This window comes from Petaurus breviceps, unplaced genomic scaffold (genome assembly GCF_028583685.1).
Source record: "Petaurus breviceps papuanus isolate PSGF00001 unplaced genomic scaffold, PetGlider_PUasm1.0 220, whole genome shotgun sequence".
Taxonomy (NCBI): Eukaryota; Metazoa; Chordata; class Mammalia; order Diprotodontia; family Petauridae; genus Petaurus; species Petaurus breviceps.
Genome location: NW_027185876.1, coordinates 21,229,182 through 21,331,216, shown reverse-complemented (window position 1 = coordinate 21,331,216; position 102,035 = coordinate 21,229,182). Strand labels below are relative to the sequence as shown.

At 39.2% G+C, this 102,035-nt stretch overlaps 3 protein-coding genes across 4 annotated transcripts in view; all 3 read right to left on the bottom strand.

The window, feature by feature from the left end:
* The window catches only part of TBX19 (T-box transcription factor 19), a 38,153-nt gene extending 37,375 nt beyond the window's left edge, over positions 1-778 (bottom strand). The window contains exon 1 of the mRNA XM_069094727.1: positions 436-778. The gene's annotated coding sequence lies outside the window, so the exon portion shown is untranslated. The remainder of the gene's footprint in view (positions 1-435) is intronic.
* A 28,711-nt stretch (positions 779-29,489) lies between these two features.
* On the bottom strand, positions 29,490-55,078 carry SFT2D2 (SFT2 domain containing 2). Its single transcript, XM_069094726.1, has 8 exons — positions 54,820-55,078; positions 45,051-45,137; positions 44,754-44,839; positions 35,356-35,437; positions 33,578-33,613; positions 33,416-33,474; positions 31,475-31,504; positions 29,490-29,720 (listed from the first exon to the last, which is right to left on the bottom strand). Exons 1-8 carry the CDS (start codon positions 54,880-54,882, stop codon positions 29,681-29,683), a joined length of 483 nt encoding a protein of 160 aa, XP_068950827.1. The 5' UTR covers positions 54,883-55,078; the 3' UTR covers positions 29,490-29,680.
* A 16,510-nt stretch (positions 55,079-71,588) lies between these two features.
* Positions 71,589-96,468, bottom strand: TIPRL (TOR signaling pathway regulator). 2 transcript variants are annotated; one of them, XM_069094724.1, is made up of 7 exons: positions 96,266-96,468; positions 86,635-86,814; positions 85,897-85,996; positions 85,400-85,531; positions 77,157-77,252; positions 74,757-74,819; positions 71,589-71,755 (listed from the first exon to the last, which is right to left on the bottom strand). In XM_069094724.1, exons 1-7 carry the CDS (start codon positions 96,367-96,369, stop codon positions 71,606-71,608), a joined length of 825 nt encoding a protein of 274 aa, XP_068950825.1. In that variant the 5' UTR covers positions 96,370-96,468; the 3' UTR covers positions 71,589-71,605. The 2 variants fall into 2 exon arrangements, with proteins under 2 accessions (XP_068950825.1, XP_068950826.1); XM_069094725.1 differs by lacking the exon at positions 96,266-96,468 and adding an exon at positions 95,880-96,020.
* Positions 96,469-102,035: the final 5,567 nt, after the last annotated feature.

Genomic DNA, 102,035 nt, shown 5'->3' with positions numbered 1-102,035 from the left:
TCTCTCTCTCTCTGTCTCTCTCTCTCTCTGTCTCTCTCTCTGTCTCTCTCTCTGTCTCTCTCAAGTCCTGACCCCAAGAACTTCCAAAACTCCTGCAGATATGAATGCTTCCTAATGTCTGAGGCTCTTGACTCCCTAGGTACACCCATGGGTCATCAGCTAAAAAATGGATGCCAATTTTGCTATTTGAACAAGCTAGTTATTTGCCTTCATAATGCTCTCATCTCCATGGGGGGGGGGAATCTTCTTATTCTCACTTGAAATCCCCTGTGAGGACTAGTTTTGATAGAATCCAAGAATCAGTGGGTCTTCCTTGGACCACACCACAAAGATCATTTCTGATTTTGTTACCTGATACAATTTGACGTTTTAGAATTTGGTCAGATATTACAAGATTGCCTTTTGCCCTCCAAAGTAACTCCAATGAACACTTACCTCAAACACACAGGAGAAGAAGATAAAGGAATAATTCCTCTTATTCCTTGCTTTCCATTCTCAGGAAGTCAGAAAATTCTAAAAAGCTTGCCTTGCTCAGATGATAACATTTCAGATTCAAAACTAAGTTGACTTTCCACTTACCCCAAGTCAACACTCTCTCAACCAGAACATTACAAGTTGCTGAGAATGTATTGTAAATGAGTAGTTTTGTTTTGTTTTTTCCCTGAGATTCCCAGCAATGTGCCCAGAGCTGAGAACAATATTCTTTCTAATATAGACAGACTTGTCCAATTTCCCCATACCTACCCAACCCAGCTCAAACAGGTGACTAACTACTCATACAACTGTCTTCTCCCAGGCTTCTGCAATGCTGCCTGAGAAATTAATTATGTTAGCCTGGGGCTGGGGGGGGGGGAGTAAATGGTGAAGAGAGACACTTTGATATAGTTCTCATGACCGTGCTTAATCAGCTCACACGCTGCTTCTATCTGAAAGGCTGCAGGCACCCTGTTCAATATTCCAGGTATATCTTAATCCCCAGCCCAGCCAGGACAAGGCAGAAGATCCACTCACCTGCCATTCTTGGTCACGATCATTTCATTCGTGACTTCCTTGAATCTCTGCCAGAGGGCTGCGTCCTCCAGGATTATCTGAAGCTGCTTCTCCGTGGGGTCCCCTTTCTCTCTCCCTGCCTGGAGCTCACTCTCCACTACATTGAGCAGGCGGGAAACTGTGCAGTCACTGGCATTCTTACAACCCTGGTCACTCATGGTGGCTTTGCCCCTCACCACCTTCTCTGGGCAGCCTAACACGTCCACTCCTTCCTCACCTGCTGCTCCCAATCAAGGCCAAGCTGAAGCGGCTGGCTCCCTGGCCAGGTGGTGCCCCTTGTACTTGTCTTGATCTCCTTGTCGGATGCCCCTCAGAGTCCGCAGGATGCACCACTAGCATGTTCAGGGTTCAGGTTGGTTGGGTTTGTTTTTTTTAACTCTCTTAATTCCTCATTGGATCAGGTGGGAGAGAGCCTGACTTTCCCATTGGCTGCCACAGACAGAGTCGTCATTTAAGAGTACTCCATTCAAATTATCAGGCTTTTATCTTCTTGTACCTGAAGAGGGCTAATCGGCCTGTTTGAGGACCATGTTTCCATTAATGAAAATTGTTCCCAGCCCAGACTGAAACAATATAGGCAAATCATGCTTGTGTAAGCCTACTGGCATATGGTACCTATGTGTAATAAAGTTTAAAGAAGTCAGGCCTTGGAAGAATTGATGCCGAAATCATCTTCCTAAAGCATAGAACTGATTGTGTCACTCTCCTCCTTAAAAATCTTCCATGACTCCCTATTGCTCTTAAGATAAAATACCAACTTTTCAGCCTGGCATTTGTAGCAGCAACCATACTGGCATACCCAGGATGGCTGCTAGCCCAGGTTCTTAGAGCTGCTTTACTAGGAAAGATAACTGTTTAAGGGGTCAACAATCTTTTTTCTTTAATTACATTCACTGGTTCAGGGGAAAAGTCAGCACCCTGAACTTCAGAGAAAATATAAGCAGAGAAATAAAGACCAACAGACAGGACTCTGACTGCCTGAACCAACTGTGTACTTTACATACATACCCCAATTGAGAAAGCCTTTACATTTGAGCAGTCAGGGAGCTCTGAACATACAGTCACTCAGAATCTCAACCAGGGAATCACAAGATCCTTCTCATAAGCAGGCCCCTAAAGCAAAATACCAACTCAGAGTATATATACACTTCTCAGAGCCAGAAGGCATCACAACCCTCAAGACTCAGTGCCTAATTAGAAATTAGTAAAAGGCGTGAAAGCCTTCCTACAAGCAAGCCTCCCCTAAGCAAGCTTCCTTTAATGGGATCCACCCTATTAATGGGCAGGGAAGATCTTAAATCCCATTAACCTTACAGTATTTGAAACTCTTCACTGTCTGATACCTGCCTGAATTTCCAGATTTATTTACATTAGTCCTTTTCACGGACTTTATGTGCCAGCCAATCCCCCAAATTTCACATTCCATCTCCTACCTTCATGCCTCAGCACAGGCTTTCTATCATGTATGTATGCAGACCCTCCCACCCTCCTCATGATCATTTCTTAGCCTTCTTCCAGGATCAGTGCAGTTACCACCTCCTACTACAAGTTTTTCCTGATCTCTATAGTTATTACTGCTTTCTCCTTCCTAAAACTATCTTTTTATACTTATCTCCTTACATGTACTATTTCCCCCCAGTGGAATGTAAACTCTTCGAAGGTAAGGGCCACTTAAAATTTTTGTCTTTGCATCTCCAGCACCTAACATAATTCCTTGCACATGATGGGCCCTTAATAAATATTTCTTGAATTTAATTGAAATGAAAAGAATTTTCTCATGGAGATGTTGGGGAGTAAACTATTGATTATTATTGATAAGGAATTATTTAGCCTATTCCTGATATTTTACTAGTATCAATTATTAAATTATTAATATAAGAATTACTGATTTTTTTCCCTATCCCTTTCTCAATATTGGGGGAAGGGAAGGAATGAAAGGAAGACATCTAATAAATTAAATGATCACAGAATAATGTGAGCAGAATACCCATACCCTGACATGACAAATGCTATGTTTTCTAATTGACTGAAAGTGAGCTGGGAATGGATAAGCTGAATCCATAGGACCCTAGTGGTCAGGTCCCAAATTCAGCTTGGGATGACAAATAAGCAAAATGGCCATGGAGACAAAAGAAAGTGACCCAGTCAAGCTGTCATGCTGACCCAGTCAAGAAGAGACAGGCAAGAATTTCACTCTCCTTTGTTAAAAAAAAAAAAATCCTGATTTACGTAAGAGTTTCACATTGGGAAAGGAAAAAGAAAATGTCTTCCGTGGAGGACAAAATTCTGCAAGCACCCTGCCCTCAGAGAGCCCCAGTTTATGTATTCAGCACTGGGGCAGGATGATAGGAAAAAAGTTTCTTAGCTGTCTGACTCTGGTATTTCATTGACCTTACTCCTTGTTGATTGTCCTCAGCATTTGACTTAAGAGCAAATTTAACTCTTGTGTATGATGTCTTCTCAAAAGAAGGGACCAAAACTAAGGTTGCCACTGTGAGAAAAATGACTTTCTGTTAGACTTAAGATCGCCTTGTCTGAACTCTTGTGTAAGAGGACTCACAGCTTATGAATCCTGGCACAGTTCATAAGAACTGACTGATCTTCTAGGACCTTAGCAATTATCCAAATAATCCCTATTCAAGTTTCAATCAAACACAAGGTTTCCCATATCATTAGAGCCAAACCTAGGACATTCATGTACCATGACTTGCTCAGTCATTCTCTAGGCAATAGACATTTACTTAGTTGACAATTCTTTACTACTGTAAATATTTTGGTATATGTGAATCTTTCTTTTTTATCACTGACTTTCTTGGGGGTAAAAGACTAGCATTAGGAACTCAGGGTCAAAAGGTATAATAGACAACATTTACCAATTTGATTAATCATAACTGACTTTTTCCATCCTAATTCATTTTATTGGTACAAAATGAGACCTTCACAGGTCATTTAACAGTAAACAAAAGGAGACTTAGTTGGCCATAGCATAATGATATCCAACTAAGCCATAGACTAAGGGTATTCGAAGTTGATACAGCTAAGTCAAGGTTCCCTTGCCTGAGCTGCACATGATGGTCCACTAGCCAAGCATCAGAGTGGGCCTAGAGCTCTTTCTGGTTCTTTGTACTCATGCCACCAGCAAGTGATGTCAGCAACCTGAACCTTTAGTTCCTTGGGTCAATCAAGTCTCAAGGATGGCTTCAATACTTTTTAAGAAAAAAATAACCTAACTCACATGACAGTGGGAACTAAAATATTGTTCCCACCACACCCTCCCAGAGAACCATCTCTTATAACAAAATAAAAGGAAGAAAAAAAACCTGTTCAACAAAACTAACAAACACATCAACCAAGTTCCACATGGTATGTAACATACTATATCCATCCCTTCTATGAAGCTGTTTCCTAGTATCTATCTCTTTCCATCTCCTGCAACTGAATTTGTCTTTCAAAGTTAATTTGTAGTCATATTTTGTCTTGCTTATCCTGGTTGCATGTTTTTTTTAAGCTTATCTGGGGTATGAGAAAGGTTAGTTCCAACTCTGCTAAGTCCTGACCAAAACTCTGATACAATTCTTTTTTTTTCCCTTTAAATAGAATTTTATTTTTTTCCTCAATTACATATAAAGATAGTTTCCAACATCCATTTTTTCTTTTTTTTTGAGGGGGGGAGGCAATTGGGGTTAAGTGACTTCCCCAAGATCACACAGTTAGTTAAATGGCAAATGTCTGAGGCAGGGTTTGAACTCAGGTCCTTCTGATTTCAGGACAGGTGCTCTATTCACTGTGCCACCTAGCTGCCCCCCAACATGTATTTTTATAAGATTTTGAGTTCCAAATTTTTCTTCCTCTCTCCCCTGCCCAAGACAACAATCTGATATTTATATAATATAAAGATTATACATATGCAATCATGTTAAACATATTACCACATAAGTCATGTTATGAAAAAAGGAACAGAATAAAAGAGAAGTTTTAAAAAAGTGAAAATAGTATGCTTTGGTCTGCATTCAGACTCCATAGTTTTTTTCTCTGGATCTGGATATCATTTTTCATCCTGAGTTTTTTGAAATTATCTTGTATCACTGTAGTGCTGAAAAGAACTGTCTATCATAGTTGATCATCACATAATGTTACTGTTACTATGTACAATGTTCTCCTGGTTCTGCTCACTTCACTCAGCATCAGTTCATGTAAATCCTTCTAGGTTTTTCTGAAATCTTCCTGCTGATCATTTCTTATAACTCATTAGTATTCAATTACATTCATATATCAAAATCATATATCATCATATATCAAAACTTGTTCAGTCATTCCACAATTGATAGGCACCCCCTCCCTATCCATTTCTTTGCCACCATAAAAAGAGCTACTTAGAATATTTTTGTATATGTGGGTCCTTTTCCTTTTTTATGATCTCTTTGGGATTTGGATCTACTAGTGGTATTATTAGATCAAAGGGTATGGACAGTTTGATTGCCCTTTGGACACAGAACCAAATTGTTCTTCAGAATCATTGGATCAGTTCATAATTCTGTCAACAATTCATTAGTGTCCCAATTTTTCCACATTTTCTCCAACATTTATCATTTTCCTTTTTTGTCTTATTAGACCATCTGATAGGCGTGAGGAGACACCAACTCTCATCCAATTCTTATGAATTACATGATACCAGTTGGGTCTTTCCACACAATCAAAAGGGGAACATGCACCCAACATTTCTCCAGGCAGGTGGGTTTTGAAAATAATCACTTGGAATATAGTCAGCATGAGACTCATATGGCTCATCAAGATAGGCTAATTCCTACTGGCCTCCCTCTTGGACAACTTATTTATTCCAGGCTTTTCATTTCCCCTTGATTTACAGAGAGTTTGAGTGAGGGATCACTCACCCTTTAGACTCATAGGTATGGGTACATATCTTCGCTTTCTAATAATACATTGATTATACCCTTTTCTAAGTAACCTCACAGATGATTCTCCAGATTGGCACAAAAGATACATTCTGCTTATTGAATGTAACAATTTTTTTTTTTGTTTTATAAAAGGATTTATACTAGAACATCTTTAAATGGCAGAAACCGAGTCAACAGTCAATAAACATTTGTTGAGCGCCTACTATGTGCCAGTCACCATGGTAAGTGCTAGGGATAGAAAGAAAGTCATGACAGACTCTGCTCTCAAAGAGTTCAAAAATCCAATGAAGGAAGACAACACATAAAAAGAAGCTTGTGGGAAGAAGGAGGTTGGGCATGGGGGCCTGATTAAGTCCTATAGCCAGAGTGAGAAAATTATCCAAGGAGGTATGAGTTATAGAGTTGAATTCATCTTCCAGAATGATGAGTTTCTGGAGATCATGAAATCTAGGAGATTACCTGGATGGAAAAGCAATAGCACATTCCTGTAATATATTATAAGTAATACCATTTACCAGAATTCAATTAGTATGCAACTTTTCAGAATACACCCATGAAGTATTTGCATCCATATTCTTTTGTGATTGGGTGCTGGAAAAAGCTCAGTCCTCATTGGACCCTCTTTGAAAAGATTAGTCAAAAATACGTACCTCCTTTTATTGAGCTTTGCTTTATTGTACTTTGCAGATACTGTATTTTTTACAAATTGAAGGTTTGTGGCAACCTTAAATCAGATAAGTCTATTGATAACATTTTCCCAGCAGCAGGTGCTCACATAATGTCTCTATGTCCCATTTTGGCAATTTTCACAATATTTCAGACATTTTCATTATTATTGTTATGGTGATCTGTGACCTTGCCCATGCAAGATGGAGAACTTAATCAATAAACATGTGTCTTATGAATGCTCCATCTACATCAAGGCAGCACCCTCCATCAGCAAAAAGATCATGACTCTCTGAAGGCTCAGATGGTGATTAGCATTTTTTTTTAGCAATAAAGTATTTTAAAGTATGTGCATTCTTAAGACATAATACTGTCTCGTATTTAATAGACTGCAGTACGGTGTAAACACAACTTTTATATATACTGAGAAACCAAAAAATCTGGGTGACTCACTTTATTATGATACTTGCTTTATTGTGGAGGTCTAGAACCAAGGTATGCCTATAATTATTCTTGCTAAGAAGACCCTAAGTTCATTTGTTACTGCCCTGCAACAGAGTATAATAAAGGTTGACAACCTCCCTAAACTTCAGCACCCTGGAGAAAAGCCCCAATTATCCCATCCTAGTTTTAGTTCTGTTCCTAGCAACTTCTAATAGAGAGTAGCCTGCAGGTGGACCTTCAGGGTTTCATTTTATCAGTGTCACTTTGGAATATGAATTTGAATGTCCCTTGCTCTCTACTGCCACTTCCAGATCTACACTGTGCCATCATCACTCAACACCTCCTTCAAGGAGATACATGCCACCCAATGAGGTCACTCTTCCAATCCCTATCACTTAGCTCCAGGACATACTTCTACCTTCCTCAAAGACTTCAGTCTTCTTCTCTAGACCCTGTCACCATCCTTCTTGTTGCTATCGTTCAGTCATGTCCAACTCTTCATGACCCTATTTGGGGTTTTCTTAGAAAAGATACTAGAGTGGTTTGTCATTTACTTCTCCACCTCATTTTACCAATGACAAAACTGAGCAAACATGGTTGAGTGATTTGCCCAGGGTCACATAGCTAGTAAGTGTCTGAGGTCAGATTTGAAATCAGGAAGATGAGTCTTCCTGTTGCCAGACCCAGTGCTCTGTCGACTGTGCCACCTAGCTGCCCTGCCCCTCATGCTTACTGATTTTAATATTTACATCAATCATCCTTCTAACACCATGGCCTCTAACTTCTTCAGTCTTCCTGGAGCTGCTCTTCCAGTCACCCATGGGGCTGGTCACAATTTAGATCTCACTATCATCTGAAATGTCTCTACTGTCAAGATCCTAAACTCCAAAATTCCCCCTTCTGATAATCATCTCTCCTTCTACCTCTTTGATCCTCTCCTTCCTTTTCCTTCATGCTCACCATAATTTTTATTCCCTTGATCTCTCTCTATTCCTCTAGTCCAGAAGGAGAAGCAGAAGGAGAAGAGTCTCTGCCCTCGAGTTTACAGTCTAATAATCTAATAGAGAACTAAGTGGCACAGTAGATAAAGCACTAAACCTGGAGTCAGGAAGACCTAAATTCAAATCTGGACTCTGATACTTACTAGCTATGTGACCCTGGGCAAGTCCCTTGACCTCTGTCTGCTTCAGTTTCCTCAACTGTAAAATGAAGATAATAGTAACTCCTACCTCACAGGATTATTCTGAATATCAAATGAGACATATGTAAACACTTAGCATAGTATTTGGCACATAGGTGCTTTCTGAATGCTAGCTGTTATTAATAGGGAAAGGCAACACACAAAAGGAAGCTGAAAGAAATAGGGGTGTAGGAAAGGTTCTCAGCTAGAGTATATGATGGCAAAGTCTGGAGAAGTATTGTCAGGTGGGAAATGAAGAGATGGTTGACCTAGGCACCTTCCTCAAATGGATAAAACAAATGTAAAAGCCCAAGAGACAGAGTTTCTGGGTAATTAATAATCGATTAGCTAGCTGGCAATCAATAATTTGAAGGTCCGTGGTTTTTCTCAATAACCAAAAATGACCCATGGAGGGCCTGAAAGCTTTAAATAACCCTTGAAAGGAAATCCCCTTGACAATTGAAAACCAACCCTAATTCGTGGACATTTAATGAGTATATAGGCTAAAAGTCTTCAGCTCCTCCTGCTGAGAATGTGGTTTGATGAGACTTAGCCATATCCAGAAATCTGGACAAGGGAATCTACCTCCATCCAGACCACTCTGGTTGGTTTTTTCCTTCATGAGTTGGGTCACCCTAAACTCTAAGGGAGGGGATCCTTTTCCCAGGGTAAGAATTTGCCCAGACTGGATTATCTTTACACTCTAGACCCAAGTTAGGTCTCCTGGTTGAGTGGGGTCCCACCCAAGATTGAAGAGCATGTTCCTTGAGGACTAGGGGCTATCTCTTTAATCAGTCATGTCCTTCAGAGACTTATTTCAGAGTCTTGATGAGGAAATTAAGGAGAAAAGCCTGGATCCCATTTTAATTAATAGAATAGTAAAACAATACTTTCTCTTAAGAGGTTTTAGGAGGAACTCTCCACCTCTCCAAAAACAGGGAGGGGGCGATCCATGACAATGGGGTGCTGATATGGTATGGGTCCTAGGGTTGAAGTGATCTTGCAGGCTTCTTGGGGCATAATGGTAAAGTCTAGGTAGAAAATTAAGGCTGACCCGGACCCTTTTTTCACATGGTGGTTCTGGAAGGATATAAGAGATATCGTGAAGGTAAAAATAACAGATTGGATACATGCAATAAAGAAAGAGAGGCCCAGAAGGACAAAATGACTTGACTGCCATCATACATCTAAGAAATTTGGGGGCTAGAATTCAAACCCAGGTCTCTGAGGAACAGATCTAGCAGACCAGAGATGTCAAACATGCTTCAGCAAACTCCCAAGTGCAGCCCAAACAAGATTAAAATGCAGTTGGGAAAGATTTAGCAAAATAAATGAAAAGACAATAGAATACAGATAATGTTAACATGTGGTTTTCTAAGTCAACATGTGGCAGCAGGAATCCTTATGCAGAGTTTCCTGGCACCTTTTCTATCTACAACTATCACTGCAATTGTTGTCTCTCAATAATTCGAATGGTCTGCCTCTGATCACTAAATAAATAAATAAATAAATTTAGACTTGACAAAATGTCCAAACTCATTAAGAATTTTAAAATTTTAATTTAAAATAATGCCTATGTGACCAGGGGCAAAAATAAATGCTCTCAGGAGCTATGATTCCATCATTGAGGGTACCCTCTTACCCCACACCAATGCAGCTTTAAGTAAGTCCTTTGTGACTTGGAAAATGTCATGAGTTGCTATGGCTGAAAAAGTTCATTATCCACATAAGTCAGTAGAAGTAGCATTCTGCAAACTATTAACTCAATGGGCCATCCAGCTTCACATCATGAACTAGTCAATAGGTATTTTTCATCCAATTGTTGCTGGGTTTTAGGTTTGGTGTTTGTTTGTTTGTTTTTTCAGTATGCCTTGGTAATTTCTCTCTTCTGAATATATTTCCTTCCCACCCTCCCCTGCCACTCACAAGTAGACTCTGGCATATGGTTGAAGAAACAACACATACAACTGGCTCATTAGTACATATATCTTGGATTGATCATCCCTTTGGAAAATGAACTGGACCCAGAACTGAACAAGGAGGGAGTGGATAATGTTGCTTTTCAAAAATTACCACAACTCCAAATTGCTCCCTGAAACAAAGGCCTACATAATTTTGATGTTAATATTCTTCCAGTGATGCTGTAAAGAGCGTAAGTTGTGGGTTACCCAAAGGCCCAGAGAGTGATAAATGGCATACATGAAGTAGCAGCAACATATTATCAAAAGAATTGTACAGGAGGGGGAAGTGGGATGAAGGATATCATCAGAGATATGTGTGGGGGATTGGAGAGGAGAGACGGTCATGTGGAGTGAAAAGGATGACTGAGATACTCTCTAGAAGGCCAGTGAAAGACATACACATGGCCACAGAAGATAGCTATGTCCACATGGCTTATTAAAAGGCATAGATATGGCTCACATCTAGGAAGTGCCCAGTCATTAAATATCTGAAACAGGATTCAAACCCAGGTGTTCCTGACTTCATTTACCCTCTACTCTCTGATCCCTGCCACCTACCTTTCCACACTTCCATAATGAATGACCATGGCCCAAAAATCCATCACCTGGTGGCCAATCCCTAAACTTACCATGGGTGGTCCTTAGGGGGAAACTATGGGGGGACTCTGATACTTGACTCAAGACAGTAGCAACCCTCCCAATTTGTTAGAACTTGCCGGAAAGTGTGCTTTGTTGTCAAGGTTCTAGTGATCTTGGACAAGTCTTAATGTCTCTCAGCTTCATTTTCATCAATAAAATAGAGAAGATAATAATAACACCAACTTCACAGCTTTGTTGTAAGGATCAAATGAGACAATATTTGTGAAGTATTTTGCAAACATTAAAGTGTTATATAAAGTTTAGCTATCATCACCATTATTATTATAGTGTCACCATCAATCTTGGTAGATGGACTACTCATAATGTTGAAATTACAGACACTTTGAAGTATTACAGACATTCATAATGTGTAATAGAAATATAATGCATAATAGAAAAAATCACTGGAAACCACCTAAATACTCAATGATTTAGAATAGACTGTCATGTTGACAATAAATTGTCATCCATCAACTCAATGAAGTACCATATTGCCATAAAGGACAATAAATACAAAGACTAAACAGAAGTTTGGGGAAGGGGATCGATATGAGATAATGTAAAATTTAAGAAAGATCTAGGGATGATACATTTAGATATTGGCTACAATTATGTAAAAATTTGTCTGTGTCTTTGAACATATAATTTGCTATATGAGGACAGGAAGAAGTCATAGTATTAGGAAGAAACCAATTGCCTTATATGTTTATACACATAAATTTACTTCTTGTAAAGTTGATTAAAAAATAGATTTTTTTTTAAAGTAAAAGATGGCCTCCCTGACATCTGATAGTTGTGTTTTGTCCTCTGACATATAGTGGCCCACGCCTCAGAATTAAAGGGCAGAAATTGAAATGGGCTCAACCCGTCTCATCTGCCCTGAGCTGAGCCTGTATCGGCAGGAGCATTCAGCACAAACCCTGCTGTGCACAGCCAGTCCCTGCGGTTCTAGGAAATCCAACACCTTTCTCCTCCACCCCCAAACACCCCACCAGGTAATCAACCTGAGCCGAAGGACTTGTTCGTAATCAGACAGAACAAAAAGACAGCTGCTCCCACCCTCTTTCTTTTAATCACCAACATGCCGCCCTGGGAGATTATTGGATTTGGGGTGATTTAGGGGAGATTAATCTTTCATTACTGTCAGAGGTCAGTTCCAACATAATGTCATAAAAACCTTTTAAGGCTGCACCCCTCCCCATCTGCCTCCCCCATTTGTGACAGACTAGATTTTATGAAGCCAGTGGCTATGCACTGTGTGTTCCTGGTAACCAAATTCCGGGAACCCCTGAAATAAAAAAAACATTATTCTGGGTTACCCTGAATGCTAACTCAGCATAATAGTAACAGTAACAACAACAACAATAATAATGGCTAATAGCACTTTGAAGCTTGCAAACTACTTTCATAGCTCTCTTATTTGATCCTTACAACAATCCTTTTTCAGTTGGAGAAAATGAAGCAGAGGTTAAGCTACTTACCCAGAGATACACAACTATTTAAGTGCTTGAAGCCAGATTTGAACTAAAGTCTTCTTGACTCTAGGCAGCTGAGTGGTGAAGAGAATAAAGTGCCAGACCTGAAGTCAAAAAGAATCATCTTCTTGAGTTCAAATGTGACATCAGATACTTTTTTGTGTGTGACCCTGGGCAAGTCACTTAACCCTGTTTGCCTCAGTTTCCTCATCTGTAAAACGAACTGGAGAAAGAAATGGCAAATCACTCCAGTATCTTTGCTAAGAAAACCCCAATCAAAGTCATGAAGAGTTGGACAACTGAACAACAGTAACTTCCTGACTCCTGATCCGATGTTATAGCCACCATGACACCTAGTTGCATCGTCAAATTTATTTTAAACTCCCTTTTCTAACCTATTCGTGTTTTTGGCATATGCAACCAAGCTCCCAAAGTCTGCAGTCCTTTACATTGTAGTTTCCACGTTGTATGGCTGAATTTCATCTTTAAATTAACTCCTTTAAGGTTCAGAGAATAGCTCTAGTTCCAAGGTTTTTTGATTTAGTAAACAAATTCTGCATTAGCATTATTCATATGTTCACAATCTCCAAACATTCCTCTCAGTCAACACACAATTAAGAGTTTACCATGTAACTGGATTGTACTAAGCACTAAAAAGCCAAAGCAAGGCAAAAAGCATGGTGCCTGCCTTCAAGGAGCTCATAGTCAAGTGGGTGAGACAGTGTACAAAAAAATTATATACCCAACATAGATAAAGATAGTGTAAATGGAAAGTAATCTGAGAGGGCACTTAGCAATGGGAGAGAGGAAGGAAAACCAGGAAAGGCTCCTGCAGAATGTGGGCTTTGAGCTGAGCCTTGAAAAAAGCCAGGAAAACAAGGTGAGGAGGAAGAGCATTCCAGGCTTGGGAGACAGCTAGGAAAGGTACTGAGTGGTGACTGGGAACATTGTGCACAAGAAACAGCAAAGCCAGTGCTGCTGGATCTAAGTGCTTGGAGGGGAGTAAATAGTAAGAAAATTGGAAAGGTAGGAAATGCAGGAAGGGGTCAAGTCATGAAGGGTTTTAAAAGCCAAGCAGAAGATTTTATATTTGCTTCTAAAGGTAATAGGAAACTAAATGATGCAGTGGATAGAGTACCAGGCATGGAGTCAGGAAGATCCGAGTTCAAATCTGCCCTCAGACACTTACTATCTGAGTGTCCCTGGGCAAGTCACTTAACCTTGTTTACCTCAGTTTCCTTATCTATAAAGTGAACTGGAGAAGGAAATGGAAGTATCTTTGCCAAGAAAACCCCAGATAGAATCACAAAGAGTCTGATATGACTGAAAAATGACTAAACAATAGAACTTACTGAATGAGGAGTGAGGAAAGTGACATGGTCAGACATGAGCTTTAGGAAAATTACTAGCAATTAAGTGGAAGGAGAAATTAAAGGATCCTACTTCCTAACTTTAGCAGTTAACTTTAGCAGCTTTAATTCTGAAAGTGTATAAATATGCACTAGTTTGTAAATTATATCATCCTATTTACTAGCCATAAAATTTTTAATTAAAAAGAATTGCTATTGTGACTGTGATTGTGTGTGTGTGTGTGTGTGTGTGTGTTGAGGGTGTTCATTGGCCAAATTGTGCCTAGGAAATGAAAGGTGAGTTGTACCTCCAGTCAGGAAAGTCAGGAAGCTTCCTCAGGGAAGCAATAAACAAAAGTTAATTGTTTCTGATTTACATGAGAGTTTTCAGTACAAGTTAATTATAGTTCCCAGAATAAGTAATTATATCATCACTTCCCAATCAGTCAATAAACATTTATTAGCACCTATGTGCTATTTATTAGCATTAAGTACTAAGCACCATGCTAATCTTTGTTGTTATTCCCTCATTTCAGTCAAGTCCAACTCTTCCTGACCCCATTTAGAGTTTTCTTGGCAAAGATCCTGGAGTGGTTTGCCAGTTCCTTCTCCAACTCATTTTACACAAAAAAAAGCAAACAGGGTAAAGTGACTTGCTCAGGGTCACACAGCTAGTAAGTGTCCGAGGCTGGATTTGAACTCATGAAGCTAAGTCTTCCTGATTCTAGGCCAGGCACTCTATCCATTGCAGTGCCACTTAGTTTCATGGATTATACCTTAATAGCCTGTTCACGTTTATACATTTTACTTATATTTTTGTATTTGGGTGATGAACAGCAAGAAGATGGACATCACAGAATAAAGGAAGGAGATAATGTATAACAAGGCTAGAAAGATGTTATGACCCATTGTAAAGGGCTGTAAATGCCCAAGGGAGTATTTGACATTTGATCCTGGGGTAGTTAGTTTATTGAGTAAGGAGGTGACATGGTCATCCCTGTGCTTGAGGAAAATCATCTCAGCAGCTGTAGGGAAGATGGATTGGAGAGGGGAGAGACTTGAGACAAGGAGATCAAGTAGGAGACCACTCAAGTAATCTGGACCAGAATGAGGACGGTGGCCATCTGAGTGGAGGGAAGGAAATGGGCGCTAAAGATATTGTAGAGAGAAATGATAAAATCTGTCCCTGATTGGACACAGAGACCAAGTGGGAGGGACAAGAGGAGGATGACACCAAGGTTGTCAAACTGGGTGACAAAGTACTGGCAGTGCTCTTGATGGACAGACACAAGGGAAGTTCAGAAGAAAGGTATTAGGAGGAAAAGACACTCGAGTTCAGCAATGCACATGACAACTCTGGCATCTGCTCATGAATTCACCTCCCACGGTTCCATCCAAATGAAAATGAAAAAGCCTTTTATGAACCTACCAGAGTCTGGAGCATAAAGTCCACCCTCCATGAGGTTCCTTCCCCAGTCCCAAGATGATCAAGGAGACAGAGGGTGGGGAATTTCCCTGTCGTATTCGTGTAGCTACTGTACTGGAAGCTCAATTCATGGTGACTCCATCACTGCCTTGAGAGGCAGATGCACAGAGCAGAAAGGAGGTTGGGGGGGAAGGGTTCATAGCAAGCAAGAAGAGGCAGAAAGGAGCAGAATTTGACTATGAAGAGTCAAAGGAAGATGTGATTATGTTAGAAAATATCCCATGGGGGAAGGTGGAATATAACCTATCATTCCCGTTCTGATGGGGGATCACTTACCCCTTGGGGTCATGACTGTCACTTTGAAGACCACTGCCCTAGATGTCTTTAGAAACTCCATCCACATCCATTCATTCATTCAACATATGTTTACTGAGTATAGGGAAAACAGTAATCTTGGTTACTGCTGGAAAGTGAAACCAGCTCCAGATGTGGCCCTTTCCAGTCATGCCCCACTGTTGATCTGCATGGCAACCTGAGCATTGTCAAGGGGTTAAAAGGAAATTTCTCCACCCCTGCTCCTTTGCAGTTTTGCTCAACAGAATCCCCAAGGTCTGTTTTGAAGGGATGCCAAGCCCTGGCCTGAAATTAGAAAATTTGAATCTTGACAGCCACTTACAATCGGGGTGACCATAGGCGAGTTTGCTCACTCCTTTTTACACCTGAGTTTCCTCATCTGTAATATGGGGATGAAGCTGGATGTACTCCCCACCTCCCTAAATTGTCAAGGAGCTTAAGCAAGGTCATGTATATAATGCAGTTTATAAATCATGAGGCATCCAATGAATGGCCATTAGTACCATTTCTCCATATGTTACTTGAGGAGAGGGTGGTTTATTGCACACACCTTGCGCAAGTGACTTCAGGAAGCAGTTAAAAGAGGATCGGGGGTCCCTTCCCTTCCTTCACTTTTGGCTGGTGATTCAAACTCATTATCTTAGAAACAAGCCAAGGTTATTTTCTCTTAACCTTAAACTGAATCATTTGTGCCTTTGCAGCAATTCACACATCTGCAAAATTTGCTTACAGTTTATTTCCATCAGCTCAGCAATCAAATTTCCTGTGGCTCCCCCTTTGAAAAGAGAATAGGGACAGTGGATAGAGTGTTGGACTTGAGAGGCAGGAATACCTGAATCTTCATTTCTCACCTGGATGCACTACTCTAAGATTTCTGATTTCTCCATTATGCCCTGGAGGGTTCACTGTTGGGAAAACCTCATCAGCCTGCAAAATCCCATCTCCCATCTACCTTGGCGTTTCTGCTTCATCACTGCCCTCTGCCTTTCTGATTAGAGGATGGGGCTGTGAACTTCAAACCTCCATTAAGGAGAGAGCTCTACGCAGACATCGCCTCCCATCTCACCTAGCTCCAATACTCCACCATTTCCCCGGCTTCTCCATCATGCTTATTATTAGGAAAACTTCTCTCTTCTCCTATTGACTATCAGCATTTCCTGAGACAGTAAATTAACTGTATGATGCTGAGAACATTTAAATCCTCTGAGTCTCAGGTTCCTCATCTGTAAAACAGGAATAATAGTAATAACGTCAGAGGATTGTTATAGGAGTTAAATGAGATAATGCATGTAAAGCATTTTGTAAAACATAAAATGTTAATAAATATCTCATTATTTAAAATTTTATAGTCCTTGCCTTCAAGCCCTTTCAGGCTACTTGGGAAGAAACTACATGTACACTAATATAAAACAAGGTAGAATGTGGTTGGGCAACAGAGGGATCCAAAGTGTTCTGGGGAAATTTCGAGAAAGAGAACACTTTCAGTTAGGCAGTATAGGGAATCAAGGAAGGCTTCATAGAGGAGGTAACATCTTTTTTGCTGTTTATCCTTCATTCTTGAAGAGGACCATGACATCAGAAACATGATGTCATCACTTGCAAGTGAATTGGATTTAAGTGAGGCAGGGCTATGCAAAGACAGCAGTCTCACTTTCTCCTCCTGAGCCATCTGGGTCCAATGGCAAGATACAGATCAGGATGTATGGAGAAGGCCCTTGGGAGGTAGCATCTAGGGTAGGCTTTGTGGGAAGAGAAATATTTCAGCAGATGGGTAAAGAAAGGCTGCATCTCAAGCACAGGGAATGGCCCATGTGAATACACTGAATGAGAAATTGCAGGGTGAATTTGCTAACATTTTGTCCAGTTTAGCTGAAACATGAAGGGAAGTAGGGTCTTAAATGTCAAGTTAGAGTTAATCATGAAGACTCCTTCCTTTTTAACATAAAAGAATCTCACAAACACCCACCCACACAAATTTCAGCTAGCAAGGTGCTAACCTTGATGGGACCATCTCCAGTTGTCTTGACTTATGTCTTGCCACTAGACCCAGATGGCTCCAAGGAAGAAAGTGAGGCTGGTGACTTTGCACAGCCCTCCCTTACTTAAATCCAATTCACTTGCAAGTCATGGCATCACCTTCCTGCTGTCATGGTCCTCTTTGAGAATGAATAACAAACAACGACAACTAACCTTGATATCAGGAAAACTTGGGTTCAAATCCTGCCTTTGATACTTACCAGCTGTGTGACCCTGGGCAAGTTACATAATTTCTTGGGATGTGAGTTTTACTTATCTGTAGAATGAGAGTTGGACATGTTGGCCTCTGAAATCCTTCAGGTTCTAAATCTATGACCCTATGATGCTATGACCATGAGGACCTTAAACTCTCAAAGCTTGTATTTTTCTGTAAAATGAAGACGATATCCCTGTAAGAGCTCCCTTACAGAGACTGTTGGGAAGTCTAAATGAAACAATGTGATAAAACAATTTGCAAACTCTGAAATAAAGCAGAGAAGTCAGTTCACTAATTGCACTATTAGGATTATAATAATCTGATCAAGAGATAATAAGGATTTAAACTGAGGAGGTAGAGATGTTTGGGCAGTAGAGAGGACACATATTAGAAAGGTCACTGAAGCAAAATCAATAAAACTCAGCAATTGATTGGATGTAGATTAGAGAGAGGGAAAAGTCAAAGATGACAGCCAATATTTCACACCTGGCAGAACAGGGAAATTGAGCAGAGGAACAGGTTGAGGGTCAGATGAAAAAATCAATTTTGGGATATGTTGTTTGAATTTATTTTTATTTTTAATATATTTTTATTTACTTTATTAAATATTCCCCAACTACACATAAAAGCTTTTTAACTTTCATTTTTTAAAACTTTGATTTCCAAATTCTCTCCCTCCCACCCAACAGCCCTTGGGAAAGCAAGAAATATGATATCTATGATACAAATGAAATCATGCAAAATATATTTCCATATTAGCCATGTTGCCAAAAATGAATAAATAAGCAAGAAGCATAAAGTGAAAACATTTTGCTTCACTCTGCATTCAGACTCCTGATGGAATTCTCTCTCCGGAGGTGGTGTAATGCCAAGCAAAGGCAACTTCCCGAGGTTCAGAACACCAGCACAGGTGCTCTCGATTTTATTCAGTAACAAACCAAGAACAGAGAAGATCAAAATATAGCATCATTCAAAATAAAGCATTCACCAAGTAGAATTCAATAATCTACAAGTACTACTTCACCCCTGGACATTATAATTCATTTAGTCAATCCCAAAGCCCCTCTTCTCAAATGGAGATTAGTTTCCAATCTAAGTAAAGTACATTCATTTGTTCAACCATAGAACACAAAAAGGTCAAAAGTTCCCCAGCCCTGGATCCCAATTGAATTTACCCCAGAGTTACATCATGACAGAAAACAACTATAAATTGAGTAACACTTTTACAAGGATTTGACATGAGAGCATCTATAAATATCTGGAAAATAAAATCTACTTAGGATGTTTCTTGATTGAAGTCTAGAAAAGGAACTGCCCATTTATTATCCTTGAGTCATTGAATAGGATAATGGCTATATGCCCTCTGCAGGTAACAGGGACTGGAAATCTGAGGGACAAAAGGTGACAAAAGTTTCATTCACCCTTTGGTTTGCTTTCACATCTTGGTTTAGTATGTAGCAGCAAGTGCAGAAAAGCCACTTTTACAAACTTATGTTGTGGGAAAAGGTTTCAGGAATTTCACAGCTTTCTGATGCAATTCAGGGACTCTGCATAAACCTATAGCCAGAAGTCGGCTTGGTAGTCTTAATGTGAACATTGCTTCTAAAAAATTAGCAAATCATAAAAGCATTCACATAGTGTTTTAAGGGCAGTTAGGTGGTGCAGTGGGTAGAATGGGCCTGGAGTCAAGAAGACTCTTTTTTGTGAATTCAAAGCCAGGCTCAGACACTCCCTAGCTATGTGACTCTGGGCAAGTCATTTAACCCTGCTTGCCTCAATTTCCTCATCCATAAATGAGCTGAAGAAGGAAATGGCCAACCACTCTACTATCTTTGGCCAAGAAAACTCTAAATGGGGACACAAGAATGGGACATAACTGAAAAGACTGAACAAGAAGACAACTATTAAGGAGATATTGTGACAAGCCAGGAGGGGAAGGAGTACTTAAAGTAGGTAGAAATGTGAGGGGATTGAGGGGACAAAAGTGAGAAATGTCACCTACCATAAAAAAAAAAAACCCTTGTAACAAATACACATAGCAACAACAAATTCCCATACTGGTCATGTCCAAAAGAAAATAAACGTCTCCATTTGTACTCTGAATCCATCACCTGTCAGGAGGAAGTCTGCTTCATCATGGGTCCTCTGGAATGGTGGTCTGCCATTCCACTGATCAGAGTTAAGCCTAAACTGTTCTCCCAGTTCTGCTCATTTCATTTTGAAGTTCATATAAGTCTTCCAGGATTTCTTAAAAACAATCTTCTGTCTCTTAGAGCACAAAAGTATTCCATCACATCTATATAGGACAGCTTCTTCAGCCATTCCCCAACTGATGAGCACCCCTTCAGTTTCCAATTTTTTGCCATCACAAAGAGCTATTATCAATTTTTTTAACACATAGGTCCTTTTCTTCTTTCTTTGATCTCTTTGAGGTACGGGCCTAGTAGAGGTATAGTTGGGTCAAAGGGTATGCCCAGTTTAACAGCCTTTGGAGCAAAGCTTCAAATTCCTTTACAGAACGACTGGACCAGTTCACAGCTCCACTCACAGTTCTCCCACAGCTATAGGGCCTACTTTTTCAAGCTCTCTATGTCAACACCCAATTAATCTTTCTAAAGAGTTGTTGACACACCTCAACCTGCCCTTGAATAGCTTTTTTTAGGGCAAGTCTGAGTAGCCTTACTGACTAAACTCCTGGTAGCAATCAAGCTGGAGGAAGAAGGTTGAATGTATTCATTCCCCCACTGGCCAATGTAAATAATTAAATGTTACAAACTCTTAAGCTACAGAACGTATGTAATGAGTGTGGAGTGTATGTATGTGTGTGTGTGATGGAGAATACATATGTGTGTGTATGTGTGTGTGTATGTGTGTGTGTGTGTGTGTGTGTGTGTGTGTGTGTAAACAGACCCAGTTAATTGACCTTTCATTCATTCATCTACTCAAAGGCCATTCTAACTCATGGAGCTTATACATTCTAGTAAAGACACAACCAAAGGAAACCCTAACAGTAAGTGTTGTGTGAAGTGTTATGAGATAATTATTGTCAGGGAGGGGTGTGCAGCTGGAAATGAATTTCAGAAGGCTTCCCAGAGAAATGGGTATTTGAATTGAGGCTTTAAAGAATGAGTAGAAATCCATCAGATGAAGAGAAAGACACAACAAAGACAGAAAAGGAGAAACTACGTTCAGGAAGTTATCAAGGAGTCCAGTTTAGCTGCAGTAATTAAGAGTGCAGAGAAGAGATTAATATAAGGGAAATAGTCTGATACAGTAGAATGACAACAGCTTGTGGAGGGTTTTGAATGCCAAGTAAAGGAGACTTGATGGTCAATAGAGGGGGTCCCTAGAGATGTCTGCTTAAAGGAGCGACACTGACCAGACTGTGCTAACTACTTACCTTCATTCATAGCATCAACTGAAAAAAAGAGACCCTACTGAAGAAAACCTAGTTTATGAGAATCTGGCTAAGCACCCTGGCAGTATACCCTTGAAGTTTTCTGGAAATTCGAGCTATTATTGTTCCTTCAAAAATATAAGGTAAGGGGATTAATTTGATTTCACAAAGGAATACCATACAGTTCCTGCTCATTCACTCGATAATTGAGCAAGGGCCTACAAGCAAAGGCAGAGAGCTAGGTATCCACAGAATGTCCTAAAATAGAATGTTCCCCTAAGGTTACCTGAGATGCTACAATTAGCAAAAGCTACAAATATTTCATTTGTATATAACTTTCTAGAGTAACTTTTGTTTAAGGCCAGGTACACCTGGATTAACTTTTTATTGTTGTTGTTTGTTTTTTGGAGGGCAATTGGGTTTAAGGGACTTGCCCAAGGTCACATAGCTAGTTTTTGTGTTGTGTCTGAGGTCAGATTTGAACTCAGGTCCCCCTGACTCCAGGGCTGGTGCTCTATTCACTGCGCCCCTAGCCGCTCCCTGGATTAACTTTTTAAAGGACTAGGTTAAGAAGGGTGGTTATGCTATTATAGGATCATTGAAAAGATCAGAAGCCAACCAATTTTATTGATTTTATTATCAGAAACCAGTCTAATCCATTTTACAGATGAGAAAACTGAGATGAGGGAGGTTCTGGGACTTGGCATTAGAGGTGGTCACCTTCAGAGTCAAAGCTATTAAAAATCAGTCTGTTTAGTACTCATCTTGTAAGGTCATCTTAGAATAATGGGATTCCAAGATTTGCAAAAGTAGAAATAAAAATAGAGGCACCACCAGATTGTATATAGAATATAATGCTAACCTTTATTGAAAAAACAAACAAAAATGTAGAAATGAACACATATCTTGGGAGGGAACAGCTCAGTGACACCAAAAGTTCTTTTGACAATAAGTTAGAAAAGAGAAGCAAGAATCATTTTTCCAAACAGATTATCAAGGTAGGATAAGCAGTCCACAAAAAAATATATTTTTGGTTATAAAAAGTTCCATTGAGCAATGAGCAGCATAAAACCTTGCTACTGAGTTTCTACAGTAGACAATTAGAAAAGGCCTTTAAAAAATATATATATTGTTCACAAAGCCAATCACATTCTAACAGAGCCAAAGTCCTAAAGGCAGGTAAACACCAAATCAGCCACATCCTACCCTGTGGTTACAACTTGACAATCAGAAGTCACAAAGACCAGAACATTATGGCCAAAAGGCAGGGAGAAAGCAGGCAGGGCTCAGCTCAGATTTTTGGCTCAGGGTTGCTGAGAAAATTCATCACTTTCAAGAAAGACAATAGAAAACATAAGACCAGGCAATCCGAACAAAAAAGCCATAAAGTCCAGAGCAAACTTAGTTTTATTAAAGAAATTAGGCAGATACAAGGTCCATTTGTATCTAGAACAAATTATATTAAGTTTCCTTTGCCAGGAGAAGTAAGCCAGCAAACAGTAGCCTTGCTTTGGACTTTATATACAATTTGTGTAGAAACTAAAGTCCACACCTCAACATCCTATTCATTGAAGGACATTTTTTCCAAGATTTGTTTTTTGCTTTGAAATTAAAAATTCCAGTTTGCAAATTTAATTTTTAAAAAATCTCTCTTCTCCCCCACTTTAAAATCACTCGGTTTCAAATCTAGCTCATTTCCAGAAACCAGCATGTTTCAGGCCTCTAAGTCTCTTAAGAGATGTCCCCCGCATCTCCATTTATAAAAGAAATCTCCTTCCAACAACTTTTAATGATTTAAATTAAGAGATAAATATGCCAGCCCCTTCAACTTTTTTTTCCCCCTGACCAATGGTCAGACACAAGATGATTCTGCTGACTTGGAGAGCCCCCATCAAAAAAAAAAAAGTGTGTTTTGATTGTGTCCCTGAAATGCAGCATGATAGTCTTAGTTTCAATTTTTTTAAAGGTGTTTTTAAATGAGGTTTTGCAAAAGGATTATCAGCTGTAAGATCATATGTCCTGGTTTCCAGTTTGGAAGACACATGAGCATACGGCCATGTGATAACCAGATGGTGGGAGCTGTCTTTGCATGAAGACAGCTAGACGCAACTAAATGTCTTATTAGAAATGGTTGTTTGTGAGGTTGGGGGTTGGGGGGTTAGTGGGGAAAGGAAAGGTGAGGGAGCAAGGACCTGGGATTTCATCACCCACTATAAACTTTTCCTCCATCAAAGCAAATCGGAAGCTGCTCCAAATTTACAATCTCAGTTTCCTGGGGCAATGAGGAAGGTTAAGTGATTTTTGCCCACAGTGGTAGTCACTATCTGGGAGGTAAGACTCCTATACCAGCTCTCTATCCACTAAGTACCACCATAGGCCTAAGCATCACAACTGTATCACTCTCAGAACAAATACACAAAATTGGAATCAGCAATTTTTATTTTATTCAACTACAAAAGTACTCTTTAGGGCCATGATATTTCATTGAAACAGAGTTTAAGGAGACCCCAAGGGTCACCTATTCCAGACTTCTGCCCCATGCAAAAATTCCTTCCTTAACATCCCTGTCAGAAGGCAACCTAGCCTATAGTTCTTAAACACTCCCAGTGACAGGGAGCTCACCCTTTTTTGAGGCTCTCTATTGTATTTTTGGACAGCAGTGGCAGTAAATGAAAAACTGCAATAGTCCAGAAGGAATTTATGAAACTGCCATACATTTTCAACCCTTCTTCCCCCTTTAAAGTATATGATTCCTTCATGAACAGGTTCTTTCAGGTTGAAAGGAAGAAATTAAAGTCCCATCATATTTGCCATTTTCTCTTAAGTTCTTTAGGAATTAAAAAAAACATGATTATGAAAGATTTTTGTAAATGTTTAATCCTTGCAATCCACTAGGAGCTGCAGAAACAGAAGCCTACGTTCAATTTTATTTGGACTTTTGAACAATCACTTATTTTTAAAAGGCTGTGGGAAAACTACTGCACGTTTTTGAAATGTGCAAAAACCTCGAATTATAAAACCAAGCACTACAAACAAAAGTCAGTCAACAAATCTCCTATGCCTAAAACACTGGGTTTTATTTGTTTGTTTGTTTGTTTGTTTTCAAAATAAGAAAGTGAGGTTAAATTAAAAAATCATATACCCTAAGGAACACCATTCTAACCTGGAAATTAGCCCATTAAAAGACAACCAGGGCCTTATGTGCATTCACCTACAAAACATCAGATTTCATAGGTGGAGGGTTGCTAGTAGTTTTCATTTATGCTGTTAAGTCACACTGTATATTTCAACACCAACACATTTCCTTCACATATTCATTCACACCAACATATTTCCTTCAATTCACTTTGACAAAATTAGTTATGTGTCTACCCTATACAAGGGAGAATTCAAAGATGAAAAAACAATAGTTTCTGCCCTTCAACAAGCTTGCTTTCCATTGGAGGAGAATCACAGGGGCGTAAGGGAAATAGGAGACATTTGGATAAATTAAATACAAGTGGAGAATTTGATGAGGGTAAAGGAAAGACTCAGACTAGGTTTTCTAGGTAAATCTGAAGACATTCAGCTGGGGGGGGGGAAGGGACTCAGGAAGGCTTTGGAAGGCAGTACAATTCAGGCAAAAAGCTGAGAAGTGGGAGACAATAATATGAAGGATAGGGCACTGGACTTGCAGCCAAGGAGAACTGTGTTCAAGTTTTCTTTAAACACCTACTAGCCATCTGGCCCTGGGCAAGCAACTTAATCTCTCGAGACCTCTGTTTCCTCATCTGTAAAATAAGGAGGTTGTACTCAATGGCCTCTGTGTCAAGTATAGAATCAGACTGCAGGCCAGGTTGGCTGGAACACAAGAGAAAACAGGGAGGGGAATAAGGCTGGAAATGTAGGCTGAAGCCAGACTGGGATGAGCCTTCCAGACAAGAAAAGTCTGCATTGTTAGTGGTCCCTGATTGCCTGTAGGAAGGCTGTTTCTTTTTTTTTTTTTATTCACAGTGATACCATCAACAAGGGACAGAAGAACAGGTTTTTCTTGAAGTATGGTCTATTTTCAGTGACCCCACCGCTTAGCAGTGACTGATATGTAGTTTTTACTGTAGACAGGACAGTGATTTGGATAGTCCGTGTATGTGTGTGTGTGTGTGTGTGTGTGTCTTTGTAATATATTAGATGACTCTCTGCAACAGCAGATTCCCTTTCTTAAGTCTCTTCGAGTTGGGTCAAACAGTAAAATGAGTTTGTTCATTCCATGCGTCCAAACCAACTGATAACAGAAGGGAAGTAACTCCCAGACATTGCTGAGTAGCAGGAAGGTGCTGGCTAGTGATTAAAAACCTGCTGTAAATACTCTACAAAGTTTAGTCTCTATATGGATACCTAGCCTTTGATTCATCATAGCTCAGACCAACACCCTTTGCAAGGCCTAAGGTCTAACAAAGAAGCAGATGGAGGCAAGGCAATGTTTGCCAAATTCATATTCCACCCACCCCATCCCACAGTGATCAGGGAAATGGGGGAAAGGGATGTTACCAAATCAGAATCCAGTCAGTTTGCATTGGCAGGTCTAAGTCCAAGAATGCTTTAGGAGGGCCACCACTGGGTCAAGGAGAACTGCAATGAACAGGTACCAGAGAATCCAACAACTACATGTGTTTATCCTATAATAGGTAATTGTCAGGTGCTGCATCTGGACTCGGAAAAAATCAGCATCACAAACATGTGATGAAGAATGACAGGGCTGGATAGCAATTCAAGAGAAAAAGGACCTATATTTACGGAAGCATAAACTCCAAGCTCACAATGTCATCATAGAAGCTAAAAAAGTCAGTGAGATCTTAGCCTGTGTTCACAGATGCCATTTCCACAGCAAGAGAGATGATAGTTTTGCCTTATTCTGCCTCGATCAGATTACACCTGGGGAGTATTGTGTTTGGGTCTGGATGTGACGTTTTTAAAAGGCTATTGTCAAGACAGAACACAGTGGGCTGAATGGATGGTGAAGAAACAAAAACTAGTCACTATGAGGATCGATTAGAAGAGCTGGGGATGTTTAGCCTCGAAAAGAAAATGCTTCTTTGTTGGCAGGGAAGGATGAGGTGAGAAGCCTGACTCCAGCCTTCAAATACCTGAACAGTTATCATGAGAAAGAATCACTAGAACTGTTTGTAACTTCCTCCAAACCACAGAACCAGAGAATGGGATTTATAGGGAGGTAGATTCCAACTCAACAGAAGTTTTAATACATACAGTGCTTCTGAAGTAGTGAGTTCTCTACTCATTAGTTGATATAAGAAATAAAAACCTCCTAACCATTAGAGCTGTCCAAAAGCAGAATGAGTTGCCTCAGAAATTAGCAAGTTCCCGTAAACTAAAAGTCTTCAAATAAATGCTGGGAACAGCCATTTGTCAGCTGTGTTGCAGAAGGTTTTTTGCTGCATTGTGTGTTGGACAAAATTGTTTCTGAGGACCCTTGCAGCTCTAAGATTCTGTGATCCTGGGAATGATGCTGCCTTTTACCCTCTCCCTTCCCCCAATCAATGTAATCAAATCAGCAAAGCTTTGTGAAGAGAACCTGACAGAGGCAGAAGAGCAGAAATGGATTTGGGATATAAATATAAAAAACATGCTCCAAGGATTGCTAAGGCCCCCTCCGATTCCAAAGTTCTATGGTCCCAAACAAATTTGATATTGATGCATCAGCTCTGCAAACTGGAAATCACAGATTAAGCCTCAGGGTTAAAAAAATACATAAATCTAGGGTTTTAGGTGGATTATAGATTAAAAAAAATAGCTAACCCATACTAACCAGTCTGCCCTCCATTTAGCTGAAAGGGAGAAAAAAAATGAATCAATATACGTATTTCATTATGCTGAGACCACTGACCTGAGGGGACTAGAGATGGCCAATTGAAAAGACAGGTAAGATGCTGGGATCTCTAGGGGCATAGATTAGATATGAAAGGGAGGAAACTCCAAGACAAGATGGTGGTTTAACTGAACAAGTTCAATGACAAATACCAAATTCTGCAAGTGACCAGAAGAACAACATTCAAAGACAAAGGAAAGAAATGAAGTGGAACTTAAGAGATCATCTGATCTATCATTTTACAGAAAAGGAAACTGAGGCCAGAGAGGCTAAAAGACCTGCCCAAGACCCCACAGCTAGGATGTCTGAGGCAGGATTTGAAACCAAGTCATCCTGACCCCCAGTCCAATATTCTGTCCACTATATTACACTCCTTTAAGTACAGAAGTGAACAGAAGCACAGGTGGTAAGGTCCAAAGGGTGGCTAAGCAAAGGCCCATTTGGTCACAGAGAAGATGCCCTATATTTTTTGCAGCAGAATCAACCCTGTTGAGTTTTTTTACTAAATTCTCGGGGGATATGGCAGTGGGATTTCTATAAACAAAGCATGTGACCTTTCTTTTCTTTTAAATCCTGTGGTGACTTTAGATCCAAATGGACCACTTGGGAATTTTAATCTCTTCTAATCACTTAAGAATCTACATGAGTTTTTTCTCCCTGGCTGAAGGAAACCTGTATAGTTCACAGAATATCAGAGTTGCAAGGGGGCCTCAGAGTATGAGTAAGTTTAGAGCTGGAAGGAACCTGTTAGGACAGCTCTTAAACAACCTCCTTATTTTACAGATGGGGAAACTGAGGGCCAAGAAAGGCCAAGTGACTGTGGCTACACAGCTAATAAATGAAGGAGCAAAGTTAGATTTTGAACCCAAGTTGTCTGATTCTAAGTTCCATTGTACCATGGTGCCTTTACATTATTGAAAGGTAAGCCCAACACCCTCACCTTATGGATGAGTGAGCTGAGACCCAGAAAGTTTGAAATGACTAATGCCCAAAGTCCCATCAGAACCTGGAGTCTAAGACAGGTCCCTGGGACTCCACATCTAGTCTTCTTCCCTCTCCTTGCCCCTAACCAAGAGATGAGAAAAGGCAAATCAAATCAGGGCTCTGATGCAGCTCAAACATTTCCCACAGGTCAGAGGCAGCTTTAAGCAGGACTTAGTGACTATAGAGAGTGAGCCTTAAAAAGAGGATTAAACTGAATGAGGGATACCAAGAGACACATCCAGGTATCACAGCCAGAAAACCCCTATTAGATACATGGCTCTTCAGCGTTGGTTTTGACCATCCTGGTCCCTGGTCCATATAGGATGCCTGCCCCACTCCACCCCACCCATTCCCACCTCCAGCTGTTTTCAGTCAAAAGTCAGAGAGCTAACTATTTAAAGGTCATCTGGTAGAAGTTCCCAGTCCTGCTAGAACAGCAGCTGTAAGCAATATTCTTATATTCTTTCTTCCTTGGCTCCTCTTCTAGGGAAAAAAGGAAACTATTTCACTCCAGAAGACTTCGGTCATAAAGAAGGTTCAGGAATGGATCTATGGTTATATGGGGATAGGAAGTTTCCAGGGAGTGACTTCTATCAGCCCTGCAGGTTGGCACCTTGGCTGTAACTTAGGGAGTTTGCTGAAATGATGAGAGATTTAATTACTTGCCTGGGGTCAGAGGGAGCCAGAATGTGTCCGAAGAAGGCCCAGAACCCAAGCTTTCTAGGCTTTAAGGACACTAACCCACTCTCCCAATTATGAATAATGGAGTAGGGGCAGAAAGAAATAAGGAAGGCAGATCATAGCAAAGCTGCCTGCTCTGGTTCATGGAGAAAACTGGTCATTTCTTTCTTCTTCCATCTAGCCCTGGGCTAAATTATACAGGAAACCAAAGGGGAAGGGGAAAGAGGAGAGGGGGAGATACTATGTCAGGCACTGGAAAGTGTGCTCTGAGGAGGCATTTAGAATGGTAAAAGCACAGACACACTGAATACTGACCTAGAGTTTGGGGAGGGGTTTCAATAACTAGAAGCTCATTTCCCACTTCATTCATCTGCCAGGCTCCTGTAATGGCTCTGTGCATTCCTTCAGAATGACCTTCTATGTAGGCCCATGCTATCTTCTAAGCAGTAGTGATGTTCTCCACTGCCCAGAGGAATTGGGGTTGGACTGTGCTCAATGACCTAAATCTGGGTAGTGCCAAAGTCCCAGGTACATACCATACCTAGAGAAAAAAATGTTACCTTTCAGGAATGAGGCTACTTGTCAGCCATTTGAGAAATTATGGGCCCCCAAGCCTCAACCATGGCTGGGTAAGTCTGTTTTTGTTTTTTTAATCATAAACAACAATGTAGTAAAATTTCAAAACAGAAATAGGGGAAAGGGTAGAGGAAGAAGGAAAGGGAGAGGAGAGAGAGGGAGAAGACTAGAGAGAGAAGGAGAGGAAGAGGGAAAAGGGATGGGAATGGGGAGGTGGATCGAACAATGACATAAATCAGTGACATTCTGCTCTTTAAAATCCAGGCACACAAAAACTGACACAGCACAACGGACATTTTGGTTTGAAAACATATCATTGCTTACAAAAACAACCATCAACATTTTAAATGCAACCGACACCCTGCTGCAAGCCAAAAAAAAAAGGGCACAAGTCTATAAGAAAGAATTAGGAAAATATTTACAAAACCAAGTCAGAAATGGGTCTTTTGTACTTGCCGAGGTTTTTCAAAAGTGCCTTTTTGCCTATTAGGCCAGGCACGCATTAAAACACTTCTTCACAGCATCCCTGCAAAGAAAGCACAAATAGAAATCTAAGTATTCTGACACAGAAATGAATCTTCAATTTCCCATATTCAGGAGAGCCCCTTTACTACCTTTCAATGGAGGGCAACGTAAAAAATAATTCTTAAAAAAAACACAAACTGAGGGAAACCAAGAAGGTGGTTAAGATGTGGCTTGTACTTTAAAAGAGTAAGTACTAACCCTACTACAAGCCCTAAGGAAAAGAATCCTCATGGCTTTTCTTTACTTCATGCTACTGAGAGAGCATTCTCAGGGGACAGACAGCAGGTCCCTCTTCAGACTCATTTTAGTCATTAGCTCAAAGAGTCTTTCTCAAGACACTAAACACGGCTTCACGCTTTACAAAGCGATCATAATCCCTCTACTCGATGCAGCACAAAGACTCCTAATTCCCTGATCTCCTTCCTTCTATGTGGCCCCAGTCCTTACTTCTATTAAAAAATGCTGGTAGCAGGAGGAGAGATAAGGGGTGACATTTGTGGCTGAATAGGCTTTAGCTTCAATTGCATATGGCTTAGAGTTGGAAGAGGGCTCAGAGTTTATTTAGTCCAATCTCTTCATTTGAAAGCCCTCCATTAATATAGGCTAATATTAAGGAATATGGTGGGTCATAGATAATTCATGAATCTAGAGATTTCTTTTTATTTTGACATCTTCCAGTTCCATTCCCACCACTGACAACTATATTTCATCTAGAAGATACATAGATATGGGGAGATGGGCAGAAAATGAATATACCTAACTCTTGGGCAGCAGATCAGTAAATGTTAATCCAGAGTAAATTCAAATTCCCTGAGAATTATGCAAAGAGAAAGAATTTGGCCAGGCTGATGACCATCTAATAGAAAAAGTGGGCCTGGTGGGCATCTGCCTATTATTAAATACAGAAGCTGATCTCTTGTAGTAAATAAAATTTTTCCTTTTATGTAATTTCCTGACTTTTCTAAGCTCCCAACACAAGTTTTAACTTAGCCACACTCCACAGGGAATGAAGAGTGACTGCCCTGTGTCAAAGACTATCACTGTTGTCCTCAATGGTTAGGGTTTGTTTCAGACTCATGGTCCCATGTAGAACTGCCCAGTCCTCTTAATGTTTATAACATAGACTTATAACTTGCTTACTCTGTGGCTGGCTACAGGGCCTGAAAGCAGTGCGGGCGGTGAGGGGGTGGGGGGGGGGGGGTCACATAAGACAGACTGACAAAAATTTTTTTCCAACACATGCAGATTCTCTCATTTCATCACTATATCTAGGAACGGTACTTATTTGGACAACAGTGATTTTGGAGAAGGTTTGATGATTATAGGTTTGAGTTTTAAAAGAGAGAATAAGGAACAAAGATCACAGGTGCCAAAACTTGAGATGTCTAATGATATAAATGCCTATTTATATTGTTTTAGTACAAAACTTTAGAGATGGAAGGCAACTGGGCCTAGAGAGGTAAAATAATTGGTCCAACATGACACAACTATTTAATGTAAGGCAAGAAGACAAATCTCCCAATGCTCAGTCCAGTGCTGTTTCCAGTTAAAAGAAATTTTAAGAAATGGTTTTCCATTATTGGTATAATAAAGAAAGGAGGGGAAAAAAATCTATTGAGATTCTTCCATCAAATTCTCAATAATACTAATGATCCATCTGCTTAAAAATATTCACCCAAGTATGGTATTTTTAGAAGGATAAAAAAGCATTAATATTAAATGTACTGATATAAAAGTGTATTGAACCTTGCTTACCTTGCAAATGGTATGTAAGAAAGACTGTACCTAGAAAGAAAGAAAATATTAAAATCAAAACAAAAGAACTGATCTCTTCACTGAGAATACTGATGCACCCACATTCCCTTACATCATTGCCCTTGCACCCAAAGGCACATAAACACTTGCAAATCACTGGCCAGGGTTAGGAGGTTCATCTGTAACCACAGAACAGAACAAAGGGGAGGCCACATGGAGATCAAATCCTATGATTTTAACTTCATCGGCACAGTATTCTATGTAAGTGAGCTAACCTACAAAGCAACAAATTTCTAATCGATGAAAAATTTTAGGTGAAAAAGAAACATAAGACTCAAAATATTCCAAGTTTTAAAATCTTCTCCACTTCATTCATATGTGTACATGTATATATACACAAACTTTATTTTGTCCTTTTGTATAGATTCAATTTTATTTTTATTTATTTATTTTATTATATTATTATTTATTGCTATATTATTATGTATTTTATATTGGTGTTCATTGTATCTGGAGATTTCTAAACAACTTACAAGCCTTTGGTTTCTTCCATTTCTTAATTCTGAATGCACACACCTTCTCATTCTCTCTGTCTCTCCATATGTGAAATAGATATATAGATATAAATGTATATGTATCGTGCACACACATGTCACACCACACATACATATAACATGTTAAGTTTATTGATATAGCATATAATATTTGATGTGTATAATATAGATGAATTGTGTCCATAAATGTATCTATTTTATATATGTATCTTGTGTATAATATGTGGTGTGTGTACTATAGATGAAGCGTGTGCATGTATATATGTGCATGTATATACCACCCCTATTATCCATGCATTTTATACACATGTATGATATGTGATATGTGCAACATAGGCACAGTGTGCATACCTACATATATGTGCATGCATGTAATACCCATTTCCAATTCACACCTATATTATATATGCATCTTATACATTACATACATATATTATGTTATATAAAATATATATACATATATCATACATATGGAAAGTCAGAGAGAACGCATTCAGAATTAAGAAAATGGAAAAGTTCAACAGCATATATAGATTATTTAAGAGTCTCCAGATATGGTGATCACCAATGATCATAAAATAAAATTAACTCTATACGAATAGACAAAATACAGTTTATTCTCAACATGGGAATCATTTCAGAATCAGTAGCCTATACAAAAGACAGAACATTGGCTGGTGAGAATGATGGCCAAAATAATGCCAAATTAGAAGAAAAGGTAAGGATTTAATGGAATGTGAACAGTCACAAACCAACCTATGAAAATAAAAACTTACTTTGAACATAGGGCAAAAAAAAGTTAACATAAGGACAATGCCTCCAAATACTACCATCTTTTTGAGAAGCCTGATGTTTAAAAAAAAAAAAAAGCCCCACAATAAGGAAATCAAAAAAGGCTGGAAACTTTCTGAGCAGGCAAACATTCAATCTTATTACTAAGTAGAGAAACACTGATTTATAGTACAAGTTCATCTGCAAAACACTGCAGAGAACAATAACAGAATGTAACAGGCCATATGGTCTCACAAAATAATAAAAAGCCACTAAGGGGTTAATAGCTGTCCAAAAGACAGCAATTCCAAATGGAAGTGATAAAAGATACTCTTGCTGTACCAAATCAGTTTGACACAGTGAAAGCAGAGGTTCATTGCTTTTCATATTCCACTCTCTTCATGTACCTTCTTAATACTCCTACTTGACAGGTATTGACTTTTATTTCCTCAAGCTACATTAACCCAGAAATGCCAAAGCTTGGGTGGAGATAAGACAGAAGTGTTGTTTTAAAATGACTGTCTTCATCTCTCCCCTAACACCTACCCCAGGGCTCTGCACAGAGTAGGCACCTGATACATGATTATCCTTTAAAAGAATGAATAATGTTACTTACCACGTCAAGGCCAAAGATTGCAAAATGCAGAAAATGAGAGCAAGTCCCTTGTTGTGCCACTGAAAAGGAAGAAAGTAATCATGTTTTGGGTTTTGTTTTTTTTTTTGACAAATCGACAGCTAGCATAAGCCAGAGACTAGAAGGAAAGAAAACCATACTTACCCAGAAGGCAGCACACAGAGTGAGGGCAAGACACAACTAAAAGGGAAAGGGGGAGATATTCATTAAAATCATTAAGAAACAAAAAAAGCAAAACTTAAGTTTTATATAGCAGGGTCTTTAGCAAAACAAATACCTCTCGTACCAAAAAGGAGTAGACAATTAGAAATTTGTCTTACTCTGAGTGATCTTTTATTCTAACCATAAAGGCTTCCCTTCCCCATTTTAAAACTATATCCATCATTCCTCACAAACATACAAGAGTACAATTCAGGCTTCATAACCTTATCACCACTATATCCAAAAGTAGCTTTCATTTCCAACAATTGCACACACACACACACACACACACACACACACACACACACACACACACACATGACAGAAGAGTTAGAGTCAGACTGGCTAGCCAAAAGCTGTATTAGTTAGAAAGAAAGGTGTCTCTGACCATCAAAGCCCCACCTGTAATCTGCTGCTCTGGCAAAGCACTAAGATTAACATTGTCCCACAAACAAATAGAGCCCTCTTCCCAAAAACACATTTGCATGCAAAATCCCTCTAGCTTAAAAAAAAAAAGTCTCCTAAGTAATCAAGTCTTGAGAGAATAGATGTCAACATCAGACTCATCACACCTTAAAAAGGTAGAGGGATCTCAGTTTGCCACGAGATGGTTTCCTTAGGCCTCTGAAAGGCATCTTCAAAGGAGATTTGTCTGGGTCAGACAAAGAATGACCAGGAAGACCTGATACTTATGCACTCAGTCACCCATGTCCCTTCCCTCCTGGGATCTTAAGCAAATGACATGTGTGTTCCACAACACATGCCTTATAACATGCTAAGTGATACAGCAAATATAGATGTGGACATGTCCTTCATTATAGATAACACGAGAATAAGAAAGTTCAATAAAAGCCAAGCTCTTAGTATCATAGATTTAAATCTGTGAAGGACTTCAGAGGCCATCTAGCCCAACCCCTTTATATTACAGATGAGGAAACTGAGGCCAGGAGTTACATGGTACTGACAAGAAGTATAACAGGAGTTCAAAAGAGGGCACAATGTAAGGTGGTTGGGCTAGATCTTTTAGATTTAGGTCTCTTCCCTGTATAAATCCTTGGATTCTAGGTAGGTTAGAATAGTCAGGGGAGGCTTCAGAGTAGAAGCGGTACTTGCGCTGAGCCTGGAATGAAGGAATAGCCAGAGAGATGAGAAGAAGGCACCCAAAGTAGAAGAAACAGCATCTGCAAAGGTGCAGAGAGTATGGAATGAACAGAGGAGTAGGGAAAGAAGGTGGGAAGATGAGGAGAAGGCCAAAAGATACATTTTAATCACGAATGAAGAAAAGGAATGCTAATCTTGGGAAATTAGGGGACATCCACAGAATGAATTTTGTAGTTCTACAATAAAATACATTGGCATCTGGATTACATACATTTCCTTCTTCACCAGAAGGCTGATTCTGCTCTTTTAATTAACCTGTCAGTTAAGAAACTACAATCTTGACAGGCATTGCCCTCTGGAGGAGCTTGACAGAAATGGCATTTCTAAATCACCAATGAACTATTTCCTAAGGTAGTTTGGTGTTTTGGGTTTTTTCTTTTTTAAACAAGATGAAAAGAAATGATGGCCCTTTACTTTAACACCAACTGTAAGATGAGAGCTAGTTCAAAGCAAAGAGAAAGAAAAAAGTACACAAATTGCCATGAAAAGAAAAAAAATCAGACTTTGCAAAAGAATTAAAAACTCCCCCTTTGGAATCCCTGTCAAAATTCAATCCTTACCAACATCACAATGGTTGCAATTAGTCGTGTAGGCTCAAACATGCGCTTCAATTGCTTCATTGGTCCCATGAGAAAGATAGTACTGCAGTAAGAAAAACACAACCTGTCTGAGACCAGGACAGCTAAAGGAACACAATGAACACTGTATTACTCTTTTCCCCAACCCCTCATGACAGATGTCTTTGAGGAACATCTAATAAAGATATATCCTCCGCAATCACAAGTCAATTTGCACATTAAACCATCCATCCACAAAAAGGGTCAGATTTTAATAAGCTTGATTATACTTTTAAGACAAAACCCTCTTCCTCTCCCCCTCTTTTTTTCAAAAAATATTTGAGGTTTGAAAGAGGACAGAGAGAGAGAATAGACTGGCAACTAAGGTTAAAACAAGCAATGAGGTAAAGTATGAGGAGCTTCTGATAACTCAGTCCTCCCTGAAATCTGGTGAAAACAGCAACCCCATGGTTTTACTACCATGATAGGCAGAAGTGGATAATGTCCAACATCAGCCAACATCATGGCACCCAAAACATTAGCCAGAAGCCCTGCCTATTCTTCTAAGTAGACTTTTCTACTGGTCAATTTCATGACTTCCTTTGTTGAGTTGATAAACTAAATCTGCAATCTTTCCTCAAGAAGGCACTTAATTTATGTCTATTACTAAACATTAGCCAGTACATTAAACTATCACTAAAAAACAGAACTACATATGTATATCTAGATATAGATGTACACACATATACATATATGGATGTGTGTATATACATATACACATATATATGTGTATATACACACGTGTGTGTGTGTAAAAAATACAGAGATTTAAAGTTGGAGGTCATCTAGTCCAAACATCTCATTTTACAGATATGTGAAGCCCAGAGAATTTCAGTGACTGGCCCAAGATCACATAGGTGGCAATCAGCTGAGCCATACTACAAGTAAATACACAAACACTAGCTGTGTGACCCAGGATCACTTAACCCTGTTTGCCTCAGTTTCCTCATCCATAAAAACAAACTGGAGGAGGAAATGGAAAACCACTCCAGTATCTTTGCCAAGAAAATCCCAAATGGGGTCACAAAGAGTCAGACATGACTGAAAAGACTGAACAACACCACCACCACAAACATTACAGATGATTTATTTTATTTTTTTTTCCTAGGCAACAATGAGAGAACAGTCAGCTTGGGATTTGACCAGTCTTCTGGAATATGGATCAAACACACACATTTATGTATGGTCTACACTACAACTTCAATAAGAAATGCAAAGAAACTAAAAAATAAGGCAGTATCCTTTTTTGGGAACCTTGCAATGCACAGTCACCTAAAAAAAAGGGCTAGTATACTGCATCACCTGAAATTTAATGATGAGAGAAGGCCACAATATGAGTCATTGGGGACCAGTACACCATATTAAGAATTTCCTTTTAAACCCTTGCCTGGATGATGATGATGATAAGAATAAATAACAATAAAGTTATCCCTTCCACATTACAGAAGTTAGGGGTGCAGTGCCCCCCCAAATCTAGAAAATCTGCATGAAATGTTTTGGCCCTCCCTTCATACCAAAGAAGTCTGAATTATTATGGTATTAAAATAAAAATATATTGATATTAAACAATACTAATATATATGTGTATATATCTTGCATTTCTGAGTTTCGAGACTTTATCTGCAAGTTCTACTGGCCTTTGCGTGTCATCTGAGGCTTCTGCAAAACTCCCAAAGAATTCCCATTTAGTTTCTTAGATCAACCCACAATATATCGAAACTGTGACGGGGAAAGTCACAATGTTAAAAAGATAACTGTAATATGAGTTTATTACACACATATTTATATTATATATATACATCATATACATATTTGCTTCTTCTATAAATAGCTGTTGTTTATTCTAGAAACATTTATCACCATCTTCCCCTTGGGTGACTATGTTGTTTTAGTTGTCTTGTATTTCTTATCTAATTTGTAGTATAAGCCATACACAAACTGGTGAGTGTGTGTGACCAACAGAGAATACCATCAGTAAACAATAAGGCGACTTTTTACAATGAAGGAAAAAAATAAATCAACATCTGCAAAGAACTGTAAGAAGAAGAAGAATATTTATATAGCATTTACTACATGCCAGGCACTGTGCTAAGTACTTTACAATTATCTCATTTGATGCTCACAACAACCCTGAGAAGTAGTTACTATTGTTTTCCCCATTTTACAGATGAGAAAATGAGATGAACAGATCTTAAGTGACTTGCCTAGGATCACACAGCTAGTAAGTGTCTGGGGCTGGATTTGAACTCAGGTCTTCTTGAATCCACGCCCAACACACAGTATCACCTCGCTGCCCATATTTATATGTCCCTATATAGCTGTTGGATGTACCTATAATTTAGATGATATGTGTTTATATATATGATGCTCTCCTACTATTACTAACACCTTTCATTTACATAGTCTTTTAAGGTTTGCAGAATTCTTCATATAAATTATCTTGATTTGATCTTCACAAAAATCCCTTGAGGTAAGTACTTCATGTACATTTTTTAAAATTTCCTTAAATGTACCCTTTCAATGAATGACAATCTACCTTTTCTCTTTCCTACTCCTCCCCCCACCATCAAAAAAGAAAGAAAAACAAAATCCCTGTTACAAATATGCATAGTCAAGCAAAACAAATTCCCACATTGGTCATATCCAAAAACTACGTGTCTCGGTTTGTACCCTGAGTCTCTACGTCAGGAAGTGAGTAACATGTTTCATCATAGGTCCTCTAGAATTGTATTTGGTAACTGCACTGATCAGCATTAAGTCCAAATTGTTCTCCTGGTTCTGCTCACTTCACTCTATATCAGTACATACAAGTCTCCCCAGATGTCTCTGAAACTGCCCCCCCCATTCATCATTTCTCATAGCATGATAGTATTCCATCACATTCATATGCCAAAATTTGTTCCACCATTTCCCAACTGATGGACAATCCCTTGGTTTCCAGTTCTTTACCAACACAAAAAGAGCTGCTATAAATATTTTTGTCAATATGGGTCCTTTTCCTCTTTTCTTGATCTCTTTGGGGTAAAGTCCTAGAAGTGATATCACTGGAAGCACAATTTAGTATCTTTCGGGGAATAATTCCAAATTGCTTTCCAGAATGGATGGACAAGTTCATAGCTCTACCAAGAATACATTAATGTACCTGTTTTGTCACAGTGCTCCCCATCCCCCAGCATTTGGCATTTTTCTCTTTTTGTCAACTCAACCAAGTTATGAGTATGAGGTAGAAACTCAAAGCTTCTTTAATTTGCATTTCTATAATTATTAGTGATTTGGACCTATGGTTGTCGCTAGCTTGGGTTCCTTCATGCACAATTATTCTCATTTTACAAAGGAGGAAACTAAGGCTCAAAAAAGTTAAATAATTTGTCCATGGTCATGCAAATACTAAGTTTAGAACCAGACATGACAGTACTGCCAGAGCCAGCAAAGTATTTTTAAATAATCTAGTCACTCTTTAGGCACAGTAAGAAAGAGAAAAGCTAGGAATCTTCCCGTGTAACTATGATATTTCAGTTCAACACCACTCAAGTGTTTTTAAAGTAACTAACATGTACAAGACACTACGCTCTGTATCAGAGAAACAAAGGGAAAAAAGTTACTTTTCTATTTAAGAAGCAAGATACTTGTATTCTACTGGAAAAATTCAATGGACTCACAGAAAAGTAAATATAAGTAATTTGGGGAGTGAGAAAACACTGCTAATAGCCACAACTCAAATTTATATACCATGTTGGGGTTCCTCAGAAAACGCACTGAAATAGGTAATACAAGTGTTATTCCCATTTTACAAATGGAGAAATAGGCAGAGGGATGTTAAGTTGCCATAGACAAATCATCTGCCTTAATAATAAATTCATTCTTTTTTTTCTCTATAGATAGGCATCCATGTAGATATAGATGCAAATATAGATATATCTAGACATAGCTATAAATGTAGATATAGATGCAAATATAGATATATCTAGACATAGCTATAAATGTAGATACAGATATAGACATAGATATAGGTGTAGATGTAGAAATAAATATAGACATGGATAGAGATATAATGGAAGGTAACAGAGGATGAATACAAATGATAGGGAAATAGTCCTATAAGAAAACTGTTAGAAATGCTAAAGCTCAGAATGAACAAGACATAATAAATTCTGAGGATAACAAAAAAGGGTTTTGTTTGTACAAAACTGGACTGTTTACTTGCATCAATGGGATAAATATAAAATGACAGAGAGAAGATGAGAATTTTTATTTTGTTTCTATTATTTTCCTGGCAAAAAAAAAATGCTGGTGTTTGGTCTAAGAAAGGAAGCTCCAAACTGGTCAACAGGACATTTAAACCCAGAGAAATAAAGAGAGAAGAGCACCTAGTGACTTTCACTGACCTGTATACTATGGTGTTGAAAAGAATTGAAAAAGGGAAATATTGAAACTATTTTCAGTGACCTCTGAAAGGAAAACAGTAGTGATTACTAAGAAGAAATATGGCTTCATTAAGACCAGACTAACCTCATCTCCTTTAATGACGGAGTGAATTCCATTTAGGCGAATGCCAAAGACATAATATAGCCAGATTACAGCAAGGTATCTAAAACCATCTCATGCTGTTCTCATGGCAAGATGGACAGGTCTGGACTAGATAACAGCTTAATTAAATGGATTCAAAACTAGTTGGATGATTAAAACCAAAGAGTATAAGTTAATAGCTCAATGTCAGTTTGTAAGGTCCCTAATAGACTACCCCAATAATAGGATCATAGATTTAGAGTTAGACGTGACCTTATAGGCCATCAAGACCACCCCCAAACTTAGAAACTAAGCCACACAGTGATTAAGTGACTTATGCAAGGTCACATGGTTAGAAAGCATCTTATCCAGGATTTGAACCCAAGTGTTCCTCATGCCTATGCCAGAGCCCTATTTAGTATGCCATGCTTCCTTGGCCTCTTGCTTTTTAATACTTTTTCAACAACTTGGATAAAAGTGTAAAAGGCATTTTATCTAATAAGCAGACGGTATAAGCCTGAGATGAACAGGTGATGCATGGTAGATGAGAGAATCAGAATGCAAAAAAGGCCTCAATAGGCAAGAATATTAGGCTGAATGTATTTAAATTTAATTTAATAGGGAGAAATGTAAGGTCTATATGCCGGTACAAGTAATCACATGTATTAGTACAAGATGGAGAAGAAAATGGGGCATGTGAAATAAACTTGGAGTGAGTGGGCTGCAGCTCAATGTGAAATAAGGGGGACTGGCAACCAAAACACACCAACTGGAGAGTCCCATTGTATTCTGCCCTGATCAGACTACATCCAGAACACTGTGTTCCATTTTAGGCTTTACATCTTAAGAACGACAAGAGCCTGCTGGCACATGTCCAAAGAACAGTAACCAGAATGGTAAGGAGGAAAGAAACATGTCATTGAAAGAATAACTGAAGCAACTGGAGATAATCAGCCCGGAGAAGAAAGGCCTTTGATGGAAGCAATTGTCTTCAAGTATCTAAAGAGCTATCACACAGAAGAGAGATTAGACTTGTGTTTCTTGGCTTCAGGAAGCAGAACTAGAATTGATTGGAGTTTATCTTAACATAAGGAAATAACTGGAACTCCTAGGAATGAATAAAACTTTGTGGGATGAAACCCATGATTGGAGTATGGCTCTGGAGGGGTAGATCTTCAAAAGACACAAGACAAGTAAAAAGTGGTTGGGGATAGGGATAGGTACATTCATGTAAGGAAATACAGGAATCAAAAAGGGAAAGCATGTTGGGGAGGATCTGGGTAACAATCAATGAAGGGAGAAAAAAAGTGATTTTGCCATTCAAATATGCTAGAAACCTAGACAGAAAGAAGAAATAGATATGTTCAGAAAACATTTCATAAGCCCAATATGTGATGTAGTAATAATGGGGAACTTCAATTATGTAGCCATTTGTTGGAATTCTCTATCAAAAGCAGAAGGGAAAACAACTTCTTCTGTCTTGATGATCATTTCATCTTTCAAAATGTGAAGGGATCAGCCAAAGATAATTATTTCCTGTATTTGTGTCTCACTAACAGGGAAGAGTTGGTTGCTGGGGTAGAACTGATGACAGCCCTTGTGGAAGTGTTTCTTCCTAGTTTGCAAGAGAGAATGAGAGCCAGGCAAAGTCTGACTTGTACCCTGGATTCAAAGCAGATTTCAAAGGGATTAGAAGGGTAAGGAGGATCCCATGGACTACAGTGGATCCCATTTCTACAGTGGAAGTTAGTACATGCAGAATGGTAGACTCAGGAACAAAAATCTGAAGATACATTGAGAAACAATTCTGACAAGCAAAAAGGGAAATCTGTAGGAAGAGAACGAGGTGGGTACAGAGTTAACTTATCAATCAACTTAAATTTTTTTAAAAGGCATACATAGAAGACAGAAGCAAGTCCAAATAGTTGATAAAGAATACAACGTTGTGGCACAGACCAATAAAAATAGTGTCATGATTACTAAAGTTCAGGCTGAGTTGAGAGGCTGGTGACTAAAGCTAAGGACCACACAAAAAAGGGGGTAAGGAGTTTAAACTATGTAAAAAAAAAAAGAGAATTAAAAAAAGGTTATGACCACTGCTTGGGATGGACAGAATAATGCCAATAGCAAAAGAAAGAAAGCAAGGGTGCTCAATTATTAGTCAGTTTCTGAAACAGAACAAAAATAACTAAAAGAGAGTTTATAGCCAAGATAAGTTAAAAAAAATAGAGCATTATCAGCCCTTGATGAATTTAAGTCACCTAGCCCAAATGCACCACATCGTTGGGAAAAGAAATGGGATTGCTGAGCCAATGGCCATACTGAATCAAAGCTCATGGAGGTGAAGAGACATTAGAAGACACCCAAAACTCACCTCTTTTGTGGAGGTGAGAGATTCATGAGTATTGCAAGTTTTATGTGTTTTTAGACTTTTTCAATCTATTGATCAGTTGTGCTGATTTCCTTCTCTCCTTTTTCTTTTTTTTTTTCTTTAAAAAATAGTATTTGTTATATGGAATGGCTCTCTGGCAGGGGGAGGGGGAGAGATACTGGGGAAAATTATTATGATGTAAATAACAAATGAAATCAATAAAAATTTATTTTAAAACATTTTAACTTAAAAATTATTTTTTTAAAGATCATGGAGAACAGAAAAGGTACTACAGGGCTGGATAAGAACAAATATTGTCTTGATTTTCATAAAAAAGGCCAGTGACCTTGACTTTTATTCCTTGGTAAATTGTAGAAAGGATCAGACACAGTTAATAAATACCAAAAAGATAAAGTGGTGATTATAAAGAGTTAGCAACACTTCATCAAGAATGGGTTGTGGTAAACTAACACTGCTTCCTCTTTTGACACGTTTACTCAACCTGTTAGATCAGGGGAACGCTACATAGTTCACCTAGATTTTTGCTGAACTTTTGTAACTGAAATAGTGTAGCTGGTCATTAATGGCTTTGATGTCCACCTAACAGAAGATATCCAGTGGAATGTACCAGAGATCTGTACTTAACCCACACGGTGTTAGTGTTTCATCAATGACTTGGATAAAAGCAATGGGGCATATTTATCAAGTTGTCAGATGAAATGATGAGAAGAAACAAGTGTATAGCAAGAAGATCTATTTTCAAGCATCTAAAAGAGTGTAGTTGGTCACTAATGGCTTGATGTCAGCTTGACAGAAGGTATCCAGTTATGCCCTAACTGGCAATATTCAAGCAGAGATTAGATGACCAGGCCTACTGTAGGAAGGTATAGGTTGGTCTGGATGGACCATGAGGTCCTTTCCTATTCAAACTTTGTGAAGCCACAGTCAGATCTATACTCATTGTAAGAAAAATTAAACAATTAGACCTATCTAAAATTGGAACAGGCTTCCTGAAGAGCAGGTGGGTTCCCTGTTACTGAAGGTATTCAAGTGGAGGTTGAATGAATGGCCACTTGTGGGGACGTTATTATGAAGGTTCATGTTCTTGTACAACTTGGTCTAAATGACCTTCAAGGTCCCTTCCAATTCTGGATACTACAAATCTATGACTTAACTTCTTGATGCCTCAGTTTCCTCATCTGCAAAACAGATATGAAGGAAAAAACAAAGTACACTAGAAAGAGAGCACAGGACTAGACATCAGAAAATCAGGGTTCTTAGTCCTTGCTCTACTACAATTTGCCAAAGAACCTTAGGACAAGGCCTTTCAATTCTCTGGGCCTGCTTCCTCGGCTCTGTTGATTAAAGGAGCTCCAAAGTATCTTCTTGTTCTTTTTTTGATAATCTGAGTCTGATTCTATCCACCTCAAAGGGGAGACAGAAAACTCCACAATAGGACAATCTGTATGCCCTCCTTTAGCAGTAGCCTAGTATAGTGGATAGTAAAATGGATGTGCAGTCAAGAAAACCTAAGCCTGAAACATCCCTCAAACACTTACTAGCTGTATGACTTAGCAAATCACTTGGCCTTTCTCAGCCTGCTTCCTCACCTGTCAAATGGAGCTAATGATAGTACACACTGGACAGGGTTGCTGCAAAGATTAAATGATATGCAAAGTACTTGGCAAACCTTAAAACACTATATCAAAGCAGGAGAAGGGCACAAGCATTTGCTAAACACCTACTATGTGTGAGACACTGTGCTAAGCACCCTACAAATATCCATGGCAGCTGCTATTACTCTTTTAAGTGTGAAAAGCACCATACACAAATAAAGGTTCATTCGAAGGCCAAGATAAAATGCCAAGCCTGGAGAAGATTCATCTTCCTGAGTTCAAATCTGGCCTCACAGACTGCCTAGCTGTGTGACCCTGGGCAAGTAGAATTTAAGCTCTGAAGGGTCATATCAAGTTGGAAAGGCTTTGAATATGGTCCCAGTGAGAGACAGTGTATCTGTCACTGACAACTAGACCAATTAAGTGTGAAGAAGTACACTGCCAGACAGCTGAGTAGCAGGTTCCGCATTTCTCTGGACACAGGAATGAAGAAATTATCTTTAAGGCACATCCATACCAATAAAATCTTTTTTTTTTTAAAGCAATCGGGGTTAAGTAACTTGCTCAAGGTTACATGGCCAGTTATTTCTGGGTGTGGTGCTAAGTATCTGAGCCCAGATTCAATCCTCAGGTGATCCCAACACTGGGGCTGGTGCTCTTACTCACTGAGTCACCTGGCCGCCCATACCAATAAAATCCTAACTCCTTAACATATTACCCTATAATTCCCCAGATCCTTAAAAATGCAAAATCCCTGGTTGAAAACCCTCTTCTCCCCTACTTCTAGCACAACCTAGCCTCGGTTTCTTATTCAAGGACTAGCCAGGTTAGATCAAAAAGTCTGTTACCTCCCAAGTGATGCAATGTTGCCCAAGGTATAAAATGCCGCAAAAAGCACCAGTCCTCTCCGAGGTACCCACAGCAGCAAAGTCCCCTACAACAAGAGAAAAGGGAAGTGATGAATATTCTTAAGGGAACAAAGTAACCAATGACCTTCATGAAGGAAAATATTCTGTATATATTTCAGTGAAAAATCAGGACTATTAAGTCACCACCATCCAAAGCAACCATTAGTAAAGCTTTCTCGCTCTTTTTTTTTTTCCAATCTATATTAGCAGAATTTGAGTAGGGGAGGGCAATCTTACCATCACTGAGAAGATAATTCCTATGGCAAAACAAGCAGCAAAGCCTTTGATTCTTGTGCCCCAGCTTAATGATGGTGTTTCGATAACCTGAAATTTTAAAATATGTCAGTTGTACAAAGGGTATATTTATATATAATGAAGTTCCCAAGTAAGGGGGGTGGGGAGCAGCAAAGAAATAATGTGAGATAAGGCTATATTTGAGCAAAACTAATTCAATTCAAATATTTACTAATTACTTATGTCCAAGGCAATGAGGTGCTTGTACTCAGGTCCCAGCCCTAAGACAGTTCTAGAGACATGGTCTTGGGGCTGGGACCTGAGCAGAAGCACCCCAACCCCAAGGCACTCTAGGAGGCTCAGGGAACACCAAGAATTTAACATAATTTCTACCCTAAAAGTACTTGCAGTCCGATAGAAAGGATACAACATATACACAAATAACTATATTACATAGTGAGATGGGACAGGAGAGATCTAGACAAAAGACTCCAGAAAAATCTGTTTTCTTTCAAATGGAGGAAGTCGGGGAAATCAAAGACAACTTCATGGAGAAGGTGGGGAGTTGTTGAAGTAAGGCTTAAGAGGAAGAGAAGGTGTTTGATTCCCTGTATAGGAAGTTCCCTCCACTCCTGCCTACTATGAGTAGGAAACAGGTCAATAGGGAAAGGGACTAAGAAAGTGAGAAGCAAAGTCTCTTTACCAAGTTCCTTTCTCCTTTCCCCCAGGTCCCTAGACAGGAAAAATTCAGAAGAAAGAAAATAAGCTAAACAGATATCCTAGTGGCCATTTTTTTTCATCACAGAGCAAAAGTTGCCTGTAGAACAGTTAGAAACATTTGCTCTTTTAGAGAAGTTGCTGGGGTGTAAAAAATGGCTTTCTAATAATAACTCATTCTAACCTGAGGTATTCAGTATTGGAGTCACCAAAGAAATGACTTCAGTAGTAAAATGTGGGCCTGAAGCTTCATGCCTGCAAAATCAACCGCACCGTGGGATTCCCTCTTTTTAGAGGCAGCCAACAGAGCACCGAAAGTAACAGAGGCAGCCAAGACTACAAGGGATCCTGGTCAGTTAATTTACATACTTGTTTCTCCTACCAACTTTTCTGTTCCCTATGGTAAAAAGACAAAGGGCAGGGGCTAGGGAAAAAAGGAACAACTTATGGGATGGCACCCCACAAGAAGTTGGTAGCATCCATAGTCTCAGAAGAAATCTCAGGCAAAGCATAGAATAGTGTTACCAAACCATTTCCAGACCTTCCTGACCAAACAGAAACTGGCCGCCTTCATTCTGAGCTAGATACGAACTTTGGCTAAGAGGAATCTTAAGCCACTGGCACACTATCAACCTCATGAGTACATGTTCCAGAGTCTCCATTCATGAAGGTGGTATCTCCTGGAGCGCGGGCACTTGTCTTTTGCCTCTTTTGTATCCCCAGTGCTTAGCACCGTAGCTGGCACCTAGTAGGTGCTTAATAAATGTTTATTGATTATTGAAGGCAGCAAAAATCCCTTCTGGTAGCTGAGTCCAGCCCTTATCTCCAGTCTTCTTATTGAATGAGAACCTAGAAGGAGGGATGCCCAGGCACCCCCAGATGTGGAAAACAATGTTACAGGGCTTAATCTTCACATGGGAGGTAGGTGTCTAGATCAGGTGTTCTTAAAAGGCAGCATCCTGCCTATCCCCTCTCCTCTGCACACCATCTCACACCCACACTCACACATAACCCAGAAGAGGGCTCGTTACATTGCAACATAACACACACTAAAACTCCATGCAAACAGACAGCAAACGACATAAAAGGCCACGGCAAATAAGACATTTGTGGGTAGCAACATCGGTTGAGCAGGAAGATATGGGAGATGAGTTTGCCTTTACGAGGCTGATAAAAACCATCTCTGCATTCAGGAGTTTCCTTGGCAAGGCTGAGTCAGACTTTAGCAGGCTCTTCAACCTGAATGATGACACCGATCATTAATGTGATTTAATAGTGTCTTTAGACCATCGGGTTAGGCCACTTCTGACTAAGCCTCTTCCCCACCCTCCCTGGAGAAGAATGACTTGAGAAGCTAGTCATTCAGATGAATGTACTCATACAAGTACATTCAGTACTCATACAAGAACTACACAGCTGAACTTACCTTATCATTGTGGAAAGAAATACTGGACTGCGTGTTGGAATAAAATGACAAGAACATTTGATTTGGAACCTACAGATCTGTGTTCAAGTTCTGACTATTGTTGGGCCTTGGCAAAGACATGCCCCACCCACCCACCCACTCCAGGGCTACCTCATCTGTAAATTGGAAGTAGGCTAAATGCTCTCTATGAATACTTTCAACTCAAGATTCCTATGGATGTTTATTAGTGGGGTCAGGGGTAGTTTTTGCAGGACAAATCATTAAATTATAACTGATCAAAATTTAAGGAGGTTCTGGTACTAAGACTATAAAACCAAAAAAAAACAAACACAGAAGTCACAGTTTAGACGTGGTCTGGCTCATTATCCCAAGTACTCTGTTACTGAAAGGGCCTTTGTCTTTTAAATTAACCCTGTTGTAAGGGTTTGTCACCTACAAAAAGGAAAATGGTACTTTGGGTTCTTTTCAGAGCCTTTTTTAAAAAAAATATTTATTTATTTTTAGTTTTCAACATTCTTTTTTTAAGATTTTGAGCTCTAAATTTTCCCCCTCCCTCAAAAAGTCTCATTTTTAAAATTACCATTATTCCCTTTCACATCCCACCCCACTCCTTCAAAAAAGACAGGGGCACTGTACGCAAGCCCTGTGATATGTACATTTCACACACAGGTCTAAGTGGCATGTGGGCACAAGTTATCGTCTGTTTCTATATAAACTCACTGAAAAGACCTTTTTTTGAGGACGCTGGATCTCCCTATCTCACCCATCCTGGAAACGCAGCTCCCAGAGACTGATTCCGCTTCTGATGGCCAGGGAAGCTTTCACCTGCTCCTTTTCCAACCTGAGCCCTATTTGACCTGCTTTAGGAAGCCGGGTACTGCTGCCACTCTTCCCTGGGGTGGGGGTAGGGAGCTCACAGCATCAGTACTGAACTTAGTATGGACACTCAAGCAGCTTTAGCCCTACTGCTGCTCAGAAGTTCCAAGCTCAGCCTTCCACTAGCCTCAGTCATCAGTGCCCAGCAGCAGAGATTACAAGCTCAAACTTGCACTCAGTTCCACTTAGCTAGGTGGTGAAGTGCATAAAATGCTGGGCCTGGAGGAAGGCAGACTCACCTTCAAATTTGACCTCAACACTTACTTGCTGTGTGGCCCTGGGCAAGTCATTTTCCTCACCTGTAAAATGAGCTGGAGAAGGAAATGGCAAACCACTCCAATATCTTTGCCAAGAAAAGTTCAAATGGGGCCATGAAGATCTGGACATGACTAAACAACAACAATGATCTCCACTCGAGGCTGCAAACATCTTTTTTTGCAAAACTTCAAAAACTTGCTAGAGACTGAATTTATGTCAAGTGCCTGGTCTCCCAGGTAAGGCTAGATAGAGCATATCTGCTAATACACCTTCTTGAAAACTGGAACTGCTGAAACTCAGTTAAGCACTTTTTAACATGCAATCTGATCACAACTTTTCGACTGGTATTTGTTTACAAGAGATCCCTTCAGACTCTGGGACAGAGGGAGGGAATGATGAGTTTCTGCTCAAAGGAAAGGAAAGGAAAGCTAAGAATTGTTGAAGCAAAAAAAAAATACTGGCAACTAGGAAGCAAGGGAGAAATACTAAACTTTCTTTGTTTTAAAAGAGAGACTTTCCTTGTTTCTGGAACCTTTTAGAGGAAATGCAAGAACATTTTTTGAAAGAAACTCCTTGGAACTGAAAGTCTGACATTTATTTGTAAACCTCGAAGTCTGTATTTTGGATTATACTTAATGCATTTTTAAAAAATTTAATTGCTAATTCACAATTGCAGGTGACCCAAAGGGCAATGAAGAGACACATGGTGGATATAAATAGGCTGTGGGTATATTGGCTATGGTGACATTTTAAAGAATATGTATAAATGGAAAAGGAAGTAAGGGTTGGTCAATGATGGATAAAAAATAACAACATTTGGACATCCCCCATGTTGCACAGGTATCAAAGGACTATTAAAAAAACAAGAGTTGGGGAGGCTAGGTGGTCAATGAATAAAGCACCGGCCCTAGAGTCAGGAGGACCTGAGTTCAAATCCGACCTCAGACACTTGACACTTACTAGCCATGTGACCTTGGGCAAGTCAACCCCAACTGCCCTGTCCTCTCCCCTCCAAAAAAAAAAAAAAAAAAAAAAGAAAGAAAAAAAAGAAAAGCCAAGAGTACCTCCAGAAGTGGGCAGGTAGGTGGCACAGTGAATAGAGTGCCAGCCCTGGAATCAGGAGGACTTATCTTCCCATGCTCAAATCTGGCCTCAGAAATTTACAAGCTATAGGACTGTGGGTAAGTCACTTCACCCTGTTTTACTCAGTTTCCTCATCTGTAAAATGAACTAGAGAAGGAAATGGAAAACCACCCCAGTATCTTTGCCAAGAAAATCCCAAAGGGCTCATGAAAAGTTGGACATGACTGAAATGACAACAACCAAAACTTCCAGAACACTGGGTGAATGTTAGGGCAATGGGCCTAAAACTTCTGAGTCTCAAGACCCCTTTACACTCTTAAAAATTATTGTGGACCCCAAAGAGCTTTTGTTTATGTGGGTGATATCAATATTTACCATACTAAAAATCAAAACTGACAAAATTTTAAATACAATTGGGTTCTCTTACCTCCTTCTGCATTCAATCTGTGGCAATATAAAGAAACTTTATACATTATCTCATAATGAATGGAGTAATGAACTTGAGATTAGGAAGACCCTAGTTGTTTTGGTTGAACTTTATGAAGAAAATCCAGTCCCATACAGATATGTAGTCAGAAAAAGAAAGAGTATAATAGGCAAATAAGATCTTAGAATTATTATTAAAAGTTCTGACCTCCTGGACCCCAGGAAAGAGTCTCAGGAACCCCCCCAGGAGTCTTCCAACCATACTTTGAGAACCAATGGCATAAAAATAATAACTAAATTATAAATAATAAAAACATGTATATAACACTTTAGGTTTATAAATAACTTTACACATTATCTCATTGTGGATAGAGCAATGAACTTTGAAATTAGGAAGATCCTATTTCAAATCTCACCTCAGAACCATACTGTATGACCTTAGGCAAGTCACTTAACCTGAACCTCATTCTCCTCATCTGGAAAATGGTAATACCGTATTACCTACCTCCTAGAATTGTTGTGAGGATCAAATAAGATAATGTTCATAAAGTACTCTGAAAACCTGAACATACTTCCTGAAGGTCAGAAATTCTCCTTACCCCCTATAGATGGTTTATGGAAAGACAAGAAGAATCATCCAAAATGAATGGCACCTGTAATATGCGGGGTGGCACAAAATCAGAGGATTGAATTAATCTGCAGTAATTTACCCATCAAGTGGCTGCCTACTCTCAGATACAATGGGTAAAATGTTGGGCTTGGAGTCAAGAAGACTTGAGTCTGAGTCCTATTTCAGACACTTACCAGCTCTGTGACTGGACAGGTGACAACCTCTCATTGCCTCATTTTTTCATCTGTAAAATGGGGATAATAATAACACTACCTTTTGGAGTTGTTGTAAGGATCAAATGAAATAACATTTTCTAGAAGCACTTTGCAACCTTAAAGTGCTATATAATGCTAGTAGTTATAAATATTATTTCAAAGACAATTTTTAAAAGAGAATTGTAAATCCATATTCATTAGGATTAAAAATAAATACTGAAATATTCATCAGAAGTTTACCTGGGATTTTTCATTTCAAAGAAAATTTTGCAGCTACCTAACATCTAATTTAGAAAAACTCAGACTAGAAAGTTATATTTTTACCATTAAAAAAAATTAAAGTCAGAACAGGAAACAAGGAGGGGGGTGGGGTAAGAATCACATTTCCCGTTATTCTGCTTACGGAGTGAAAAAATATATGCATTGACATTTTACAGAATCATAATTTAGAGTAGTTAGACATACTTTTCAAGGAGAAAACTGGAAGGAACTTCAAAGAGCATTTAGACCCACTACCCATTACACAGGTGAAGAAACGAAAACCTAGAGATGTCAACTTTCTCAACCAAGACTACAGAGCAGATCACTAACTATATATCATTCCAGAACTCAAATCTCCAGATTCTTGGTTCATGGCTTTCTCACTATGACATGAGGTCATCTGGTTCAACCTCCCATCAATACCAACCTCCTTTCCTTTTATCATTTGTAATATCTGAATTTCAAAAAATCTGATAAACCACAAAAAATAGGACCAACATTTTTAAAGGTCATGATCTAACAAGCTCCAAAACAAAAACAAAACAAAGCCCTTCCTAAAATGAAAATAGCCAATTGTGAAATACCTTCCACAAACAGATGCTTTGAGGTCAGTATTGATACAAAGACACCTCTTCCAAAAAAGGCATGTCACATTCTGGAAAGGGAAAGTGGTAACAACGTGTCAGCACAAAAAAAAAAACAACAAAGTTTCAAAAATTGGCTTATTATTCACTTTCTTCTAATTGACCCTGCCACACACAGGATTACCTTGTACATTGCTATGCACAGCTTGTGAAACTATCTACTCCATAAATGCATGTTGACTGTGTGGTATTGTGGAAAGAGAAATGAACTTGGGAGTCAAAAGTCCTGTGTTCAAGTTACAGCTCTGTGATGCTGGGCAAGCTACAATCTACATGTCCCTCAGTTTCCTAATCTGCAAAATGGAGATAATACTTTCACAACTCATAGAGTCATGAAAAGCAAACAGGATAAAGTAGGTAAAGTGTTTTACAGACCTCCAAGTACCACATAAATGTCAGCTCTTCCTATTAATAATAATAATATTATGCGACTACCTCTGGCACCGAATATAAGTGACTTCCTCTGCACCACTGTAAATTTGGATGTGAGACCTCAAAATCAGAAGAGTTAAGCTGAATATAAGAATCTGCTACAAAGAGAATATAGGTGGATAACATCACAGATAAAGGATTGTGGGATCTGACTAGAACTGGAAGGGAAATCTCAGAGGTCGGAGAATCCAACTCCTTCATCTTATAGATAAGGAAACTGAGACTCGGGGAAGTTGAAGGACTTGTCTAAGGTCACAGAGGTAGTCAGTATCAGAAGCAGGATCTAAACCTCTTTCCTCATCTCTTTTCATCATACAATATTGTCTCCATGATCTTGGATAATTAATATAACAATGTTGAGTGAAATATTATTACCGTACAATTGGAAATGATGAGATGAAGAGTTTCAGAGAAAACCTGAAAGACCTTATGAAATGATGCACAGAGAGAATTAGGACAATTTATAATATGTCAGCAATATTATAAAGCTAAACAACTTGGAAAGACTTTAGAACTTTCATCAATGCACTGATAAACCATGAATCCAGAGGATTAAAGATGAAACATGCCGTCTACCTCCTGCCAGAGTGGTGATGGACTTAAAATGCAGAATGAAGCCAGTATTTTTTGGATGTGGCCAAGGTAGAAATTTGTTTTGAGGGACTATGCATATTTATGACAAGGGTTTCCTTTTTCTTTTCCTTTTTTTTTTTTAACTATTCAGATGGGGAGCAGTGGGAAAGATATAATAAATGTTTGAAAAAAATATTAATTTTTTTAAAGGCAGGTTGGCCCTAATTTTATGGAAAAAAAAGGAAAAAGGAAGGTCCCACAAAAATAATAAAAATCATTTTTAAAAAAACTGATATTTGAATCAAATTTTACATCCATTATCTCATTTGAGATTTATAATAGTCCAGAAATCAAGAGTTACTGATATTATTGTCTGCAATTTACAGATGAGGAACCTAAAAGAAATGATTTGCCCATGGTCATACAACCATAAGGGTCAAAATTAGAATTCAAACCCAGATCTTTCCTGACTGCAAGTTCTGGGTTTTTTCTACTATAATATGCTGCTGTAATATACAGTGAAAACTGTCAGGTCTTTTGGAGAGGGGAGTGAAGGGGTAGCCAGAGTCCCCTTTGTGAGAAGAAAAAAAGTTATGTTACTTCCTAACTACACTGTTTTCCCCATTCACCATAGTAAATATTCAAAGCAGAAAGTTATGAATTTTAAAGTATCTTGAGACTATGCATGGACAAAGTAAAACTACAGGTCTGGCAACCACAGATCCAGATCTAACCAAGCATCCTGATAGGAAGAAAAGCTATGACAATGATTACACATGACTATTCTCAAATATTTAAAGGGCAGTCATCAGCAGGAGAGAACAGATGTGTTCTACATTACTCTAGAAAACAGACCTGATGGATCTAAGTTACAAGGAGGCCAATTTTGGCTCAACATAAAAACCTGTGTAATAAACACTAAAGAGGGTAATAAGCTCTGATTGGAGTTACTCAAGCAAAATAAAGATGAATTTTTGTCAGGAATATTATAAAACAGGAGAGGCATCAGAGGAAGGACTGAAGGGCCTCAGGGCCATGACTTTCTGGGTTCTGCTTTCAATTCATATTCATGGAAATGAGAAGACAGATGCTGGGCAAGTCATTTAACAGACAGCTGTTGATCCAAAGGGATAGAGGGTTTTCCTTGCCTGGAGTGCCTTACCCAGATGAAATCATGGGAGTGGAGGGAAAGTAGGGAGAATGAATTCCACAGAAGAGATTCCAGAAATGGGTGGGAAGTTACACTAGTTGATCTCCAAAATCCCTTCCAACTTTGAATCTATGATTCTAAGAGTAAAGCATATGTAATAATGGAAAGAATAATCATATAGACCCCTTTTACCGCTAAGACTTCTCCCCATGCTTTCCAAGCCCATATTCTATAAAACAACTAGAAGCATCTACTGTCATTAAGGTTAAGAATGGGATACTTAGAGTGGACTGGGCATTCCTAACCCCTCAAATGCTGGTTAGATTGGAGTGAAACATACCAGAAAACTAAATTTACCAGGGTTTGGGACACTGCACCCAACAATACAGACACACCGGGGAGACAGCTATGGTCATGTTATTATTCTGGACACAAACAGCCAAACTGATGAATAGTTTGGTGGGGTGGGCCCCCCGGGATCAGACTCTTCCCCAAGTCCCAGGAACTACAGACCTCCTAAGGCGGCTCATACCGGACGTCAGGCTTCTGCTGCCTGATTGGCACAAAGTTCAATACAGACCTCTTACAGCCTGGAAAGGATGTGGAAGTAAACTAACTTGGATTCAGGGATTATCCCGACCCCGACTGGAAGCAGACCTTTGTTTTTTAAAGGTTTCTCTCTCTCCTTTGCTCTGTGTGTGTGTGTGTGTTTATTTTTTTTCTGGTGGTCCCCAAATATTTCTGCTTATGGAAAGCTACTCGGTGAGACCCCGAACCCTCACTAAACCTTTCAGGGGCCTTGGGAAGGAGGTAGGTGATGCCCACCTCCTGCTTTGTCTGTCTCCCTTCCTTCCTCACTTGCCACCTACAAGGGTCAGAAGCAAGTCGCTCTGATACCTCCTAGAAACCTGAGATAACCACGGCTCCTCAGCTTGGCACAGGAGAAGGAAGGGTGTGAGAGAGGCATAAGAAAGGGGAAAGGGGAGTGAGCGGAGGGGGTGGGGGAGGAGGATCGGGAGGGTCGGAAGGAAAAACACGCCCCTATCCCAGGAACCTTCCAGCCTCCCAGTCCAGCCCAGCCCTAGCCTCGTGCCTACTCACTTCGGTCAGTCCTCCCCGATCGTCCGTGTCCTGGCCGCTCAACACCTTCTTCAGCTTGTCCATTCCGGGCCTCCACAAGACTCAAAACTCGGTCCAAAGCAAACTCCGGTACCCCTCCCTCGCTTCCTGTTATTACTGCAACAATGTTATTTCTCTTCCGAGGTGTAGGGCTCTCGAGACACAGCTAGACAGCCGGGTCCACCCAGCCGAACACCGTCCGGCCCAGCGTCGTCCGGCTCCGCCCCCCCTCCACCCCCACGCTGTTTAACACCCACCTGTGGCGTGATTCCTGGAAACTACAGAACCCGGCATGCACTGCTCCGGCTCCTACACTCCGACCGCCCGTGGAGCTCGGTCACCCCATCCTCTGCCAAAGCTTGGAGCCTTTGTTCTGGCCAGGGGTCTCAGATTCCTCTACTCAAGTTCCCGCTTTCATAGGCTTTGTTTGGTTGATTGCGGGATGCGGGCTGAAGAAGGATTTGACGTTCTTTTGTTTTGCAAAAATGACGCAAATCATCAAATGCTACTCACCCGGTTTGCTCACTGGGTTTACCCCGTTTGAAACTCCCTGGGAGGTCCACGAAATTGAGGTGGTCTCGCTAGATGGTTTTTTGAGAATTTCACAGAAAACAGACTTCAAAGCTCCATTCTTTCCCGTTCTGAACCCATCTAAATGGACATAATGATTGCCTTCGGATGATAAAGAGGAAACAGCCTTGCATTTGTTAGGAGTCAAAGTACCCAAGTTCATAAGTCAACTCTACCACCTATCTACCTGTGACGGTGGACGCGTCGCCTCTTTGGGCGGCCTCGGTCTCTTCATCTGTAAAAACAAAGGGTTGGATTAGATGCCCTCCAAGGGTCCTTCCAGCACTAAATCCGGAGAATTGGACTGGGGTCCCACTTCTGCCAACAGCTGATTGTGTAATAGGGGTAAATTACTTATCCTTCCTGAACCACCATCTTCTCCTTCTGCCACACCACAGTTTTTTGTGAGGAAAGCACCATGAAAAATGTGGGTTATTTTATGATGATAATGTGAAGACAGCCAAAACCCAGATCATATACTTGAAATAAATCCATGATTCTTGTCAAGTATGTAGCATTCAGTCCACTAATCTTTCTAAACCGCTTGTTGGTTAGTGTTAAGAACTGCTATAGTCAAATTTCTGGTAATAAACTTGAACTAATGAATAAAAAGTATTAAGGATTTACTATGTACCAGGCATTGGCATGCAGTCTGCTAGCTGCCCTCCCAATTTTGTGTCAACTCTATAATGATAAATTTCCACTTTTGCCTTCATCTAATGCATTGGTGTAAATGGTAAATAGAACAGATGCATGAATGTCTGTAGGCAAAATAGATCAGTGATGAAGACTGAACTTGAAAGAAGTTATATTAGCTTCAAATATAAACAATGAAGGAAGAAGGAAGCCAAGGAAACAAATCAGCCTTTATTGGAGAAGGCCACTCCATAAATCCTTTCATTTTCACTCCCAAAGCTCTCTTCCTTCCATAAAAGCTCTGATGGCCTTAGGAAAACTTGTAGTCTCAGCCTTATACCCTTAAATTTAGAATTCTAGGGCAGGTAGCTCACTAGTTATTAGGGTCACACTTATAGCCAATTTCTATATTATAACTTCAGTCCACAAGCTGTTGTGTTGATCAATTCAATTCAAAAGCATTGCTCTGAGTCTATACAGAATTGTTTTAAGTGGAGTGAGAGATACAAGATGTATGTGCTGAAATCCCTGTCTTAAAACAACACACATTCTTGTAGGGATCTATCTATCTATCTATCTATCTATCTATCTATCTATATATATATATACATATATATATATATTTAATGATTATAGAACAATACAGGGCAATCAATATTCAGTAGGTACATGGAAAACAATCGTCAAAATATCCTAACAGGTAGAATGGGGAGAAGTTGATGATGAAGGCTCCTAATGGAGACATTAATTAGAGGAATCTTGAATGAATTAATATGGGTAGGATCTGGATTGCAAGAAAGGAGGAAAGATATTTAAAACCAGGAAAGCAGAACAATCATGGACACAGAGGAGAGAGTAATTGCGATGAGTTTTGTTTTTGTTTTTTTTCAGATGACAACTAAGAGTTGTTCAGTTGAGTCAGACTCTTTGTGACCTTATTTGGATTTTTCTTGGCAAATATACTGGAATGGTTTGTCATTTCCTTCTCTAGCATATTTTACAGATTAGGAAACTCAGGCAAACAGGGATAAGTGACTTGCCCAGGGTCACACATCTAGTAAGTATGTGAAGCTAGATTTGAACTCAGGGCTCCCTGAATCCAGGCCTGGTTCTCTATCTGTTGTGCCAACTAGCTTACTAGAGTAAAAGATGATACATTGTTAGTAGTAGGTTATAATCTTGAAAAGGGTCCCAGGAATGTCCAAAAGACTTCATACTTCTGAGACGTTAGTGCTCAGAAAAGGCTTAGCAAGGTGGGAAGCATATCCCAAAATTCTGGAGAAGGGTCCTCCAGGCCACTGTCACACAGAGAACTTCTGAAGATCAGTGGGACATAAGGTCCAAGGCTGGATCCTTCAAAGCATTCTTTGACCTTCTATTAGTGTTGCAGACCACATAGGGACCTTGCCTTTGATACCTCAAGATTAGATGATTCCCAGTGTAAGGTATGATTGAATTTTGTTTCCACAGAAATCATAATTCATACCGATGGCCAATGTTGGAGACAAAACTGCTTGTAGAGGTCAGGGGTGGGTATTGGCCACCTAAAAATCAGCAAATCTACTACTTTTCTTGGTTCTGAAAAGGCCCCTTCTTGTATATCAAAAAAAAAAAAAACTGCCAGGCCAGGTGTGGTTCACAAAGGATAAGGATGAGGTCCATAAATCCAGACCTGGTCTTCAATAACGGGACTTTTATCACTGATATCCTGGGTTTGAATCTTCCAACTCATAGCTTTTGTCAATTCTCTTAGCAAATGAGGAAAATCCTTTCTCCTACTATCTGATACAGACAAAAGGGGAGGAGACTAGAAGCATTTTTGGCCTTTCCTTTAAGTATAAGGAAAAATGAAAATGAGAAGGGAGGGGGGAATTGAAACGTGTAAATGAGAAGATCAAGGGGGTGGGGTTTAGTGAACCCTGGAATGCTGACCAATGTGAGTCAAGGTGGGAAATTCAAATCTGGATGAATTATAAAATGGCTTTTGTAACTACTTTAATGTGTGCTTATGCCTGGCCTTTTTGACAAGGCCAGGTCACCCATCTGAAATGACATGAAATAAAATTTTTTTTTCTAAATTCACTCATGACTGGGTGAAATTCTTGGTAAGATGATTATTTCTAACAGCAACGCCCTTTGTAACTATTGTCCTTTGGACTATTAATCATCCAGGTAATATAGTCTTCCTGTGTTTAGTATGTCCAAAGCTTTAAATGCTGTCTCTTCCCAATTATCCAACACACTGAATTCATCTTTCTTATTGTTATTTTGGTAGCTTCAGCTCCCTAAGTCCCAGCTGGCACAGTGGTCAAGGGCAAAGCTGGCTTTGTGATTGAGGGGGTTCAAAAATGAAGTTTCCTGTCTATATCTGGAGGGCCATGATGAAATTGTCAAGACAGTCTACATGCCAATTTTAATTTGTGCCCTGTGCAGCTTTCATTTATGACTTTCTTGAAATATAGCTCTGAAAAAACAGGTTTTTTAAAAAACACTTTTTTTAAGGAGTTATCTGGACCACTCCATTGTGTTTCAAATGAAGCTAGCCTTCGACTAGACTTTAAACTCAAATCACGCTGGTCTTCATTGAATAGCTAATATTTATAGCCAATAACTAAAGACCCCATCCCAAGCCTCTGTGGCTAAATGTTTAGGTTTTGATGACTTTAGACTGTGTAAATAGCAATTGTTTTCTGCTCTGGCCAGAAACTTTGAGGGTCTTCCCCTCCTGAATTGATATTTTTGTGAAGGAAAATTAGGCCATCTTTTGTCTCAATTCTTACCTAGCTCTTAGTCATTAAATGAGTGTTGCCCCAGACAAACTGAGACCAGGGAAAGACCTTAATTTAGACAAGCCAAAGTCACCCACTACAAGCTAGGCCATGCCAGTCATCTTGACTTTTTTCCTGCCACTGGATTTCAATGACTGTGGAGGACACAGTGAAGCTTACCACTGTGCAGCTTTACCTCTCTTAAATCCAATTCAGACACAAGTCTAGAAAGAAATCACTCTCAGGAATGGAGGATGAATAACAACAGAAGCTCAGAACTGAAAGAAATCTCAAAGGCCATCTAGTCCAAATGCCTCCTCAACAAAAATCGTCCCTACAACTAAAGCAAGCATTGATCCAAACTTTGCCTGAAGACTTACTGAGTCAGTCTGGATTTTTTTTTTGTCTTTTTGTTTTTAACAATAAGAACTGTTTCACCCAGGGGGGTAAAGATGTTCCTCTCACTCTTCACTATGGGGCCCTTGTCAACTCTGGACCCATACAGTTGACTTGGTTCTAAGACAGAGAGGGCAAACTTGACTTATGATGAGAGGAGATGGTCTCCTTTTCTCACTCTTTACCTTTCTATACCCATCTCCCTAACCCTTTTTAGGAATTACTTAATATTCAGGTTTGGTTCCCATCTAGGGGCTCCCCCAAAGGGGAAACAGAAAAGGTACTGGTACAATAAAGACCAGGTCTAAGAGAGCTATTTATTTCTTCTCTATAAAAGAAATGCTTGAGGCGGCCAGGTAGCACAGCAAGTAAGAGCACCGGCTCCAGTGTTGAGAAGACCTGGAGATCAAATCCCAGGCTCAGACACTTAGCACCCACCCAGAAACACCTGGCCGTGTAACCTTGAGCAAGTTACTTAACCCCAATTGCTTAGGGGTGGCCAGGTGGCTCAGCGAATAAGAGCATCCTCTCTGTGACTCCTTTGTCCTGTCTTCCTCAAATTCGAGACCCAGTATCTCCCAATTTCTCAAACATACAACACTCCAAGGCCAAACACATCTGTCTCAAGATGGGCAGTGGAAAAGGCAGATGGGGACCCCACACTCAGCTGAGTCCCTTCTTTAGCTGGGCTCAGCTTGGGAAGGGAGAAACCTATAAGAGTGACTCATAATTCATTTAAAACCAAAACCTGACAGAAAATGATATGCTGCCACAGTAGGGAGAATATAAATTATGTCTACATCATTCCCTTGATCTACCGTTCAGGTATGTCTGACACAAGTTGAGGATCAACGATTTTGTTAGTGACTAACTTAGATTACAACCTGTCCATTACTTACTAAGTAAGTCTTAGAGAATTGTTTTGAGTCATCTCAGTCATTTATGACTTTCTGGGGTTTCTTGGCAAAGATATTAATTTGCCATTTCCTTCTCCAGTATATTTTACAGATGAGGAACTGAGGCACACAGGGTCACACAATTAGTAAGTGGTGTGAGGCTAGATTTGAACTCAGGTCTAGGCTCTATCCACTGTGCCACCTAGCAGACCTCATCATGACTTGACCATTATTACACAGCAGATCTTCAGCTCACATGTTTTGTGTTCCATCTCCAAAAACCTATCCACTATACTGTGTTGCCAGTCAAGTAACCTTGTCAATGAAGAAGTAAGGCTAATTTGACATTTGTTTTATATAAAGTTGTGATGGTCCTTAGTGACCACTAAGTGTTTTTTTATAGCAGTTTTCATAAGGGTATACACACAGAGAATTTAAGATAAAAATTTGTTGACAACTCAATCATAAAGACTAGTTTTCTTTCATCAAATTAAGAAACTAAAACTTGACTGAATTTAATTTTTAATAACAAATGAATCTTACTTTTGAACAAACTTTTAAAATAACACAAAACATAATTTTTTTCATGCAGTGTGATTGGACACACCCATATATTGTGTGTGCATACCATGATCTACATTACCCACTTTAGATGTTCAAAAATCATTCCTTAAACATGTTCTAAAATTTTTCAAGGACTCTAAGTCAACTGACCATAGTTTGCAAAATCCACTCTCTTCCTTTTTTGAAAAATTAGAACATTTGACCTTTACCACTCTGGTGGCACCAATTCTCCAGGATCTTTCACAAGTCACTGACAGTGGTTTAGTAGACACTTCTGCCATTTCCTCTAGTACTCTAAAATATAATTCATCTGAAACTTGTGATTTGAGTTCATCGTAGATGGGTAAGCACCATTCTCTTATTCTCTTGCGTTTCAACTCCCTAGTAAACATTTCTTCTTGTGCCCCATTTCAGTCCAAAGGTCATTGTTCTTGGCAGAGAAATCAGAAGCGAGTAGATAGAACAGTTCTGGCTTCTCACCAGTGTTCATTATCATTGTCCTAGTCACCAAGCACAGCAGTCCTATCCCTTCTTTGATCTTCTTTTTCTGACTTTAAACATGCACACACACATTTTTGTTGCCTTCATTGTGGCAATTTTTGTTTTCTTACATCATTCTATGATCAATTATCATAGAATTTAGAGATTGATGGGTCCTTAGAAATCATCTCTTCTAACAACTTCATTTTAGCAATTAGGAAACGGATCAGACCAAACTAAACACCAGAGAGTTTAAGTGTTTTATTCAAAGTTACCCAGGTAGGACCTAGAAGAATTTGGATTCAAATGTAGGTACTCTGATTCCAAATCCAATATTCTAACTACTATATCACATGTCCTCTGGTAGGGTAGGACCAGGCTGTGGACACCAATGAATTCTAAGAATTCAGGCTTGGTTTGATAAGCCAATTGAGTGACCACTGTAAGGTTTTTCCTAAGGCACAGGACCAATCATGTCATTTATCAAACTTCTCCAGAACTGTTAGTGGTTCCCAATTGCCTCTAAGATAAAATACAAAGTACTCCTACTTACCATTCCAGATTTATTTTATATGATTCCTTTTCAAGGCTTAGCTTGTCCCCATCGGTTCCATGTCATGCTGGAGCTGCAGGTTTTTCTTCCTTCTCTAAACTCTTACAATACACCTGAGAATTCTTGCACCTATGGCAATGTCTACTGAGAACTGGGGAAGATCCAACCTCAGAAGTAATTGCGTAGTGGGAAGGGGTGACTCATCCCCAAGAAGAGTCAAACCCAGGCTTTCAGGGCAGGGTGAGTTCCTTCTATCCCCCTACTGCACTGTGCTGGAGAGGTACCACAGCAATGGGTCCTTGGGGGGTTAGTGTCTCAGGACAGCCCCAAAGCTATGCAGCTGGGAAACTCAGAGAGGAAGTCATTAAAGAGGAAGCACACTCCTCTAGGGCCACCCTGAGATAAAGTCCCACTCACTCTACATGAGTTATAGCTTTGGTACCCATTGTCCGAACCACTCATTTGGAACTTACATACTGCCTCATATAAATATATGTATGTATTTTGGAGGCAATTGGGGTTAAGCGATTTGCCCAGGGTCACACTTGTGTCTCAGGTCAGATCTGAACCCAGGTCCTCCTGACTCTGGAGCCAGTGTTCTATCCACTGCACCACCTAGCTGTCTCTGACTCATATTTTTAGTTATCTTTTTCTGCATATGTCCGTGCGCATGTATAAATATATAATTTCCTGTATGTGTTTATATAAACATACATATATGTGCACATACATACACACATATGCATGTGTTTATATGTACACACATATTCTGTTAGGTTATAAACTCCTAAAGGGTAGAATTAATTATGTGTATGTGTGTGATACATAGATACACACACATACATGTGTGTGTATGTATCCTCTCCTCAGGTCCTTAATGGTAGAATTAATGATGCGTGTGTGTGTGTGTGTGTGTGTTATATTTGTATCTCCACAATGCCTAGTATATAGTAGGGTACTTAAAACATTTACTTAAAACCTCACTAATTATAATCAATATATTTTATTATTCCTGATATTTAATAGTTTCTAAATTGCGGGGATGTACGTGATTTGGCACTCTCATATAATTTGAGAAATTTTCATTTCTTTTAACTTACCTTGGAGATAAGTCATTATACCACAGAACATTCAAATCAGTCTGTATTATTCTTATACGATTATTATTCCAATACAACAGATATGTATATGTGCATATATATATATATAATCTGTTATAATATTTATTTATTTATTCATTTATTTTATATCATGCTTAGTTTGTGAAAGGCATCGTGCTGGGCACTAGGGATACAAAGAGAAAAATGACCAACTCTATTCTCATAAAGCTTATATTCTACTGAGATCTAGACAAAGTGCTCTAGGAAAATTAAGGCTACTTTCAGCTGAGAGCTTTAGGGAAGACTCTATAGGCAGCAGCATTTAAGCTGAGTCTTAAAGGAAGATAATTCTTTTATAGTAAAAAAAAAAAAAAGGCCAATTAGTGATTTCTGCACATGTTGCTTGAAAATCCCCCAAACAACCAAGAGGTCAATCCATGATTTATATACATAATTGTGTTGTTGTTCAGTCATGTCCCACTCTGTGACCCTATTTGGAGTTTTCTTGGCAAAGATACTGGAATGGTTTGCCTTTCCTCCTCCAGCTAATTTTACAGATGAGGAACTGAGGCAAACAGGGTTAAGTGACTTGCCCAGGGTCATACCATTAGGAACTGTCTTGAGGCTAGATTTGAACTCATGAAGAGGAGCCTTTCTGACTTCAGGCCTAGTGTTTCATGTATGATGGCACCATCTAGCTGCCCTGATACATGTAGACTATCCTTTAACTTATTGATGTAGCAAATTTTGTTGAAACTTCTTCTGGGCTGTGCCCATTCACCATCGATTTCCCCAGTGCTTACTCCTGGTTGCTTTTCTCTTCTCCCTCTATACCACTTCACTTGGTGATCTCATCAGCTCCCGTGGATCATCTCTGTGTTGAAGACTCTCAGATCTATAAAGTCCTAACCTCTCTCTTACCCTCCAGTCTTCCATCTCCAGTTGCTTCCTGGGCATCTTAAACTGAGTGTCTCATGGATATCTTAAACTCATTATGTCCAAAATGGAATTATCTTACACACACACACACACACACACACACACACACACACACACACACACATACACCTCTTCTTATTATACACTATTAAAAGTTTTGATTATAACAAAGCCAATGCAACCAAGATTAGCAGGGAAACAGAAAACTGGGAAAGAATTTTTACAACCAGTGTCTCTGATAAAGGTCTCATTTCTAAAATATGTAGATAACTGAGTCAAATTTATAAGAATACAAGTCATTACCCAACTGATAAATAGTCAAGGATATGAACAGGCAGTTTTCAGAAGAAGAAATTAAAGATATCTATAGTCATATGAAAAAATGCTCTAAATCACTATTGATTAGAGAAATGCAAATGAAAACAACTTTTGGTACCACATCACATCCGTCAGACTGGCTAACATGACAAAACAGGAAAATTGTAAATGATGGAGAAGATGTGGGAAAATTGGGACATTAATGCATTATTGGTGTTGTGAACTGATCCAACCATTTTGGAGAGCAATATGGAACTGTGCTTAAAGGGCTATAAAAATGTACATACACTTCGGCCCAGAAATACCACTTCTAGGGTCGTATCCCAAAGAGATCATACAAATGGGAAAAGGACCCACACATACAAAAATATTTACAGCATTACTCTTTTTGTGGTGGCAAAGAATTGGAAATTGAGCAGATGCCCATCAATTGGGGAATGGCTGAACAAGTTGTGGTAAACAAATGAATAATGGAATACTGTTGTGCTATAAGAAATGATGAGCAGGCAGACTGAAGAAAAACCTGGAAAAACTTATATGAACTGATGCTGAGTGAGTGGAACAGAACCAGAACATTGTTCACAGTTACAGCCACCTTGTACAATGACTAACTTTGACAGACTTGCTCTTCTCAGCCATGCAACACTCCAAAAGGCTCATGATGGAAAATGCTATCCATACAGAGAATTACTGAATCTGAATGCAGACCGAAGCATACTATTTGCTCTCTCTTTTTTGTTTTGTTTTGTTTCTTCTTCCCATGGTTCATTCCATTGGTTATAATTCTTCTTTACAATATGACTAAAGTGAAAATATGAATGTATGTATAAAGCCTATATCAGATTGCATGCTATCTTGGGGGGCAGGGAGGGATGGAGAGAAAATTTTAAACTCAAAAGCTTGTGGAAATGAATGTTATAAACTATTAAATATTTAAAAAGTTTTGATCATGCAAAATATGGTCACTGGTTCCAGACTAGCCCAATGCTAAATATGCAGTATGAGAAAAATATTCTTATGTTAATAACAAATTATTGAATTAGACCAAGGTTTTTTCCCCTTTTCTACTTCCTCCTTAAGAAATCAGCCCCTGTAGGTTATTCAGGCAGTCTGTGAAATTCAGGGCTGATACCAAGAGAGAAAACTCAGACCTATTCAAAAGATAAAAGAATTTTAGTTTAGGCGAACTGTTGGAGTCTGGTCCATTGTGTTTCAGGTGTGGGAGAATGTGGCATTTGTCAGATGAGTGAGATCTCTTTGACCAAGCCTGAATGATCAGTCATGTACCCCAGTCATAAGAATAGGTCCACCTCTCATTATAATATTCGTGCTCTCATTGTTAACCAATCAGAATTTATTTCCACCCTCAGAAACACCCACTCTTCCAATGATATATAATTGTTGAGTAGGTTCCTAGAGGTCTTTGGCATTCAAGTGTCATTTATCAGATTATATGCTAGCATGATTAATAAAATGATTAATTTCCCAGAAATCATGTCTCGTGAATTTTTTATGAATCACAGTGTAAATCTGAATAATCATTCAAGGGATTTCATTATTCTCACTTATCCAAACCTAGCTTTATTGTTAAGGGCATCACCATACTCCTAGTCACCCAGACTCACTACCTAGATACCATCCTCAACTCATTTTCTCTCACCCCTCCTCATATAATAATAGCAACAATATAATCATAGCCAATGTTTACATAGCACCTTAAGGTTTGAAAAGCACTTAAGAAATATTATCTAATATTATTTCATAACCACCCCAGGAAGTAGATGCTATTATTATCCCCATTTTACAGATGAGAAAACTAAGACAGTCTTATCCAGGATCACATAGCTTAGTGTCTGAAGCCAGATTTGAACTTGTCTTTCTGACTCCAGTTCCATATAAATCAATTGCCAAGTCCTATTGATTTTGTCTTCATGTCCCATATAATACATCCCCTTTTCTCCTTTGACACTGTTACTCCCCTGGTTCTGGTCCTCATTACCTCACAAACCCCAAGATGGTTCAGAGTCCAAAGCACAGAGTACAATAAGGCCAGCATGAGAATTACCATTATAGCCATGATATATAGGGAAGGAATCCCTTTGTCCATACCCAAGGGTCATAGCAGCACAAGAGGGGCTCAGGGTTATTTAGTCCAAATTTGTTTACCCAGAGATAACAATTTTATAGCGCTAATTCTCATTCCTAGGCATTATTTCCAGGAGATTGGATTGGACTACGTTTAAAAGGAGGTTCTTACTTAGCTACTCTGGTCAAAATGATGATCCACAATTCCACAGAATTCATGATGAAAAATGTTAACCATCTCCAGAAAGAAACTGATGAATCCTGAGAGCAGATTGAGGCATATTTTTTCACCTTTTTTTTTTATAAACATAGCTTATATGGAAATGTTTTGCATGACTTCACATGTACCATAGGTATATTGTTTGCCCTTTCAATAGGGTGGGGAGGGGTTTCAGGAGGGACAGAATTTAGAACTCAATATTTTTAAAAAGAGGCTTTTAAAATGAATTTATTTCTTGCTATAATATAACCTGTGCATTTACATATAGCCATATTAATAACTGTGTCCTTCAACCCTTGAATTGAAAGGGTTGAGTTTTTTTAAGAGAATTTTTTTTTCTCCCTTGTTTCCCATCCCTTTGGGGGAAGAGAAAGGAAAACAAATATCTTGTAACATATATGCTTGTCAAGCACTGCCAATTCCCTCATTAGGCATGTTCAAAAAACGTCTTATTAGGGGATGGATAATATGCTTCATCATCAATCCTCTAGAACATATTTTGAAAGTTTATTTTCCTCCACCATTCCTCCTCACCCCCTCCGCTCCCCCAAGAAATTCGAGTCAGCATTCAGATATAGAATCCCAAAAGGAATAGTTTTATGTACCTCTACTGGAGGCTTTTGATTACTTGAAAGAACCCACAGCCACCCTCCTGGCACTGGTCAGGCAAAGACTTATGACCATACTGGCTACCATCCTATTACAGCTCTGTCATTTTAATTGCTTCTTGCCTTTTCACTTTCACTCCTAAAACCAGTCAAGGTTTCCTCAGTTCCCCAATTTTAATTTCATTAAGTTGTCAACCCATATCCAAACAACCCATAGCACCTGATGATTATACATGAGATCCTCCATATCCCTTTCAAAAGCTAACTTTGAATAAACTGGAACATTTGAATCCCATATTCTTAACCTTTCAACTAATTACTGTGCTCGAAGATCCCATGACATGGATTTGGAAGTAGAGGTAATGTTTTATTCCCTACCAACCACCAACCTGAAATCACTGAAAAGGGGGTAGGACCCCTAAAAAGTAAGAAATGGTGATTTTCTTGCACAAAAAGGGAAAGCTGCTAAGTCATTTGCAGTTGTCAATACCACCACTCCAATCTGAATATAAAGGACCATAGCATCCAAGCACCACCTCCAGCAAATGATAATGAATATCCTTTTATATATATTATTCACAGCCATCAGTTACATCAAGAGGCTATAATTCAATTCGTGATATTTAGTGACCCCCATTGGTGATTCTCAATTGATATTTAATGGTAGTAACTGTAGGTGAGATTAATGAAATTTCTTTAACTCCTGCCCCCAACATATACACAGCATGTGTTAAATCATTCAATAAACTTATATCTAGATTGCTTTGTTGTGGACAATTTTTGTTACAAGTATATTGAAAATCCAGGAACTAGATATGAAATAGCTGTTGGTTATATCACACCAACCCTACACACAGGAGGAACTTTTTTTGATGTACCACTGGCAAAAATTCCAATTGTTAACTAATGGACCTAAAGACAAGATTATATTCTAGCCCATCATAAGAAATCCTAACACGTAGCCAGTACTCTCCCCCCACAATAGTATTTTCCAAAGGTATAACCATGTTGTCCAAAAATTAAGAGGCTTTTGCAAAAAATACAGATACAAGGCATATCCTCTTACAGTTAGTAGATATATATCCATATGGAATGATAATTTGTAAAAGTTTTTGGTTTTGTACAACAAAGAAAATTGTGGTTCACATTCCTCATCCCCACCCTGTCATACTGATCTCCTAGTTCCTGGCTAAGACAACCCATCTCTTGTCCTTTGCACATTTACCCCACCCCCTCAGGCTTGGAGTTTTCTTCTCTCTGACTCCATCTCTTGTAACCCTGTTTTCCTTTAAAGCTAAGAGCAAATTGCTGTTTCTAACTAAAGGACTTTCTTGTTTAATTTTTGTTTTGCATCTATTTTTGTATTCTCTTACACACACATATAGTATAGTGGACACAGCACAATGCTTGCAATCAGTCTCATCTTCCTGAGTTAAAATCCAGCCTCAGACACTTCCTAGCTGGGTGACCCTGGGCAAGTCACTTAACCCTATTTGCCCCAGTTCTTCATCTGTCAAAAGAGCTGAAGGAAATGACAAACCTTTCCTGTATCTTTGCCAAGAAAACCCCAAAAATGGGGTCATAAGGTAGGACGTTACCAATACAATTTTAACAGCAACATGTTTTTCCTTATTGAATGTAACCTCTTTGAAACAAGTACTGTCCTATTCTTTTCTTCATGTCATCAGTGCCTAAGACAGTGATTGTCACATAGAAAGCACTTAATAAATCCTTACTGAAATGAATCAGACTTTAACAGGCAACCAAGAAGCTAGATTTGTGTAACCCCTGGGAAATAGTGTTTAGATAGACATGACATCCTACCTAAAGGTTACTATAATGAATGACTAATAAACTATTATGTAAATGCATTTTAGATGGAAATCACCATAGAAATAATTATGCAACAATGCCAGAAATAGTTCTTGACATTTACAATGAAAAGAAAGCATTAACCCAGGAAGCCAGAAGCATTGGCTACTTGAAACATCTGAAAAAAGGCTAAATTCGTTATGAATTGCATTTAAGTATCCATTACTCCTTAAAAAGAAAGGACTGTTTAGCATACTTTCATTTTTAGATAGTTGCGATGATTTACATGTAACCAGTGAATCTGTATTTACATCACAAAGTATGAAAGGAAAACCCCACAACCCAGAGATTCTAGTACCACTGGAAGCATTAAACACACACACACACACACACACACACACACACACACACACACACACATACACACATACACCACACATACAAGAAACCAGCCCCAGCATAGGCCAGTAATTCCTTGTTTATTTTTCACTTACAAAAAAATGAGGACATTTTGAACAAATGATACAAAACGATGTGTCAACACAATGGACAAGTTGTCTCATGTATTTTTATATAGTAATATCGTAGTGAATTGGTCATGAAGTATTCAGAAACATACTTACCCTTCCAACTGGAGCCCTCCCCCAAAATGTAGTCCATTATTTTTATTCCCTACAATATCAGACACTCAAAGTAAGAAATTAGGGACTAGACACCAATACAGGGGGAGATGGTACAGGTTAGACATCCCAACTGATATACAGTCCTTTTCAGTTGTGATAGTCTAATATTTTGCAATCTGTTTGGATAAGGAGTCTTTTCCATTCAAAATAATATGGCAAACAAAATCGTTTTAATCAGGTAGTCACATACAGTATACACACTTTTCTTGCCTAAAGAGAAAGCATATGCCTTCATACAAGAATAGATGGATATCCAGTAAACATGCGTTGCATTTTCTCAAAGCAGATTAAATTGTTTTCATATATCTGCCTTGAGGTGATACAGTAAAAGCTGAAGGATTTCCATAACAGTTTATGATTAAACTTGTCTAATAAGGTTCACTTTCTGGATGGATCACAACAGCACCATTCTTTGAAACAACAGGTAAGCTGAGGAGGAGACTTAAGGGGTCCAGGTCCTTCTGGTTTAACTACAATTTCTTAGGTAGGACTGGGGCCCTTTGGCAGATCCTTTCAGTCAGTATCTTCACAGATAAACTTAATACCTTATCACCTCTAAAACCTCCCCAAAGAGTGAAGGCAGAAGAGTTGCATATTATATTTTAAGATGTTAATAAGACCATTTATAGTGATCTGTCTTTCACAGGAAGGTAAGGATAAAACAACTCCTCCTAACTAGAACAAAAAGTTGTTACTTCCTTTTTAAAAATGGCAACAAAAAACCCACTTGCTTCAATAAATCTCTTACCCAATGCTACAGAAATTATTTTCTGCTTTATATGCACTATATAGACAGGCAAAAAAAATCCTACAAGATGTTTAAAAGACTTATGTTTACTTATTTTTGGACTTCACTGTAAAGCTATCCAGTCTTTTTTCCATGGGTCCTAAGTTTATCCCTTTTTGAGTCTCCTCTCCTATCATATTAGAAACCTGAAAATTTAAATATAAAAACTAGGTTTTATTTTAAAAATATTTTCTCCTCATTTTCTTACCGTTTCCCATGCCGACCCCCAATATTTTGTGAAAAAAAATCTAGATTCAGGATTTAATATATAGTATATTTCTCCTTAATAACAGATCCAATGCAGGGCCATCTCCAGTCATCCTGATCTGTATCTGGTCACTGGATCCAGATGGCTCCAGAGGAGAAAGTGAGGCTGGTGACTTTTGTACAGCCCTCCCTCAATTAAATCCAATTCACTTGGAAATCATGGAATCACCTTCCAGATTTCATGGTCCTCTTCAAGAACGAATGACAAACAGCAACAGCAACCAGATCTAATTGATAGATATATACCTACAACTTCTCAGTACTGATACCAACTTCAGCATATTTATTCACATTAAGGTGTCATGTAAGGCAGAAGTACAAAAACATCAGTACAACAGAACCAAAAATAAGGCACCTGCCTTTACAAGATGTTGGCCAAAAACTAGTTGTGATACCAGCACACCTGTCAGTGAGGGGCCACAGCTAAGGATATGGGCTTTTAATCACTGGTTTAATGGATGACTTAGCATGAAATTCTGGAAATAAATGTTCTGGTTCTAATTATGAACATTTTGCCTTAAAATCCCATTTAACACAATGTTTTTCAAGGCAAAATATAAACTTACTCTATGAATATGACATGTGAGATTAACCTTTGAACTCAAGTCACTTCTTTCCAGCAGTACCTTTTATCAGCATTTTCCTGCAAAACTAAAATTGAAAAGCTATCAAAATGCACAATCTTTCATTTTCAAGGAATCCTATGAAAGTTATAAAAGAACTACTAGATTTGGTTTAATTAATCTCTTCATGCAAAACCATATTCGTGGTAATTACATGCCCAGTGCCTCCCACTGCTCTTTAGAAGATATCAGTATCTACTGCTGAGGTCCCATTCTGTAACAACTGAAAACTTAGTTCAATTTAGTCTCCCGTTAATTTTAGATATGGATACATATGGACAGTGGCACAAACAGCAGTCTGTACAGAGTCTACCTACATCAAGCTTTCACTTTGTTTCCTTTAAGGCTACAGAAAATCTGGACACAAGGCAGCTCATTATCTCTTAGACAGCCCTACCCTGACCCCCCAAAAAGCAGTCATCTCCAGTGAGGGTTCCACAGAGAGCTCATATTGTATGACATTTTATTTAGATTCCATGCATGTATTTTCTTGTGTTGCCCCAAGGTTGAGATCCATTCTTTCTGGAAACTCCAGCTTCTCACAGACTGCCTCCTTTACAGGTAGGTATTGTGATATTTCATTAGGCTCTGTAAAGAGGGCTGGTGGAACATGCTAGGACACAAATAAACTGTATTAGTTTTTTTGCATATCAATTTTATACTACACTCATAAATATATTTACTTCAAGGAGTTTGTTAAAGCATTTGTAATCCTAAATATACATACCAGACTCCAGAAAATGAGACGAACTTATTTTACAACACTATTAGAGATGCTCGGATACTCCAAGCTTTGCTATTAAACATTTTCCTCAAATGGTATCACTACATTGCATTAAACTACATTTAACAAATTTACTAATATGCACTTGGGATATACAAGGTGCTGTGCTTAATTTGTACCATCCCACACATTTAATTAGCTAATCATGTGACTTCTGGGTCTTAACTTCCCATTTTCTGTCTGATCTCAACTAATGATGTTTAATATAAAACAAAATCCAAATGCTTTTTATAAACTTCTATAGTGCTATAGAATACAAATTTGGATTTTAATACAGTCAAATTTAAAAGACTCCTGTTTCAAGTCATTTGTGTGGGTTATCCTCCTTTAATAACTCAAAGTAATAAGTCTAAGGACATTGTTATCAGGTCACAGTGGAATAGTTATTAAAAGATATCAGCGTAATATGCTGAAACAATTAGATAATGTCAATAGGATAGTATTTGAGACATGGAATTAACCACTATTATTAAGTGTAATCATGTTGTTTAAAGTTCAGTGGAAAGAGAATATAGTACACAGCTTGCTGGGGCAGTAAAAGCACCCTCTAAAAGTTAGAAAACCTGAGTTATTGATAAGTAATTTCCCAAATCTGTGACACAAGAAAAGGGACTTTATCTCTGGGTATCACTATCCTCAACTGTAAAAAAAAAAAACAACACGGGAGTTAGACCAAATGATATGTGGTCCCTTCCAACTCCCAAATCTATGCATTGTGTTCTATTTTCTATCTGTCCCTTAAGAAAGTGTGTGTGTGTGTGTGTGTGTGTGTGTGTGTGTGTGTATAACAGTGTGTTGGTGGTCATATCTTTTACCATTTTAATACTGTCCATGGGATTTTCTTGGCAAAGATACTGGAGTAATCTGACATTTCCTTCTCCAGTGGATCACCTTTGTCAAAACTCTCTACTACGACCTGTCTGTCTTGGGTAACCTTGCACAGCATAGCTCATAGTTTCACTGAGCTACACAAACTCCTCCACCATGATAAGGCAGTGATCAAGGAGGGGGGAAATGATCCCACAAGATGAGCCCCTCGGAAGGGGCTGATGACCCCATAAGATGAGCACCAGGTCAAAAGGTGTCTAACACGCTACTGAGGAAGAGCAGAGGACAGCTACACATAGCTCTAGTACTAATGAAGCAGCTGAGCCAAATCCAAAAGGAAGCTCAGCTGCAGATGTGTCTGGTGAGGAATGTTGTAAAGATCAATGCTGCAAAGGAACCTGGAATCTAAGATCTATGAGCCAAGGTAGGCTGGATGTGGTCAAACAGGAGATAGAAAAATTAAACATCAGCATCTTGGGTGTCAATGAACTTAAACTAGATGGGAACAGGTGAATTTAATTCAGGTCGTCACTACATATACTACTGCATGCAAGAATCCTTTAGAAGAAATGGAGCAGCCCTCATAGTCAATAAAAGGGTGAGCAAAGCAGTGCTAGGGTATAATCTCCAAAATAACAGAATGACATGTCTGAATACAAGGCACACCATTCACCATCATAATAATACAAGTATGCTCCAACCACTGATGCTGAAGATGCTGAAGTTGATCAGTTCTATGAAGACTTACAACATCTTCTAAAAATAACACCAAATAAAGATGTCATATTCATACTAATATGACTAAAGTAGGAATACTAAAGAATATTAAGTAGAATATAAATAATAAATAATATAACGTAGAATACTAAAGTAGAGAATCAAAAGATAATTGGAATAACAGCATTAGAAATGAAGCAGGGCAGAAACTAACAGAATTTTTGATGATAAAAATATAATAAAAGCTGGCTTAAAGCTTAACAACAAAAAATCTAACATCTTGGCAACTGGTCCCATCACTTCTTGGCAAAGAGAGGGAGAAGAAATGGAAGCAATGTCAGATTTTATATCCTTGGATTCAAAGATCACTGCAGACAGTGGCTACAGCTATGAAATGAAAAGATGCTTGTTCCTTGGAAGGAAAGCTACAGTAAATCTGTACAGCATATTAAAAAACAAAGACATCACTTTGACAACAAAGGTCCATATACTCAAAACTAGGTTTTTCCAGTAACAACGCATGGTTGTGAGAGTTGGACAGAAAATTGAGCACCACAGAATAGATGCTTTTGAATTATGGAGCTTGGAAAGACTTTTGAGAGTCCCTTGGACAGCAAGGAGATCAAAAGAGTCAATACTTAAAGGAATTAATTCAGATCATTCACTGGGAAGGTCAAATAACAAAGCTTAAATTTAAATACTTTCGGCACATAATGAGAAGACAGGACTCATTGGAAAGTACTCTGATGTCAGGAAAGATTGAAGGGAAAAGGGGATGGCAGAGGATGAGTTATAGTTGTCATGGGCAATGGAGTATAAAAATCCATCTTGTCCTACAAGAAAGTAAGGGAGAAGAGGGGAAGGGGAAGGATGGGGAGGATAGAAGAGAGGACACACTGGGGGAAGGGGTAATCAGTATGCTTGCCATCTTGGGGTAGGGATAGAGGAGAGATGGGAAGAACACCTGGAACTCAAAATCTGGTGGAAATGAGTGTTGAAAACTAAAAATAAATAAATTCTGGGGAAAAAAAGAGTTGTCATGGAAGCAACAAACAAGCTTGGACAGACTCTGGGAGATAGTGGAGGACACAAAAGCTTGGGGTCACAAAGAGTCAGACAAGACTGAACAACTGAACAACAATAAAAATAAGGTCAGGGGCATGGATGAAATAAAGGATGAGGAAATCAATATTCCGATTTCAAAGATAACATGTTATGGTAGTTTATAGTACTTAACATGAAACATTAAAATTAGATTTCTAAAAATGAAGTTTAGATACGATACCATTAAATTTGCTATTTTGCTCTCTCTTGAAGTGTATTCTCTTAACATATAATTCTTGTCAGCCTATTAAAAATAAAAAGATAATATTTGATTGTACTGATTTGTAAAAGTCTGCTTTTTTGTGACATACATATACATTAATTTTTTAACAAGTTATGAAAGAAACATAGCCTGATAATGGCAACTTGCTTTGTAAATAGATCATGATTCCCATTTATCTTCTTTATCCCAAAAGTATAAGTTATCAATTCTAGTCCAGTAATTGACATGACAGAAGAACCATATGCATTAATGTAAGCAAATATGTAGGGGCAAACCAGTGAATCATCAAAACTATTGTAATAAAGAAATAATATCAACTTAATATATGCAAATCACAAATTCAAAGGACATTATTCTACCAGTTAGGAGCTGGTAGTACACTTTCTTCAATCTTTTACTAAATAAGAAACCAAATATTACTCCTAAATATTAAAATTGTGAGAGATCCTCTCATCATCTACACAAACCAATTATCTCTGATCCAAAGAACTTCATATTTTTCCTTTCCCCCCCTTTCTAATATAGCCTTATTGTGTGATATATCACAAGATGCTTCTAGACCTCACTTTTCCCTTAACAGTTAAGACTTTCTTAACAAAGGCTTTAAAGTGTTTACTTAAACTATTTCACTTAAACTTTTGTTTCTAAATGAAACTCTTTACAAGAAGAGGAAAAATGTTTCTTTTTGAAGCAGAAAAATATACCAAATATAGACCAATATCTTTCGGAAAGCTGTTTTGTGTCTCTGTTGGTGTGCACAATACATGCTTTTGAGTGTTTTTTGGGGGGGGTGGGGTAAGAGAGAGGGACCAAACTGTTTTGGGTTTTTTTTTAACTGATGAATACATGTCTTTGTTCTAAGAAGAAAGAACTCTCGGGGAAGCTAGGTGACACAGTGAATAGAGCACCAGCCCTGGAGTCAGGAGGACCTGAGTTCAAATCCGGCCTCAAGCTAAAAACTAACAACAACAACAAAAAAAAAAAACTAGCTGTGTGACCTTGGGCAAGTCACTTAACCCCAATTGCCCTCCCCCAAAAAAAGGCAAAAAAAGGAAGAAAGAACTCTTACCTAATCAACCCAAGTTTTTAGGAAAGGGGAATTCCAATTGACAGAAATTTTTTTTCTCTAAATTAGTGTATAACAAGACTGCAAATCTGAAGTTCAAATCCCATTAAGAAAATTTAAGACTGCTATGGAGTAACTGATTCAGGAACTAAAGATAAATGCAATTAATAAAGACTTAAATAACTTAAGATGAACACTATCAATATCTTCTTAGAAAACATTTTTAAATATTTAACTTCTGCCTTGATCACTCAGTTTTTTAAAAGTGCTTAACTTAAAAAGTTATTCTGCAGAGTTTACTTTTCTAGAGCACAGCTAAGAATTTTAGAATCGTGAAATTTTTGTGGAAGATGTTTCTTAATATTATGATAGCTTTTGTTTCTACATTAAATTCATTCCCAAAACAGCCCTGCCTCCTTCCCTACCAAATGAGCCATCTCTTGTCAAAGAGATTTAAAATAGAAGGGGGAAAAAAAACAAATCCAAGCAAACTATCAACTGTATTTGACAATATATTCATATTTTACAATCATAGCCCTCTACCTCTGCAAAAAGGGGAAAAAACTGTTTTTTCTCATCTCTTCTCTGAGACCACGCTTGGTCATTATCATTATACAGTTGAACCATTAACCATAATACTTATAAAACAAATTACAAAATGGCATGCAGTCCGTAACTCCAAAATCAGGACAAATTTGTATTTATTTTACAGATGGATAAAATGACTTCACTGACTTGCACCTTAACTGCTCTAGGGGGCTGGGTGGGAATTAATCTTGTGATTTCATTGGCCTAGGGAATTCCTAGTGAGGAAATTCTCTCCCCTAGTGAGGAAATTCCCTCTCCTAATGCAGATTTGCCATTTATGATCTTAGTTTCCTAATGCACTCACTAAGTGACTGATTTGGGATCACAGAGCCATTATCTTTCAAAGGACAGCAGGTCTTCCTGACTGACACCAGCTCTTTCTCCACTATTCCAAGCTGCCTCTCTTCCTAAGCACAGAATAAGCAATATAAGATCCCAAAGTTTTGAATCCCATCTAACTTTGCCATCATATACAACCTCATGCTGGGAGAAAGTTATAACTATTGGATTTTTAAACTAAATTAATGACAAGAAGATTCAATGCTTCAAGAAACAGTAAATACAACAGAAAATTTCACAAAACATACCTTGGCAATTAAGATTAGCAGAGTACTTGAAACAATTAACTTTAAACTACTCAAATTTTCATTCTAATAGTACAAAAGAGTCCACATAAATCTGTACATGGAATAAGAAACAGATACCTCATGATAAAGCCTTGTGTCATTCATCCTGATGAGCACACCATCAATTCTTAAAAAAAATCTCAATAGCAGGAAAAAGCTGGAAGGCATCACTCTCTGAAAAAGAAAATAAAATACACTACTGTATATTTTAGTAAAAAACTTTTTTATGAGCCTTCTCAAGTTATGGCACACTTTGCCAAAGATAATCATAAGTGAATTTTAAAAGAGCTCACATTAACACATGCTAATTTACAGTATAAAAACTATGTTTTTCTTACAATTCTCTGAAATATACATTACAGGTATTATTACCCTAAAATTATAGATGAAGGTGGTAAGGCTTTAAGGAAAATAATGTTGAATAGAGTTGCAAGATCCTAACCCTAACGCCAACCATTTAACTTTGTTCAAATTACAACCCCTCTGTGCCTCAGCTTCCCGATCTGTAAAATTTTATGTCACAAAGATATTAAAAATAAGATGAAAATCAAAAGATGCTTAAAGAGCTTGGGAAAAGCAGTGATACAAGGACCCACAAAATCTTAACATGGGTTTAATTTTTAATAGTTCAAAACTCCATTAAGACTTTTGGGGTTCCCTGTATAATTTTTTTAAAAAAGACCTAAGGATATTTTTATTCTAATTTTATTTTCAAAATCCTTGTGACACAAGAGCATTTACGCATGAAAGCTCTTTGGATCACCATGTATTAATATAAAGAAAATGCTTACAACTTGGTTTTCAACCTACATTACCTAACCTTTCTTCCCTGTAGAAGGAATGTCTGTATGTCTTCCCCATCTTCTACAAAATAGCTTTTTTTTTAAAAATAATTTTTCAAAATTATTTTAAACATTTTATTTTGAAATTTTGAGTAGTTTCAAATTCTCTACCTTCCTCCCACACCTCTCTCAGCAACTGAGAAAGCAAAAAAAAATTCTATCAATTATACATATGGAATCATACAAAACATATTTCCATATTAGTCACACTGCCAAAAAAGCAAGAAAATTATACTTCAATTTGTACTCAATTCATCAGTTCTCTCTCTGGAGGTGAGTCATCATGAGTTACATGGTACTGTCTCAGATCACTATAGTGATCAGAGTAGACAAATCTCTTACAGTTGATTATCATTACAACATTGCTGTCACTGTGCACAATGATCTTCCAGCACTTCACTTTGCTTCAGTTCATATGGTCTTGCCATATATTTTTTTTCTGAAGCTACCCTCATCATTTCTTATAGCATAGTAGTATTCCATCACAATCATACAACACAACTTGTTCAGCCATTCCCCAATTGATTTCCAATTCTTTGCCTCCACAAAAAGCTGCTATAAATGTTTTGTGTATACAGAGGGGCTTTTCCTTTTTCTTTGATCTCCTTGGGGTATAGAACTAGTATTCCTGGGTCAAAGAGAATACAGAGTTTCATAGTTCTTTGGGCATAGATCCAAATTGTTCTTCAGAAAGATTGAACCAATTCACAAGCTCACTAACAGTAAATGAATTTATTTTTCCTCATCCCCTCCAACATTTGTCATTTTAATTGGCAGAAGGGTGTACCAAAGAGTTGTTCTAACTTCTATTTCTTTAATTAATAGTGATTTAGAGAATTTTCTTCATATAATAAGGTAGTTTTTATTTCTTCTAAAAACTGCTTGTTTATTATAACCTTTGACCATTTCTCATATGGGGAATAGTTCTTATTTTTATAAATATGACTCAGTTCCCTAAATATTTGAGTAATAAAGCATTTACCAAATAAACTTGCTGGAATTTTTTTTTAATCACTTCATTGTCTATGAGCAAAATACAGTTTTCCTGTTTATCTCCGTTAATTAGGTCTATTTTTACTTTTGCTGAAATTGTTACCCCTGCCTTTTTTCACTTCAGTGGAAACATAATAGATTCTGCTCCAGCCCCCTAACTTTGTGTGTCTTCTATTTCAAATGTGTTTCTTGTATCTGATCTTGGTTGCTAATCCATTATGCTATCTGCTTTTGTTTTATGGGTGAGCTCATCCCATTCACACTCACAATTATGATTATTAATTGTATATTGTTTCTTGATGTCTCTAGAGTCTTTAAAACTTCCACTTGCCAAATTCTAATTTTTAAGCAATAATTTTCTTCAGTGAGCTTTCGTATCTCTTTTTCCACCTGGGTATTTCTTTTTAAGGAGTTCTTTTCTTCAGTGAATTTTTATGCCTATTTTACCACTAGGCCAACTCTGTTTTTTAAGGAGCTATTTTCTTCAACATTTTTGGGCTTCTCTTACCAAGCTGTGAATTTTCTTTTTGTAATTTTCTTGCATCACTCTCATTTCTTTTCCCAAATTTTCCTCTACCATTCTTATCTCTTTCTTTAACCTGTCCAAGAATTCTTGTTGGGTTTTGTGTCCAATTAGCATTTTTCTTTAAGGCTTTAGTTATAGGGATTTTCACACTGTTACCTTCTTCAGAGTTTTTATCTTGGTCTTCCTTGCCACTGTGGTAGCTTTTAATTGTCAAGTTCTTTTTACATTGTTTGATCATTTTTTCCAGTCTTTTTCTTGACTGTGAACTTTTATGTTAAAGTTGGGCTCTGCTCGCTTGGAGTTGGGAAGACACTGTCCCAAGCTTCAAGCTTTTTTGGGCTGCTCTTTTCTGAGCTAGTTCTGAGTTAGTTCTGAGTATCTGCAAGTTTTTTTGTTTCCAAAGTAGTAAGAGCCATTAAGAGGTGTGGTTACTGCTCTCCTGGTCTACACTATGGTCTTTACCAGGAAGTACCTTTGTTTCCCTGAAGCCACAAGCAGTGGCATTTCTCTTAGCCTTAGAATTGTGATCAGGACCTCTATTCTCCTGCAGCCACAAACGGCACTTTTCTCCATCTTAGAATGTGACCAGGGCCCTCGATTCCTTGTGACCAACCACAAGCACTCTTCTCTATCCTGAAACTGTGACCCAGAATTGCTTATGGGCAATAAAGTTGCCAAACAGCACCAGCTGCACAGGGTCCCCTGAGTCTCTTCTTAGACCAGTCGTCAATGCCCTGACCATCTCTGGGCTCAGAACTTCTGAAGATGTTGCTGCTGCCACTATCATAACTTTCTCCAAGGTCCTCAGCTGGTGTTCCTGCTACATTCCAAGGCTGACTATAATCTTGATGTCATAGATCTCTCCTACTGACCTAAGCTGTCTTAGGTTGAACAAATGTCTCACTGACCTTTACTTCGCTCTGCCACTCCAAAATTTGATTTGAGGAATTATTTTAAATTTGTTTAGAGGGTAATGTTGGCAGAACTCAGCTGGGTTGCTGCTTATACTCTGCAACTGTGGCTCCACCTCTGTTTGTATGTGCCTATTTACAATCTAAGTCAGTTGGTGAGTTCTTTCATCATCAGAATAATTTGTCATTAAACTTCAATCTCAAGAGCTCCTCACCTGATTTCCCCTATAGACTCTTCCCACACACCTCTACAGTTTTATATTGCTTCTGCATTGGGTACCAAAAGAGATTTAAACATGTGTACACACATGCATTAGTGCATGCACACACGTACAATCAATCATAGGTACAAACTAAAACAAAGTAATTTCAAGAGGGAGAGAACACTTAAAAAGTGGGAGGACAAGGAAAAATCTTAGGAAAGACAGAGTCCTTGAGAGGTGCCATGAAAAAAGCCAGAAGTTCTCTCCTCTGTATTCCCAACTGCTTTAACCTTAATTAACAGGTCATCGCTAGCAGCTTCCTGTAAGCTCTCCTGCATTCCCTTGTCAGAAGACATATTCCTTCCACACAGAACCATTCATCTGATTTCTCTGCTCAAAACAATACCTTGACTCCCTTTTGAATACCAAATAAAGTTCACACTGCTCATTACTTTAGTTTAGGGAATGTCTAAACGAATCCTAAAAGTTCATTTAAAACTTTTTTGTTGTTTTTATTATTAGATTTTAGAATGTCAATATAGGTATATGCAAAGTAATTTCACGAGGGAACTAACATTAATGGAAGTACTGCAGGATCAGGAAAAGCCATATGTACAAGGTGGCACCTGAGCTATGCTTTGAAGGAAGCTTAAGGTTTGACAAAATGATGGTAAGCAAAAAATACATTCCAGACAAGGGACCAAGATTACAAAGGTTTGGCAGCAGGAATAGAATGTTGTTTATAGGGAAGAGCTGGCAGGACTGTTTGATTGGAACAGAATATGTAAGGGGAAGTGATATGAAATAAGACTGAGGTCAGTGGGAGCCAGACATCATAAGGCTTTCAGGCTGGAGATTTTGTATAATTTATCTTAGAAATAGTAAGTAGCCACTGAAGATTCTGAACAGTGGAATGACATGACTAGAGCTGTGTTTTAGGAATATCAATTTGTCAGCTCTGTAGTAGATGGACTGGGAAGGGGAAACATTAGAAACAGGGCTCCACTTGGTTCAAATTTCACTTTTTATACTTTGCTAGCTGTGAGACCACAGGCAAGTCCCTTAGCATCTTTGTACTTTAGTTTCCTCATCTGTAAATATAGTGCCTATAGTGTCTACTTTTCAGGCTGATTTAGGAGTCCATAAAATACCTTGTAAGTTTTAAAGCACCCATGGAAATATTTGTGATTATTCTCTAGCATTGGGAAATAGAACATGTATAGAAATAAGATTGTGCAAGGGAGTACTGATAGTTATTGTCTTATGAGTAATACAGACAAGTCTATGAAAGATGTCTTCTAGCTAGAGTCATCAGGAAGGTCTTACGGTTAAAAACATGTTTAAAGTGGTCCTTATAACCCAGACCATATTTCCACCCTTGATTGGGGTGGGGGGGATGGGGAAGGTACAGTAGGAGGGCAGAGTCCAGATTTTGCCCTTCGGTCTCATGGCTCAGTCCCTCAGAGGTAGCAGGGCCAACCTGATCTCTAAAATCCCATCGTACAAGAAAAGACTCAGCACTCCTAAAGAAGTTTACCCTTTTTCTGCAGCTTATGTGGAAAGGCCTATAAAACTTAATACTCTATATATAATACTTGAGAACACCCAAGGAGCAGTACATCAAAAATGAGTACAACGTTAGGCTTTAAGCTTAGAACAGTTCCAAAGGAGCTAACTTTTACATGTAACTCAAGTTCACAAATATTTATTATTCATCATGTGTAAAGCACTGTGCTAGATGCTGGGATGAGAGATGAAGTAGGATACATTTAGAAAGCTAACAATCAGGGCAGAGTCAAGATGGCAGAGTGAAAACAGGACTTCCGTGGGGCTCCAGCTCTCACCTCCTCCAATTCATGTAAAAGGTGACTCTGAACAAACTTTGGAGCTACAGAACCCACAAAATGACACAGAGAAGCTAACATCCCACTGAGGACAGCCTAGCAGGCTGGCAGGGAGCAGCCAGCCCAGTATTCTGGAAGCTGACCCCAACCCCAAGGGAGCCGGATGTTTTAGCCCCAGGGCAGGCCTGACCAGCCACTGGTAGCTAAGAAAACCCCAGCGTTTGGAACAAAGCTCCCCAGTCTGGTGGCAGAGTCCTTCTGTGGCAAAAAGCCCCGGGGCCAAGTGACTGAGGGGCAACATGATCAGGCAAAGGAAACAAAGCAGACAGAAGATTCCAACATTAGACTCCTATTTTGGGGACAAAAAGGATCAAAGGATGGCACAAGAGGAAGACAGTGAAGTCAGAACTCCTGCACCAAAAGCTTCCAAGAAAAATATGAGCTGGTTACAGGCCACAGAGAACCTTAAGAAGGATTTTGAAAAGCAAATAAGAGAAGTGGAGGAAAAATTGGGAAGAGAAATGAGAATGAAGAAAGAAAATTACGAAATGAGTCAACAACCTGACTGAAGAAAATAACACTTTAAAAAATAGAGACTAACTCAAATGGAAAAAGAGGCTCAAAAAGGCAATGTGGAGAAGAATGCCTTAAAAAGCCAAATTTGCCAGATGGAAGAAGAATCTCAAAAGCTCACTGAAGAGAATCATTCCTTCAGAATCAGACTGGAGCAAATGGAAGCTAGTGACTTTATGAGAAATCAAGATACTATTAAACAGATCCAAACAAATGAAAGAATAGAAGGCAATGTGAAATATCTCATTGGGAAAACTACTGACCTGGAAAATAGATCCAGGAGAGACAATTTAAAAATTATTGGACTACCTGAAAGCCATGATCAAAAAAAGAACCTAGAAATCATCCTTCAAGAAATTGTCAAGGAAAATTGCCCTGATGTTTTAGAACCAGAGAGCAAAATAGAGGTTGAAAGAATCCACTAATCACCTCTTGAAAAAGATCCCAAAAAGAAAATTCCAAGGAATATTATAGCCAGGTTCCAGAATTCCCAGATCAAGGAGAAAATATTACAAGCAGCCAGGAAGAAACAATTTGAATATTGTGGAAACACAATCAGGATAACACAGTATCTGGCAGCTTCTACACTGAGGGATCGAAGGGCTTGGAATATAATATTCCAGAGGGCAAAGGAGCTGGGATTAAAACCAAGAATCATCTACCTAGCAAAACCGAATATCGTGTTTCAGGGGAAAATATGGTCATTCAGTGGAATAGAGGACTTTCAAGCATTCTTGATGGAAAAACCAGAGTTGAATAGAAAATATGACATTCAGATACAAGAAGCATGAGAAGGTAAACAGGGAAAAGAAATCATAAGGAACTTATCAAAGTTGAACTATTTACATCCCTACATGGAAAAATGATAATTGTAACTTATGAAACTTTTCTCAGTATGAGAATAGTTGAAGGGAATATAAACCTATATATTTATGTATACATATATATATGTCTATATATGTGGGTATATTAGTGTATGAATACATATGTGAATGTGTATATATATGTGTACAGGTATACATAGATAGAGAGCACAGGACCAATTTAATAGAAAGGGATGATACTTAAAAGGTGAAATTAAGAGGTGAGAGAGGAATATAATGAGAGGAGATGGGGAGAGACAGAATGGGGTAAACTATCTCATATAGAAGAGGCAAGGGAAAATGGTTACGATGGAGTGGAAGAACAGGAAGACAAAAGCGATAGGTCAACCTTATTCTCACTGAATTTGGCTTCGGGAGGGAATGACATACACACTAAATAGGGTATCTCACCCTACAGGAGATTAGGGGGGAAGGGAATGAGAGGGGGGGGATGATGGAAGGGAAGGCAAGTTAGAGGGGAGGGAAGTTGGAAGCACCCACTTTTGAAAAGGGACAGAATCAAAGTGGAGAACAGAACAAGTGGGAAGTGGGATAGGAGGGAGGGAAATATAGTCAGTCTTTCACAATATATCCACTATGGAAATGTTTTGCATAGCTACACATGTAGAACCTATACTGAATTGCTTATCTTCCCAGTAAGGGTGGTGACAAGGTAGAAAGGGAATGAATCTGGAATTCAAAGTTTTCAAATCAAATGTTTAAAATATATATACATATATATATACACGCTATTATTAATATTATTTTACATATAACTGGGAAATAAGACAAAAAGGCACTGGGGCATAGAGATCCACCATGCCCTACTGGAAAGTCGGAGGGGGTATAGGAGAAGATATGGGAGAGAGCAGATTGGAGGAGGGGATATTTTGGGGTGGTGGGTAGGGGGAAAACGGGGAGAAAATCTGTAACACAAAATCTTGCAGAAATGAATGATGTAAACTAGAAGTTAATAAAGCATTTCACTTTTTAAAAAAGAAAGCTAACAATCTAAGAGAAGATAAAATAGATTTATAAACATATGGCAAAAATTAGAAAGTTCAATTCAAAGAAGTTCAACTAAAATGCTGTAAGAAATCATTTGTAATTCCACTTACCAACCACTAGTTGTTACCAGAAAGAAGGGAGAAAGTCTGAGTCCCTCCCACTTTACTGCTCATTTCTAATCTGCAGACAGAATGTGGAAGGATAACGGGTGCCTTTGTACAAAAGTGCACTGCCATCATTGTCTTATAGACATAAGACCCTACATTCAGTAACAGATATATCCAGATATAGAAATGTATTGAAGAGTGTAAGCTAGCTGAGATTTTCCCCAAGTTCAATAACGCACAGACTATAAAAACACACGGATAATCAAAATCATTAATATCTCATAAAAATTTCCCAAATGTACATTTTTTATATTGCTATTCAAATGATACATAATCCAAAAACACAAAATGTCACATTTAATGTGTAGTAACTTAGTAGATATATTTTATATTCTGTCAACTTAACAAAGACGTTTTTCCATACTTAAGCAAAAGTAACTACTATACTCACAATTTTCACACTTAAGCTTGAAACTCCATGATCATGAAGTTCATCTTCAAACAACAGAACTTCCTCAAAAAATTTAATCTGTTCCCTGGCTTTCAATTTCTCCGTATCTATATGATCTGTTGTAGGCACAACCTGGAAAGAAAATTTTTTAAAGTTAAGAGAGCTATCAGTTATGACGCTGCCAGCCTTCCTTATCTCCCTCCTGACTCCAAATCAGTCAAAAACGATTATACAGCACTCTATTTGGCTGTTATGCATGGACAGTAAAGATTAGATATGTTCTTTGCCACTGATTAGCCAACTCCGAAAATCACATTAACTTTCTAGTGTCCTACCACAGTGTAGAGTAATTATCAGTGGAGAAGCAGAATGAATAAACTATTACCAAAAAAGACTTAAAGGTGAAAGGATAAGCTACATTTTAGTATGGTAAGTGACTCTAAGTATAAAGAAACAAGATAAATCAGTCCAACACAAAAGCCAAGAGTTAAATTTACCTTTAACTTAAGTGCTTCACCAAGCAATGTTCCTTTGTAATCTGTCGTATAGGTCCAATCATATGGTTTAATAATCTCTTTGGAGTGTTCACCCTCCGTCCTCAATGACCAAAAAGAGAAGGATTGCATTCAGTGACACAGAAGGAAACTTGATAAAGTATGTAAATATCCCTCCAAAGTATATTCTACAAATGGTTCTAAACAGCTCACTCACCTACAAACTGTAACAATTCTAAACAATTCAAACTGTTATTGAAATCATATGTAGTTATTTAACTTTTCACATGGTTCCTTCTTATCTGTCCATTTAGACTATAAACTGCATGAAGATTGGGCCCATACTTTATACTTATTTTCAACTTCCAAAGAGTTTTTCAGGTAATAAATAAATACTGGTTTAAAAAAAAAGGGGGGGGCCTTTTTTTTTTAATCTCTATAATGCTCACTTACATTCCCAAAGAAAATCAAAAGAAGCAAGTACCAAAGTATGTTGTTCAAAAAATAGTTACTGAGGTCAAAAGAGAAGCAGTTATCTAGATATAATAATTCATTTAAAGACTCTAATCCCAAAGTAAATACAGCTAAAGTGGCGTCTATTTTGATTTTGAAAGTTGCCTCTTTTTATAGTTGAGTCAAATGAAGTCTGAAAAGCTAATAAGAAAATTCACTGTCTATTCTAATGAAACATACCCCAGTCCCGTTACTGTACAGTTTATCCACTTTTACTCAGTTTCTCACCTGCTCTCTTGCCATTCTTCAGCACATGCTACCTTAAGAACTCCCTGGTAGTTGTTTACACATTTTAAAGCATCAGTTGCATTGAACTCAATTCCAAAGCCAGAAACATGTTGGATTCTTAAAACGTTGTCTCCAAACATCATTTCAGGAAGAGATGGCATGTGTAGCTCATCTGCTAATCTGCATTTGGCCAAAAATCAAATATTGTTTTGTTACTTTTAACCCTCCACTTTTTTTTTGCTTGAATGATAATCTGTATAGGAGAAGGAAAAGTCTGTGTATGACATTTTAAAAGTACATATTTGAAGGCTACTATCAGTCCAGGACATGCTTTTAAAGGAAGGACTAAAGATCACAAAGTCAGAAAACATAATTGGGCTAGACCAAAGAAACAGAGAGGAAGTCTGTCAGTCAAACATTTATTAAGTGACTACCATGCACCATGTACTGTGCTAAGTGCTGGGGAATACAAAGAATGGTCAAAGACCGTCTTTGCTCTCAAGAAGCTCACAGTCTAACAGGGAAAAAAACATGCAAAAAATGATGCACAAACAAGACATATATAGGATAAACAGGGAATGATCAATAGAGGAAAGACCCTAGAATTAAGAGAGACCAGGAAAGACTTCTTACAAAAGGTAGGATTTTGGTTGGGTTAAAAGGAAGTCAAGGAAGCCAGGAGGTAGAGATGAGGATGGAAAACATTCCAGTCTGAAGGCTGACACCATTGTAAGGCCACTGAAAGATCACAGGATCACAAATTTAGAGCTTGAAGGAACCTCAGAGGTCATCCTGTGCAACCACCTCGATTGAGATAACTGAAGTCCAGGGAAGTAAAGTTACTTGTCCAAGGTCACCCAGATATTAAATCTAAGAGAAAGGATTTGAACCCAACTCCTTTGCCTCCAGAGCCTGTGGTCTTTTTACTGTATTAAAATGCCTCCCTAGATCAATTTTCATGATATCTGAAAGGAAGGCTGAGTAGCCTTCCTTTCTCAAACTCCTTGGAGAAAAAAGGCAGAAACACTATTATCATAAAAAACAAACCCAATTCCTATGTCTAGCTCCCTATTTCTATAAAATGTTTATAACAATCTATATACATAACAGGGCAAAGGGATCAGAAAGGCCTCCACAAACTATATTCTTTAGGAGACCACATCTTTGTAGTTACACAACTGACTAAAAGATGCAAAGAATAAACGACCCCACTGTTTGTTGATTATAAAAAAGCATTTGATTTAGCAGAGTAAAATAACACCCTATGGGAGCTCCTTCCAACAAGCTACCTCCTTTATATGTTAAAAATCATACAAGATCTAGTGAAAGACATCACGAGACAACTTTGTTCAAGGACTCTGTGATTAAAATCGTTAAGAGGATGAGAAAAAGGAGACATAACTGCCAGAAGTGTGTCACTCTAAAGGTGAATGTCCAGGAGAGGGGCCCCCTAATTCCTTAAATATCAGTCTCAGAGTGGCCATCAAGAGCCATTTGTAAAGAGCTTAGCACAGTGCCTGGCACATAGCAAACACTTAAATCCTATCTTCCTCATTTCGTTCTTTCTGTCCATCCATCTAATTCGACCCATAGTGAAAGAATCCCTGTATCTACAACATGTCCAACAGGGGACCACTCGGACTTTGCTTGAGAACTTCAAGAGAGGTGAAATCCATTATACCTGAAGAGGAAGGCAATTCCACTTTGGTATAGTTTAAATTCTTAGGAAATTTTTCCTTAAAGAGAACAGCAGGTACTGTATTTGGGAAAATATGCAGGACTTTTAGTGACTTCAAATTCCTCCATAAAACAAAGGCCCAAATTTTCAACATTATTATTTTTCTGGTGATAATATATAGCAATGAAGCATATGTTTACCCAAAGGGTAACAGAGAGATGCATAATGGGTCTAAATAGGATGAAATGTATGACCTAAGAGCTGTATCCCAAAAACAAGTATAAAAGATGAATTTTAAAAGCGTTTGTGTGCAAAGCATTGTACTAAGTACAGTAGAAGGAAGGTAAGAGAGAACATTGCATCAGAAACTAAAATATTCTATACAAATAGAAAATGAGTCCTTCCTCTCAAAGAGTTCACATTCCAATGGGGAAGACCACAAATAGGGTCAGTTTCAGCTGCAAATCAAATGGAAACGTTCCATGGTCCTTAGGGCACACAAATAAGATGGTACTGACTCTTTAATGTCTTTTCCACTGATAAAAATCCTATCAGTTTCTTATGTTTAAACATTTGACTTTGGTGGCATGAACTTTTTTTTCTATGTCTTCAAAAGCTGTGGCTTCAACACTTGCCAGATTTTTTCTCCACAGCAGTTGTTTCCCAAGATAATGGCAGCAGCGGCTACCCTGGAAAGTTAGTCCCATGGCTCTCGATCTTGAGTTGAGGGTCCAAGCTGTCTCTATCAGTGTTTCAGGGTAGATGAAAATCAAGGTGGAGGTGATGTTAGGAGTGGTTTGAAAGGCCTGGGACATTCAGCTTCAGGCCTCCTTCAGAGACCCTTGCTACTTCAGCTAGCTGGCCTTCCTGCCCCATAGGTGGCAGGTGTTTGGCAGTTGGTGGAGATGCCTAGCCCTTTCTCCATAGGAGTTGCTTCACTGTGGATGATGACTGTGGACTGGGGTGGAAGCAGGACAGTAGTCTGGAGGGTGGAAGGGCTTCTGTTCCTAGGGCTCTTGTACTTATTCACCTGCTGGTGTCAGTCAGCAGGATTTTTCTTGCAGTGATGAGGAAGGTGATCCTTTTCCACAATTTCTCCCCTTAATGACAGCTTTGGGAGCTGGGCTGGAAGTAGGTCTGGTGGTTCAGGAGGCACTGCCCTTCCTAAGACTCCTGGATTCAGGATCCTGCACTATCTCAATCAGGCTCTGAGGGGAGATGATGGTCAAGGTGATGAGGGGAAGGGGCTGACCTGATATAATAAAAGAGATGTACATTTAGAAGAGGCTGTCTTTAGATGGATAGGGAAGACAAACAGTAGGTCCATTTCAATGGCACCATTTCAGTTTTCTCATCTGCAAAATGAGGGGGTTAGACACTAAAGCTCCTTCTAGCTCTAAATCTATGATCTCATGAATCCTTTAACAAATACAAAACAAAAATATCCCCATTTCACAGATGAGGAAAGGGAAGCTTTAAGAAATTAGGTAACTTGCCCATGAGATGGCCTAGATGATAGGCAAGTAGACCACCTGGTGCCAAGAATAACTGGGCTTAATACTAATACTAATGTACTATAAGAAATGATGGGGGCGGCTAGGTGGCACAGTGAGTATAGTGCCGGCCCTGGAGTCAGGAGGACGTGAGTTTGGATCCGGCCTCAGACACTTAGCAAGCGTGCAAGCATGCATGCACACACACACACACAAACACACACACAAACACACACACCCAAAAACCTAGCCATGTGACCTTGGGCACATTACTTAACCCCAATTGCCCTTCAAAAAGCAAAAAAACAAAAACAAAGAAATGATGAAAAAACTGGTTTCAGACAAACATGGCAAAACTCACGTGTACTGATGGCAGTCAGGAGAATAAGTCATATAGTAACAACCATACTATAACGACAAACAACTCTGAATCACACAGGAACTCTGATAAGCACAATGCCCAAACCTAATTCCAAATGACACAAAACATGCTACGTACCTCAGGGCAGGTGACTACAGATTGAGATTTTTAATACAGAGCCAATGTAGGAATTTATTTTGCTTAACTATACATGTTTCTAATAGTTTTGTTTTTCTTCCTTTTCTCAATGGAAGGGTAGTGCAATGGAGAAAGGCAAGGGGTGACAGGAGATATGAATCTGAAATTTAATTTTTTTTTTCAAAAAAGGTCTGAGTTCAAATCATACTCTAGTCACTTTCTATGCAACCTTGGATAACTCGTTTTATCCCCAGAACCTCATTTTCCTCACCTGTAAAATGAGAGGAGAGGCCTCAATGGCCTTTAAGATATCTTCAAGCTTTAAATCTCTGATCTTGTGATGACCACACCATCAGTTAAGTAAATGAAGCACACTTCACAACCTGGTCTCCTTACTCTAAGTTTGGGGCTTCTAAGAAGGTTTTCATAGAAATATATTTTCCAAACAACTAAAACATCCCCTTGAACCAAAGCTTTTGTATTTATATACATATATAAATAATATTTATGTAATTCTTTCTAAAGTATATTAGTTACATACTTTCCTTACTTCTCAACTAATGTATACTAAACATAACTTGACTTCTTCCCAATATCTGTGTCACAGTGTGAATATCAAATATGTACTACAGTATGACATTCACCTTCTAGTATATTCTAAGCCAAGTGTTCTTAACCTTGTTAGGTCTAATGCCCAAAGACCTCGTCTTAGAATAATGTTTTTAGATTTGGTTTTGGTTTTTTTGGAGAGGGGACGGCAGAGTAATTGGGGTCAAGTGACTTGCCCATGGTCACACAGCTAGTTAAGTGTCAAGTGACCTCAGGTCCTCCTGACTTCAGGGCCGGTGCTCTATTCACTGGGCCACCCAGTTGCCCCTAAATAATGTTTTTAAATGCATAAAGTAAAATTCATAGAATTACAAAGGTATCCAATTACATTAAAATAGGGATTAAAATTTAAAAAAATTCTCAGACCCAAGGTTAAAAACTGCTGCTCTCGGTACTCCAAAGATAAGGTGATTCTTATTTATTTTTATTCTCTATCTCCCTTTACACACACACTGCACTTATACTTGTCCTGATCTGTGATTTCACTAGAGTAAGGAACTGCCCTAGAGAAGACTTTCTTCATTATCCTGAAATCTAAAGTCCTAGAGAATTCCAGGGCATTAAGAGAAGTTAGGTGATTTTCCCAGGATCACAAAGAGAACATATGGAATAGGTGGGACTTGAAACCAGTTCTGACTCCTGATTTCCCAATCTGAGATCTCTATCCACTACCTTCTGCTGTTTACATGTCTCATATTGCACAAGAGGTACCTAATTATGTCTACCAGATATCAAGTATCACTGCATTCTAGTGCCACAATATGAACAGTCCTGGGTACTGAGTTTCAGTTTGTCTTTTCCTCTCCTGCCAGAATATCATTGATCTTACCTTTTGAAACAATTCCTCACATCTTTAACTGTGTAAAATGATGGAAAACCAGATAACCCAACTTGTTAGAACTTGGTGTAAAAAGTAAAGATGTTGGAGAATAGCTAAACAAATTGTGGTACATGAATGCAATGGAATTTTATTGTGCTTTAAGAAACAATGACTATGAATATAGAGAAGCACGGGAATGCTTCTATGAACTGATGCAAAGTGATAAAAGCAGAACCAGAAAGACAATACACACAATGACAACAACAATGTAAATGTAAAGAACAGCAACAATAAACCAAATGAAACTGAATTCTGTGAAATTATGACCAAGCTCAGTGCCAAAGAAAAAGGATGAAAATACACCTTTTTCTCCTCCTTTTTCCAGAGATGAGTGACCAGGGATATGACATACTACAAATAACATCAGGTTTTTTGATATAATGGTGAATTTTGCAGAATTTCTTTTTTTTTTTTTGCTCTTTTTTTATTCGATGGATTTCTGGGAGAGGGTAGGATACAATGGGAAATACAAACAACCAACAAACAAAAGTTATCCATATATTTTTTAAAAATATGTTCTGTAGAAGCCCTGAGAGTTTCTCCTGAAAATAAATCAAACAGATTCTAGAGCTAAGTGACCAACTGCTTTATACATAATTAGCATATGAACTAGTAAGGCTTAATCACTTGTCTGTAACTGACTGCCAGTAGGAATAAAAAAAAACCCAACAATGATCCATTTAGTAATTTTTTTAAAAATTGATACAGCATGTACACAAGTAGGTTTCTAGTCACATGGCCTACTGTTTTTTAAACACATACTAGAAGAGAAGGTCTCTAAATGAGGTCTAGAGATCCCTGGGGTCAAGGTCAAAACTATTCACAGGACTATTTATAGAAGCTTGCTGATTGGTCTCCTTTCCCCACGTCTCTCCCTCTCCCCCTCGTCATCCTCTATGAAGATGTCAAATTAAAGCACAGGTCTGACCATACCAATCCTCTACTCAATAAACTCCAGTTGGCTCCCTATTACCTCCAGAACAAATATAGAATCCTGTTCGGCATTCAAAAACCTTCGTAAATCTGGCCTTTTCCTATCTTTCTAGTCTTCTTTCACTTTACTCCCCTCCATATACACTCAAGATCCAATGACATTGGCTTCCTCGCTGTTCCTTGGACAGGAAATTCCATCTCATGATTCCAAGTATTTTCACCTATTGTCTCTCAAACATGGAATGCTCTCCTCTCCTTCCTCATCTCCACTGTCTAGTTTCCCTCGCTTCCTTCAATTCTCAGCTAAAGCCCCACCTTAGTCCTTAACATGAGACCCAATTTATTCTGTATATATCTTGTTTGAAAATAGCTGTTATCAGGGCGGCCAAGTAGCACTGCGAGTAAGAGCACCAGCTCCAGTGTCGGGATGACCTGGGGATTGAATCTGGGCTTGGACACTCAACACCCACCCAGAAACACCTGGTTGTGTAACTTGAGCAAGTAACTTCAGCAAGTTACTTAACCCCAATTGCTTAGGGGCGGCCAGGTGACTCAACGAGTAAGAGCACCAGCTCCAGTGTCGGGATGACCTGGGGATCAAATCCGGGCTCAGATACTTAGCACCGCACCCAGAAATAACTGGCTGTGTAACCTTGAGCAAGTTACTTAACCCCAATTGCTTTAAAAAAAAAAAATAGCTGTTATTGGGGCAAGCTAGGTGGTGCAGTGAATAGAGCACTAGCCCTGGAGTCAGGAGGACCTGAGTTCAAATCCAGCCTCAGACACCTAACACAAAAACTAGTGGTGTGACCTTGGGCAAGTCACTTAACTCCAACTGCCCTCCAAAAAGGAAAAAAAAATATATATATATATATATATATATATATAGCTGTTAGCATGCCGTCCACCTGATTAGAATGTGAGCTCTTTGAGAGCAGGGACTGTTTTTTTTTTTTGTTTTGTAGGCCTTCTGTTATATCCCCAGAGTTTAGCCCAGTGCCTGGCACATACTATTAGCTCAGTAACTAATATGGTATCAATAGATATAACTCCCATAAACAAAAGCTATGGGGGAAGGTCCTCAATAATCTTTAAGATTATAAAAGGGTCCTAAGACCAAAGAGTTTGAGAACTAGTTTGGAGTATAAGCTCTACCACAGCGAAGGGTTTTTCTAAAAAGTTGTCTGAGTTTTACGTTGTATTCGAGATGGCTGAGGTCACTGAATTGCTACTGTACCTAAGGATATATTCCTACATAAAAATTGCCAAAGAGTCACTATTACAATTGAGAAAAATGATTATTTCTCTCTCAAATTACTAACCAATTACTGAATTAGAACTAAGATTTCCTCCCTTCTATTTCATCATTCCCTGTAGGCTGTTCAGTCAATTTTGAAGGGTAGGGCTGATAAAGTGATCTTGGACAGACACACCCCACTGGGAAAACTCAGATCTGCTCAAAATATAAAGAGATTCTAGTCCAGGCAAATCTGGCCCACAGTCAGTCAAGTCTGATTGCCCTAGGTGGGAGTAGCAGATCAGTCTCTCAGTCCAGGACAGAGTGATCAGTCACATCCCCCAGACCCTCGATAGAATAAGCCCACCTTTTCATTATAATATTAATTCTTTGTTAACCAATCAGAGTTGGTTACCAGCCTCAAAAACAACTAACTCTTCTTCTAAGGGTATATAAGCATTGAGTGGATTCCAGGAGAGGTCTTTAGCATTTTAGAGTGCCACTGACCCTTTTATTAATTGTCTGCTAGCATAATTAATAAATGATTAATTACCCAGAAACAATGTCTCAAACTTTTTATATGTCACAAAACTCAAAATTGTTCTTATTACAATTTCTCTAAATCTTAACCCAATCATATCTAATCAATACCAAACTGTGATCTGTCAAAAGCTGCCTTAATTTCTAAGAGAGGGCAAGGAAATTCAATTTAATTGGCATTTAATAAAGCCTCTAATGTTACAAGACACTGTGACAGATGTCAGAAATTTAAAAAAACAAACTACTCTATATGCAGGGGGATCTGATGTGTATTTCACTATTTCAATGAATGTGTAATCCCATGATATGAACCAAAATCCATCCATGTCTTTTCATCCTGTGCAATTCTTATCCAGTCTTTAATAGATCCCCCAGAGAAGAGCCATATTACATGATACAGGCCTTTTTCCATTTTCAGCACATCACCAGAAGATCTGGGTTATCTGTTATCCCTCACTTTCCCACCTTCCATCATTTTCTCAATATCTACCTGAGCCAAGTTGGCAGAAGCCAAGGCAAGAGAAAAAGGAAATGTTCTAGGGAAAATGTAAGGAAGAAGAAAGTCTACTTCACTTTCAGAATCTTACACTGAAATTTGTTTCAAGAAACTAGATGGAGGGCTAACTACTTATAATTACCTAAAAATAAAGGCACCACCTCCCTCTTCACTTCTGGTGAAATGTATTCTCAAAACTGCCAATTGCATGAGTATGTAGAAAATATTGCCTAGGAATAAAATTTGTGTTGGTTGTTCTGGGGTATTTTTGGGAGGGGGAGCATGTACTGTAATTTTGTTAGTATATGGAACTCCCAGTGTGAAAACTTCCTCCACCAATGCATGATAACTCCTAATTTACATTCCCAACCAGCGACAGAATGACTAGTCCTTGGTTAGGGTCAAAGGCAACACGTGGCTAATGGCTATTTAAGAAATGCTATTTACCAAAAAAGCTTGTTTTGAGTTGGTATTTTCTGATGTAGTGCTGTTTTGTTTTTGGTCAGAGACTGTGATTTTTTTCATTGTATTGAACTCCCATTGTGAAAACTCTCCCTACCAACGTATACAGGCAACTCCTAATTTACAGTCTTAAGCAGGAGCCTGAAATTTCTAGCCTAGAAACACTATGAATAAACTTTGGTTTCTGGTCAGTGTTCTTGACGGTATCTGGGGTTTGGGAGGGGGGAACTTCCAGTGAAAACTCCTTCCCACCAATTTAAATGAGCAACTCCCAATTTACGGTCGTGAGCTGCAGCCCAGAGCTGAGAGTAAAAGACTGGCCCCCACGTTGCACATTAGTGGGGGCCAGAGGCTGTACGCGAACCCGGGCTTTCTGGGGACTCTGGATGCAGGGCTGCAGGATGCAGAGATTTCTCACCTACAATCCTCGGGGAACCCGAGTTCTCATCTAGCTTCCAGAGCTCCAGCTAGCCCCAGGCCTCGGGTAAGGGGGCACCCGAAGCGGGATTTATAAACGCGGGGCCCCCCGACTTCAGGGCCAGCGCTCTCGTCACCGCAACATCGCCGGGCGCAGCACGCAGCCCGGCTCCAGAGGCAGGGGGCTGCCAAGCCTCGGCCGCGCAAGCGCGCTCTGGGCGTCCAGGGCATGGCCCGGTGGGCCGTTCTGCGGCCGCCGCCGAGCCTGGCCTCGAGATCCCGCGGGGGCGGGGAGCCGCACAGAGAACGGCCGCCCCCGCCCCGATGCCCATCCCTGCGCCCACGCCCGGCCTCGCCCTCTCCTCCCCGGCCCTCCCCAAACCTCACTTCTCCACATCGGCCGACTTCATGATGTGCGTCTTGGCCGCCGTCAGCTTCCATGGCCCGAAGGAGAAGTCCTGGCGACTGCTCTGGAAGCCGTGGATCATCATGGCCACGGTGGAGGCGCGGAACCAGCAGGAGCGGCGGCGGCGGCGGCGGCCTCCGTTCTCCCCCGCCCCCACCTCCCCCTCCTCCCCCGAGCCCTTACCATCCCCGGCCCCGCCCCGCTCCGCTCCGCTGCCGGGCCCGGCCCAGCCCACAGCTTGGGTCCCCTCGTCCTCCCGCCCTCCTGCTGGCCCGCCTGACCCCGCCTCCTCCTTCCGCTTCCGGGAGCAGATTGCCTGCGGGACGAGGCTGCGGCGCGCCGGAAGTCCTAGGAAAAAGAAGGAGGGGCGGGGCTAGAGGAGCCGAGAGGCGTGACCTTCCCCCCTTCCCCCGGGAGTGGGCGCGGCCCCAGTGGCATCATGGGCTGATGTCATCGCCAGTGTTTCCGCAGGAGGTTGCTGGGGGGCGGGGCTCAGTAATCGCCGGAGGTGCTGGTTTTTTATTGGTGCCGTTTCCCTACTCATCACTTTACTTTTTTGTGTGTTTTCCTATGGAATGTGGTTTCTTGGAGTTTCCCCTTAACTTCCCAGCCGCACGCTCTGAGGTCCGGGACGGAAATCAGGCTCCGTCCGCTGGTCAGGGCCCTGCGGCCCCAAGGACTGCCCCCCGACGGCCTGGCATCACACTGCACCCCTCGAGTGCAGGAGCGCTTCCAGAGGAAACCCAGCCCGCGAGGCCGAAGCTTCCTGCGTCTTCTGGGAAGATGCTCTCGGTTCTGGTTATGCACGCTGTCCAGAGAGGCTCCTTCTAGACACGTGGTGCACCAAGTGAAACTAGTTATGGAGTGACTTAGGCCCCGCGAGGCCCTTCCCTTATATGTCGGCCTGATTCTCCCATAAGCGAGTCCAATAGCATCTCCCGCGCGGCCGCTATCCGACCATCCCCTAGGAATGCTGCCCTGGAAGTTGGGTGGGTGGAGAGGGATGTTGCTTATGCTCAGGAAAATACGAATCTGACCCAGAGTTCACTAAGTTTCTGGGGACTTTGGAGCTTGGAAAGAATTTTCTCACGCCAAGAAGTCACAAAGCCAGAATGTAGGGGAGCCCTATAAGGGGAGCTACCAAAGGAGGGCTTTGAGCAGGGCTGGCCCACTCCCCACCTCCCACTGAAACATCAGGGAATGCCCGGGAAAGAGCATTGCCCGTGATAGAAAGTAAGGTAAACCAGTGAAGCTGAGACCTCCTGGTGTGGCTGAGGGTGGACTCCAGTTGGAAGGGATAGTTCAGCAAACTTGGGTGAGCTGGACAGACTACTGGAACCTAGTCCCTAGCACTTTTCTCCTTACCGCCCTGAAGCATTGCCTGGGGAAAGCCCCAGGCTTTTGTCAGTCCAACTTCTTATCTTCCCATTTCCCCTTTTACAATTAAGAGGGAGGGTATATGTAAAAGGGAAAAGATTCAACTTCCCCATTGCAATGATTAAAACCTATAAAGAGAAGGAATGTTTATTTGAATCATATGCTATTTGAAACTGCTATTAAAGTGTATAGTCATACATTGATTTTTAGTGCAAGTCATTAAGTGCATACTTTGGAACTGAGAGAGGGAAAGTCAACTCAAAAGAGATTTTCCTCAGCTCAGTGAGATGGGAAGCAAACCAATTAAAGAAATAATTTCTGTAATAGTAGTAATTTCGGAGATATCTATACCCTACTTTTCTGGGGAAAATTAATAGAGAAATGAGCCAGTAGCAGTGAGAGGTAGAGGATGTCGAACAGATAACTACTGTGCTGCACACAAGTATGCAGAAAATCCATTTGGCTACAGAACCATGGAATATTGGAACACTGGAAGGTGGCTTAGATATCTAGTCCAAATTCTCATGCAAACATACACATTCCTTTTTACACTATTCCTGAACGATGCTCTAGTCACCCGGCCTCTTTTTTTTTAGCTTCTTCAGTAATAATGAACTCCTTATCCACTAACAGAGCCTATTTTATTGTTAGCTTTTCCTGTTAGAATGTTCATTTTTTTTTTTTTAAGCAATCGGGGTTAAGTAACTTGCTCAAGGTTACACGGCCAGGTGTTTCTGGGTGGATGCTAAGTGTCTGAGCCTGGATTCGATCCCCAGCCGGTGCTCTTACTCGATGTGCTACCTCGCCACCCCTCTAGAACGTTCATTCTTATGTTGCGCCAGAATCTACCTTGAAATTCCACAAGCAACACAGACTAAATCTCCTTTTTTCCATATTATAAACCTTCAAAAGTTTGAAGATAGAAATCATACCCCTCCCAGATTGTCTTTTATCTAAGCTAAAATAAATTTAAAAGCTCCTTAAGCTTTCAGTGTTGGCTGTTACTGCTTTTATGTATTCTTTTGATCATGCTCATCCTATCTGGTATGAAAGCTCCAAGTGAACAGGGATTAGATGAAGTTCATTTGTTTTACATCATACCCAAAGTAATGGTAAATCCAGTTAAGGAATCCCTAACTTAATTAACCAATGTTTACTGACTAAAGTTGTGTGGGGATTGATGGTGAGATCTCACAAAATCAAAAGTCATTATAGCCTAGAACCTGAACGGTATAGGATTTGAACATACTTGTACTTAAGGATGCAACCTTTCCACAGAAGATCAAGGCTCTGTTCTCTATAATTACAATCCAACCAAGAATGCCTAAGGCATTGAACTTGGAGAAATTTACATTTCTATAAAACATAAAATTCTTAAGTGGATTGTGGAGATGCCTTGTGAGTTTAAGAACATGAAGCATGTAAAATTGAAATTTGGTGAAAATTTGGGAATTGCCTACCATATGGTAAGCCCTTAATGTCAACTGTCTGAGTGGGAGGAGGAGTGGAAAAGATACAATGGAGGAAGGAGAGAGGGAATGTCGTGAATTGTGGCTAATAGGTAATGCAGGGCAGGTGAATGGGTGGCTAGGTTGTGAGTTTGGTTATTACATTATGAGAAGAAATCATCATATCATTCAAGAAGAGGATAATGACTCATGCCCAGCTAAACCTCAGATCCTTTTGTCATGCTTAGCAGGCTCTAGTGAAAAAATGTAAGGCTAATGTAAATTTATGGGATGATGGGGACAAAGGTCACACAAGGTGGGCAGGCATAGATAAATTATGATCTTTAGGTGAAGGATACCCACATGGGTCTATTGACTTAGTTGTTGTTCAATTGTTTTCAGTCATGATGAACTCTTCATGATCCCATTTTGAGTTTTCTTGACAAAGATACTAGAATGGTTTGCCGTTTCCTTTTCCAGGTCATTTTACAAATGAAGAAACTGAGGCAAACAGGGTTAAGTGATTTGCCCAGGGTCACACAGCTAGTAAGTGTCTCAGACCAAATTTGAACTCAGGAAAAGTGAGTTTTCCTGACTCCAAACCTGGCACTCTTCTGGCAAAGGCTTTCTTCTAGTCAAAGAACTGTATCTAACTTATTTGAAGAAGACTTACCCTCATCTTGAATCAGTTCCCCACCTGAAAAATCTCTCCTGTGCACAAACTTGCCAGTTCACACCAATTCCCAATTGCAAGCTGACTATAATAAAACCAAAAGAAAGTTTGTTTGTTTGTTTGTTTGTTTGTTTTTTAGAAAGGGGAAAATCAACAAATATGTTCTGCAACAGGTATATTACAGTAACCTGTCTTCCACTTCACCAACCCAAGGATGCACTGCCCTCTAGTGTTCTCTGCACCAAACTTCTCCATGCTGATGTCCTTGTCATTAAGACTCTAGAGTACCACCTGTTTCTCTGGGTAGCCTAGGCAGCACTAGGTGTAGCAGCAAGCACCCCAGCGTCCCCAGGGTCACTGCCACCACAGGTTCTTGAATCTGCTTTGATAAAGGAAAGCAACTCAAAATGGGTTAGCAAGCTTACTTTAATCAGTCAAATATGTATCGTTCACCTAGTTTAGGGGAAAAAGGTCAGCACCCCGAACTTCAGAGTATACAGGCAGAATTATCAAGACAGAGAAACAGATCAAGTAGAAAGATTTCCAAACTGTCCAACCATTACATCCATAACAAATCAACATCTGGGTTTCAAAGCCGGGGGGCTCTGGACAATGGCTTCCCAGAGTTTCATCTGATCAAATCACAAACCACTTCTCAAAGTAAGCCCCAAAACAAAGCTACACATCAGGGCTTATATAGCCTTCTCCTGGCTCAGAGAATGTAACAACATTATTGACTCACTGGCCAATCAAGAAGTATCTACTGAAAAACAAGCCTCCCACCTAGGGGCAGGGAAGATCTTTAAAATTTACATTCCTATTACACTAGGCAAGGGACAAGAATTTTTTTTACACTCATACCTCCTAGCAATGGGATCATAAATACAAAATTACAAAGGACTTGAGAGGTCGGCTAGTCCAATCTCCTAATTTTTCAGATGAAGAAACGGACACAGAGAGGTCAAGCGACATGACCCATGATTACATAACTCAAAAGTATCCAGTGCAGTCTTCTTGACTCCAGATCAAGGAACCTATCCATGGTTCCATGTTGTGTATCAATGGGAATTTTCCACTGAGTCTCATCCTAGCTTCCCTGCTTCTGTTAATAGCATTTATCTAGTTGCTGAGGCTTGGTTATGCTTCCACAAAATCTCTGACATCTCATCCTTCTTTTCCATTCCTAATACCAGCACCCTAGTGTAGGCTTTTGTGACCTCTCATTGTATATTGTATCAATTTTTTCCACTGTCACATTCTTTCCCCCTTTCAATTCATCCTTCACAACACTCACAAAGCAACCTTTCTAATGCTCAGGTCTGATTACATCACTGCTCCTCTTCAAAAATCTCCAGGAGCTGCCTATTAAATAATAAGAAAGATCCTTAGCCTAGTATTCAAGACCTTGCACAAATCTGACCCTCCTCTATCTTTCCAGTTCTTATTTCACAGCATCCCCCTTCAGGCATTCTGTTCTCCAATCACTCACAGTCCTTTATCCCTACTTCTTACCAATATTCTATGACTGCTCAAATGCCATCTTCCATGCCTAGAAGATACTCCTTCCCAGATCAGTCCATTGACATCCTTTTCCTCCTTCTGTAGCTCATCACTGATCCTCTCAGTGATTCCCAGAGAATCATGTAAGCCTTTTGGTTTGACCTCTTCTCTGCATTTGATCATTTTTAAATCTTTATTATCCAGAATGAATCCAGAGTGAATTGAGTTTTTCTCTGGATCTCACTGATTGGACAACAGTAGGTCCCTGCCCTGACCAAGCACCCCTTAATGACTATTTTTTGGTCCTCCTGGCTCAGAGTGAATGTAAACGGTAACCGTTTTTCTTTTGACCAGCAACCCTGAGGATCTTCCCCTAACAGTGACCTTAGAGATCCAATGAAATTCTCAACTTTTTCATTTACCAGATGATCAAACTTGGCCTAGAAAAGGGAGGTGACTTCCCCAGAGGCAAATTGAAGTATGAAGTAAGATGAATATACAGGTCTCTGGAATGCTAGACAAAGGCCCCTCTTCCTCTTCTGTTCTTGAGTTGTGATCTGTAAATGAAAGAATGCCTACATATAAGAGATCATTTGTTGTTGCTGTTTGTCCTTCATTCTTTTTTATTTTTGCTTTTTTTTTGAGGAGGGAGGGCATGGCAATTGGGGTTAAGTGACTTGCCTAGGCTAATGTGCACCTGAAGCCTGGGGTGGGAGGCTTGTTTTTCAGTAGATACTTCTTGATTGGCCAGTG

What these genes read in the sequence shown, in the direction of transcription:
- SFT2D2 (XM_069094726.1), bottom strand. Translation starts at nt 54,882, where the DNA reads ATGGACAAGCTGAAGAAGGTGTTGAGCGGCCAGGACACGGACGATCGG. An exon ending in CTCTGTGTGCTGCCTTCTGG is followed by an intron (nt 33,475 to 33,577) that starts GTAAGTATGGTT and finishes CTTCCTTTTCAG; the next exon opens with TGGCACAACAAGGGACTTGC. An exon ending in CAATCTTTGGCCTTGACGTG is followed by an intron (nt 31,505 to 33,415) that starts GTAAGTAACATT and finishes CTTTCTTTCTAG; the next exon opens with GTACAGTCTTTCTTACATAC.
- TIPRL (XM_069094724.1), bottom strand. Translation starts at nt 96,369, where the DNA reads ATGATGATCCACGGCTTCCAGAGCAGTCGCCAGGACTTCTCCTTCGGG. An exon ending in AAGTCGGCCGATGTGGAGAA is followed by an intron (nt 86,815 to 96,265) that starts GTGAGGTTTGGG and finishes GGCCAAATGCAG; the next exon opens with ATTAGCAGATGAGCTACACA. An exon ending in GAAGAATGGCAAGAGAGCAG is followed by an intron (nt 85,997 to 86,634) that starts GTGAGAAACTGA and finishes TTGGTCATTGAG; the next exon opens with GACGGAGGGTGAACACTCCA.